At 38.6% G+C, this 116,835-nt stretch overlaps 1 protein-coding gene and 2 long non-coding RNA genes across 4 annotated transcripts; 1 reads left to right on the plus strand and 2 right to left on the minus strand.

The window, feature by feature from the left end:
* Positions 1-5,016: 5,016 nt before the first annotated feature.
* On the minus strand, positions 5,017-10,011 carry LOC120492161 (uncharacterized). Its single transcript, XR_005625405.2, has 4 exons — positions 9,925-10,011; positions 8,694-8,763; positions 8,492-8,556; positions 5,017-5,212 (listed from the first exon to the last, which is right to left on the minus strand). It is a non-coding gene; the product is annotated as an uncharacterized LOC120492161 (long non-coding RNA).
* Positions 10,012-16,753: 6,742 nt separating this feature from the next.
* il1rapl1a (interleukin 1 receptor accessory protein-like 1a) lies at positions 16,754-113,176 on the plus strand. 2 transcript variants are annotated; one of them, XM_039655854.2, is made up of 12 exons: positions 16,754-17,053; positions 30,813-30,910; positions 58,164-58,449; positions 66,605-66,791; positions 67,434-67,587; positions 78,763-78,837; positions 93,413-93,545; positions 109,143-109,288; positions 110,939-111,085; positions 111,256-111,426; positions 112,065-112,109; positions 112,284-113,176. In XM_039655854.2, exons 2-12 carry the CDS (start codon positions 30,826-30,828, stop codon positions 113,003-113,005), a joined length of 2,151 nt encoding a protein of 716 aa, XP_039511788.1. In that variant the 5' UTR covers positions 16,754-17,053; positions 30,813-30,825; the 3' UTR covers positions 113,006-113,176. The 2 variants fall into 2 exon arrangements, with proteins under 2 accessions (XP_039511788.1, XP_039511789.1); XM_039655855.2 differs by lacking the exon at positions 112,065-112,109.
* LOC120491802 (uncharacterized) lies at positions 95,350-99,349 on the minus strand. The gene is made up of 4 exons (XR_016169400.1): positions 99,262-99,349; positions 99,003-99,112; positions 98,627-98,730; positions 95,350-95,718 (listed from the first exon to the last, which is right to left on the minus strand). It is a non-coding gene; the product is annotated as an uncharacterized LOC120491802 (long non-coding RNA).
* Positions 113,177-116,835: the final 3,659 nt, after the last annotated feature.

Below are 116,835 nucleotides of genomic sequence, written 5' to 3' on the forward strand. Positions count from 1 at the left end.
TACTTGGATAAAAATTTCTATGAATGCTGCAATAACTCAAACCATCTACATAAAGTAAATGTATTTATTGAAATGTTTTGAGATATTGCAGCATTCATGGAAGGAGTTTTGCAATGTTTTTATCAGTTTGATCAAAGCATTTTTTCAGATTTTTAGCAAATCCATTATTTATTAATTTACGATGTTTTAAAAAAAAATGTTTGTATTTGCTTTTGATGGTTGACCAGCCTCACGGCGATAAGCGCCCCGTCTGTGGAACAAGGTTTTATGGTGCAGTGTGTGGACAGAGATTACTGTAGATGTACAGTTGAAAACCATGCAGCCTTACAAGAGATTGAGCTGTATGACATCAGCGGAGTGGGCAGCAGATACTGGAAGTTATAAAAACACGTGGACTTTATGCAGGAGAGAACTCTCTCCCTTGGGCAGGAGGAATATACAGAGAGGAATGTGTGTGGTTTTATGGATGAGAGAGGAGAGAGAGGTAAAGAAACAGGCAAAACCAGAGAAAGTGTGTGTGTTTGTGTGTGTTTGTGTTCTGAGTGGGCTTTTCTTCTGCTGTGAACCTCCTCATTGTTATGCAACTCACAGAGCAAGAGACTCACCCTGGACAGGACAGCAAAGTGTTTTGGAAAAGACTCTCTCTCTGTCTCTCTCTCTCCTCCCCCACCCCCCCCCCCTCTCTCTCTCACACACATACACACCAGTGCACACACACCTGGGTCTCAAGGCTGTCTGTTTTCAGAACACACGTATAAAATGCAAACACATACAGTACATACACTCATACATACGTTTAAAGTAATAGTTCACCTAAAAATAAAAAGATACCTTCATATTGTTCCAAACCTGACTTCCCCTTTAGTTGCATAATAGCCCGGCTACTCTATAACATTCAATTAATGCAAACTTTATGCTAAGATTTGGGCCAGTCATAAATAAATCATGATTTACTGGATGTAGATTTATTGTTATTGTGTAAATGTTATTTGCTGTTTTTCTTCTTCTTTTGACATTTGTGCCATATGGTGTGTGTAATTATATAAGTAATAAATTATTTTTCTGTTCCCTTCCAGAACAGACTTCTGAAATTCTCTCTAAAGGCACTAAAAAGTACTGTAAGTGTAGTAGACTTTTGGTTATATTAAAGGGTTAGTTCACCCAAAAATGAAAATTCTGTCAGTAATTACATTACCCTCATGTTTTCCAACCCTGTAAGACTTTTGTTCATCTTCGGGACACAAATTAAGATATTTTTTTTTTTTATTAAATCAGAGAGCTGGATCACTCCTCCATAGGCTTCTAAGGGGTTGAAATTTGCCGGCCCAGCAAACGTATAACACATTGTTAAAACAGTGACGACAGTGGCTCAACGCGAATACATTTTGTGTGCAAAAACACTGGAGTGATTCAGCTCTCAGATTTAATCAAAAATATCTTAAATTGTGTTCCGAAGATGAACGTAGCCTAAGTCTTACATGGTTGGAACAACATGAGGGTGAATAATTAGCCTACTGACATAATTTTCATTTTTGGTTGAACTATCCCTGTTTTCTGAAGTCATGTAACAACTTTGTGTGAGGAACTGACTGACATTGAATTTATTCTCTGGACAGATTTTCTTCTGCAGTAGCTGTCAAATCTCATGTGCTTTCAGTTATGACCAGTGGCTATATTTACAAGTACACCAATGGTCTGAATATTGCCAATAATCAGAGAAAAGAATAAGCAGAATAAGATTTTACATAACAACATCTTCAGTGCTGAATACTTAGGCCTACGTATTGCATCACTTTGATTATTTGCTATGAAATGTGGTGGTTAAACTGCTATGTTGTTCGCTATTCACCAAAACACAAAATGTTACATTCAAAAGGAGTAGGTCTGTTTGTTGATACTGTTTTTATTTGCTTGTTTTATGTTGTTTTTTTTCCAAACAAATTCACAATGAGTTTGAACCATCATCACCGTTGTTTCCAACCATCATTAAAACGTGTCACGTGAAGCTAAGAATAAATTATTTTTCTTCCTAAAAGAGCAGAATTTCAGTAGCCTGACTGTGTCAGACTTCGTACTTTTGCTCTATTTCAGTTCGCTTCTGCACTCAGTCTGAAAAAGAAAAAGTCTGAAAAATCTCTCAGTTTTCCTCCGGCCTGAAAACAGCCGTCCAATCAACGAACAGAGGGCGGGCTGAGAGCCATGACGTAGACGCTAAGCGCCGAGTTTAAGATTGTATTTTAGGTTAGGGAAATCAAAAATGGCCACGGATATGGAGACACGGGATGCAGTTCGCTCTGTTGTGGAGAATATTTCCGACATTTGCAAACTGATGCCCGAACAAGAAGAGTGTTTGTTAAACATTTTGAATGCCCTACTCCTGACAGGTTTTGGGAAAGGTTTAATTTATCTATTACTGATCGTCTGCGAAAAGTGGAGAGGCCAAAGGCCGGCAAGGCGATAGTTGTGATTGTGTCCCCCTTGGTTGCACTCATGGAGGATCAGGTTAAGGAGGCAGCAAAACTCGGTCAGCCATGTTCACTCCGGTATTTCGTTCAATGGTTTCGTTTTCGCATCATGTGTTCAGTGGAAGTTCGATGCGGCTGAGCTGGCGAATAACACATGTCATAACCAAACTTTATGTGATTGGCTTATGGTTTATGTGAACCAATATATATATAACCATATAATCACATAATTACAGTTTTCTCTTACATAAGCTCCAGCTTAAACACCATATTGCTTTAATGACAAGATAAGGTGAGAGTAATATTATAGTGATCATTACAGATATTATAGATCATTATAAGACGGTAATATTTTCAGTGAATAAAGGCTTAAGTATCCTTCGCACAAAATATGACTTCAGAAGACGTATAATGCACTAGACAAACTGGCTATTTTTACAGAACGTATGGTGCTTTTGGTCAGCTTTTTTCTCAGCTGGAAATTCACTAGTCGAATATAGCGACATGCTTTCATTGTGCCAGAAGAAAGCAGCAGAAATTCTGCCTTTTGTTTTCTGCAGTAGAAAGTAAGTCATGAAGTTTTGGAGCGAAACGAGGGTAAGTAAATCATGACAGAATGTTTATTTTTAGGGGTGAGCTATTCCTTTAACTAAAGATGTTCCTAAATACATGCAGCCCAACACAGTCCCTGCGCACGCATGCATTCTTGGTTTTGAGGTGGACTTTAGGACCATGGAGAGGTCTCCCACAGCATCGGGCGCACACAGCGCGTCTTGAAGAGGAAACCCCCACAGGAGCTCTCGCTGCCGGATACCTGAGACATCTCAAATCCCAGCAGGCACTGGACGTCAATATGACGTTATATTGACGTTGGACCCTAACGTTGGGTAGACGTTGCAATTTGATTGGATATGAAAATCGGGTTGACGTCAGAATCCAACGTTACTCTGACGTTGGGTTATGACGTCAACCCGATTTTGATATCCAATTAAAATGCAACGTCTGTCCAACGTTGGATATTGACGACAGACTGACGTTGGGTTATGACGTCAACCCGATTTTCATATCCAATCAAAATGCAACGTCTGTTCAACGTTGGATATTGACGACAGACTGACGTTGGGTTATGACGTTGGGTTATGACGTCAACCCGATTTTCATATCCAATCAAAATGCAACGTCTGTCCAACGTTGGATATTGACGACAGACTGACGTTGGGTTATGACGTCGGGTTATGACGTCAACCCGATTTTCATATCCAATCAAAATGCAACGTCTGTCCAACGTTGGATATTGACGACAGACTGACGTTGGGTTATGACGTTGGGTTATGACGTCAACCCGATTTTCATATCCAATCAAAATGCAACGTCTGTCCAACGTTGGATATTGACGACAGACTGACGTTGGGTTATGACGTTGGGTTATGACGTCAACCCGATTTTCATATCCAATTAAAATGCAACGTCTGTCCAACGTTGGATATTGACGACAGACTGACGTTGGGTTATGACGTCAACCTGATTTTCATTTCCAACCAAAATGCAACATCTGTCCAACGTTGGATGTTGACGACAGACTGACGTCGGGTTATGACGTTGGGTTATGACGTCAACCCGATTTTCATATCCAATCAAAATGCAACGTCTGTCCAACGTTGGATATTGACGACAGACTGACGTTGGGTTATGACGTCGGGTTATGACGTCAACCCGATTTTCATATCCAATTAAAATGCAACGTCTGTCCAACGTTGGATATTGACGACAGACTGACGTTGGGTTATGACGTCAACCTGATTTTCATTTCCAACCAAAATGCAACATCTGTCCAACTTTGGATGTTGACGACAGACTGACGTCGGGTTATGACGTCAACCCGATTTTCATATCCAATTAAAATGCAACGTCTGTCCAACTTTGGATATTGACGACAGACTGACGTTGGGTTATGAAGTCAACCCGATTTTCATTTTCAACCAAAATGCAACGTCTGTCCAACATTGGATGTTGACGTCAGTCTGACATTGGGTTTTTACATCAACCCGATTTCCATTTTCAACCAAATTGCAACGTCTGTCCAACATTGAAGATAAACGTCAGTCTGACGTTGAGTTACGTCAACCCGGTGTTGGGTAAACCTCCAACGTTGGACATTGCCTTTTGGTTTAAAATGAATCAGTTTTAAGTGTCAGACCCCAATGTTAAGCTAAACATCAAACTCACATGTTGGGCTGACGTCCAACCGTGGACAGACAATGAATTTTTGATGTCAGATATCTGTCAAAACACAACATTAAGCTGTCAAATTCCAACTTTAAAGAAATATATGGTAATTTTGTTGGCATGACATAAAACTACATGAAGTTTCATCAAAAGAAACTTCATGTAACAACAAGGTTCGAACAGAGGTCTAGATCCAATGCAAGACAACCCAAAAGTATTTAGCTTAAGACAAGAGCAAACAGAAAAGTAACTGTAATCCACAAATGATGTTTATTAGATAAATGACAAAGAAATTAAATGGATTATAAAATAACCTTTTATTTTATTCTTTTTTTTTTTTTTACATTATTTTAACAGAAGGTTTTCAACCATTTATACTTAACATTATTATCCTTATTCTAAAATCGTACAATTTTTTTTTCCTGCAACCTCCGCCCCTGCCTGTCTGGGGCATATTTTAAACATACGGCGACAGCCGCTCCAATGTTTGCCTCCGTCTCCTTTGAAGTCCTCTAGACACTCTGTAAGAAATATTTGAAAAATACAATTTATAGGGAATATAAGATATGATGCACTACATTAAGCATTAAAACATTGAATTCCAAACATTCTTAAAGCTAGGGTAGGACATTTCAGAGGGGCTAGCAATAGCAAGCTAGCTTGGAAAGCAATCGATATGATTCAGAGCATCTCAAAAGCCAAATAACCAAAGAGTTGGTGGAAGAGAGTGCAATGCTTTTAGATTAACTCGTGTCTCATTCACTGGTGAGACATTACAATAATAATGAATGTGAATAATGAAAAAAAAAGGTTAAAAAAAAAACATTTAGCAAAAATACAATTTCATAATTATTATTTTTTTTTTTTTAAATAAAACCCTTTTCAAATGTTGGTTCAAGAGAAATCGCTAATGTTTGGCTTCTATTCTCAATTTCTATGCATATATTGAACACGTTGATGACGTTTCACTTTGCAAACAAGTTGCGTAGAGGTATGCAAATATATATATTGACAAACAGGTAGGACATCCTATATATGTATATACAGTAGCTACCAGGATAGGAACACACTTTCAACAAGTTTTTGGAAAAAAAATTCTACCCTAGCTTTAAGGGCCATACACATGTAACATTCTTGCATGTACATGCTGTACTCATCAAAAGAGAGATATTTCTTTTGATGCTGTTCACAAATGGCGATCAGACATTCCAAGCAAAAATGTTAATCTTAAGCTAAATGAACATTTAAAAGACATCAGATTGAATGTAAAAACAACAGTTAGAGTAGGTGTGGGCATTCTTACCAAAATTTCATATCACAATCTTATAAGAAACAATCACGATACATGATCATAATCGTGATCTTACCAATTTTGAGATGCACTTGCACTATCAAGAAAATTAAGACTGGCAACGAACGATACATGTCTGATATGAATTGATATTTAAATAAATAATCTGCAAATGAATTAAAAACATCTATAAATTAAACATCCTTAACATCCTTATTTTAGATTGTAACTTCTTGATTCTGTAATTATATGCTATTACAGTATTTTTCACATATAAAGAAATTGTTTGAAAAAAATATGAATAAAAAGATAATGCAATCAACCTGGCACTCAGTAAGTTTGTGCGCACTAGGAACCACATTTTTTTTTTTTCAAATAAAGACAACGTGACACTCATTTTACATTTAGCACACAGTGTAAATGACATTAATATGGCAGAGGGCAACTGAATATAGCGCCAGCATAGTTTGAAATCAAAGGTTTAAAGTTTGTCGATCATGTGTCCCCAGTGAAGCTGAACTTATTCACACGGACTGACCGGGATTGAACGTCTATGTACACTTCAGAATATCTGACAGCTGGATTCGACAAAGTCTGCAAGGATTGTGAAATTAAATGTTTTTTTTTTAATATTCAAAGATTTGTTTAAATTATATAAATGCGTATATTTGCTGAATATGAGAAACTATTAATAGTGTTTGCCTGTTTGTTACTAATAATATAAAAGCAAAAACTATAATACTTTTTCTTATACAGTTTAATTTCTTTGTTCTATCCAACAACAGGTTATATCCAGTAACGTATTAGACAAAACTGTTAAACAGAGAGCATAAACTAATGAAGACGAAGAATAGGAGCGCTGTGTGCTCAGGGCCGCCCGTAAAATTAAAAGTCAGCTTCACTGGGGACACATGATCGTCAATATATATAGTTTGTCATATCTAGATGTCACACTGGTTCCACTGTCGGCCTGGTGTTGATTCCAAGGGTCAGGAAGGATTTAAACATATAGAAAAATCTAAATATTTAATATCACATTTGGATATTGCATATTGGAATGGTAAATTGAGTGTTTTAATTGAATCAGATGTACACAGTGTTCCTATTTTAACTGCAGGGGTTTGTTAATTTTAGACTAGTCAGTTATAGGTATGAGACGGCGAGGATATTTTCCCACCGGCTAATCAACGTGTGGACAACACCGGCAATACCGGTATCACTGGCGGGGCTTTTAAAAAGCTAATTTAAAGGCAAACGTAAACGTATTTGGATGCCTTGTTGTTTCTTGCGTTTCACCTGTATGTCTTGAATATAGCCTTCGAACGCATATTGCAGCCCCTTTTGCCTACTTTTATCGGACACTTTATTTGCTGCTTTATAAAAGTTTGATAACATTTCAGCAGGAAGAGCTGTTACAGCATAAGCCATGCAGAGTGCAGATGAAGTTTGACAGATGTAACAACAGTAACTTAGGGGGGCGGGGCTTAGCCAAAGGTGAATTGGTGCTAATTTGAAAACAAATGCACGGCCACACATGTCAAAGGGAGTTCTGTACATTTCTGTTCTGCTCAGTCCGTGCACGTTGACACGTGTGGCCGTGCACATGTTAGTTTCATTTTTAAATTACACAACAACAAAACAGTGCAATGATAAATTCACTTAAATAGGCGCTTTTACATTTCGCTGTGACACATTATTCCGCAGTCACCTTGTCAGTCAGCTCCTCACTCTTGTGATGAAAGAAACTGACTCATGTTGCTGATCTGTGTGTCGACTCTTGTTCGGCTCAAGATTTACGCGCTCGCCGATGATCGCATGGATATCGATGGTGCTCACATGTTCGCAACGTGTGAGAGGAATTACGAGCCAAGCCGAGCATTTCCCGATAATTTAAAAAAATGTTTAAAAAATTCGGGGAGTCTGCCTGTTTTTCACCAGTAGGGTTTATGCACACTTTTTTAAAAGGCAAATTTAAGGATTGTTAAGACCTGAAGAAATAAAAAAAATAAAAAATACCTTACATTAGGGGTGCGCAATATTGACAAAAATATGTCTCGATATTTTAATGATTGTGTTTTTGTGCTGGTACCATGGCTGGTTTAGGCCTGTTGTTGACAGCTGATTCACGAAGATATTCATATTTTTCATATTCTATGCAGTGGTCAGTTCACAGCAGTGACAGAAATTAATATTAAATAAGATTTGTGCAGGACAGTCGTGCCGTGTACCGGCTGTTTTGACGTGATTATCAAGATAACTGACTCCTGAAATGCAATATCTTACGACCTCCATTACGAGTGTCCGAACTATGCCTGCCTCAACACCGACTATCGTAGCAAGCCTAGTCGATTACTAAACCTCTGTTTAAATGACTTTAAAATTTGTCATCACACACATCTCTAATTAAACAGACAGACGGATGGATAGTCAACTTCATCAACTTGTCAGTGACAACATCCAGATAAAATAACACATGATTCTGCCAAGAACTGCTAATATAAAAACTTACTTCTCCATGATCCTTTTCCCATTGTCCTTTAAATGTATTTCTCCATCATTGGACAAGCTATTAATCTGAAATTAGAGGAACAGTATTTTAGTTTAAACACAAAAAAGGTTAACAGTGTATCCCCATGACGGTTGCAAGTCGCACGGGGATTGAAACACTGCACATTATAAAAATTGCATTATATATGACTGTATGTCCTTACCGGTATCTGCTTTTCCTCCAGGCAGTTGAGAGATTTATCAAGGACATTTCCTCAACTGTTGATGCCTGCCCTTATAAAACAAAAACATGAGATCATTATTTACAAAAACTTCTTTACAATCTTTAATTTCGGAGAACTGTGGTAACAATGCACATTGCACAGATAATCATGAGTTAATGTATGTCATATGTAATGTATTGACTATTAACTAATTGCAATAGGCTATGTCATTTTGGTTTTGACTTCCACATTATTGTACTATGACATATTACTTAACAATTAGTAATATTTAAATAATGATACCCTTGCAAATCATAAGCTAATGATTAATTAAAGCCAACAACTGAAGTACATAGCTTTGACACATTGTGGTAATTTACACATTTATTTACACTGTTAATAAAATATATTATTCATGAATTAATACATTATGGCACATTTAATCAATTAATTAATATATTACTTAAAATATTAATATAGACGTTATTAGTTGCAGATGCAGTATAATTGTGTCATACATTGACTCGTGATTATCTGTGCATTAGTTAAGTAGTATGAATTAATGCTTAAGTGCACCCGTATTGTAAAGTGTTACCAAAAATAAAATGGTTAAGCAGGAAATAAAATAAAATAAATCACATTCGGACCACATGACATTTTTTAAGGCTACTGCCAATTCATCTAGATAAATAAACATTTAATCATATCATTATTAAGCTTATTTCTTTGTATTTTAAAATTGGCTGTCGAAAATCCTTATAACTTACATTGACGTCCCACAAGCACATTTTACAATAGTGATCTAGAATCCACGACAAATAAGGACAAGTAACGTTATAGCCACTATGTAAAAAAATATATACTGTGTAAGTTATATATTTTGCGTGTCATGTGAAGGGCTCTGTAAAATTAATATAAATTAATGCATTCACATGCTAGTCGTTTCCCGACTCCTCCAACAACAGCGGCCATACCCCCAGCGAACCGGACAGCCGGCGCACGTGCATTTCAGTCTGACAAATGTGCGCTGAGGGATCATTCCTATATCACTACTTGTACTAGTAGTTATTATATAAAAGTCACTTTTAACTACATCAACTAGGTAACTGTTACTTTGGTAGTTAAATAGTAGGCCAGGTAGAAATTCTCGCGCAGCCCAGTCCACATATAATAAAATAAAACTAATAAACACCAATATTTATTTATATTTTCGTTACCTCTGTTCACTCACCTTCCACAGCAGGTATATCCAGATGTTGAAAGTTGTGCAGGCCAGTGCCCGCGCAGACAGTATAATGGCTGCTGGAGTGGAGTGGAACGGGTGAGAGGTCTTCGTCTTTCCCACAAGATCGGGTAGAGCGGAGGAAATTGATGCCTAACTGTGATTGGTTAGGAATTAATTTCAAATTGATGCCTAACTGTGATTGGTTAGGGATTCATTTAAAATTTCTTGGGTTACCTGCAACATTCTAAAAACTGTTGCACACTTCAATAGGCTAAATTGATTTTATTATTATTGTTATTCATATTATTATCATTATTAAAAATAACTACTGCGTTTGTCTGACAGCTGCACTGTTAAGCACAACTTGATAAAGAAATTGGGTGCAATGTCTGTTTCTCATGGAATCCAAATGAAGGCCATATTTGTTATATACGCTATAACTAAAATTTCAGGTCCATGAGGTCCAACTCACCTGATAAGTAGCCCTAATTAAAAAGATAAAACTGTCAGGTTGTTGGACATATGCTATACAGATGATTACTCATACTGTTACCCTGTCACTGCCTGAATTCTGAATTCATTAGTCTCCAATAAACTGCTGTATTGTGACTTTGGAGATTTTGGAAACACTTTACAATAAGGTTCATTTATTAGTTAATGTATTAACTAACATGAACTAACCATGAGCAATACATTTAAATCCAGTTGTTCATTGCTTGTTCATGTTAGTTCACAGTGCACTAACTAATGTTAACAAGATTTTAATAAAATATTAGTAAATGTTGAAATTAACATTAACAAAGATTAACAAATGCTGAAGAAGTATTTTTTATTCTTAGTTAATGTTAACTAATGTAGTTACTAATGAACCTTATTGTAAAGTGTTACCGAGATTTTGATTACCCAAATGCACAACTTATTTGCTGTTCCATAATGTAGATCATCCAATTTTGAACCATAAAGTCTTTCCCTCTTGTGAGAATGTAAATCTTGCCGGGAATGTGCTTCTCCAAATTGAATAAAGTGTACTGTATACACCTGCAAACAACATAATTTTGAGCATCAACCCAGCTGATTTTTTTTGTAAATATGCAAAATAACACAGGGTGGTTTATGATTCATTATTGTAGACATAAGAATAAACCATTAATAAATCCCAAACCAATGTGTGTTGGGCACACCTTCAGTCTTTCAGTTGCATGCTTCCAGGTAGTACTTCATTCATTTTTAGATCAGCACACTCCTGGTGAAGAGCTTGTTCTTCTGACAGGGAACACACTGGGTCAACTTGATCTATTACACTTGCATGAACAAGAAAATCTATGGATAATCCAAACTATCACCAATAAAGAGCAATGCTTACAGTAAGTTTGACGTTTAGGTCACAAAGACTTCAGTCTGAATTATTCATAAGTATGAAGTTAGTGTATTTTAGACATTGAATTTCTCTTACCCAAGAACACAACTGAAATCATACCAAATATGTGTAATGTTGATGTATCCTATTTAAGATGTATATGTACATTAGCATGCTGACATTTGTGTTTTGTTTAGTAGGCTAACCATGATGTGCAGTCAACAAAACAAAAACATCTAATAATGGAATGTTGTGTTGTCTAGATGTTAACATAGTGACATTGCTGGGTTTAGACCACCATACTGTACCTCATGACAATTTAGAAGTGAGATTGTGACCCAACAAAACATAGTATTTGACATCATTATGACGTTAGCTTGAAACGTTGGCTCAATGTTGGATTTTAGTTACTTTACAACTCAACCTAAAAATAACAAAAGAACAACGTCTAATGATGTTAGAATTTAACGTTATATGGACGTTACCATAATGACGTTGAAGAGACGTGGATTTTTGGTCACTATACCTCATGACTAAATGTCAGTATTTGACAACAATATGATGTTGGTTTGAGACGTTGGCTCAACATTGGATTTTAGTTACTTTACAACACAACCTTAAAATAATAAAAGATCAACGTCTAATGATGTTAGAATTTGACATTGTGTGGATGTTATGACGTTAAGGAGATGTTAGGTTGTGGTCACCATACATAACGACTAAATGTCAATGTTTGACTTAAATATGACATTGTCTGGAGATGTTGGTTTGATATTGTATTTTGGTTAGTTAAATCACAACCTAAAACCAACAAAATATTAACGTCTAATGATGTTAGAATTGACGTTATATGGACGTTACCATAATGACATCAAGATGGCGTTTGATTTTGGTCACCATACCTCACCACTAAATGTCAGTATTTGACGTCAATGTGATATTGGTTTGAAACATTGGCTCAACGTTGGATTTTAGTTACTTTACAACACAACCTAAAAATAACAAAAGTTCAACGTCTAATGATGTTAGAATTTGACATTGTGTTGAAGTTATCATTATGACGTTAAGGAGATTTTTAAGATTTTTAAGGTCACCATACCTAACGATTAAATGTCAATGTTTGACGTAAATATGACATTGTCTCAAGATGTTGGCTTGACGTTGTATTTTGGTTAGTTAATACCACAACCTAAAACCAATAAAATAACAACATCTAATGTTTTCAGAATTTGACATTGTGCGGACATCAACATTATGACGTCAACATGATGTTGGGGTTTGGTCACCACACATCACAAATAAATGTTTGTCATAGGACGTTGTGTTGAGACGTTGGCTTGATGTTGTATTTTGGTTAGTAAATACCACAACCTGAAACTAACAAAATATCAACGTCTAATGATGTTAGAATTTGACGTTGTGTGGACGATGCATTATCACGTTAAGAACATGTTGGGTTTTGGTCACCATACCTCACGACTAAATGTCAGTTTTTGACGTAAATATGACGTTCTCAGGAGACGTTGGCTTGACGTTGTAGTTTGGTTAGTTAATACCACAACCTGAAACCAACAAAATATCAACGTCTAATGATGTTAGAATTTGACGTTGTGTGGACGATGCATTATCACGTTAAGAACATGTTGGGTTTTGGTCACCATACCTCACGACTAAATGTCAGTTTTTGACGTAAATATGACGTTCTCAGGAGACGTTGGCTTAACGTTGTATTTTGGTTAGTTAATACCACAACCTGAAACCAATAAAATATCAACGTCTGTTAAAATTTGACGTTGTGTGGACGTTACTATTATGACGTTAAGAACATGTTGGGTTTTGGTCACCATACCTCACGACTAAATGTCAGTTTTTGACATAAATATGACTTTGTTAGGAGACGTTGGCATGACATTGTATTTTGGTTAGTTAATACCACAGCCTGAAACCAACAAAATATCAACGTCTAATGATGTTAAAATTTGACGTTGTGTGGACGTTACCATTATGACGTTAAGAACATGTTGGGTTTTGGTCACCATACCTCACGACTAAATGTCAGTTTTTGACATAAATATGACTTTGTTAGGAGACGTTGGCATGACATTGTATTTTGGTTAGTTAATACCACAACCTGAAACCAACAAAATATCAACGTCTAATGATGTTAAAATTTGACGTTGTGTGGACGTTACCATTATGACGTTAAGAACATGTTGGGTTTTGGTCACCATACCTCACGACTAAATGTCAGTTTTTGACATAAATATGACTTTGTTAGGAGACGTTGGCATGACATTGTATTTTGGTTAGTTAATACCACAACCTGAAACCAACAAAATATCAACGTCTAATGATGTTAAAATTTGACGTTGTGTGGACGTTACCATTATGACGTTAAGAACATGTTGGGTTTTGGTCACCATACCTCACGACTAAATGTCAGTTTTTGACATAAATATGACTTTGTTAGGAGACGTTGGCATGACATTGTATTTTGGTTAGTTAATACCACAGCCTGAAACCAACAAAATATCAACGTCTAATGATGTTAAAATTTGACGTTGTGTGGACGTTACCATTATGACGTTAAGAACATGTTGGGTTTTGGTCACCATACGTCACGACTAAATGTCAGTTTTTGACGTAAATATGACGTTCTCAGGAGACGTTGGCTTGACGTTGTAGTTTGGTTAGTTAATACCACAACCTGAAACCAATAAAATATCAACGTCTGTTAAAATTTGACGTTGTGTGGACGTTACTATTATGACGTTAAGAACATGTTGGGTTTTGGTCACCATACCTCACGACTAAATGTCAGTTTTTGACATAAATATGACTTTGTTAGGAGACGTTGGCATGACATTGTATTTTGGTTAGTTAATACCACAACCTGAAACCAACAAAATATCAACGTCTAATGATGTTAAAATTTGACGTTGTGTGGACGTTACCATTATGACGTTAAGAACATGTTGGGTTTTGGTCACCATACCTCACGACTAAATGTCAGTTTTTGACATAAATATGACTTTGTTAGGAGACGTTGGCATGACATTGTATTTTGGTTAGTTAATACCACAGCCTGAAACCAACAAAATATCAACGTCTAATGATGTTAAAATTTGACGTTGTGTGGACGTTACCATTATGACGTTAAGAACATGTTGGGTTTTGGTCACCATACGTCACGACTAAATGTCAGTTTTTGACGTAAATATGACGTTCTCAGGAGACGTTGGCTTGACGTTGTAGTTTGGTTAGTTAATACCACAACCTGAAACCAATAAAATATCAACGTCTGTTAAAATTTGACGTTGTGTGGACGTTACTATTATGACGTTAAGAACATGTTGGGTTTTGGTCACCATACCTCACGACTAAATGTCAGTTTTTGACATAAATATGACTTTGTTAGGAGACGTTGGCATGACATTGTATTTTGGTTAGTTAATACCACAACCTGAAACCAACAAAATATCAACGTCTAATGATGTTAAAATTTGACGTTGTGTGGACGTTACCATTATGACGTTAAGAACATGTTGGGTTTTGGTCACCATACCTCACGACTAAATGTCAGTTTTTGACATAAATATGACTTTGTTAGGAGACGTTGGCATGACATTGTATTTTGGTTAGTTAACACCACAGCCTGAAACCAACAAAATATCAACGTCTAATGATGTTAAAATTTGACGTTGTGTGGACGTTACCATTATGACGTTAAGAACATGTTGGGTTTTGGTCACCATACGTCACGACTAAATGTCAGTTTTTGACGTAAATATGACGTTCTCAGGAGACGTTGGCTTGACGTTGTAGTTTGGTTAGTTAATACCACAACCTGAAACCAACAAAATATCAACGTCTAATGATGTTAGAATTTGACGTTGTGTGGACGATGCATTATCACGTTAAGAACATGTTGGGTTTTGGTCACCATACCTCACGACTAAATGTCAGTTTTTGACATAAATATGACTTTGTTAGGAGACGTTGGCATGACATTGTATTTTGGTTAGTTAATACCACAACCTGAAACCAACAAAATATCAACGTCTAATGATGTTAAAATTTGACGTTGTGTGGACGTTACCATTATGACGTTAAGAACATGTTGGGTTTTGGTCACCATACGTCACGACTAAATGTCAGTTTTTGACGTAAATATGACGTTCTCAGGAGACGTTGGCTTGACGTTGTATTTTGGTAAGTTAATACCACAACCTGAAACCAACAAAATATCAACGTCTAATGATGTTAGAATTTGACGTTGTGTGGACGTTACCATTATGACGTTAAGAACATGTTGGGTTTTGGTCACCATACCTCACGACTAAATGTCAGTTTTTGACGTAAATATGACGTTCTCAGGAGACGTTGGCTTGACGTTGTATTTTGGTAAGTTAATACCACAACCTGAAACCAACAAAATATCAACGTCTAATGATGTTAAAATTTGACGTTGTGTGGACGATGCATTATCAAGTTAAGAACATGTTGGGTTTTGGTCACCATACCTCACGACTAAATGTCAGTTTTTGACGTAAATATGATGTTCTCAGGAGACGTTGGCTTGACGTTGTATTTTGGTTAGTTAATACCACAACCTAACACCAACAAAATATCAACGTCTAATGATGTTAAAATTTGACGTTGTGTGGACGATGCATTATCACGTTAAGAACATGTTGGGTTTTGGTCACCATACCTCACGACTAAATGTCAGTTTTTGACGTAAATATGACGTTGTCAGGAGACGTTGGCATGACGTTGTATTTTGGTAAGTTAATACCACAACCTGAAACCAACAAAATATCAACGTCTAATGATGTTAAAATTTGACGTTATGTGGACGTTACCATTATGACGTTAAGAACATGTTGGGTTTTGGTCACCATACCTCACGACTAAATGTCAGTTTTTGACGTAAATATGACGTTCTCAGGAGACGTTGGCTTGACGTTGTATTTTGGTAAATTAATACCACAACCTGAAACCAACAAAATATCAACGTCTAATGATGTTAGAATTTGACGTTGTGTGGACGATGCATTATCACGTTAAGAACATGTTGGGTTTTGGTCACCATACCTCACGACTAAATGTCAGTTTTTGACGTAAATATGACGTTGTCAGGAGACGTTGGCATGACGTTGTATTTTGGTTAGTTAATACCACAACCTAAAACAAACAAAATATCAACGTCTAATGATGTTGGAATTTGGACGTTGTGTGGACGTTACCATTATGACGTCAAAAAGACGTTGGATTTTGGTAACATAACAACACAACCTAAAAACAACAAAATAACAACGTCAGCTGACGTCATTATTTGACGTCAACTTAACATTGGCCATAGACGTTGAGTTGATGTTGGATTTTGGTCACCGACGTCGCAACCAAAATTAAACCAAATATCAACGTCATATGACGTTGTGTGCCTGCTGGGATCATCCCTCTGACCGACAAGCGCACGGCGCGCCACGGAATGCGCAGGAGTGACCGACTGTCCGCTGGTCGAGGGCGCGCGGTCATGGGTCCCTCTTCAGCACCTTTGAGTTCTTAATGCGTTATGAAGTCATAGAGACCTCTGGAAATCCTAAATATTCTCCTTAAGGCAGCGTCTATATTGGAATAAACTATCAGCTGGTGAATTTCTCTGTTCGGATGGATGATTTGGTCAGCTTCCTCATTCATCGTGATGCGCGTTCATTCCGTTTACAAGTGTTTTATTGACTGACCGCGGATCAATTTTTTGGACGTTGGCTGACGGTAAGCTCGCGCTCTGTTTTAGTTACCCATGCGAAGTTTGAAGTGGAGAGGTTTCATGGTGATGCGGGGGTGGCTAGTTGATTTGCTCGTGAAAATGCCTAATCTAACCTTTAGAACAAATCGAATCATGTGCATTTTGAGTTTTACGCTTAAATAATAGTTCAATTTCATTGAGCTTAAATTGTAGAATGAAACCTGTCAACTATACATCCGGATCATGTTTTGACTTAATTTAAAAGATAAATGGAAAATAATGTTTCGTGAAAGACAGCAAGCCGTGTTTTGCATCATTAGGATGTGATTGTGACGGTATTTCACGACTATTCAGCATTCAATCGACCCCCCTCCCTCCATTATTATAAGTATAACTGTGAAAACATGATTATGTGTATAGCTGTAATTATATAAAAGTAAAGTAGTTTTTGCTGCCCTGCTTTTAATTTACTTATTTTTCTAAATGGCTGGACAAGATGTATATCTTAGGCTACTGTATTACAGTAATGCGACTCTATTAAGAATCTTCATTTAGATGAATGATAATTAGCCTATAAACAAATTTAAGTAGAGCATTCGAATTGAGGGCAGAACTACCCTCAAATAATGGCAAACAACAAAACAAAAACATTTTAATTGTTCTACAAGTTCTAGCTACTTTTTGTGTGTGTGTAAAGTAGGCTATAACCTACACATTTGTTCTTTGCATTTTCCCATACCCAAAGCAGAATTTCAAATGTGAATCGGTTAAAATCTCAATGTGAGCCGCGGTCTTTTCACGCGCACATAAAATACTGATTTTTCGTTTTTTTCATAGCTACTGACTAAACTAAGGTTTAACATTTTATTCCAGTTGTGCGGTTAGTGGCAAACCATAAAGGCATATGCATGCATATAGATAAATAATCTCGTTTTAGTTTGGATTGCCTCGAAATAAATGTAGAAAACGCAACGTGATGTGGGGCAGCGTTTGAAATGGCTTGTTTAAAGGCGGTGTTTGCGAGAGTGTTTGCGGACAGAACAGACACACATAGGCCTACACAATCTCTCTCTCTCTCTCTCTCTCTCTCTCTCTCTCTCTCTCTCTCTCTCTCTCTCTCTCTCTCTCTCTCTCTCTCTCTCTCGCACAAACACACACTCACTCTCTCACACACACTGCAGTGGCGTCTGATCACAGTCTGCAAGAGAGTGAGCGAGAGAGCGTGCGCATGAGAATCTGTGCCGACATGGCTGATACACATTAGACCTCTCATGGGCTTTTCACACATGAAATTGTAAACCCAGGGTCATTTTTTTCCTGGGTTAACTTAAACCCTGCTGATGGGTTACCTTGTTTACGGTTTTCCATCGCTCAATCACTGCCGTGACCTCTGGGTAGGTTACTTGGTTTCACACTTTTATGAGATCAATCACATGCAATGGACAAATAGGCCTAGGCCTGTCTGCACACGACCTGTCGTGTATGAACTTTTCGCACCAATGAAATATTAGGCTCTACCTCATTCTGGTTATTTAATCTGGTTAGCAACCAGATTTATCTCTGGTTGTCTTAAGCCTTATAAAACAGCAAAAACGATACTTTAATATTCTTATCTCCTGTTAACGCGTTTTGTCACAGTTCTTCATTAGTCTCTCTGAGGGGGAAAAACAACGTGAAAGTTTGTGAGACACAAAGCTCATGCATACTTAATGAGATAAGCTCTGTTTGTTTATAATTTGTTATGTTGCTAAACAACTCACTGTATTATTTCTGCATCATTTCTTACTGTATACCAGTGCATTACGTGTTGGCACTGCAAAAGCCTAAGGCGGGGCTTCATAACCCAGGGTTAAAAGTCTTGCTAACCCTCTTTGGAAATAAGTGTGAAAGTTAAGACTTAATCCAGGGTTAAAAGTGTCCATAACCCAGTTAAGCATAGCGTGAAAACCCTTTTGGCTGGCCTAGTGTTGCTGTTACAACCCAAGAGTCATGTGAGAACACACCCAAGGCATGTGCATTATGCTCGTCATGGATGCATATTCATAAACTCATATTGACCTCTTTTAACTCGTGCAGCCGTTAAAATTCTCAATCGGACATGTGGACTAACTCCGTTTGATGCATTATCAGCATAAACAAGCCAATCTCCTAATGCTAATGATTACTTTAGGTTATTTTTTGAAAATGAGTAACTGGAATACACAGATGAAATGCTAGGGAAAATTGTCTTTGACAACACCATTGACTCCTCTTAAAGGAACTGTCACTCAGGTTTGAATGCGGCATGGGGCACAGACCGGGTTTATTGTGTCAGTATGTGTGGTTATAAAGAATGCATACAGTCCCATGGTGGAGCTCTTTTTGCCTAGGGTGCGTTTGAAGATGGACCCACACACACTTCCCTACTTTTAGTTTCCAAAGAGATCTGGCTATAGAGCATGCCATCACCAGCGGCGTTTGGATGGCCTATTAATAAACAAGGCATGTTCTGTCATGGGCTTATACTGAATGGCCAGGGGCATTAGTTAGCCACTTGTCGATAAAATCTGTGAAGAAGAATCTGCACAAGAACCAATATGTTAATATGTACAGTACTTTGATGTGATGTGGCCATTTGACTGTGAGTGGTGCTGAAAGAACAGCTCCCTCTTTCAATGAACTACAACACATCTGTCAGAACCTTCTCTGCCTTGAAACATCAGCAGGTCAACTCGCGTATCAGTAAAATGACAAAAACAATGACTGATGCCCCTGACCTGTGGGAAGCTAAAATTCACATCTGTGGCATTCTGATGAAGCAGGCATATGTAATTTAAACCATGCATCGCAGAACACACTCAAATTGAAATCTGTATTGCAGTTCTGATACTGTTTGCGCTTTTAAATGCTATTGGAGAATGTTTGCAGAGCCAATCGTTGCCATTAAATGGCCAAAAATCTTGGATGGGGTTAACTTTGGAAGTTCATAGGTTTCCTTTGTGCGCGTGAGTGTTTACATGTATGAAATATAGTTGTATTGTTTTCCCAGTGAATAAAACACACTCTTGAGACCCCCCTTCCAGTTTCTCAGGGACCACTTTACTGGGCACAATATCAATAAGAAGCCTCTCACTATCTCTCTGTGTGTGTATGTGTGCATAATGAGGAGAGTATGCTGTGGGAAAGCCCTCATTATAAAACAGTTTGAGCTCTCAGGCCATTAAAGTCAAGCACAGCGAATGAGGAAGCAAGTAAAGAATACTCGGGTGGATTGCAAGATGATTGAAACAATAAGCTCATTCTATATTGTCTTGTCGGTAATGGCTTCTATTGGAATCCTTTAGGTTGAGGGCTCTTGTCAGCACTTGATGTTTTTTGACCTGCTGTCCATGCTGATTCATCGGGTCTCAAAAGAATAGCAATCAATTAGTAATTCGATAAGAGAATGTATTGACATGGGTTGATGAGAAGTTGTTGGGTTTTTGGGATTTCCATTGTGGTTTCCTGACCTTGATGGTGTGCTTTCCATTTGGAGTGCATCTGTGGAGGTGATGCGTCACGCATCAGAGCTTTCGCATCCCATATTTGCATAACTCATGTAGGGAATTTCAATTTGAAGGACGTACAAATGACATGTGCACACAAATAAATAAGTACAATGAGTTAATTTATTTGTATATTTGTGTACGCAGAATATGCAAGTCAACTCACATTGATGCTTGCCCACAAGCTCATTTACTGCTAGTTTTCCTGTTGCTGATGAAGTCTGACATGTAATCTTTCCTTGTTTTGTTTTTTTTCTTCTAGCTCTCTCCCTCTCTATTACTGTCACTTTCTTTCTCCCTTAGGACTGTCAAACTGTCAGAATCCTCACTGATTCCCTCAGAATAGTACTGAAACCTGCAGTGTGTGAATCCCTATGAGTGTGTGTTTGTGTAGACTCAATTTAGTCTCATATTATATGATGGTAACAGGGCGTTTGCAGTACAACGAGAGTATTCGGCTTTTGCAGCACTTTCTACTCTGATTTTACTCATAAAATTGCTCTAGATGTTCATTTATTCATTATTGATTTGACAGACAGTAAAGTTCAACACCTGATGTTTATGGCTTCAAAGTTTCTCGATTTTATTCAAATGATTTACGGTGGCCTCAATTTTGCTTCTCTCTCGACATTTAACCTTGAAGTATAAGCTTATGACACATGCAATGGATTCTAGGGCTGACAACAGTTTTCAACAGTTTTCAGTTCTCTCCTTGTAAATGAGATGGTGCAGTCATTTACATTAGTGAAAGTTAGTCAGGAACCTAGTCATCAGTTAGAAAAGTAGTCCCGTAATGACAGTCACGGTAATTCTGAAAGCATTGGTCAGGACGAAGATTTGGAATGAGCTAGAATACTAATTTCCCAGAGGAAAACAGAGAAAAAGACACATTTAAACACTGTACGGTGGGGTTCTGAAGTCTTAGACCACTAGTGATAATTCAACGCAAAACTTTTCATTTCAAATTATATTAGAATAGCAATTTGACGGAAAATTATAATTGAAAAATTAATGACATGCAGAATGTCTTAGTGTTTGATTTGTCCTCCTTTTGCTTTAATGACAGCAGCACTTGAGCTGGCATGAACTCCAGAAGATTTTGTAAAACCTGATGATCATGTTCTCCAGCATGATTTGAGAATGATCCAAAGAACATCTTGTGCCTAAATGCAAGAACATTTTACCTTTTGTAGAAAATAATTCACATAGTCAGTTTGGCATATTTGCTCATTAGCGACCTATAAATAGTGCAGACTCTTACATTTATTATTCAATCTTTTACAAAATCCTATTTTTCCAATGCGGTCTCAGACCCCTCCGGGACAGATGTAGGCCTACTAACGCTTTTGCGCCCACTTCAGTTGTATTTGTTTCGCAAAATGCACTTAAAACCATGGCGAGGTAAGTACGAAAGGGACGTACCGAGATGAAAGCGCAGACTGCCTGTTTTTTAGGAACTATAAATGGCAAAATGCCCCTCTTCGTGTCATGCATATGCATTCATGGGATGGTCAAGGGGAAACTGGGAGTGTCACATAAGGATACGGTTGGGGAAGCGTAAACTGCGCTTAATTATAAATTCCGAGATTCCGAGTTATGTACAGAAAAAGCCGGTGAAAGCACGTTTCCTGGCATATGCCTTCTGGTGAAATGGCAGCAGTAATCCGAGCAAGACGAAGACATAGGCTAAGGAGACGGGCTGAAAATATTTTTGCCACACGAATCACACTTTTACAGTTGAGTGAAAACGAAATCATTAAAAGCACACCGTGTAAGTTTGGGCCAAAAGAGTTGACGCATATGAGTTATTTTAAATGATTCCTCAGGCCAACATAGAGCGCTTGACACTATCAATGCTCCGAGCGGGGTTGCCCTCTTGAAATACCGCCTATGTAAGTTTGGAGAAGATGGACCAGGTCTTTGGCCAGGTCATGTGACCTGGAGAATGCCTGGAGAACGTATCGTTTTACGTTTCACGTGACCGCAGCCTCGAAAGAGTCAAGGAAAAGAAAACAAGAAACTGACCGTGTGAGAAAACCGGACAAAAGTCTCACTCGGTCAGGCTTTCACTTAAAATAGGATAAGAATGGGCATTAAACAGAAATAACCCGGTGCACATAGATCTTAAAGGGGCTACACCTTATTTCCACTCATTATTTACGTCGGTACAAGTACTCCACATCGACTCTAGACGTCGCTGTTTGACAAAAACGGAATTCCTAAATAGTGTACTTTTAAGCGTATTAGGTGTTAGCAAAACTGACATCGAATCTCTGACTCAGCATTCACATTCCATTCCAACTGTTGTTAAACTTCTGGCTACATTACAATTATTGGCATCAGGATCATTTCAAACAGTCAAAGAATCAGCAGTGAGAGGAGGAGGCCCATTCAACTGCATGTTTAAATACGCACAATTTAAAGGGGTCATATAATGGTACATGCACTTTTTCAAGTTGTATATGTATATATATATATATAAACGATAGATGACATTATGTTAACCAACTATTCAGAAACCTTAATTGTCGAACTTCTTCGGGCCGTCATCTTGTTCTGGGTCCGACTCCAGTTCAAACTGATACGGTTGCACAGATGTGTCCTCAGAGAGTCCCGTTGCCATTCTTTGTCCAAAATATACCCTCAAATATTGTAAAGGCAACACTCCATGTGCATTGTGTCAAACGTCCGGCAGAACAGATGGGCGGGGTAAGCGAAGCTCATTATCATTTAAAGGCATACTCACTGAAAATGCATGCTGAAAACAGAGGTGTTTTTGACCAGGTAAAATTAGTGTTTTCTTGCAATACTAAAGACAATTTTTAATTAAAGTATGTTACAAAGTATATTACAAAGTATATCACAAAATTCATAATTTGTATGAAAATGGCACTACATGACCCATTTAAGGTTAAGTGGGTGGGGACAGGCACTGATTACCTGATGAACTGCAAGTTTGTAACACACACACTGTGGTTTCATCAAGCACAGTGTATATATATATATATATATATATATATATATATATATATATATATATATTAAATAAAGTAAATCAATGTACTTTAAAATTGATAGGCTGTAACTGTAGTAACTTTTGAGCGAGGCAATTTTAGGAAGCTGCATCCACATTAAACTCAACCACAGTCTATTATCAACATCTTTTAGCTATGAGATTCAAATATGTCCTCCTGTAACAGAAATCATTATGTATGTTGTATGTTCAGTATGTTGTTTGGAGTTGCGTTATTATGCTAAGATTTGATTGGGGATTGGGAATTGTGTTAAGAATGTAACATACTGTTATAGGCCTTTTGAAATTGAATTGGTTTGGGCACTGGAGTATCATTTGGTGAGTAATGCCTCTGACAATGATCTGTACATTCTAGTATGATTTTTAAAAGTGTACTGCTCAACATTATTGGATTTTCTGCCCTTGTGAGGCTTTCTTGTTGATAATTCCTGATACCTTAAATGATTTCAGAAGCAATTGTCTCCTTTTCTCTTTCAATTTCATTGTTTTCACATGAGGTTCATTCAAATAGGCTTTATGAGCATCACTATATTATAACATCTGCTCAGAAACTGCTTTTTTTTAACTCTGGAAACTTAATGAAAAATAACTGAAATCTTTCTGTTAATTTTCATTTAATCTAAAACTTCATCTCAGAGGAAGGAAAATAAAAAAAAACAGACAAGAGAGACAATTGTTAACATACTGTAATAGTAAAGAGATTTAGTATTAAAATGGATGACGTACCTTAGATAATTTGGCCAGCATTTGATGAGAAAATTTGAGTTTGTATTGAAATCTCTGATGTTTCATTCCAATAACTTAGCAGATTTTTGAGACGCTGAATGTCTCTTCTGAAACTCAAAAGGGAATACTTATGAGATAACTAGGGTCTGAAAAGCAGGAATCTGAAACAGTTCAGCCAATAGTATTCTCAATTGTATATTGTGTAAACCAGAATGTATTGATTGAAACTGATAATTAACATACAAATTGCAATGGCCCCATGGCTCACAGTGTTTTTGACACAACTTGTCTCAGTCTTTTTTTTGTTTATGTGCACAAGTGATAAGAAACAGTCCAGTGAATTTTAACAAAAACAATTGTGCTATATCCCCCCTACACACACACACACACACACACACACATTAGGCCTACATAATTAAATGCACAAATAACATGTTTAGGTCACTGCATTTGTTTTTAAATAATTTCAGTTCTTATTTATTTTGTATCATTGTTACAGTTGAAGCTTTTTTAGCACAGCCTATACTCTACTAGAATGTTAGCGTTCTTATATACCATTCCTTGATATTCTTTTACCCACTTAGCATTCAGAAATAAAGCAGTGGATCGCCTGAGCCAGAATATAAAAATACTGTTTCTGCCCTGAAATGAAAAACAGTGTTTCTAATGCCTGGCTTGTACACACTGTATATATTTTTTATTTATTTTTTTAGTATCATTCATGTTGTGAACTAATATTCATGCTCATGTGTATATAGTTGTTCATGCATTGGGAGATAGTTTGGCTCTTGCATAAATAGCTAATTTGACTAATTTATCCATTCATGATGTGCCAGTGGCTGGTTTCCCAGTCATGGAAACCCAGCGAATAGGAAATTGGTGATTTCCAGGCCTGGAAATCTCATGGAAGTCAATTAAATCTCAGTCGTAGAAAATTCTTTCGTGAGTATAAAAATCATCCTATAAATATCATTATATTCTTGTGTAGCCAACGTGAGAGTAACAGCCTTCAAATCTCACAATGCTTTTGCTCAAATAATTTGAATCGGCAATGTTTATTAAGCATCAAAAACAAGTGAAATAGTCTGTAGAAATGGGAGCCCTGCTGACATCTGAACCTTTCATCGTGTAAAGTCATGTCAGACTTAATTTTAAGTGAAAACCTCAAGTTTCCTGCACATAGCTCTTTTCTTCTCTCCCATTGCTATCCATTATCTTTCCTAGCCCTTTGACCACCTATTATCTTGTCTTCTTTTTTTTTTTTTTTGACTCCTGACTGAGTATGAGTGTGTCTGGTAAGGGGATTAGTGGTGCTGTGTCTGGAGGTGGTGTAGGAAAGCAGTAATACTTAATAATTAATCACCATCAGCAGCGCAGAGCATGGAAGAGTACTCAGGGGTCCCTTGTTAGCCGGGGCCGATCAGTGAAGTGTGAAGTGTATGCAAGCTCCTTTATCCACACACACAGACACACACACACACATGATCAATATTCTGAATTTCATTTCATGTTAAGGGCACAGAACGACTTTTTCATGACTGTGATGTATGGTCAGGATAGAGCACCTGTAGTCAAGGTTGCATGTGCACTAACAAGTTCATGTCATAGAAAAAAAATCTTTCAAGAGTCTATATTTATTGTTTCTCATTTCCTGCTTTTGCACTCACTCACACACACACACACACACTTGATGCCCCTGAGCTTGTTCGAATTCTACTCTGATATTTGCCTGGCACGAGAAAGCTGGAACTGCCACAATAAATAATGGAGTCCACAAAGACTGATGTGGTCTTTGTCCAACCCCACCACCCCCCACCCCCCAATCTGTTACAAACTCAAGCCCTCACCTACAGTAACGCAATTACACACATGCATGCATGTTTATTGGGCTCTCTTGTGAACTGTCATGTATGTAATGGCTGAATATAAATGTGGCTCAGGTTGTCCTTGAATCATTCGTTTTCTACTGTCTCGTAAGTGTGTGTGTGTGCGGATTTATAACGGTGTGTATCTGTTCATGCACTCTTCCTCCAGGGGCACTGTTATATTTACCGCATGGTAAATGTGTTGACTGTCAGGCCTGGAGATGTGGAGAGTTTAAATTGGATTAAATCATAAAATCACCACATCAATCATTCACAGCTGGGCCCGCCGCCACACGCCTGTCCTGTGAGCGACCGTACATGTGTATGTGGATATTAGGTCCAATGAGAAATGAGGAAGACCTTCTTTGTTGCCTCTAACTGGACGGTGATTGAATTGCCAATTGTGACTGGAAAAAAAAGCACTGCTCGTATGGACTGATTTGATCTTTAAAGTGTTCAATCTAGAAAATTATTATGTGGCTGTGATTAACAGGTGTATGAATGCAGGTGATTAGTGTTATTTTCTAAGTCAAGCATCTCAAGTACTTTTTTTTAAAAAGCCTTAACCCTAAGGCTTAAAATATGACACATACAGTAACTCATCCTACACTCTTTGTTTGTACCTCGAATCATGTGGCTTGTTGAGAAAAGGCATTCTATTACATTTCTGAGCAACTAAGCAACTATAGATTAACTTCACACATCCCAATATGTCTCATAGCAACGCCCTGGCAACCACCCACAACAAGAACCTGACCTCTTGTCCTTTTTTAAGATCTTAGACTTTCTGTTTAGGGGTTGGGTGATGGGTGGACTTTTATGCTTTATTTTTCTAAAAATCCAACATTTTCACATACAAAATCGACACCTTGTAAAATATTTACATTATCCCATGAGGTTGGGTTGGTCATATTTATATAATTTAAAGTAATAGTTAGTCATTTACAGTACATTCTGTATTTTATACGGGTTGCTCTTTTCTATGAAATAAATTTTTATTCAATTTTGCTGGAACTTTTAAGCTTTAAAATTGATATAGCATCACAAAAATATCAAAGAAATATCACATAAAGATTAACCCATATGTACTATATTTAAAATCATGCAATGACTTTAAGGAACACCCTGAAATTTAAACCATAGTTCACTGATTATTTTCAGTGAATTGAACTCAAAAACATATCCGTCAGATTTGTGAATTAATTATTCATATTGATTTTCTTGTTTTAACTGGATCAACCAATTCATTAAAAAGAACAATTTGTTCATAATTTAGGCATCGCTACATTTCTCATGAACACCCCAAGGGAGGATAAATGGGTCTGTTCCAAACTAGTCCTAAAAAATGTACCCTTTGCACAGAGGAAAGAAAATCATTTGGGTTTGGAACAGAATTAGGGTGAGTAAATGATGAAAGATTTTTTTTTTTTTTGGACGGGATGTGAACTACCCCTTTAATTAAAGCAGTAATAAGTGATCTTTACACATTAACTGGTGGCTGTGAAAATGTGAAATCTTTATATTCTACCTTCTCTCATTTTTTTTTCTTTCTCTCTCTCTCTCCTCTTTCAAAACACTGAGATTATGTGTGGGAGAGGGATGATAAGCCCTTTAAAGAGATCACAAGAGCACTCTCTCTCTGTCGCCCCTTTGCCTTTTTAACGCAGACACACACAGAAACACAAACACTCCCACACACACACAAAATAAAGTCTATTAACCTCTCAAATGCTACTGTTCCTGATGGGATTTAGGCCTTCCAGTGTCTGAATTTGGCATGCAATTCATCATCAGTAGAACGTTATTGTAAGATAATTACGGATGAAGAGGAAGGGTTTGCACACACTTATTAAGTTTACATTAATTATTTGTGGAAAAAGGGAATATATGTGTTATTTGATTTAATACAACAAGCCTTGGATAGAAATCCAAGAATACCATATAGCTGCAGGGAGTAATTTAGAGGTCTGCGTTAAAGTGACAGAAGCAGTGCATTATGGGGGAGTCATGTGACAGGGTTGTGAAATAAAATACGAACCTATGTTAAGGTGCTTTGTCAGCAGGAGACCTCAACTAAAACTAGAAACACAGGCGATTATGGGTGGTTGGTTGACACATACTTGTTGTACTTGTGAATTAGTATTTGTTGGGCAATTCATTTCAAAAACCTAAATGGTCATACACACACACACACACACACACACACACACACACACACATGTATATATATATATATATATATATATATACAGTATATACTGTATATAAACATTATAAATTATTGCTCACATCATTTGTTCTTGCACTTTAAAGAGAGATGGATACACTAAATCACTAAATTACTTTTTTGCTCTTTTTTATTTCTGGCCTCTTTGTTTAATTAACAAGTTGAATTAATTCTATTAAAAGTTTCCCACCCAGAGTCCTTTTTAATAATCTTGTATGTCCTACATTGCTCAAACATTTAAGATTTTGAAACTCATGCAGAAAGAAATGTGTTTATTCCATTCTGGAAATGGTTTGGGTTCCCCCTGTTTTCAGGCTTCTATAACCGCTCAGATGGGGGAATTGTGTGGACGTTGTGCACAGACAGCAAATGGAGATTAAAATAGATTTCAGATATGAACACAGAACTCAGGTGATTGAGTGGCTTCGTGGGAAGGCACAGAAATCAGATAAAATATGAAAAAGTCATACTTTAATATGATTTGACCATGAAAGAAATGCTTAAAGATTGCATCTCTCTTATAGCTTTGTCTCATGCATATACATATGCAGGAAATAAAAAGAAATGTCTGGGAAAATGTCTGGATTCCAGGGAAATTACATTTTCCAGATTTTTGCTGTAGAGTAGAAAGAGCGTAGAACGTAAAAGTGTACACGCATGGAAGCCATTTGCCATTTTCATTATGTTCAGAAATTCTGATATTTAATTTTTTATAAATTATTAATATATACATTCATGAAATATACATTTTTAAATGTAATTTTACAGTGCAGTTGTATTACATTAGTAATATATTTATGTCTTATAAATAATAATAAAGATATTATTATATTTTATAAAAAAAAAAATAAAATATAGTAAAATTCTCTCAGAGCTATCAGGAGGACTACGAAATAGTTTAATTAGATAAAAAATACTGTTCAAACTGAATGCCCTATATAAATGTGGCAATTTTTCCTCTGTGTGGTATAGAAAATTGTGACAACACTAGCAGTATGAACAACCAATTTTCACAAATCAAAAATAGTAAATAAGTAGTCATCAAAAAAAATGTTTACATTTACTGAATACAGTATGGCGAGTGGTCGACGGTTGTTAAGGTGTTCCGATTGTGTTAAAATCAATCATTTTATTAAAAGGTTCTTCTGTTACTGGGGTATTCTGAGTGATACGGTCAGTATGAACAACTAGATTTGTACATTTCTGAATAAAATGGGTAGTGGGTGGTTGCTATTCTGAGGGTTCTTTTGATATGTTGCTATGTGGTTGCCAAGGTATTCTGAGTGGTGTTTTAAAGCAATAAGCCCCAAGAATTTGGTTTGGTTTACAGTGCTTTTGAAATAAGAGACATTATTAGGCACGATGAAGACCGGAAACAGTTATACCTGGAGAGGTTTCATAAAATAAACAGAGCAATCGACAAAAATGTAAATATTTATTGATAAATAATAAAAATTCTTACGCCAAGCTATGTAGTTCTTTAGCAATGTTCAGCAGAAGGGCTGACAAGCAACACAAAGATGCAGTGGCACTGTAATACTTATGTAATGAGAGGTTTATAGAGTATTTTACAACGCTCGGTCAATCATAAACAAGGACCGAAACTATCCATTTTATATAGTTAAAGTTAAAAATCTTTAGCATAATAAATGTTGTTAATCACTTACTAGTTGTTTTGTTAATCACTTTTAGTTGTTTTTAGTGTGCTGTTGTGTGGTTGCTAGGTGGACTAGTCCAGAACAAAATAGAAAGTCTGTAGTACTTTCTACAGACTTTCAGACTGATAAAAAGTTTTTATCAAGCTTGTATATTTAAGTTCAGTAATTTCACTTAAATGACAATTAATAGGTAATCTTCATTGCCATTTAAGTGAAATTACTTAACTTAAATATACAAGCTTGATACAAATTTTCATTTTAGAAGAAAATTTCAAATGGCACTTAGAGGCTTTTGCATCTGAACTCTTCAATTCTGTTTTTTTTTTTTTTTGTCTACTGACATTTCTTGGAAAGCTATTTCTGCAGTTTCATCAGCAGAACAGTTCAAAAACACATTTATAAATAAGAGTACAAGCCACTGAAGAGGTGTACTATATATCTATCCCTCGTCTCGCTTTCATTCCCGTTAAAAATCGAAGATTGCACTGCTTTGAATAAGGTCTATATTTCGTAGCCTGCCCTAAATTCAGAAGTTAATGTCGTGCCACTCAAACTAACAGAGCAATATCTGACAGCATCACCGTGTTTACCCTCTTCAGGAAGTCAGCCTACAAGGTTTTTAACATTGACTAAATTACACACTTCACCTTTAAACCCTGTGTTTGGCAGAAAAGCAAATGCAGGTCTGTACATGGGTAGCTGATAGTATGTTGCCAGTATGACATGTCTGTTTTCGCTCTCTCTCCATCAGGCTGGAGAGGAAGATGACAGCCCTCAACCCAGTGCTGTTCCTTCTCTGCGGTGTCTCTGTGTCTCTGACTCTGAAGGTGGTGTCAAAGAGAGGCTCAGGTATGTCCAATTTCTGTCTCACTATCTTTCTCATTACTCACAGAGGGCTTGCTCTTCGCATTAAAGTGCAACATCAAATATTATTTCATGGCATAATGAAAGCTGCTATGCTTAACCACTCTCACGGGCCATGTGACTGTACATATTAAAGCATAATTTAATGCAGCATTAATGGTGAAGGTCATTTTTGTGTGCTGAGACAGTGTGTGTGTGTGTGTGTGTGTGCTTTCCTTTACGCGCAAGTAGGCATGTACATAATCACCACACTGCACACACACACACACACACACACACACACAAATGGGAACACGTGTAAACACACAATTTGCAACAGGGAACAGGTTGGGAAGAGCTCAGTGCCAGCCCATCTGTCAGAGGTGATACTCTAATGTGTGTGTGGGTGTGGGTGTGTGTGTGAGGGAGGGTGTGTGGGTGTGGGTGTTTAAGGGAGCGAGAAAGTGTGTGTGTGAGTGTGTGACTGACTGGAATAAAAAGCACAAAATGTGAGCCAAGACCACCACGTTCTCCAGATAATTAGGTGCAGGGAGGTGTTACGAGTTCAGCTGCAGTTTGATGTTCCCCGGGACCAAAAGTTTGTATTTCCAGATAGCTAATTTTTCTCCTGGAGCATAATGGCAACACAAAAAAAAAAAAAAAAAAGAGTTACTCAATTACTGAAACTCAATGCGTTCACTGAAAATAATCTAAAAATATGAACCCTATTTCAGCGTTGGCTAAAGGAACAGTTATTATATACAGTCTGATGGACACTGGCTGGAGTCTTTTGAGGACAACTTCAGTACCTTGGCGTAAAGTCAGCATAAAATGGCATTCGCAACCCATTATACTTCAGTAAGTATCCTTATTTCCGATTAAAACTGGATATTCAAGCGGAAAAAAAAAATATAGAATTGGAGTTGATTTTATTTGTAAGGACTTGATTGGATTGTGAAAAGTGGATTCAGATCTGAATGCTTGTATGCTAAAACCCTAAATTTGCTATTTGGTTATTGGTTGGGTTATCCAATTCAATCCAACATTACACAAAAGCCTGCACAGTCAGCATAAAATGGAAATCCCTAAATGCTTGTCAATGATATTATTAAGAACAATTTGTCCATGTATGTTTTTTTTTCTTTTTCTTTTTTTGACCTCATCATTTTTACTTAAAATATCATTGCTCAATCTTCTTTGGTGACGTATGCTGGGTAATAATCTAATTATTCAGTCTGCTTAAACGTCCCTGCGCTATATTTCTTTTCTTTTTTCTTTTTTTTTTCAGTGATCCATTTCACTCTGATATACAGTAAGTCACAATATAAAGTAAATTTATGTTACTTTGGTCAAGTTTTTATTTATGTTGGATGGTTGTCTTGCCCTTAAATTGGCATCTCACTGTACCCTAACAAGTGTTAGTTACCTATTGCATTTTTAAATGTGTTATTCACAGTCAGACATGGTTAATTTGTTCCATTAAGGTTATCTGATAATAAAAGGGTTACCGAGATAATGAGCAGTATTTGGTCACCATATGTAGAATAAAACCGTTTTGTTAGGCTAATGATATCTCATGTGAGTGTAAAGTACTATTCGCAAGTACTATTCATTTCTGCCGGTGTAAAACTTTTTTTTTTTTTTAATGAGCACCATATTACTGAATGCAACTTTAAGTAAGTAAATAGTCTATTTTGATTTCATGGTGAAGTTAAAATGCATGTTTCAGAGCACAGTCATCTTAAGAGAACACGCTTCAATGCAGCCTTGAAAAGACACTTGAAATGCACACATTTGAGATCACTTAAAGCATAGCCTCACAGAGACTTTTGACCAGGGGGTGTTGAAGGTACAGTACTTTAAAGATTTGTTTTTTTTTTTAAGGCAGTCTAGAATTACAGTGGTGCTGGACTGCCACCGACAGCTGCATGTGTGATGAAAGCATGCTGGATGTAATGTCTAGTACAAAGATGTACTCAAATGGGTACATGCTGGCTTTCCTCTTTTAGGAATGTCTGAGGACAACATCTGTGGCTTGCTGTTGATTACCACAAATAATTTTGCTGCGCTCCTCTGTGAAAAAAAAAAGGGGGAAAAAAGAATGTATAATAAATAGTACATTGACAGTAAAAACCAGGCAAAAAAAAAACAGCCCTGCAAACAAACATCGTAAATCACACTATATTTACATAATATAGTATGTAATACAAACTTTTGATTCTTAATTTAAATTACACATTACTTTCTCATGGTATCCCACAATGCAATGTGCTCAATTTTCATTAACCTTCCATTGTCCTTCCATTGTGAAAAATATTGGCTCATTATTTGATCGCAAAAGTGAATCCACTCCCTGAAGTGAGGTCATGTGACAGTTGCATACAGGATGCTGTTTCACAAACTTAAAAAGATTAGTATGCAGTATACAATACATAATACTCTATGCAGTATGCAGTAAATCCATTCTGAGCAACTGTTAGAAACTGCACTCACAGGAGTTTCATCACTTATGCATGACCACAAGTTCATCCACCCGGAAAAGTAGTCCCACCTCAACAGGATGATTCTGACAACTTTTCAACTTAGGTAACGCATAGAATTCAAATAACAGTTTTAATAAAAGCACAAGCTTTATATTTTTGTCCAAGGACCAAGACCGAAAGTAGCCTGGAATATTCCTTTAATGAAATCGGAAAATATGTTGAAACCAACAAGAGAGTTTTATTGGAATTGTTTTGTGCTCAGTGATGCTTCAAAATCAATGCTTCCAAGACACTATTAAATGTCAGACACATCAACATCACTCTCTCCATGCTGAAGATGAAATAACTCCTATTTTTCCATCTGATCATCTCAGCAGAGGCCCAAGGCATGGCCCAAACATCAGTGTGTGTGTGTGTGTGTGACTTTGAACGACACAAACACGTCTCATCAGCTCAGCGTGCGTTCCTCTTGATGTGTTTTAAAGGACTTCACAGCTGTAATTGAACAGGGCCGTGTTCTGATTGGTTATGAAACATCAAGCTCTAATTGTCTTGCATTGTGGATTATGAAGATTGGAGTGCAGATTTATGAAAAGAGATTTGAGAGATGAGGGGGGAAATGTCATTCTTATAAGAGGAGGGATGCTTCTTCTCGAAATAAATTATTTAAAGAGCCCCTATCATAGCATTTGAAATGTTCCTATTTTTGTTTTGGGAGTTCCCAAAAACAGTTTAACGTGCATGCAAGGATAAAAAACACTTTATTTGTCTTAGAATATGTATTTATTTTTACCCGATTTGCTCAAAGACTCCCAGTGCTCATTATATAGATCGAAGTCATATTTGACTAAGTCGTTTAGGAGGTAATTGCCATTTTTCAAAGAATGTCTGGTGAATATCAAAAACAAACTAACTTTACCCCGCTTAGAAGCTGCGCGGAGTGTACACAACACACACAACACAATATAACTATATTGAGCATGCTACAGAAAACATAACAGCAAACAATATTAATATTACTTACAGATTGTGATTCGTAGGAGGACGAACCTGATCCATATACACTGGATACTGAGCCCTCCTTCAGGAACAACCGGCTTGCGAATCCACATTTGAATTCTTTTATGTTTTTGAATGATTCGTCATTGAAATGATGAGAACACAACCGGGCTATACTGTTGTGGTATCGTTGCAAATATGAACTCTAACCAATGATTCTTCACATGCTCGTCCCTGGACAATGAACACAAGTGGCTGAACTGTCTTTGCAATGTAGAACACGGCGTCTTCTCGACATGATGCTATTCAGCTGAAGTTTTTGAATGTGTTCTAGACTAGACTTCAAGTTTACACTCCCATCTGCGCGTGCGGTTGTTGGGAGCGGCCAATGAGCTAATGTTTTGTATCTACGTCACGACGTAACAGCTAATGACTCGTTTCAAAAACAAATCATATCATAGACTCAGAGTCGACTCTCACTTTTGAAAGACAATAACTTTATATACGACGCACTTTCAGATATAAATCTTTGCAGGATGTTTTCATTCCCTTAGAGCTATATTCCACACTACATGAACAGTCATTTTCAAAAATCCATGATAGGTGCTCTTTAAGTTGATTTGAAGCTGTAAGGACGTCTAATTCGATCTAATTGCGGTATTCAATTAGAGGTGAAGGTCTCACGCATGTTCCATCCGACATTATGAAATACATGAATGCTGAGTTTTGGCGACTCAGCATTCTTGAGCTGATCTGAGGTACAGAAAAAGCCCTGAAAGTTGCATTTCATCAGACTTACTGGGGGTAGAAGTTGACCATTTGCTAATAGTGGTAATTTGCATTCATGAATTTATACTTTTTGGAAGTAGGACCAGAGACCACATTCTTTTGTGTGCCAGTTCTCCCTAAACTCTTAAAAACCTTATTACCTTTTGTTTTTCTAATTCGGAAATAGAACACTTGTACCAGTCGCACTTGTAGACATTTCAAATAATACTGAACGCATGTATAAAACTGTATGATAGTTGTTCAAATTAAAACCATATATATTCTTATGTGAGTGCATCTCTGCAAGAGTGGGGGATGTGGGGAAGAAGTGTGTGTGTGTGAGATGTTCAAAATGTTAATTTGCAGCAAGGTCCATCTCATAAACCAGTGGTGAGGTCTCTTCAACCAGTTTTTTCCAATCTTACAAAGCCAATTCAATAGTGCATTTTTAAAAGATTTTTGCATAATATTATTCATTGTGAAAAGAACATTTGGTAATTTCAAGGAAGGGCAAGACCTCATAAAACAAAAAAACATTGCAAATGGACATTAGTCAGGATAGACGTCATGGTAAATTTGACATAAACAAGGCTGTGAGGGCATAAAGTGCAGTCTGTTTAATAGGTTGTACTGTCAGTGGTATCAAATTTTGTCAAATTTTTCAAATTTTTTTTTCTCATAAATTCATCAGAAGTTGTCGATCTGCACCCTGTCATCACATATACCATTAGAAAGCTCTCTCCTGTACAATGCTGTCGGATCCAAATATCTTTTTATCAGCAACCAATCGTGAAAATAAAGGGGGGATTTAACTCTATGCGCAAACTCATTGGCTGATGCCAATTTCTGACAATGTGATTCTCAATATGACCTTTCTCTCATACTCCAAGTCCGAATTTTCTACGTCAATATCAATTATATATGCCAAACTTTCCAGTCTTTTATAATATATATATATATATATATATATATATTATGAAGACATTTACTGAGGGATTTGTAAATATATTATTCGTAGCCTGATTTATATAACATTTTATTCCAAAAAACATGGTGAAAATATTTTTAAAGTTATTGACAGTATTTTCTGATTTACAGGAGAACAAAAATTAGATAGCCATAAACCCGCTGTAATTTTAAGAAAGAGCAGTATATGACGGTGCATTATAAACCAAAATGTATTGTTTGTTCAGAAGTGGGTAAAGGAGTAAATTACCACAGTTTGATACCCATGCAGAAAAATGATAATGACCATGAAATTATAGAAGCTGAACTTCTCCGCTTAAGTGAATTATTATTTAACCTTTACATTATTGTTGAACCATGGAATTAATAAAAATCACACAATAGTTAGAGCTGAACAGTTGCTTCATATGTCCAATTTCCACCACCATGAGAAAAGTGGGCCGGTCTTGGGCCTGAAACTCCCGGGCTGAAAAGTGGCCCCACTCTGGCCCTGCATTTTGGTTTTCTTTAATTCGGCGTGATGCCTAGCGCCTCAGTTCAAGCGACAGAATGGTTTGCACATTAACTGATCATCTTTTTCTCATTACTAGTCATAGCAAGAATAAATAAACATGAATGAACGTCACAGGCATGTTGAAAGAAACAATACACTCTACCAAAATGTCTTTTGTAATCACTCAGTCAGTGTATCAACCAGGGAAAGACGTCAATAAAACAGCTTGTAAACAATATGTCACTTAAACCCTATTCGGACAGGATTAGTTTAACATGGAGAGGTTGGGTAAAGTAATTATTGCCAGAGCTTCTCAGTGATTTTAGTCCTCTCTGAATGTGCCAGTAATCATTACGGACAATGTCAGTAAAGATTACAGTGACTTTTTCCTTCTGTAAAAAGGTCAGGAAAAATTACCTCAGGGAATAGACTAATCTCGTGCAAATAGACCCACTGTAAATATATTTGTAAATATGTATGTATAAGAGTTGCTTGAAAAAACATTGAGTTGCATTCTAGGCAGTGGGACAAGTCTGTGGCAAACCAAGTTCCCTTTTAAGGTAACTTCGATCTGCGTTGTCAAACGTGATGGGAACGCTCTGCGTGATTGCGTCGTGAAGCGTCTGTACAATCAGTCCAATGAGAGAGGACGTCAAGTGACGTCATCGAGCAGGAAACTATAAAGCACCCTTGAGATCAGACCACGACAGCTTCTGTAGCCTTCAGCAAGCGATCTCTGTACTCTGTCCTTGTCTATTTATTGTTGTTTGTCAAAGCCAAGAAAATAAATATATATCACTGTCTATATTTATGGCAAGCAAGATTATAGACGCTGTGTGGTTCCCTGCCCTCGTTACATCACGGGTGGGGACACACATCAGCAGTGGTGTAGTGCAGGGTATACGCAGGTATACGGCGTATACCCACTTCCTTTTCAGTCGGCATTGCGTATACCCACTTCTAAATCCCCTCCGATGCGCATCATTTAGTTGCTAATCCAATTTCGTGACTAAAAAAAACACCCCGTTAGAGTTGTACCCGTAATATTAACTCTAATTTGTTGCTGCAATGATTCTCCCATCGCGATGATAACTGACCTTCTCATCTGATCGTCAATATCAAAATGTTCGTGAGACCAATCAAAGAATGCAGGATTTTTGTTCATAGAAGCGCGAGCTGAGCGCGAATCCCAACGCGACGCTTCACTTCAGTTAACGACAGTGCGAGATAAGATGCAAGTAGCTCAAATTTACGTCTGTTTTTCAATAGACGTTTTAAATGACCGACAGAAATGATCAGTTTGATTAAAGGCAGTGGAAATTTTGATTTGATTTATTCAACAATAATCATAAATATATACAATCATGCCAGAGGCAATTCATATACATTTGAATACAATTTGTTGAGGATAAAAAACACAAAGAAGCCACAGGCATATTTCCATTGTGGTCCTCTACATGCATAAAATGAACGAACAGTTCCAGTGGGAATAAAATTTTTAAAAAAGCAACTCACACCCTACAAATTCCTATGGGATCCTAATTGGAAAGCCATTTTTTTTTTACTTCTCTTCTAAAGGGCCATGCCTTGTGATTGTTTTAAATGTTCTGGCAGTCCATTCCAAGCAACTGCACTCGAGTAAAAAAACGAATTTTTCCAGACTACACTTTTAAACCAGTACATATATATTATTTATCCTTGCCCTTGTAGAAATACAGTGAACATTTCTCACAAAAAACATAGTAGTCATACAAGTATTTAGGAACATCAAGTTTGCTCAAATCTCTTTGGTCAGAGTAACCACTTATACAAAAAAAATAAATAAATAAAAATACAGCAAGGTTTTTAACTCTACTTCTACAAAATTAAAGTGTAAATTGCAGGTTAACTAACACAACCAATTAATGTGTCAATTAAAGTGCTCATAAAAAATCTTAAATCATCTTAAAATGCGTTAAAATCAAATTTATTGGGGTTTCTTCAAAGGTAGCATGTTTTTTACAGTAACTGGGTGATGGTGTCATACAAGGGAGCATGGGCGGTGACCATGTGTTCGTGTTGAGGGACTGGGAGAATAAAACAATTCGTGGGACTCCCGCAATCTAGAACTATCTATGAATAAAACATAAAAACGAAAACATTTTTATTCATATGTTGCAGAAAAGCATCAAGAACAACTAAAACAAAATAGAAACGATTTACAGGCGAGAGTTTCTATTTATAACATGTTTGCAGCAGTGAGTGATGTAGCCAATCACAGACATATGTGTGTTGATTTCTAGGAACGCAATAGCCAATCAGAAGCATTTACGATAGACTCCCCTCACCGCTCAAAACTGACTTTTTGTTCATTGATGAATTCTGTATACTGGCAAATCCTCGAATTATAACAGACAACGTGTAGATAAATTGAAATATTAATTGGTAATAACAGAGATTTGTGAGATCGCAATGTACTGATGTCAGCTTTTTAGGAATTATTATGGGAGCGCACTTTGCGTTCATGCCAGGCCAAACCATGCATAACTGTAGGTCAGCATGCTTGTTTTTATGGTATAACAGTGTGGTTTGTGGGTTAAATGCTTTAATAACAAATAATTTACCAGGAGCATTTATGCTGATGTGTATGGTGGCACGTAGGCTACTTTAAAGTATTTGGAGGTACAGAAAGTCTTTTTGCGGGTGGGAGCGGGACAAAACATAAATGTTGCGGGCGGGAGAAAGTAACATAGAAAGTAGCAGAGAACGTCAGTTATAATAATGACCGTGTTTAGTCAAACGTCTCTATAACCTGGTCTCTAGATATAGCTTAGTGTCTTCCATTGTAAATGGTCGTTAACACTCATTTTTCTTTTAAATACGTTTTCCAGAGACCTGCAGTTTAGTTCTGTTGACAACTATGAGTCGCTCAACATACTTACTGCGTTGCTCTGATTGGTTGGAGGTCTATCCAATTGAGTGCAGAGGTTTTTTCCTGGTTCGATTTAAGACACGCCTCATAATCAAAGCCCTATGGAGTGGTATCAGACTCATATTCTGAATAGAATATGAGCATGACGAAGTCAGGCTAGCATTTTGGTATAAAAAACAAACAAAAAAAATAATTGTGGGCGGTTCTTATCTTTATGTTTAGTAAGTACATTGCATTATCTTTGTGAAAAATTTAACCTGCAATTTACACTTTAAGGAGAAACAATGTGCATCAGGTGCGTTTTTGCTTTGTTTTTATTAAAATTTTTGTTTGCGCCAGTCGTTCTCTCCTTATACTGACATCTAGTGGTGTGGATGTACCATCACACAAAATGCAAATGTTGTCAGTTTATGCCAGTGTATAAATGCATTCAAAACCAGCCTTTTATGGAGACTACCGAGGCTTGTAGTATCTCAGCATGGCGTCCCCCATGAGGCGACCTGCGCCATGTAGAATAAAACAGCTTTTATATACCTACTGATAAGACGTGATTCCAGGGTTGCCAACTCTCACGCATTCGGTGTGACACACACTTTTCAGGATCTGTCTCACGCTCTCACGCTGCCCAAGTAAATCTCACAAGAAGCTAACATGCTGCGCCAATGTCTCTCCTTAGTCTTATGGCATCAATTCGAAAGCTGTGCTTTTGAGTCACTCTCAAGGTATTTTGATGTCATACGCCACTCGTTCTGCATAAAGCTGAACACAAATATTGACAAGGTATGGGTTTTAATTTAACCAATGAAGACCTGCAACCTCACCATCGGACCAGTCTGTACCAATCACATTTTCGTTGTATTTGTGTGCACAAATTCACATGAATTGTATTGCAAGCTTATCAATTGAAATCACAAAATTTGTGTAAAGCACTAACAAAAACAGTAGGCTACCAGTTAATATATGTGTAAACATATGTAAACATTGTAACATGTTGTCACTAAACTTAATGAAATTCTTTTTAGTTACCTAATGTTTTGTCAATCACAATACACTTCCAACAATACAACACAATACAACCCCCCCCTCCCACCTTCCGTAATTCTCATTCCTAGCTAAACTCAAAAGTTGGCAACCCTGCTTTTGATATACTGCAGATGTAAAACTACATTAGATTGATGTACTGCCGATGTAAAACTTTTTTAATGAAGGAAACTTTATGGGTAAAGTGTTGGTATAGCATAATGAGGGAAACTTTAAGGGTTAAGGGGTGATATAGTATGTGTGAGCGAGAGATGTTTGTATATCTAATGATGGAAATCTGTGTGTTTAAGCAGTGACAGTTAAAGTTTGACATTATAAATGACAGAAATTCCAAAAGAACAAACCAACGCAGCTCTGACATTCACAAACACATGCAAGCACACTCAAAGTGTCAGTTCGTCCTGTCTCATTAAGCACACTATAGTTCCATTCGCTCTCTCTCAATGTCTCTATGTCTGTTTTTTAAATCTCTCTATGTCTGTTTTTTAAATGCTAATGATGGATTAGCCCGTGCTCTGGCCTCAGGATTTTCTCTCTTTATTCCCATGTTTGTTTCACTTCTCTCTCTCAGGTCTCTCTCTTTTCTCCTGCTGTCTTGTTACTGTGACCCGTGAGCCCTCTCTCATAATGAGAGGCCCAAATGAAAGAGTTCTAACGACAGAAAAGACTTCAATCCCTCTTTTCTCCATCTTAGTCGACTGAATTTTTCCATTATTCCCCTGCGAGCTGTGAGAAAATCGCTCTCTCCCATTGGTTAAAAGGCCACCTGCTCGCCCAGCAAACCGGCTCGACCTCCGTCACCATGGCAAGCCAGAGGCAGAGGTGAGATGGGAGGTATGGGAAAAAAAACAGGGACGAACAGTCGTGCTATTGTCCAACAGAGACCTGCTCGAGGTTAGCGGAAACTCGGAAACGTCAGTGTGAGGTCGAGGAAAGGTCAAAACAAGGGGCGGGGAAGAGGACGCCCGGTTCGGCACGGTGCGTCGTCATGGAAATATCCTCAATTTGCCTGTTGCATTCTGACTAAGACAAATTAGAGGCGGACAAAGCGTTTTGTTGCGATCGTTGATCCGAGAGAGTGGTTAAGACTCCATGGGAACAGTAAATAAGAGCTGCAGTGCATTATGGGAGATTAAAATCACTTGTTTGGCCCAAAACACATCAGCTTAGAAATATGGGGTACATAATGATTTTATATGAATATACCTACTCAAAACAGCTATAACCATAAAGCACTGCGAAGCAAAGGAGCCCCGTTCCACCTCTTCCTCTCGCTCTCTCTCTTTCTGTCTCTACAGAGAGCAGTAGGAAATGGAAATGCACACTTTATGGGTCTGGGTGATTGGATTTGCATGGCGTCAAGCCAGCACAAACACACACACACACAAATACACACACACACACAAAGACACAAAGTGTCTGAGAGAGCAGTGGTAACTCAAAGTCAACATGACAGTTTTACTGGGGTGCAGTTGCTCTCAGTGTCTAAAGCAAACAGCCATTTACTGTTGCACTAAATACCGACTTGCATTTGCCCTCAATATCAGAGAGAGAAATTACCGGCTCAAATTCAAGCAGGGAATGGGAAATTAGAAACCAACATTTCGAGTTTCCTCTTAAAAGAATGGCTGTTAATGGGCCTTTGTGTGGAAAGAACCAATCAAGATTGTCAAAATGAATTTTAGATCCCTCCAAGCATACCCTATCTCTCAATTACAAATAACTGTTTCATCTTTGATATTCTCATTCTCTCGTTTAATGGAAAACAGGACTTTTGTTCAGACCTCTTGGTTTTTCCAACCAAACTCTTGTATTTATTTCCGAATGCGGTGAATTGATCGTAATTAAGGCTGAAAAGCCATTTTTATAGAAGTCTGTCATGTTCAGAAGCTCTTTTTGTTTTACGACGGTACTCCAAATTGGCTTTTTAGACTCATTTCAAGGTTTCTTTTGATTGTGCATGAGAGCCTTTGGAATCCTGCACGAGTCTATCGAATTCAGCGCTAGCCCACCTGTGGCAGGATGACAGCATGTAGCGTGCTTCTGCTTTATTGCGTTTGATCAGAGGCCTTTGCCAAGTCTTATTAAGATGTTCCAGTTTAAGTAAGCGCAAGATATACTCCGTATACTTAAATGGCTCTTTGTTAAAGCAGAACATTTGAATTAAATGAGATACAATGGTTAATTTAATATTACTGTAATTGACTCCAGTGGTCGGGCATTCCATGCTAATATCACAGAGGAGGACTGCCTTCTGGTTGAAAGAGTGTGAGAGAGACAGGAGGAGAGAGTAAGAGTGACAAAGACTGTGAGTGAACGTTAGGAGACCTCCAGGGATGAGGTGACCTACAATTAGTGACAGTAACATGATAACTTAAGGCCAACAGCAGTCGATTAGCATATTTCATAATTGATTACAGAATATCTTCGGAGGACGAATATTTATTCAGACCTAGTTAGGGCCAATTTGGGGGCGAATTAACGAGGAAACGAGGCTTAAGACTAGACCTGTGCTGTCTTTTTCTTTTCTGTTAGATGTTGAATTATGCAATTATGTAAATTCAAGGATTATGGCTGCAGAGGAAAACAAATTCCATAACAAATATCAATTCCAAGTCACCATGATGGAGGAGATTTGTTCAGTCCAGTTAGATGATTGTTCTTATTCTTAACTCTTATGATAATAGAAAAAATAACTTTGGTCATACATGTATGTCTTATTTGTATTAAATACATCTCTCTACATTTTTTTTTCTTTCCATGATTCTAAAATTTCAAATTGATGGAGCTCAAAGGCAATATCAATATTTTGAATATAATTATAGCAGCACGAATATTATCCTAAACCACTTTTTTGTGTCATATATGTAATAATCATATAGGTTTGGAATGACATGATGGTGAGTAAATGCAGCCAATTCTCACCCCCAAGGCGTCACCTAACTGACGCCTTGATAAGCATTTGGACCATGCTTCAATATCTGACGCTTTAGGCACCCTTTAGCGTCAGTTAGATGATGCCCTAGGATCGCGTGTAACCCTACCCCCACCCCAGACCTAAACCTAACCGCGTCCTCTAACTGACGCTTTCCTTTAGCGTCAGTTAGATGACGCCATAGGATCGCGTCATGTAACTGACACTAAAGGGTGCCTAAAACGTCAAATATTGAAGCATGGTCAAAGGTGACGCCTTGGGGTGAGAATGCGTTGGTAAATGATGACAGAATTATTCTTTTTACGTGAAGTATTCCTTTAAGAATACATTTTGTTGCATTCGATTTTCTTACATGTAGCCATTTTATTCTAGTGCGAAACACCAATCTGATGTGCTAATCATGACCTCTCTCTGCTTGAAAATGTGTCTGTAGTTATGGAAACTCTGTTTGTGAAGCATTTTAACAAGGTTCTTATCTAAGCAACAGAAACCCACTTAAACTAATTCTCCACCTCCATCCACCCAACCACACACACACATGCAGCTTCCTTGAAGATGAGTGATTCCCTCAAATTTAAGAAGCAAGTGCACCAAGAGAAAATTGCAAGTATGATTATCAAGTAAGATTATCTCTCTTTATCTACTCCTATATTTTATTCTCGATGCATTTCATTTGCTCTCATGCATCATTTCAACAACAGATGTAATAAGAATAAGAATAAGAACTAGATTTTCCCTCCGTGCTGGAAACATACATGCCAGAGCCAGAATATCACTATTCAGTTTGCTAGGTGTTAAATCAAAAGTCTCTATAACATTCTGGTCTCTAGATATAGCTTAGTGTCTTCCTTTATTGTAGCTAAATCTGTTTTTTTTTTTTTTATTATATATATATATATATATATATATATATATATATATATATATATGAATACATTTATTCATATTCATAAAGTCTAGTTGCTTAGAAGAAACAATTTTAGGTAGTAGCACACCTCAATAATCTGCACAATTCATGCAGCAAAGATGGTGCAGGATGATTTGTGTGCCAAAGTTGAATGGTTATAAAGTTGCTAATGCTATGTTTGAGCATTATTAATAGTGATTCAAGCTAAAACCATTAAATCCATAGCATTATCAGTAACAGCAACATCAACATTGTCATCTTCTTCACATTTGTTGTCATCTTCCCCCTTTAATCTTTCCTCACAGGTAAATGCAGTCATGCATTGTTGTGACCAGGGAATACCACTGTCATTGGGTTCTATGTGCGCTTTCATTTGTGTGTGTGTGTGTGTGTGTGTGTGTGTGTGCGTGTGTGCGTGTGCATTATATTTCCCATAGGGACTGTAGAGGGGAGAGAAGGAGAGGGAGTTGTTTGATCTTTAACAGGATTATTCATCCTCTTTCCCTTTTATTTATTTAATATCCCTCCTTTATGCGCAAAGCATCTGGGCAGCATTTTAAACATTAAGCCACACACATCTCACTAGAGGCCCATGTGCTTTGTTTGTGTCTTGTGCATTTGTGGTGTGTGTGGAGGCGGAATTCCTTGACCTGACAGTCCTGTAGCATGATCAATACTGCGTTAAATTACACACATGTCTACGAGCCACAGATTTTCAAATCCTCCTCTTTCTTTAAAATCTCTCACTCTCCCTCGGATATACACATGCTCACACACATGAACGTACATGCACAGGTCTGCCCTAGAACTGCAATTTGAACTAGATGTTTGCACAGCACATGCTGTACATCATCATGATTTAGTTTGTAGAAATGTCAGCAGTTCCTTTTTTTATTTTAAAGGAAAGGGGAATCTTACGGATTCAATAGAAGTTAAAGGGATACTCCACTTTTTTTGTAAATAGGCTCATTTTACCACTTCCCCAGAGTTAAACAGTTAAACTGTAAGCACCAGCACCAGTGATCTATATAATGACTCATTCTATCCTTATGTAGCCCCACCCCTTTTCAGCGTTGCGCTGGTTGTCTTTTGACTTCCGGTCTGTATTTTCACAGGTATGAATGATTGGTATGAATGAACTGCTCGTAAAAAAAAAAATCCCGGTCGACATTTGTTAAGACATCTGCTTTACAATGCTTATAAACATTACAATGCTCATGATAACTTTTGTTAACTCTACAATAAGTAAATCCACTTCACCAGCTAATTACTCCTCGACAGTGATGCCATAGAAATATACAGAGCGACCGCAAAAACTGAAGTTCAAAGACAATATTCTAAAGATTAAGGCGCCCACGTGTCTCTAGTGCATAAGGTCTATATAGATCAGTGATCATGTTCCCCTGGAAACATTTCTCATTGTGGTCTGTGTTATTTGCAGCGCGTTTCTGTATTTGTGTTTTGAGTTTTTGCATCGCTTTTCTGTATTTGGGTGGTGTTGTAAGTATTTGGAGATCACGTGTGTTGTGAAACTGATGAAACGTTCTTCAGTTGCAGCGTGTTGAGCTTTCTCGGCCACCTTAGCCAAAATATAAAATATCAGCTGCTGAAAAACATTATGTAGGCTATTAACAATCTGACAGTCGTCAATGAGGGGCTGCTGGCTTATACTTTTGTTTTGTATTTGTTCATTTTACTATTAAAATGTTTAAATGTTCGCCAGTTCCCACCTCCTTCTTCCCACAACAACAAACCCTGTTACATGGCAAACTCATTAGTGAATTACTCCTCGTTTGTATTTCTTTCTATATGGTGAATTACTGCATGATACCTGGACGTTCAGTCAGGCGAAACTAGGATGGTTCACAACACAAATGGCCGTGTGCTCGTCTGACTCAGAGATTTCGTTCAGGAGAAATTGCCATCTTTGGAATTCTCTGCAGATGGACTCTATCTGTGTCCGTAGCACGCAGCGAGTGCACATGCACAGCAGTCCGCCTCATCTAGAGCCAGTCCGGGCTCCTCGACCGCGGCAGGCAGCCGCCCCCTGTTCCTCCATCAGCCTCAGCTGCTCTTCACTATATTGAGGCTCGTAAAGATAGCCACAAACATCGGATTCGAGCAGCAGAATTTCAAAATCCTCTTCTTCCATATCATCTTTAGTTTCTTCCGTCATTGTGATAACTTCCTATCTCCACAGCTCTTGTTAGCTTAGCTTCCAAACAAGATGGCTGATATTGATTCAGTATCTGCAAGTGAAGTTCCACCCACTGATCTGTAATAGGCCTGTAGGGTGAGTGTGTCCCACATCCTGGAATAATGAGGAGCTAATGTTTGTAGTCTCTACACTTTTCAATGAAATGTGACTTCCTACTTATTATGATGCAAAATGACGATATTTTTACTTCATAATAAACAGGAAGTAAAACACTTAAATCCTTATTTCTCCCATCTCAGGGGAATATAAGGGAATACATTTTTCTAAAGATACAAAGCTTCATGCAAAAGGGTGAAGTGTCCCTTTAAAAACACAAGACACAAAGATAGTATCTAACTGCAGAGCCACAGCGCAGTGGTCAAATATGTCTATCTAGTGCATATTTACAAAAATATATATATTTTATATTAAGAAAAAATATTAAAAACCAGCGTTGCTTAAAACAGCTCTTATTAAAACCGTCATCTCCATAATTACTTTATGATTGGCCCACAACAGACTTCTTACGTATGTACGTATAATGGTACAATCTCTCATACTGGTAAATTGCCAAAACCGATTTTTTAAAAAGTCCTGTTCACACATGATATTTTAATGGTTCTTTACCAGTAAAGACTACATGTGTAAAAGGGGCTAATGTGTAAGTGTTCAAGGGTCTTCTGCAGAGCGAGGTGATTGTTGTTGGTGTGTATGCATAGAGACGTTATTGTTGGTGTGTGTGTCGAGGCATTGGATCATGGTGGATTAGCTGTAATCTTGGCCTGTGACAGTCCCCGGTGGTCGGATCACTAAGCACACAGCCTCCCAGTCTTTCTGCTGAACACATCTCACACAGAAAGAAGCCAAACAACCTTTTTGCAGCAGCTACAAGCTTTAAACTCATTGAGATTTGGGTGATTGACTCACATTTGTATGCAGACAGTCATGGGATTGTTCAAGACAGTTGAAGACTTAAACTGTCAAATGATCATTAGTACCTTACTTGGGGGATACACACAAACAAATAAAAAAACCTCTTAGAGTAAGCACATAGTGAGGGAACACTAATCTCTTTGTATTTTAATATATAAAGCATTTTAATGTTTGAATTCCTTATCTCAAATGGCTCATTTTTTTCTAATGACCAAAACCATGATTTACTACTCACTGTAGCTAGATGATGACAGGCGGTATTAGAGAAAGGAGACATCAATCTAGAGAACGTTTTATTGTACAAACAATTTTAAACACCGGCAAACAATAGAATTTGGACATTAATATTATTATGATTAAATTATATTAAAGTGAACCATGACTCTTGAACCTTTGCCTTCTCATCCTCTTCTCTCGCCAAAAGTAAAATCAGCCTAAAAAAAGCCAACTTACCGTTGTCACGGTGTGGAGCAGGCAGAAGATCAGGCAGAGTCCAGATTAACACGAAGATAATTTTAATTCCAATAACAGGCAAGAAGATGGTAAACAGGTGCAACACAGGGTAACATTCAACATCGACCGACAAGGACTGAATAAAACAGAGGGAACTAAATACATGGAAGAATCAAACATAATGAGGTGAAGACAGGTGAAACAGATGAACAGGACGCTGAACGGGAGGCTGATGAGGGAGTGAGTTCAGGTGTGCAGACGAGAGGATCATGGGAAGTGTAGTGCTGGAGACGCAGACAGGATGGTGCAGACGAAGGACTGTGACAACCGTGTCTTCTTCTAGTCATGCATAAGTTACCTTACAAGAAATGCAATAAGCAGTCAGCACAGTGAATTTGAGAGTTGTCACCAAAATAATACAAAATGTAATTAATCCTCATTATCATTTTTAAAATAATATCATCATCACACAATCGATGTCACACAATTACCGAAATATGTTGATAACTAGCCGGGTTGCAAAATGCACGACACACAAAACCTTTACAGATTGAACAGTAATTCAGCTTAATAACTGTTTTCTTAAATAAAGATCATAAAGGGGTGGACATGGTCAGCAACGATACTCAGGTACTGTAGGCTGTGGTCTTTAATGTTAAAGCTCAGTTGGTACTAAGGGGCCCAATGTGTGCCAAGAAAATACCCCACACACCATTACACCACCACAACCAGCCTGAACCATTAATACAAGGCAGGATGGATTCATGCTTTTATGTTGTTTACTCCAAAATGCTGACCCAACCACCAGAATGTTGCAGCAGAAATCAAGACTCATCTGACCAGGCAACATTTTTCCAATCATCTATTGTCCAATTTTGGTGAGCCTGTGTGAATTGTAGCCTCTGTCCTGTTCTTAGCTGACAGAAGTGGCACTCATTGTGGTCTTGTGCTGCAGCTTCTGCTTCAAGGTTCGACGTGTTGTGAATTAAGAAGTAAAGATTGCTTATTTGAGTTACTGTTGCCTTTCTATCAGCTCGATACAGTCTGGCCATTCTCCTTTGACCTCTGGTCTCAACAAGGCATTTTTGCCCACAGAACTGCCGCTCACTGGATATTTTCTCATTTTCAGATCGTTCTCTGTAATCCCTAGAGATGGTAGATCAGCAGTTTCTGAAATACTCAGAGTGGCCTGTCTAGCACAACATCCATTCTGATGCATGGAACCTAATTGTCTCTATGTATACAAGCCTAAATGCATTGAGTTGCTTACATGTGATTGGCTGATTAGATATTTGTGTTAATGTGCAGTTGAACAAACAGCTGTTCCTAATAAAGTGGCCAGTGAGTCTATGTACACTATATTGCCAAAAAAATGGGACACCCCTCTAAATCATTGAATTCAGGTGTTCCAATCACTTTCGTGGCGAGTTGTATACAAATCAAGCACCTAGGCATGCAGACTTGGTCGCTTATTGGGAGCTCAGTGAATTCAAGTGTGGTATTGCGATACGTTAATTGTCACCTGTGCAATAAGTCCATTTGTGAAATTTCTTCACTACTAAATATTTCACGGTCAACTGTGTAAAGCTTGCTGGAACAGTGGAGACGTGTTCTCTGGAGCAAGTTGCAACGAATCATGCTTCTCTGTCTGGCAATCTGATAGACGAGTCTGGGTTTGGTGGTTGCCAGGAGAACGGTATGTGCCTGACTGCATTGTGCCATGTGCAAAGTTTGGTGGAGGGGGGATTATGGTGTGGGGTTGTTTTTCAGGGGTTGCGCTTGGCCCCTTAGTTCTAGTCAAACTCTTAATGCTTCAGCTTACCAAGACTTTTTGGATAATTACATGCTACCAACTTTGTGGAAACAGTTTGGGGATGGCTCCTTCCTCTTCCAACATGACTGTGCACCAGTGCACAAAGCAAGGACCATAAAGACATGGATGAGCAAATTTGGTGTGGAGGAACTTGACTGGCCTGACCTCAACCCGATAGAGCACCTTTGGGATTAATAAGTGGAGTGGAGACCACAACCCAGGCCTTCTTATCCAACATGAGTGCCTCACTGTGCTTCTAGAAAAAGGGTCAAAAATGTCCATAAATATTTTTGGACATAAACAAAAGAAGAGTTGATGCTGTTATAGCAGGAAAGGGTAGGTCAACTCCACATTAAACCCTACTGATTAAGAATGGGATGTCATTAAAGTCCATGTGCGTGTTAAGGCAGATGTCTATATAGCTGTATACTAGCTGTAGATACTAAAGTCACATTTCAAAAGATCAGGGGTCTCATTTATAAAACTGTGCGTAGGATCCTTACTAAAAGTGTACGTGCGCCGGAAAGCCAAAAATGGCGTACGCCAAAAAATATTCAGATTTATAAAACCGTCCGTACGCCAGAACCTGCGCAGAATTCCCTTTATAAATCCCAGTCAGCGGAAGAATGCGCACACATGCGTCTCCTCCCCGAAATAACCATATATGGAGCTTACAACGCCTAGTTTAAATATGCATATCCTCATCTGCATATCATTTGCATGTGATTATTCATCCACGTGAGACCATGTTAACGTACAAGACGTTAGGAAAATATGAAATACAGATGTGCCGTGTCACAATAAATTATTATTATTTTTTTTTAGTAGCCTATATCTTTGCCTTGTTTTTGAATGAATAAGTCAAATAGTGTCAAATACATTTCAGAGAAAGATTTTCTCAGTCTTTTCAACTGGCCAAATAGTATTTTTAATGAATTTATATTTTTAATGCAAACAGATAGACATGGTTGTGGATTATGGAACTATTTTCTCAGACAATCTGCTATTATCATAAAACACTGCATGCCAGAGGGAAAATGTTCAAAAGCATTGCATCCACAACAAATATAGCCTATATTTCTATTTATTGAGTATATATTTTTTGTAACTTCTCAGTAATGATTTCATGTAGTTTAAGTGTTTAACTCCATTAACGAGAATGGCATATTTAATCTAAATGTTTATCAGAAGTAAAACAGTTTAAATCATTATTTCATTTATTTAGACTGTTATTGAGAACGTGCACTTTATTTATTAGCCTACTCATGAAGATTTAAGGTTCATCTGCCGTTAGATTGTGTGCGTCAGTTTCACTAAACGGCCCAACGCGCTTGCTAGCGCGGACACGAAGGGATGGATATTGGCTTCAAGTGATTGGCTTGATGAGTGAAATTTTATTCGTAGGCTATTATCTTTCTGTATCCTATAGACTATAATTTTCTTTAGATTTTCGTTCTAAAAGTGACCCATAAAGACATTTAACTACAGCTCACCATCAGTGTCTCCAATTCCCTTTGTCTCCAGAATGTGTGTACGCACGGCTCAAAGTTTGCTTAATGGTGCGCACATTCTTCCGTCAAGTTAGTTTTTTATAGATCACAAACTTTGCGTGGAAACTGGCGTACGTACGTTTCCAGCCCCGTTTTGTGCGTACGCACGCTTTATAAATGAGATCCCAGATGTCTATTACAGATCAAAATTATACATTGTTTTTTTTTTTACACTGGCATTCCAAAAAAAAAAAAAAACACATCTGTGTCACATGTGAGAAGAAAAATCATATTTGGGCCACATTCAGCTGCAATGTGAACGCAGCCCTGTCACACGGAGCTTGAGAGAGATGAAAGTGCATTGCTACAGAGACCTGAGATAGGATTGTGTGAGTGTGCATGGAGGGATTCAGATGTAATTTGCATGAAATGCATCCAAAATCTTAATGATTTGCAAGCTGGTTGTTTTATCTTACACAATGGGAAGGAAGGGGAGGGAGTGTAGAGAGAAAGAGAGGGAGAGTTCAATCAACTTCTCATTCGTTTTCTCAACCTCCTGTTTTTCTCTGACTATTTTAGTGCAGTAGGTTGCGCAGGATTGAGAACATGTGAATGTTTTATAGGCTTACATAAGGGACCTCACCCCAGAGACAACCGACCTCATTATCGTTCATTTAGCAGTGAAAAACAAGATAGATAGATGGGATGGGGGTAGATGAGAGGATGAAACGAAAACGGGAAATGCAGAGGGAGATGGGAGAGAAAAGCATGTACATGCAGAGGAACCGAGAATGATGGGATACATTTGTGATACAAGTGAATGTTGGAGAAAGAAGCATGGGGGAAAGAACCAGGTTTCAGGTGTGCGAGTGATATGAGCTTTCAGAGAGAGTGAGAGAAAAGGGTGGAAAGGAGAAAATAATGCAGTTGATTCCAGTTTGATTCCAGTTCGTTTCTTTTATCTCTTACCCAGAGTGCCTCAGGGAAGCTTGGCTTGTTAGCATCACTTGGGCAAAGAAATATAGGAATCTTTGCTGGATGAAACATCTCTCTTTCTCATTGCTTCTCTTGCTTTCCCTTTTTGCTTGCATAAAAAGGTCAGAGTTTCTTATAGCGATGGGGAGCCGCTTAAAGCACACCTGATATTAGAGTGGAAGCTTGTCTCTACATATCTCAGCCTTTATCTGGAAATCGTTGCGTAATGTGCAGCCGACCAAAGCTAACTGTGTGTTTGCATGTGTGCATTTTAGAGCCACAGGCCTGTGGTGTATGGGTACATACCCCGTAGTGTATTGGGTCAGTGCTTTCAGGTTTAATATGACTATGTAATTGCCTCATCTCTCTTTGAGTGTGTTATTAACGTGATGTTTCACAGCACCTTATACTTAACCCTTATGTTCTGCTTGGGGTCTCAGAGACCTCAAGGCCATACAAAAATATACTATAATATTTTAATTACAGAGTTTCACACTGTAAAAAAATTTAAAAGGACCATGGTAGGGCTAGGAAGCCAAAAGTGACCCCTGCGCTGGCAAGACTGGTAGTGCGGAGGCTAAGGAGAATCCAATGAGTAATGTAGAGTAATGCTGGTGCCAACATTTCTAGGCAGACAGTGTATAGGGCTGGCCTCCATGGACAACGACCAAAGAGGACACTTCTTCAAGGCAAGCACAGAAAAGCTCGCCTAACCTTTGCAAAAGCTGACCTGGACAAAGAAGCAGCCTTTTGACCTTTTGATAATTTAATATGTGGCCTGACGAGACAAAAATGTAGTTGTTTGAATAGGGATATGGCTTTTATTTGGAGAATAAAGAAGCATTCAACCCCAAGAACACCATCCCCATGGTTAAGCATGGTGGTGGGACATAATGCTTTGGGAGTGTTTTTCAGCCAGTGGGCGAGGCAATCTTGTTAATGTAAATGGCATCATAAAAAAGAAGGCTACATTAAAGGTGCAATGTGTAAATATTTTGAGTATCTATTTACAGAAATGCAATATGACATCCATAACTATGTTTTAAGTGGTGTGTTAAGAACTTACTTAATAAACCGTAATGTTTTTATCATCTTAGAATGAGGTATTTATATCTACATAACTGCTGGCACCCCCTTCAATGAAGGTCGACATATTGTGACGTCATGTTTCTACCGTAGCCGACGGCAAACAAACAGCGCTACAGAGCACGTTTTGTCACTACACTTTCTGTTGTCACCATTTGTGTAATATCCAGCCAGAATATGCATCCCGCTCTCATCCCAAGGTGCAACGCATTCTCATCCTTTAGCGTCATATAGAACGCTAAATGACAAAACGGCGCTATACTACGCACATGGCAACCGTTATCGTTAATATAACACGCGCTGTGATGGTTAGGTTTAGGTGTGGGGTAGGGTAGTCTCATATTACGCTAAAGGATTTATGACGCCTTGGGTTCGCGTGAATATTAACGATAAAGGGTGCCATGTGCGTAGTATAGCGCCGTTTTGTCATATAGCGTTCTATGTGACGCTAAAGGATGAGAACGGGCTGCAAGGTGTCATCTAACTGACGCTTTTGGCCATGCATCATCTAAGATAAAGCTTCAGTGATATCTTTCTGTTGAGATTTTATTAAAAGGATAGTTATAAAAATATAAAAAATGTCATCATTTTCTCACCCTCATGTTGTTCCAAACCTGTATGAATTAATTTCTTCTCCTGAACACAAAATGAAATATTTTGAATAATGTCAGTAACCAAACAGGCCAATGTTCTTGAAAATATATCCCTTTGTATTGAGCAGAAGAAAGAAATGAGTTCAGATTTAGAACAACATAAGGGTGTGTAAGTAATGACAGAATTTTCATTTTTGGGAGAACTTTGCCTATCAAAATTGCTATTATTGTTGTTTTACACAAACATAATTCAAGTCTCTGTGACTCCAGACATAAAAAAATGAAAGTTGATATCAGTAGAACATGAAAAAAAAAATGAAACAGCTGGACTTCAGCACCATAGAGAGTGGCTGAACTAGAGAAAAGGGATTAATGGAGAGCAGGCTATGATGACACTTGAAGAGGTTAACCGTGTTTAGTAGAGTCATATCAGACAGTACAGTTACAGCATACTGATGCAAGCTAGATGTAAGACAAAACAGTAAGAAGATGGAGGAAGAAGAAGAGTGTTGTGGGAGAGAAGGGTGATGTAATTTTCATAATAAATGTAATTGATTTAGCAGAATGCGCATGTCATCAAATAGTTTTTATTCGCTATCTTATTCATTTAAAAGATTCAGCAAACTGCCATCTATTGCCTCAGCATTTTCATAAGTGACGAGCACCTAAGTTTGGCATGAAGGAAAACGTCTTGAGGGGTGCATTTTGTACATGAGCAGTGTGTCACTAAGCATTTCCGCACAGTCTATGCCGTTCATTTTCATACCTTTCAGGATCGACGGAAAGCGGAATAATGAGTGGAAGTTCTGTTCTCCGCATCGGGAGGAAATGTTCTGTAATGGGTTTCACTTAATTTGAACACAATTGGGAAGTTATTACAGAGACGGATTTAGCCATTTGTGAATTTGGTCAAGGGCAATGCAGTCAAGCAGGAACACAGAAGACTTTGCTCAATGACAAGTGCTTTTCTTTTCTTGAAAAATATAATAATTTTGGGGATGTAAGGCTCTATAATATGCCTTTGTGTTTTTAATGCTCTCACAACATCTAAAATAACATTTGTGTGTGTGTTTCGAAGAGCCTGTGATGTTTGCCTTTTGTTTGATGATTCTCATGAACACTCAAAAATGTCCTGGACAAATTTCACCCCATAATCAAAAGGAAAAAAAAAAAAAGATGTATTATGCATAAAGAAAATATAGCCCATTTTAAGAGAATTAAGATTTTTTTGCATTGTGAGACTATTTTCAAGACTCTTTTATCCTCTCCTAATGCTAAAACCTTTGAATATGTTATATATTAGTATATTTGCACAATTGTATGTATAAATCACACTAGTGTTCACTTGGCTAGCTTTTAGTGAAAAAAAAAACAAAAAAAAAATGAAGATATAGGTTCTGGTCAAATAGAAATGGAAATAGGAAACCTTTTACGGTTTATTGATTTTCCTCCGTATTTTTACTGTTCAATTATTAATTAATCTCAACATCAATATAGAGCTTGAAAGATTTGATACTCATATACCCAATATATAAAGTGTATTGCTTTTGAATTGCTATAGCAGTAGTATTTGTCACATTGGCATTTTTTTTACTTGGAAAACCAGACAGAAAATCAGACAGAGACAGATCAATCATCACTGTTCAAGGCCACGAGTGCCATCTCAAATGATGTAATGCACATAAATAAAAATGTTGGTCTTGTTAGTGGCACTTTGCAAAATCACATTATTTAAAATGGGAGGCCGTTTAGATCTTGAATATTAACGCTACAGTAGATTGTTTGACTGTCTTATCAGATTTTAATAGCTCTATTTTCTTCATCTCCAGAGTTTAAAAAAGCAATTAACTGCTTTTATTACAAGCTCATGCCATCTCCTGTGTGTACACACACACACACACACACACACACACATGCGCACAGCGATCCTCCAACACACACACACTTGCATATGCAAACATTATAAAACACAGCATTTAATTACAACAATGAAACATAATTAAAGTATAATTAGTTGCACAAGTTAACTTCTCTATAGCATCCAAGCTTTAAAATGAACTCCGACTCATATTGACTTAACATCTCGATAATTATATGATTTTCTGATTTTCTGGCCTATACTGTATGTGTTTGTTTGTAACTCTGCAAAATTGAATATTTTTTTTCCAACCTACAGGATTCTTTGTCTGTTTATGGATGAAATAATTTAGCTCAATGAAATATAATGCAACTTAAAGAGATATTGCATCTGATAAAGACTGAAAATTCTGTCATGTTTTACGTACATTGCAGGTCTTATGTTTTGCTGGATGGCCAGTGACATCAAATGGTGTTTAAAGTGCCCCTATTATGCTATTTTAAAGGTTCCTAATTTTGTTTTGGAAGTCTTCTACAACAGGTTTACATGCATCAAAAGTAAAAAAAAAGGAAGACAGATGTTGCCTAGCAACACGCACCAACGCGCCCCCCTTTCCTCGGATTACTCAGATCGGAAATTAGACGACCGCTAAGACACCGAGCAAGAATTCCGATACGGAATCCAAGATGGCTGTGCCCTGTGTTACTTTAAGAATTGTTTTCATTGTTTTTGGACCACTTTGGTTGTTTAAATGACTATTTTAATCACTCGTATTACTGCAATACCTTACTGCGTCCATGTCACTGCATGTGGCTATAGGAATAGGTCTTGTTGTGAGTGCAATATTGAATGAAGTCTTGTTTCAAATGGGTGTTAACAGAAGATAAACTAAAACATGAAATAAAGTGAACAATTTAGAAGTTCAAATAGCTGCATTATGATAAGCACCTGGTATTCAGCCAGTGCTACCATTGCAACAGCTTTCCGTGTGGCCTCCATGTTTTTTCTCTGCCTCAGATGCACAAAACATATCAGAACACTTGAAGCATGGAAGTGATGTCATATCCGGTGGCCGAGTCGGTTCGTTGAAAATAACGAGTCCCAGTCTGTTATTAGTCTCCTGCGTACAGAACCTGTCAGAAACCACACATTCATTACCATAACTGAACGTCAGCTCTGTCCAGAGGCTTCCTACAGCTCAGCGATTAAACTGTAAAGAAACATTAGAAGAACTAGTTATTCAACCCAAACCTCGCAAAGACAACTCGAGCAAGACATTTCTCAGTGTAATACGCTACTCAGTTTGAGGTACATTATGAGATGTTTCAACTGTAATTCCTCACAATCAGTATTACAGAGTATGTCCATCAACAAACCAATGTGTATATTTCTAATTCATTGCGGTGCACATGCGAGAACTGTATTTACTGTCTCAATAAAAGTGCATATGATCATTTAAGAACAAGTGTAAGAACAACTTCTTAGTACGCTAAGAGTGAGCGTTATCGGGGAACCGGGCCCAGACCAACCTTACAAAATTGTGACTTAAAGAAGATCTATACTTAGCGTATGAACGTGTCAGGAATCGTGCCATAAAGTTAAGAGAGAGGTTAAGGAATAGGTTAAGAACTACTTAGCGATAAGAACGTTTTGAGGAACCTGGCCCATATGGATTCCATTTAAGTGTAAAGTGTAACTTATGCGAGTAATGCAACGTAGCTAAAATTTACGCTACGCCGTGACGCACTACACTACTTCTGACGTCATAAATTTCTTAAGTTGCTCTTTAGGGGTGCTACAAATAGACTGTGTTTGGCCGGAAGCTAGAATTTTACTTTTCTTACACAAACTCATTGTTTTGCTTCAAAAGGTCTTTATTAACCCGCAGGAGCCATTTGGAGATTGTTTACGATGGATGGATGCACGTTTTTGAGTTTCAATTTGTTGCAATCCACTGCCATTATAAAACTTGGAAGAGCCATGATGTTTTATAATATAACTCCGATTTTATTCGTCTGAAAGGTGAAAGTCATATACACCTAGATGACTTGAGGGTGAGTAAATCATGGGCTAATTTTCATTTGAAGGTTAACTAATCCTTTAAATTGTTCTCAGGCGAACAACGTACAACATAGACAGGCTTTATGCAAATATATCTTCTAGTGACATAGAACCATAAAGCAAGGCTGCACTTTTAACTTTACAACTTTGCAAAACATTTGCATTCACAAACAGCTATATTACACACTGCATGAAAGGGAATTTTCGAAAAACCATAATAGGGGCACTTTAATAAAGAAACTTTGCAAAATTTTAAAGGGGAGGAGACTTATATTTTGTCCTCCTGTCTTTCTGCAGTGGACGGCTGCACTGATTGGTCCGTGGACTATCTGAAGTACCGGGTGTTACACGGAGAGCCGGTGCGGATAAAGTGTGCTCTGTTTTATGGTTATATCAGAGCCAACTACACCCAGGCACAGAGCATTGGACTTAGTCTGATGTGGTACCGAAGTTCTGGGTTGGGACATGGCGATTTTGAGGAGCCCATCTCCTTTGATGGGGTACGCATGAGCAAAGAGGAAGACGCCATCTGGTTTCGACCTGCTGAGCTGCAGGACGCCGGTCTCTACTCCTGCGTTCTGAGGTGAGAGAATGAAACGTGCGCACATGTGTATGCATGAACACTCATACGCTTAAATATGCAAATCCACAGGGAGACACACGCACACACTCTGCCTTTCGGACATTAGCTGGTTCTGCGAACATGCTTAACTTCCTCCTTTGATGTTTTTTGATTGTCTCTCAAAGCCTTCAAGAAAAGCGTCATGCTGAGAAAATTAGCTTGTGTATTGCTGTCTGTGTGTATTATGTGTGTGTGTGTTAGGGTTGTGTGTCTGTATTTGAATCTTCTCAGGGACAGTAAAACTGGAAGTGAAATAAGTAAGCAACAGCAGAGGACAGTGAGACGTTCTGTCATCCATCAATCAAACACTGACACTCCGGCACTCTCCTATAATGCCGCAGGCCACTGTCACACATATTAAACAGTCAGGCAACTCTCCAGGGTCCTCATTTGCTCAGGTTCCAACTGACTTGAGGTCAAAGCAAATACTATACTCATCATATTCACTTTTGCATCACAAAATGTCTCTCTCATTGTACATGTGTGAGTGTACAGAAAAAAAAAAACAAAGAGAGAAAGAGACAAAACAAATGTCATACAGATTAAGGCGCCATTTACACAATATTATTTTACTAAATACGGAAAACTTTTATTTCACTGGCATATTGTCGACCTGAAAAAACAAACTTTGAATTTCGTGTTAGGTGTTCAGTCTACAGGTGAGTGTGTTTCCTTACAAAGTGACATCGCCAACTACTGACCATGATGTGATGACTCCGATTTTCAGCTAGATGGAACTGAATAAATATTCTGAATGTTCCGATCCATTCTGACTTCTGACCCGTAATGCTACCTGAATCAGAATCATACACTCTTCGTTCGTTGACCAGAAGAGAACTGGCCCCCCATTATTTAATGGTGCGAAGCCTGAGAAAGCGGTCCGCCCCGCCGACGGGACCTACGTCTCCGTTCCCTCCCTCAGGGAACGAGGGACACCATATGTAACCGAGACGTTCCCTATCGGTCAGTCACTACAACGTAGGTCATGACTGACCTATAGGAATCCCTAGCAAAGCGCCACAGCCGCTGCACCCCATCCAGCGCCCCATGCAAGCATCTTCACCTTCTTGCCTGGGAGGACAAAAGGAGGGTTTACATGGGGAGTGTCTGACACTGTTTCCATGTTAACCCACACAGTGAGACTTTGGATAACACTGGGAAAGCATGCCCCTTTCTGAAGGAGGGGAACACTGCGGAAGCCACTTTCTTCAAAGAGTTATGTGGGAATAGATATGGACTAACCTGAAGGCTGTACTGCATATGAATAATGGGTGACTCAGCCAAAGGGAAAGGCACAGGCTTCCATCTTAGGAGCCACCATGGAACATATAGACATATGGGATCCCCGAAGGGTATGTGGAACCCAGCCCGGGTCTGGCTCTCAAGGATTCAGCAGACAAGGGCCTGGATCTGGACACTCCGCCATGTCCGGGCCAAGGGGTATTGGAGGACTCGACAGGTTTTTCACTCTGGAACAATACGGTTGCAAAGTAGGGTGCAGCAAGCCGACAGAGCCGGGCCTCTCAGTGCTTCTACCCGTTTAGACCGGCTCTACACGTAGGCTGTAGTATCTAGCGAACGTGTTAGGTGTTGCCCGCCCGCAGCTCTACAGATATCTGTTAGCTAGGCGCCACGAGCCTGCGCCAAGAAGGACGCGACACCTCTCGTGGAGTGTGCATGCAACCTGAGCGGGCAGGGCACGCCTTGAGCTTGGTAAGCCAAGGCGATGACATCCACTATCCAGTAGGCCATCCTCTGCTTGGAGACAGCCTTTCCTGTCTTTCCTGCTTCTGCTGGCCTCCGTAACAGACAAAGGGCTGGTCTGAGGTCCAGATGCTTTGAGTTCTGTCCACTTACATACACAGAGCGCGAACGGGACAGAGCAAAGCCAGGGCTGGGTCTGCCTCCTCCAAGGGCAGCACTTGCAGATTCACTACCTGGTCTTTGAAGGGAGTGGTAGGAACCTTGGGCACATAGCCAGGCCGAGGTCTTAACCCTCTGAGGTCGAGTAACACGGCACCGCGTTTTGGTTTTTTTTTTCACATTGCTGCAGTATGGACTTAAAGGGTTAGTTCACCCAAAAATGAAAATTCTGTCAGTATTTACTCACCCTCATGTTGTTCCTGAAATATGATATTCTTTCAATGTTAAAACAAGCAGAGTAGATTTTAAAGTGTTTTGGCTTACCTTAAAAGTTGTTTAATGCTTGATACCACCTCGTTTGATAGGGTAGCCATCTGGGACATATTTTTCAGGTAACGTCAGTTAGGACGATACGTCATGACATCATATCATGTGATCGACAGTAAACTTAAAAATATTGAGTGAACCAGCGGTGTTCATTCAGAAATGCTGAGGCACACAAATATAAAAATACAAATTTGTTCATAGACATTAATAGATTAAAGGTGGATAAACTTAGCAGGAGATTTTAACTGTAGTGAGCTCACTCTTTATAAGCTAGTAGTACTGTTCGGGCTTACAGTGTAATCCTCAGGTCACCCGTGTCAGCGGCCGAAGCAACCCTCGCTGGAGGATTGGAACGGGGCGCCGGCACGGGGACTCCGCCCCCTTGCAGGAACGAGAGTCTCGACCGCAGCTCAGAGATGGTCATCTTCCCGCAATGGGTGCATGACTCATCCATGAACGCTGATTGTGCGTGTTCAAAGTCCACACACAACACAGCATTTGTGACCATCATGTGATCCCAGGTAACGACCACATCCAGAAACACACAGATAGAACGTCATCTTTAAAAAGACGCAAACTATCTATGTAAGCTCTTTTTTGGGGACTACTTTCGTTGTTCCTGAAAAATGCAGGGGGAACAGTTGCAGCGGTCACAGACGGGAATGTGCACCCGCGCGTGCGCTGAATCTCTCTCGCTGGAACTTACCAGCTGTTAAAACAGCTTTTTGTTTTTGCTCAGAAAGAGAGAAAGAGAAACTGCTCGTGCTGCCATGCCGTACACGCCCGCACCGAAAAGGAGAGGTCCGGAAGGTCTTGTTGAGAGTATTCACTCTCAGCAGAGGCCTCAAAGTGTCTTGGCTCCGAAGCAAAAACCTGAAGTGCAATTGCAGCAGCTGCTTGTTATATACCCGCGCTAACGAGGCTGCGCAGCTGATGCAAATGATTGCACGCCAATGTGCATTGGCTAGTTTTAGATTCACTCAAAGTAAATTGGCTCTATAGCGAGATTCCTATTGGTCAGTCATGACCTACGTTGTCGTGACTGACCGATAGGGAACTATATTAGTGTCCACAGCAACAGACAATAATCCTGTGTTTATCAAGTGCTTGCTGTAAATATGTCGTTAAAAATTCGGAAGAATCCTATTTGGCTGTTTTAATCATTCATCGGCTAGAAAAATATTTCTGAAAGTGATTCCGACAATATTTTTCTTCGTTGGGGTGTGGACTTCACTATTTTCACAGTATTACAACAAGTATTCAAACGTTATAGTTATAGTCATTGATATAGTTATCTGTGACGATCAGCAGCCGTGGTGCCCTCGAGAGCCACTAGAGGGCACCCTCTCCCCATGTTTGTTTCCCCATGGACTCTTTGTGTTTCATTATGTTCAGCTGTGTTTCATTATTGGTTATTGAGTTCCTTATTTAAGCCTGAGTTTTCCCTGTGTCCCTTGCGAAGTCTTGTTACACTGTAAGCGTACAATTCCGAGCGTTATTCCCTGTTCTGTGTCTCCGTGTTTCCCTGGACTCTTGACCCTTGCCTGTTTCCTGGACTGCTCTCGAACCTGTGCTGCCTGCCTCGACCATTGCCTGTTTAGACCACGAGTTTCCGGATTGCCCCTTTATTTAAGTGTTTGCCTGTGTTCATGTCTGCTTGCTTCAATAAAGTGCTGCACATGGATCCGACCGTCTCTGTCCGTACGTTACAGAAGACTTCGCCAAACGAGGATCCAGCAGACTTTCTGCATCTATCCGCCGTGGTCAAGACCCGCTCTTCAATGCTAGCCTCTCATAGTTCTCAGCTGGCGAGACTAACTTCTCTCCTCGAGGAACTAGCTAGCTCCGTGCAATCATGGTCTCCGCAGAGCTCAAGCACAGCGGCTAATCAAGCCCAAACCCCCGCTGCACCTGTTCCACCGCAACCCAGTGTGAGTACCGCATGCAGTAATTCCAGTACGCCGTTTCCCGAGAAGTTTAATGGCTCACCTGAAGCGTGTGAAGGATTTCTGCAGCAGTGCAGCTGGTACATGAGTCATCGGCCCCAGTTATACGCCTCGGATACCGACCGCGTTTCTTTCATCTGCTCTCTGTTGACTGGAAAGGCTCTGGAGTGGGCAGGCACGTTTTGGGAACCAGGTCGGATGTCGTTTCCTCCTTTCGACGTGTTTACCGCCCTGTTCAGAAAGGCTTTTGAACTCCCCGCAGAAAAGGAGGGTCTCGAGGAACTGCTCTTTTCCCTGCGCCGGGGAGTTTCGTATGCGGCGGATTTCTCTCACTCACTCCGCACGCCGCATAAGCCTCAGCTCGCTAAACTGTTTGATCCTCCCTTAAGGACCGTCAGAGGAGCTTCTAAGCATATCGTTCCTGCCAAAACCACTCATCATGTCGGACCCCTCGAGCCCGTATCCCGCACTGGCCCTGTTAAAAGTGCTGTTCCTAAAACAGCGGAGGTGTCGCGGGTCGAACCGGAGTTTGAGCGCGTGTCAGCCGACTCGAGTGAGTCAAGTGCCGAGCTGAGTGAATCAAGTGAGTCAAATAGCGAGCTGAGTGAATCGAGTGCCGAGTCAAGTGAGTCAAGTGCTGAGCCGAGTGAATCAAGTGTGTCCAGTGTTGAATTTAGTCTGTCCAGTGAGTCTTCAGTTCAAGTAATTGAATCTCCTCTTCAAGTGAGCGCTGCATCTCCTCTTCAAGTGAGCGCTGCATCTCCTCTTCAAGTGAGCGCTGCATCTCCTCTTCAGGTGAGCGCTGCATCTCCTCTTCAGGTGAGCGCTGCATCTCCTCTTCAGGTGAGCGCTGCATCTCCAGTTCAAGTGAGTGAGTTGTCCAGCCCAGCGAGTGTGTCTAGCCCTGTGACGCGCCGCCGCAGGAGGAGAAGGAGGACTCGTTTGGTTCGCCAGGCCCCGGTGAGCGTGCCCAGACTCCTCGCCCTGCCGGCCCCGCCTCTGCGCCTCGCTCTGCCGGCCCCGCCTCTGCGCCTCGCCCTGCCGGCCCCGCCTCTGCGCCTCGCCCTGCCGGCCCCGCCTCTGCGCCTCGCCCTGCCGGCCCCGCCTCTGCGCCTCGCCCTGCCGGCCCCGCCTCTGCGCCTCGCCCTGCCGGCCCCGCCTCTGCGCCTCGCTCTGCCTGCACCCTTCAAGCTCCGGGAGGCCTTTCCTGTACCAGTTCACCACCCAGAGGCTCCTCCCGTGAATTTCCCCAAGTATTTTTTGGGGGGGGGGCAGTAGGTACTCTGTGGGGGCCATGGAGGTGATCCTGACATGGACCTCTGAGTCCGTGAGGGCCATGGAGGCGAGGCTGTCATGGACCTCGCCTGTGTCTGCTCTGCCCTGGCCGCCATCACGTCCTGCTCCTTCCTGGTCACCCACGCTCCACGGCCCCAGGCCTCTCCATGTGCCTGGCCTCCTGCCTCTCCATGGGCCTGGCCCTCCATCCCAGCCCCCGTTGACCTCCCCCCGGAGCTCTTAGGAGCGTCTGGAAGCCGCTCCTTAGAGGGGGGGTTATGTGACGATCAGCAGCCGTGGTGCCCTCGAGAGCCACTAGAGGGCACCCTCTCCCCATGTTTGTTTCCCCATGGACTCTTTGTGTTTCATTATGTTCAGCTGTGTTTCATTATTGGTTATTGAGTTCCTTATTTAAGCCTGAGTTTTCCCTGTGTCCCTTGCGAAGTCTTGTTACACTGTAAGCGTACAATTCCGAGCGTTATTCCCTGTTCTGTGTCTCCGTGTTTCCCTGGACTCTTGACCCTTGCCTGTTTCCTGGACTGCTCTCGAACCTGTGCTGCCTGCCTCGACCATTGCCTGTTTAGACCACGAGTTTCCGGATTGCCCCTTTATTTAAGTGTTTGCCTGTGTTCATGTCTGCTTGCTTCAATAAAGTGCTGCACATGGATCCGACCGTCTCTGTCCGTACGTTACAGTTATCGCCCCCTCAGTGTAACCAGCACTTGTATGCTAGTTTGAATCTTAAAATTTCTTCTTACTGCCTTTTCACATCGGTAATGAAATTTTGATGATTTATATGTTAGTCAGTATGAATTTGTCAGTATGCACAGCTACTTCATAATGAGTGACAATGGAGAAAAAAACAGGTTTTGTCTGCATATTGTTGAGATTACAGCATTTACCAGCAATGTATAAACTAGCCAAACATTGATCCCCTAGAAATCAATTAATTGCCACTAGTTGCCACCTATGAGATTCCAGTCCAGTTAGGATGCTGCCTAAGAAGGAGGCTGCCTGTGTAGTTTTTTTATTAAGAACCCAGTTAACAACAGGAAATAGAGTTGTTGTCGTTGTGTTTCTTTCCTTTGAGACTGTCTTTGAGCTGATTAAGCCATAAACAATAGTTTTCAGCAACACACCGACAGGAGAGAGCAGATATTTTTGTATTCTTTTTAGGTTTATAGGGTGATAAAACAAGACTCTGCTGACATATGTCTGAAAATATGGTGTCGGAAAATATTGAGTGTGTAAAAATAGTCTTTGCTATACAGTTAATAGGGCAGAAAGAGAGCTTATAGATATTTTAGTGGGTTAAATTGTTTATGCATTTTACGGAAGACAAGTGCATTGCAGGTTGCCGCCCCAAGCACACTGTAACCATGGTAACCCGGTAGGAGGTGTGAGGTCATTACACTGAAAAGGTCAAATTTCAACAAATCTGATCAGCAGCTATTAAACTCAAAGCCCTTGGACAAAACAAACACTAATGCAGTTTTAATGGAGACACACATCAATGTAGAGAAGTGTATGTTGACATGCAATGCTTCTGAGTTACAGAGTGTGTGTATAGGCGTGTGTGTGTGTCCGAATGTGCGTTTGTAGCTGTGTAATTTAGTTTGACTTTGAATTGAATGCAAATAAAATGCAAGGTCATATAATGAGAAATTATTTTTTAATCAAATAAATAAATGCTCATGGTACTATGAAAATATGCTGTCATTTATTTTAACTCAATGGGCCCTATCTTGCACCCGGCGCAAATGACTTTGTACACTAACGCATGGATAATTCCTATTTTGCACCCGCGCAAAGCGGGCTTTTCCCTCCACAGACGCACATCGGTAAACTAGGAAATGAACTTGCGCTCCCTGAGTGGGTCGGCACAAAAAGGAGGCGTGTTTTGGTGCAAACATTCTCTAGTGCTATTTTGCAGTTCCAGAAAACAATTCCGCCACTGACCAGAAAAAAAAAAAAAAACTAGTCTAAAGTCAGTGGCGCGCTGCGCGTTGTTCATTGTTCATAATGCTATTTTAAGCGTGCATGCTTGGACATAATGTAGCGGGTGCACAACATGCATCCACTTTGATTCTCTCATCGACACAGATGCAGCATTTTTTATTTTTGCTAATCATACATTATAACAAAGAAAAATATTATCACAAATCAGTGTGGTATCCACGAAGATGTAATAAATGTAGGCCTAAATCTAGCTTACACATTTACCCAAATTTTTCAGTCTAATTGTAGTAATGATGGATCAGTAGTTTAATTCTAAGCCCATGTAGTTTAATTTTAAGGGTCAAAGAGAGGGTGGAATATTAATTTTGACATGTTTTTCTGGTGAAAAACATTAACGAACATTATAAGCGGACCTCAGGGAAAATGTAAAGTGATAAAAAAAAATGTATAAAATGACACTTTAAAGCCTTTGAGAAAACATTTTCTATTCATTTGCTTCTCATATTCTGTAAGTAAAGCGCTAATTATTTGTAGCACCAAATGAAAATTGCAGAGAAATTGTGTTCCATCGTGGTCAAATTACATCTATCATGGTTGAATAAATTAATTATACAAGAATAAAACCTGATTTAATTTATTAGTGTATGGGATCTGTGAGATAGCACATTTAATGTCTTTGAGTGAGTATGTGTTAATCTGATTGTAGAAAGCACAGTTTTTATACTCTGTGTGTGTGTGTGTTACAGGAATTCCACGTTTTGTATGAAGGTGTCGATGACTCTATTGGTTGCCGATAATGACACAGCAGGATGTTATAACTCAAAACTGCGCTACACTGAGAAAGGAGAATTGGGAAAGAGTAAAGACATCTCCTGCCCTGATATCCAGGATTATGTTCAGCCTGGGGAAAAACCACAGATAACGTGGTACAAGGTACGGTGTGAGATACTGTGAGGTAACAGTTGTGCCATTCAGTGCACAAACAGCATCTTTATTACAAACCACCTGCGATCCAGCGTCATGGCACCTGTCCTGAGAATTTAAATGAAGCCTTGTCATTCTTTTCAGTGCAAACACACCTCCTTTTTATGTAAATTACGGTTATTATATTTTGTCTTATTCACAAAAGTTAGTGCTATTTGCCTAGGGCAATTAACAATGTGCTTTTACCACACATTCAAAGCCATAAACAGAAAATTATTTAAAAGAGTGTTTGCGTAATTTGTCTATCATGGTAAGCAGTAATTCATCAAATGATGATCAAATTAGCATAAGAGCATTATAAAATACAGTCGAGTGCACTTTCTGCATTTCAAAGAGCCAATTCGGTCACAGCATTGCGACCTGCAAGATCAAGAAATTGTGTTTAGCACTGATTTTTGTGGGGCGTGTTTGTGCCATTACTTGATTTGCTTGCTGTCGGCAAGCACAGTTATGTTTATTGAATTCCTCTCCGCCAGTCATAAAGTTTTTTTCATTATGCCAATATACAAATGTGTAGGGTATACACATGTAATATGGTGTAGTCTCTTTGTTTCAATAGTTTTTCTCTTTCTCTTTGCCTGGGGTGTGCAGGAGTGTAATGTGCAGCAGTGGAGGAGCAGCGTGCTACAGACCGCAGACTTGCTCTCCATACAGGAAGTGAGGGAGGATGACATCGGCAACTACACCTGTGAGCTGCTTTTCGGAGGCTTCCTGGTGCGAAGGACAACCTATTTGAGCGTGACAGGTAGTACCATGTGGCGTCTCTTCAGTGTGTGAGAGCACTTGCTGTGATAGTCTTGCTGAGAGGGGTCGGCTGGAGTGTGTGGTATTATTCTTTTTTATTTACTTCTTTTTTTGGTTTCAGGCACACTCACTGTCATGCTTTTGTTAACAGTGACTTTGGTGTATGTATCATCAATGCACAAGTTTTCAGTCAATACAACTTTTCAGTCTATTCTTCATGTAAAGCTATCACATGATTTCAGAAGACTCAAAATATAGTATGTGAGTCATATGGACTGCTTTTTTGAGCTTGATAGTCAGTCATCATCCCTCATTTATATCCTTTCTGTTTCATGGATTAAAAAATCATACTGTGCATAGAATGAAAATGCTTGAACCATTTCTTTCTTTCATTTTTTTATAGACATTTTCTGTAATTGAATGTATTGTAGATGTATTGAACAGGTCGAATACAGAAAATAACAGGACAGTGTAAGTATAGTAACAAAAATGTTTTTTCTTTCATTAGTGTAGTTATTCACTATTCAACAAAAAAGTCAATAAAAACACAAACACTAATTATTAAACCTCAGTATGTACCTCTTCCCGCATTTTATGATCTACACTTTAAAACATATTCTATTAAATTTACGGCAATTGTGATTGCAAGACATTCACTTTATAATACATTGAACATGTTTTAGGTATTACAGGCTTATAGGTGCCTGTATATTTTATTTAAAAATTATAATTGTATTTCATTAAGTTCTATAATGTTAATACATTAAAATCGGCTTTGTACTGCAATATTTACTGATAACCACCATAATAATAGAAGTTGTCCATAAAACATGTCAGGGTTGTCCATAAAACATGAACAACCATAAAAAAACATTATATGACACACATTACACATGACACTAAAATAATTCAATAATTAACTAAATAACAAAGTGTTACACAAAACAACCTAATGGACATTACTGGCATAAACTGTACTATTGAACATCTGAAACTGTCCTTTTACTGTTTTACTGTTCACTGTAAATTATATGGCAATTCAGTTTTTATTTGGAAAACCATGCATTTGACTATATTTTACTGAAGATATCTTTACAGTGTTTTTCTGTAAAAATGACCGACATTTACTACAATGTATAGATAAAATAGGCAAAAAGTGTATAGTCTTATAAAATAGACAAATAGGCAAGTCTTTTTACAGACTTGCACCAGGAATGTGAAATAGCATTTAGTGCCAATGAAATTATTCACTGCAGCTTTAAATAATCTGTACATAGTAACCAGGGTCTTTAAATATAAAATGCAGTGATGAAGTGGTTAATGAAAAAACAGGCATTTTTTAAATTATTTTTCATTGGCTTTTGGCCTTTAGGATAGTCAAGACAATGAGGAAGTATGATATTGAGTTTTGACACAAGGCCAGACCTGCTTTCCCGTGAGCACAACTGCTTATATGTGTCATGAGCATGTGCTCTTCCCACTACACACATTTGACCTCTATTACCGCTTTACACTCACAATAACAGAGACTGAGAGAGATATAGAATGACATTTATACAGACACAACACTAAGCCGGCAATGGAAAGGTCATTTTCATCTATATTTTACGTTTAAACATCTCTGTCTACGATTAAACATATTTTTTTATTGGCACCTTGTGGATTCTGTCCTTTCTGCCACTATAGCAGGTCAATAAAACGGCACATACAGGTGAAAAGAGGTCAGATGTTATTCTCTCTTCCTTCCTAAACCCTCATTCAGTTGAAACCTATTAAAACACTTTGCGCTGCTTTTCCCGTGCTCATTTAAAGCCTATTTTAGGATGGCATTAGCCTCTCAGGGACAATTTCCTGGATGGAACTTATAGTCCAGGACAGCAAATGATTCTCAATGGAAAAACCACCATTAACAGTAAAATTTAGTCCATAGCTCAATTTAACCCTCGTCACGGACACGGAGTTTTGATGTTCGGCGTCGTCTAGCAGTTACAGCAGAATCAAAACACTATAGCTCAATTTGTTTTGAGCTGGTTACAGCAGTACGTCTCTATAATTGCTACAGAAACTTGCCTCGATGGTACATCTCTGCAGCGGGTTATCTGGTGGAGCTGCCTGTGTGCCCGAGGGAGGAAGTTAGCGGAAGAACACAGAATCATTTTCTTGTTTTTGAGTACTTACAGACAGTCTATTACTGCGGACATGGTTTTCGACAACAACGATTGGAGCGGTGGGCTTTTTGTGCCTTTCTGTGCACGTGCATCTCTGAAAATTTGAAGCGTGAAACTGACCTACAAAAATACGTGCCCAATGATGTGAATCAGTGCTATTGTACATCATCTCTCGAGGCAAGGGGGCCAAAAATGCGTTTAAACAGTTAATCATGCACGTTCCACACACAAAAAGAGAAAAACTTACTTCCTGTGTGAGCTGTATGTGTGTATTTGGGTGTGAACTCCCTATCAGTCATTGAAACGGATTTTTATAGTAATAATTCAGGCTGGTTTTTAACAGTGAATAAGTTTCCTTTCAGTGCACTACGGTTGTCCTATGATATATCAGTGCAGGACACGGGAGCGTCATGCTCTTGTAGAGTCTGATGTCCTGCACGTTGACCTGGTTGGTCTGCTGTCCTCTTTCTCACCCAGTGATTCATCATGCTTTGCCTATAGTTGGAGAAAACAAGATAATGTTACAAAGACAGACAGAAAAATAAAAAAAGGCTGAATGTGTTTTTATATTAGATAAATGGCAACAGACAATATACAATCATTAGAAATGGTTGAGGTGCTCAGTAATGAATACAAGCATCAGATTTTTTTTTTTTTTTTTTACTTAATGGGACAAATCATATTTTTTTATATCACTTCATTATATAAGGATATCAGACCATGTGTGGTAAAATCTCTCTGAAACCAGCAGTTTGTGAGGGAACTTATTTATATGTATATACAGTGTATATATTATTTTGTATTTTATTTTATTTTTTTTAGTATCAGACATTAACTTTCCATCCCATTTCATTTTCTCCAGCCCATTTTATTTTCTAGCACCTTATAGTTTATCATAACCACCCTGAAAATGAATGATTCATAATTCTGGTTATTCATTATTATTTTATTTTACTTTGGGCTTTTGTTTTGAGCATACCTTAGTAACCACAGGTCATATAAAATGCTGTTTTTACATATTAAAGTTAGAATCATGTCTCAATAAATGACTAAGTTTAAAAGAACAGGAATCTTCTTCAAACTATCAGTCATTTATTCTAGGAAATAAATCACAAATCTTTCATATTTTGATTATTTGCCCAAGACAATGTGATTACAATGGAGATCAAATTGACAGTTTTACACAATTTACCTGCTTCTCAGATTTTTTTTTCTCCAAAAACAAAACCCCTAGTTATATCTCATTTGTCACATTTTTTATTTTTATTCTGCCAAGGAATTTTAGAATAATTTTAGAAGAGGCGTCCAGCTTCCGGATGCAGAGCTGTGTGTTGGAAAACAGTTTCCAAAAGTAGCTTGCATTTCCTATTGCTATTTTAGTTCAGACAATGTGGTTTCCATGGACACTTCTGTGGTGTCCATGCCAACGGCAGGTTTGGAGCAGTGTAAGCGTGTGTACCCAGGAGGGACTTGCGACAGTGTGTTCCAGGGACAATGCCAACCTTACTTTACCTCTCCCACCTGTACCACCTTGTGCTCTTCCCACTTCTCTATGGAAACGGTCAGACAAGGACAGTTGCTCAGATCCAGTCCAGTAGCCCATAGATGACAGAAGGGTTTGTGGGTACTGTAGTCTGCAGGGGAAGCTGAGTGGCAGGGTAGGTATTAAATGGTTACAAAATGATACACGGGTGAGAGAGTGTTTTGTTTGTTTATTCATTGATCTCCATGTTGATTGGAGCCCCGTTGTCTTGAAATCCCCAATAGTGTAGTGCGGGGCTGCAACAGCACGTTCTTTACACATGCTCCCAACACCTTGCATCTGTCAAGTCTAATCAGGACAAGATAAGTGTGTGTGTGTGTGTGTGTGTGTGTGTGTGTGTGTGTGTGTGTGTGTATTTTGTGTGTGCACATGTGCCCGTAATCAGTAGAGAGTTATGTAATCATATTAAATTAAGGAATAATTACAGATGACGCTAAGTGAGAGTGTGACAACCTATCTCTTTTCTTAGTCACCCAATAATGCACACACAAACTCTAATTTTTTTGCATGTTGGGGAATTTCTGAGACTGCTATTGTTTTTATTCTACACACAGGGCCATAGCTAGTATTTCTAAGTATGAATACAGTTTATTTTATCCTAATAGGAACATATTTTATTTGTTTTTCATTTAGGTTGCAGGACCACAGTGTCATGTGTTGTTGTTCATCCAAGGTTGTATTTACCTAATTTTAAGACCTGCTAACCACCAGATGTTTTTTATTATTATTATTATTATTATTATGTCCTAATACGTAAAACTGTACAATTCTTTTACCCAATTACCTTACGGCCCTGCACACACACACACACACACGCACACACACACACACACACACACAGCAGTAACACACACTCCACCTTTTTTACATTCCACTCCAGTAGTTCTTCCCCTCAGAGCTTCCTTTTATCTCACAGTTTATTTCTCAAGGACATCTGAACAGGAATAATACATAGCATGAAAATCTCTGTCATCACTGAAAATAGAGTCAGATATTTTGAATGCGCTACAAAAGTGAATCGTATCCAGCGCAGTTTGCTGCAGTGATCGCAATGAATACATTCTCGTGTTCTCCCAAGCATCAAATCTGCCCTAGTTTCACCAGCGAACCGTGCTCTCTGGCTAATGCTAGGACACTTTTGCAGGCTAAAGTTCACACAAGGTTTATGTTGTAGTTTAAGCCGCAGCTAAGTAAGGCTGTTAGGTGTGGGTTACATCTGTGTTCTAAGTTCTCAGACCTGTGTTTTTGATTAGATGTTCCCTTGTTTTGGGTTTATATGTAATGGGAAAATTGTGTTTTAGCAGTCAGAGGGGCATGTGAATTATTTACCCTGCACTGCACAAAGAGTTATGCAATATGAACTATGACAGAAAGAGATTAAAAATAACTGTCTGGGTCCTACATCAGAATCGGAGACTTTTTTTTTTTTTTTTCTGAGGAGGCAAAATTAAAAAAAAAAAAAAGTCCTGCAAAACAATTATTTAATATTAACTTAATATTAACTGAAAAAGAATTTATTGTATAGCGGTGCTCCACAAATTTGCATGAAATTTGCATCTGAGTGGTCCATGTGACACCAGTGGGTTAGTTAGAATGTTTTGAAGCATCGAAAATACATTTTGGTCCAAAAATAACAAAAAAATATGACTTTATACAGCACTGTATGTCTTCTGTTGTCAATCCGCGTTCAGTGACGCTGGTGACATAAGACGCTGTTGACGTATATCTGGTGTATCTGTGTATTCGGGTTCAAATAAATATGGCTGGGCAAAAAATTGCAAATCGTCCTCTGTGTCGAAATCCTTAGTCAGGTTTGCAAAGATTGTTTTATTTACAGCGTGTGTCTCCCTCAGACTGTAAACGAAGCTCGGGCGCATTGATAACACGTCAGCAGCGTCTTACGTCATCAGCGTCACTAAACGCGGATCTGGAACAGAACTGGAAGAAAATACAATGCTGAATAAAGTTGTTTTGTTATTTTTCGACCAAAATGTATTTTCGAACTAACCCGTGGGACTCGTGTGTGGCGCTGATATCAGTCTCTCATTAGCAATCGCGCCCTGCTTCACAACAGTCATGTTAAAAACATCAATGTATTCACTCACCCATAAGCATTATTAGATCCATAAGCTTGACGACAAGTTCCATAATTCAACTGTAATTTTGCGTCATCAACCTACGCATCAACCTTTGTTATTGTAAGAGGTTAGCGACCCCTAGCGGCGAAAAAAATACATATTGCATCTTTAAATTAAAGCTGCACCCCGTGTGCGATCATTATGAAACCTTCTGTGTTTACAGAGAATTTGTTGACTGATGATCCAAAAAGAAGGTGACCATTAATAATAATAGCCAAACAACATTTAGTAGTTACAAAATAGAAAGTTCAGCATTTTTATGAAATAGAATAGAATATTTTATATAAGTATAGTATTTGGTTTTAATTTTGAACCGTTGTGTATATTATAATAATATTTTATTATCATATTTGTATTTAATAATTAATTAATTTAATTATAAAGATAATAATTCATATTAATATTGCCTCATTCCCATCTTAAAAAGTATACAATTTAAGTGTGCATGTGGAAGTGGACAATGGCCCTTAAAACTATTTCAACATTTAAAGCCATACTATGAAACAATGATTTATGAATGTTATTGCATCTTATTTTTGCTATTACTTTCAATCAGCTGATTGCAAGATAATTTTAATGCTGTTGAGTCAGTTCCCATCAATTTCATCGGGTGCTTCTAGTGATGTTGTGTCTCGTTCAATTCGTAAAATCAGAATATCCAGAATGTGCCTGGAAAAGTGCAATTGAGAGACACTCGAATTCAGACTTCCAACTTTGAAATGTGCATCTAATACATAGATGTTTATGTCCAGTTACCTTTTGGGGCTAAATACTTGTATGCGAACGTTTTACGAGAGTTTGAGTGTGTGTGTGTGTGTGTGTGTCTGTGTTGGTGAAAAAGAGTTGTGAACCTCAGAGGGATCCTGCGCCATCACACCTCTCCTACTCGCAGTCTGTCAATATATCAGTTTCAAACTCCGTGAACACATCTCACACACAGAAACTACTCTACGGATGAGTGTGTGTGTGTGTGTGTGTGAAAGAGGAGGATAACTCACAAACAGAGCATGGAGGAATTTAAAAACGGACTGATTCTTGTTGTTTTTTTCTGGGTTGTAGCTTCCTCCCTGCTGAGTATAACCAGTCTCCCCACTGTGCTGGCTTGAGTGTTTTTATTTCTCTCCTCTTTTGCATCACGCTATCCTTCCGTCACACTCATCCCTTGCTTCTAAGCCAACCCACATTTCCACTCTATCTCTCTCTTTTCATCTCTCTCTCTGTGTTCTCTCTCAGGGACAGATTCACTAAACAGTTGCTCCTTTTTGCATCAAGTATTTTAATGCAAAAAAATAGCTGCTTATTCACTATCACAATCAGGTTTAACTATTTTGATGCTTTTTAGTGCAGAGACCTCCTTTATATCTAAATTCAGCACCGATTTTGTGGACGTTAGTGAACTGGGCTCTCAAACAATGCAGACAGTGTTAGAAAATAAATGGTGCTGTCAGTGGCCGCAATTCAATCTTAGTGAATTCTCTTCTCTGTCTTTTTACTTTTAGACATGGAGACGATAGCATCTTCATATTGAGGGTGTTTGTCATGGTTGTGGGTTCGAGTCGTGGTGACACTACATTGCTCATGCTCAGATTAGCTGTGTAATTGTTCTACCAGACAGCAAGCAATTTGTATGGTGACTCATCCTCTCTCTCTCTTTCTCGCCTTCTCTCTTTTCTCTCGTCCTCTCAATCTCTGCATGTCCTCAAGCTGCGTTTAAAGCATGTTATGATAGTTACAGTCTTGACAGGCTCATTTAAGACTCTCATATTCTCAAAAACAAATTATTTTAAAGGAATAGTTCACCCTAAAATTAAAAATTGGCTAACATCCGATTGGCTAACCATCTCTCTCTATTATCACAAAACTACCCCAAACTGATAGGACTAATCTAAACATGCTATGAAAATGTGAACTTGGAATATAAATGTGATGGCATACACTTATCCCACTGTTTAATACTTACATAATTCACATCTGTTGGGTTTGTTTCAGTTTGGGGTAGTTTTGTGATGTGACTTATGGGTGTGCCATATATATACTGTATATATATATATATATATATATATATATATATGTGGTTTTTGTAATATAATGTTATTGTAATTGTTGATTTAACATTATCGTTAATGTACCTCTCATTACAAACAACAAATAAAAACACACCTATGGAGTGCACTCAATTCACACAACTTAGCCTGGTAGATTAGACTATAGAGTGTGCATAGAGTGTATGCTTTTACACCGTGATTTAGTTAATTAAAATGCATTTAGAATGCCGCCAGATTTAAGATAAGGGGGAGGGAATGTCCCTGTACATCTTATATTTTTATATCATTTAAAATAGTTAACCAATATTACACGAAGATTAAATATCAGAATGATTACAAATGTGACATTGATTTTATACAACGTACAATTTAAAGCTACAGTCCGTAGCTTTTTTGGGTTAAAAATGATCCAAAAAACATATTTGAGAAAAAAACATAACCAGCCAGTGTTCAAAACTGCTTGCCTTGGCTCGATTTAACGCGGTGAGCTTGTAATAATGTTTTAAATTCCAGTGGGACTGGTGGATTTCTGGAGGAGATTCGAGCATGTCTTTGCGTCATTACATCACATCTATACACATAAAGGAGGAGTCTCGGCTAGTATGTTATATTGCGTGTGAGGATGTTGGAGGTGGAGATTTATAGCCTTTTCTCACAGCACTTGATATAATTAAACATATCAATTTGATGGCAGATCCAAAAAGGTTCAAATCACTAGTGACAACAGATTCACCCGCAGTAAAATGCAAAAGGCTTTGTTCGTACTTCGGCTACAGAAATAAGGGACTGCAACCGCCCTATGCGAAAACAAGGATGCATATCAGAAGGACATTACATGTAGTCACGCAATGCTTGCTGACATTAACATTGTCATTTTTAGAACAAGGTATAATTTGCACGGTTTTGCGTGATATGATAACTTATATATATTTTTTATTTAATCAGCGCGATTTACTGCAATGTCAGAACCAGAACAAAAGTGGATGGTTCGTACTGGTTTAGATGACATTTTCTGATGAAAATTATTATGTTGGTCATACTTCCAAAAAGAATAATCTATGATTCTGAATACTTTAAGTATTTTGTATATTTATTATTAAACTTGTTGAACATTCGCCGGTTCCCGTCTTCCTTTTTCCCAAAACAACTAAACCCCATTACAAATGTACTAGCAAACCTTATCTAGCATCAGGCCTACATATCGCTAGAATAATTATTGAATTATATTACATAAGTTACATTATCATTATATTGTCTTATCGTTATATAATATATATCGTTATATTACTACCTACAGTATATATAATTTATAGGAACGGTGCATTATAAATTTGCAAAATACGTAATGATTTGAGGACCAAGTTTGTTATTGTTGATGTTTCGTCCCTACTAGTGAATGTGCCATGTCTTTGGTCTTTGGTGTCCCTGCATGCTTACTAGCCTGTGTGTTCACGGCAGGCACCGCAAAAAAAAGTTGTTCAAATTTTCAGGCTTAGTCAACGTTTTCTCAAAAGTTGCCTACTGCAGCTTTAAGTGACTTACATTTTAGACATCAAATCGCGTGTTTTTGCTCTATTCGGCCAATAAAAATAGTTCCAAACAAAGTCCACAGCACTGTTTTGCATCTCTAAGCGGTGACGGTGTATATTTGTGTATATAAACGGTGTATATTTACTGAATGAATCAGATTTTCGAACAAATCAGCTGAATCGAGAATTGGAGAATGGAGGATTTCGGCCTTGTTCACCAGGTGAACTAGGCTGAAATCCACCATTCTCCAGTTCCCGATACAAAATTTCTCGCTTCAAAAATGCGTGCTAGTGCTACACACACACAGTTTATGGTGGCCAACCAACCGCCCGCAGCCAGAGTCTAGCCCTGGCAGCATTGCGGGAAAAGATATGCAACACACTGGAACTTTTGCTCATCTACTACGTGATATCACAGTTTGACATGTCTGTCATTGGTAAGATCCACGTATACTCTCATGAATAATTATGAGACACCGATGATTCATCAAAGCACTTACAGTGGACTGTCATATCACAGCCTGTGACGTGGACACAATGAAGATTTTAAAACCCCGGAAGACAAAAATAGCGGGAAAAACAAAACAAAAATCGAACAATTTTCCCCCTACTATTAAATTAAATTTAAAACAGATGCTAACATTGTCTTCAATGGTGTTCAATACACATACCTCTGTTAAAATCGGGTTTAGGGTTTCATGACCCTTTACGACACTGAAAAGCTTCCTTAACGAATGGATCAGCGTTCAGCCGGGCCAGTAGAAAAAATCATTAGCGTTGAGACCTAAAGTAATGACAAAATGTTCATGTTTTGGGTGAACTATCCCTTTAATATATTATTTTACCTAAAATTAAGCATTACCAGATGACATTTATTTGATTTATTTATTTGATGTTTTCTTTTTAGCATAAAACTAAATTGTGATTTAGGCTAGACCGTTTGATACAGGCTTTCTCATAATGTGATTTAAATCACACCATCTTACTGTTCCAATGTGTCGATTTCCCTTATAACTTTAACAGGGAAAATGCTGCATGGGTCAACAGTGAGATGTGTATATTCTGGAAGCATAATTCATTAATTTGCTGTTTGCTATCCGTCAGTCACCCGGAATAATCCGTCGGGAGGGGCCAGTGCGCTTTCCTCCGCCGAGTGAAAATTGGATTTTGGATGAGCGATCGCGCGGCTTAAACTTCCACCAGCTCGCTGTCTATTAAGTGCACCCCCCACGTCATGCACACACACACACACACACACACACTCAGCCCGGAACCAATCTGGAGCTGCGGCAAACACAAATATACATCCTCGATTTTTAAGAGTTACATAATGCTGAATGCAAACACGCACGTATGTGGCATGGTGCGTGCAGTATTACATACAGCAATCCTGTGCTTGGGAAAAGCCAACTGAACAAACACATTCAGCATAATCACCAGAGAGAAAGACACGTAGCCTACACACCTCTGACTCGAAGGAAATGAGCTGGAATTTGGAGCATCATGCCCACATGGGAAGAGGAAAATTTGGAGAGAGAGAAGGATGGGATTTATGGGGGGTGGAGGGTTCTTCAAAAAGAAAAGAAACAAGAGAACTGGGGAGACCAAGACAATTCTCGCTGAGATGTTGATGGCGAGATGCTGGAGTTTACTCATCCAATCACGAACGTGTGGGCAGAGAGCGAGAGAGTGTGTGCTTCATCAGAGGTGCTTGATGTCACTTAGTAAAAATAACGCTCTGTGTCTGTTTCAGCTCCTCTGACTGAAGAGCCCCCCAGGATTCTGTTTCCCTCTGAAAACAAGCTTCTCGCCATGGATGTGCAGCTCGGTAAGAACAGCTTCCGTTTGAGTGTGAGTGTGTGTGTGTGTGTGTGTGTGTGTGTGTGTGTGTGTGTGTGTGTGTGTGGGTGGGTGGGCATGTGCTATTTTTGAAAGAACTTAGTATGTAATACAGGTATGTATACTGTGCACAGTATGCAAATTTTCTGAATGGATGGTTACCCGAATTACCTATTACATTTGTAAAAAGATGTAGTATAGAACCAGTGCACAATGCCAGCAATATTGTATCCCATGATGCATTGCACTTGACTTGACCTTTTATTTCCAGAGTGACAAAAGAACTGGAGGTGATATCAATCATGGTTTTTCATGATTTGTCTTGTTGAAGAATTTTTTTGATGGGTCTGCCAAAAAATATGCACAAACCTGGATTAAAAATAAACAAAAAAATAACTCTTTGTTTCCGAGATGCTTGCTGAATTAAACATTCAATCAAATTTCAACGGTTGCGCCATTTTAGCCAAAGCAGACGCTGCCTTTTATTCAGAAACACTGCGTCTGCTTGTCACATCACTCATTTCTCAAAATAACCAGGGCATCTTGAGGGGGCACCAGTGACGCATGGTGCTTCTGTCAAGTGCTATACACTTTATCAGTGTACTCTACCATTCAAAAGTTTGGGGTCTGTAATATTGTTTTAATGTTTTGGAAAGAAGCTCACCATGGCTGCATTAATTTGATCAAATATACAGTAAAAAAGTGGTAATATGGCAATGAAATTGTTTTCTGTTTTAATATATTTTAAAATGTAATTTATTCCTGTGATGGAAAAGCTGAATTTTCAGCATCATTACACTAGTCTTCAGTGTCACATGATCCTTCAGAAATCATTCTGATATGCTGATTTGGTGCTCAAGAAACATTTCTTATTTCTTATTACATGTTAAAAACATTTGTGCTGCTTAAAGTTTTTGAGGAAACAGTGTTACAATTTTTTAAGGAATTTTTAATAAATGTAAAGATTAAAAAAACTGCAATAGAAATCTTTTGTGACATAATAAATTTATTTTCTGTCACTTTTAAGCATCCTTGCTAAATTAAAGTAATAATTTCTTTCACACAAAACAAACTTAGTGACCGCAAACATTTAAATGGTAGTGTATATAATGCATATATACTATTTTTACAAAATCATCAAAATTTGAAGCAATACTTGAATAATTGAATGAATGAATACTTGAATACTGAATAAAAAATGCAATGAATACTTCTTTAAAAATGTTTGTAAACACTTTCTACTGATCATGGCAGCAGTTAATTAAATAATTATGAAATTATCTAGAAGAATGTTATAATCAGTCATATATCCAGGTGTTTGGTGCAGTTGACTGCACTTTTATAATTTTTTTTTTTTTTTTTTTTTTGTAAATAGCGAGTTGCTCGTACAGTCCCAGCAAAATAACCCTTAATTGCAGTTCACTGCTGCACCCTTTACAACTTAAACTCAATTTTTGCTGATGGAAGTGTGCACAGGACAATTGAAGTGCTGTTACTGAATCAGGTGCTAAAACAATAGCAAAAGTTTATGCAAATAGTGGGCACAATTCATTCTGAATCCATGAATTTCCCTCTTAAAGTGGTGTACTGTTTCCACATACTATAATTTTTAAATAGGCTAGGCAGTATGCATATACTGCGGAGTAAGCCGTACAGTAGAATTCCATTCCCAACATAGCGGTGTGGTTTTTGTATTTGCATTGTGTTTGTGCTAACAATTGTGCAAGTAAAACGAGAGAGATTATTATGGATTTACTCAAAAAAGCACAAGCAAAACAATTTCAACAAATGTGTGATCTGTTTCTGTTATTGAAAAGACGTCAAACTGTTCCTAAAGGAGACTCATCGAAAATGTTTAAACTCATGCCATGCACAGTTATGCACCAACTCAGCAGTAGCTGTGTGTGTCTGTGTGTGTGTGTGTTGACGTTTGAGAAAGGAGTTCCCCTGCTAGACAGATAGCTGCTATAGTCAGCATTATGATGCTATGTTGTTTACGCTCTGAATGGAAGTCGTTCTCATAAATGCAAATCCTCTATGCTAATTATCTGCTGTTGTCTCCCAACAATAGCCGCTCCATATGGTGCTGAAACATTCACTGGGCCTTCTTTTGGATTTCACTGTATGTGTGTGTGTGTGTGTGTGTGTGTGTGTGTGTTGATCTGAGCTCCTTGTGCATGTTAACACACGCGTACCATCCGTTTTAATATGGACAGAGATGTGCTTGTACGCGCATGTGCGCTAGTCTGTTAGCATGTGCAATGAACTGAACCGTGTGTGTGAGTGTGTATATGTGGTGGATGGAGCTGCGTCTGTTTGTTTGGCGTTGGCTCTGAATCCAGGCATGTTGGAAACAGGAGCAGATTGGAACATATTGTGGCAGCGCTGACCATGTTCTGCCTTCAGAATGACCAGAGAGAGAGCAGGACACCACTCATCAACTGGAGACACTGACCACATGATGAGTAATTTTGAGGCTTAGACGTGTGTGCATTGTGGGCAGCTTAGCAGTATAATAGAAAGAAACCATTTGAGTCAAGCTTTGTTGTGTTGTGATTGTGAATGTTGTAAAGTGTTCAGTTTCATCTCTCCCTTTTCTCAGTTCAATTTCAATTCAAATGAAATCTCTACATTTTCTATATCATTTGCTGCATCATGGGAACTTTTGGAATTTTAATTTAAATAGGATATAGGATCCTCTGGAAGGTGATGTTATTTTTAATCCTGTGATCCAGCATCTTATCGACATTAACGTGCCAGTGAACGTCGCCAAAGACGTGATGATGTAGAAGTAGGCATTCGTTTTCTTCTGCAGAGGCGGTCTTTCGCCGCACTATTACATCATAATGTGATAAAATCCGAAACAAGTTGTTTTTAGAGTTTTTTTTTTTTAATAAAAGCTGCTTTTGTGAGAAAAAAAGTAAGTTTTGATTCTGAAACTTACAGTGTGTTTTTACAGTAAAATGACCTCTTTCATGTCCAAATTTCTCAATTCATGACCCCTTTAAAATGAACCAGTAAATACATACTCATAATCTCAAATATGTGGCGTGCAGATGTAAGTTGCAGGTAAAATCTAATGAAAGAAATTTAGCGACAGATGGAAATGAGAGAGAGCGATTTTCAAGGAAAGAAGTGTATTAAAGAGCGAGATGGAGACAGAATTCTGAGCTGGTGGAAGAATATTTAATGCTTTTAGGACGTTTCATGAGGGAATCACTCCTTGCTGAGCACTTCCTGCAGAAATCTTATTGGACACGCACAGATACAGACATACACACACACACACACATGCAAACTCACACACACAGTTTTATAAGTATTTTGCAGGTAAGAGGATATTCCTGGTCTAATACTAGTTATTTCCAGCATTTGTTGATGCCACTGTGTAATACTATGTGATATGTATGATGTATATGGCCATTACTTTGCTATAAACATGCTTATTATGAGATATGAGCTATCGAAATCATTTTTCATGCTCCCTGCCATAGATGCGGAACAGATGATGATGTGAGATGATGGGATGATGAGTGAAGGATAGAGAGAGACTGATAGTGTGAGGTGTGTAAAACCATCACATCCAAACATTATTAATGACAACAGGGGTACTCACACACACCTGTGTGTGCGCACACACACAAAAGCACAACTTAAAAATCGCAAACAAAGAAAGGGGGAAAAATGAGACTGGGCTGATTCACATTTAACATGGAAATAGGGGAAAAAAAGGTGACCTTTCTTCCTTTGTCCCTTTGCAGTCAATAGCCAAGCTGAAGAGATATAAATGAACAGGAGAGACTTGACTATCTATCTGTATTTTATACATTGCATTTAGACTGATGAGAGTTTATCTTAACCCTCATGTTCTGTTTGGGGTCTTAGAGCTCCTGAGGGCTCGAAAAATGTACCAATAAACATTGAAGTATCAGGGTGGAACACCATTTGCTTGTTCTAATCTTATAAGATCTGATTATAAACAAAATTTCAGCTTGATAACATGCATCAACCGTCCGTTATGAAAAATTGCTTCATTACTTTTGTTTGGAGTCTCAGAGAACCCAGATACAAACCATTAATAAATGCAATGAATTTTCACATGCTAACATTTTTTTTGACTGGTGTACACTCCTGTCAGTCTAGTTTTTCACAAATGTTTTTAAACAGGTCAAATTGACATTGAACTGCTGTGAAGTTACTGTAATGGATGCTAAGTAGATCTCTGGAAAAGCTTTTTATACATGTGTGTGCTGGGTTGAGATTAAGGTAGATTAAAGGCACACTATGCAAGAATTGTACCTTAATATAACAGCTTCAAAGTCATTTCGGTGGTAAACAAACTCATAGTAGGGCGAATCATCCTGGTAGTAAAGCTTGGGGAGACGCTGCTGATAAAAACAGCAATGCAAGTTTGAGAGGAGCACCCCCGACAAATCTCGCGAGAATCACGGCATGCTTTACGGCAACGACATCACACACATCAACAACAACATATGAGGGACGAAGACACTTGCGCGCATTTCAGATGTGATACTCGAAAATGGAAAAATAACTAAGAAAATGCTGTCCCAAGAGACAAGGAAAAGGACAAGCTAATCTGACCGCATGAGGAACCAGACAAGAGTCCCACTCGGTCAGGCTTTTCCATAGATGGGGCTTTTCACTTATTGGTGCGAGCTAAAAAGCAGCACTGGATGCAACAGAGATGCTGACCTGGCGATCTTGTTGATCGACTAAGTAAATATTTCTCAGTTTATGTGCTTTGTATTTTGTGATTTAACCGGAATGAATAAAAAGAGTCCACAAAGGCGATAGATTGAAGAGCGCGTCCGAGTGGAGACTGCGCGTGTGCCTCCACATAGGGTGACCAGACGTCCCGAAAAAATCGGTACACTTTTATTATTTTTATATGTAATTGAAATGAAGAAGAAAAAAAACGTCAGTGTTCAGCATATTCCCTGTCAACAATGTAAATTCTTGATTGAAACAAATAATAGGTAAAAGTGAACAAATAGCTGAAAAATATTATGAATATTTATTGCATTGCATTATCTTTTATAACAGTATGATTATTTTTTTCTGTATTTAAAAGTAAAATCAGATGCTAAAGATAATAAATCCTTAGCCACTGGAATACAATAATTATGAATAAAATAAAATGTGTTAGGCACTGTAGACACTGTGAGTCATTGTTGAACATTGTTCCTGACTCAAAAATATGCATTACAAGGATTTTTAAAATCTACCCTTTTTAAGATTTATTTGTCATTGACCCTTATATATGAGAGTCATTGGGGGTTTTGTGTTAAAAAAAAAAGTAAATCTCAATTGACCATGGGGGTTAACTAAACATTATTTAACTTGATTTAAATGTATTCGCTGTGTGCCTTTGCTTTGCTTCATCACAGATGGCACAAAACACACACACAGAGAAACACAGACATACGTTAACTCAGAAGTGGGGAGGATTTGTGCTGAGGTATTCAGAGAACTCTTCTTAATATTAATCACCCTAGCCCAAAATAATACAGTTGTTGCTAAGCAACCATCGGGAGATGAGGGCATTTCTCTAAATAAACATCTAAATGTATTATTGGGTAAGATTGGCCACTGATATCCTTAAAGGAACAGTGCAAAAGCTGTGTTTCTGCTGTTAGGATGTTGGGCTAAATAGTCTGGAACCAGATATCTGTGGTTTACAAGCCCATTTTCAGCTATCTGGCCACAGCTGTGGATTAAATGATGAATTAAATGATTATTTTTGTGCTATTTCTTGTTAATTTAAATCTAATCTTTGTTTAATAAACATTTGTATGTAATGCGCAAATAGGCAAATGAGGGATCGTAATAGCCAATGAGCAGCAGCTTAGTTATCTGCTTCACATTTTTGAGCATGTACATTTTCAGCTTAATTTGAGAAAGAGAGGGAGAGCACAAAAGAGGAATGACTTGACAGAGAAGTCGTGTTATCTCTATTCTGAAGTGTTCAGTCCAATCCAGAGTCCTTTGTCACACAATTTTGGCCCACAAGGTCATGATTTCTAATCATGCGTATGACCCTGATAGAGCCGCCACGACCTTTCATGCACTAGCAATTTTTTGGTATCCTCTTTAAATGGAAAGTTCACCCAAAATTCTGTGATCATTAACTGGCCCTCCATATCATTCCAATCCCATATGACTTTCATTCTGAGAGATTTAGCTTAATATCTGAGGGGAAAAAAATGTTTCAAAAAATTTTTTTCAAAGAATGTTCCTAGGAAGAAAGCTGTTGGACATGAAGGATGTAGTACAAGTCTATTTGCAAGGAATCTTGCAAAGTTGGCCCCATTGTGATCCATGTCAGTTGGCTAATAAGCAGGGCTTTTACTAACTGAAATTGCGTTATTATAGGAATCTAATGAATAATTTTGTTTTATTTAAGTGTAATGTATAATGTGGAATTTTATATTATAACTGCAAGGTGTTATGTTAGGATTTCAGTGTATGAATTTGTTTAAAGTGCCCCTATTATGCTATTTCAAAGCTTTCCTACAATAGGTTTGCAAGATCAGAAAACAGTTTGATATTCTCATAATATACATTGCAGTTTCCCCCTTTTTGTCAGTGTCTGAAATGGCTAAACCCCTCCTTTCCGAGAGCTTCCTCTGCTTTGAGTGGTCAGACGGCTCAGTCTGTTTTAATTGGTCTACTGCTTACAGGGCGTGTCGGAAACAAAACGGCCATTACCAAACTGAATTTCAGCTCCAGAGGCTTCTTCATAGCGTGTATAAACAGTGATATAAACAGTAACAATGGCGTCAGTTTTACCATATCTATTCCAGCATGACTCCTTCATCCTTTGGAAGTGCATGCAACTTTGCAGACCTTTTACATTCACAAACAGCTATATTACAATATTCGAAAAAAAGTATAATTGGGGCAATTTAATGGTTTGTTTATTATATATATATATATATATATATATATATATATATATATATATAAAATTGTGAGCATAGATACTGATAAGCAAGATAAAATTAAGACTTAGTCTGACAAATTATAGTCTTGTGTTGGTTTTAATTGGTTATTTTGTTTTATTTATTTGTTTGTAGCAACTAATAATAAATTTGCTAACGGTTGTGTATATTTCGTTTCGTGTTTGGGTAATTTCCGGTTTCAGAATCATTCTGATCAGACGGACAAAAATAAATGCTGGTTCGTCATATATGTCATCCAGACAATATCTTCCGCCCTGTTTACACGAGAACGCTCGTGACGAAAACGTAAAAATATGTTCCTATTTCTTATTATATATTATATTATAAGCTTTTCATTTACACGGCGACGGCGTTTTGAGGGCTAAAAGGCAAAAAAGTGAAACCACCCTCCAAAGTGGAAATCTTAAAAACACTCCACCGTCGTGTTCCCGTCTAAAGAGTATAAAACCATAGAGAGTAAAAGAAATGAACACAGCGACCCCATTGATTTCAAAGGAGAAGACTGAAGCCCGATTATTGCACTTTCTGTCTGATGTCTGAGCGACTGCGCAGGATCAAACTGAGCATGACGACAGTCTGACAGTTGAAAATCTTTTAGTAGCTGTGCCAAGACAAATCTGAATCAACTAATCCCTCAAAAACATTGTTGAAATATTTTGTCCCGTTGCCTTTATGGACTCTCTATCTATGGGCTACCTTGACTTTGTGCCTCCATGTCCCCCCGATTGCATCATAGACAGTACAAGACTGCCTGCGAGCTTCTCCTCCTGTCTATACGTTAATGTCTCTATTGTGCGACAGAAAGTCCCGTGGTTAATCGTTAGCCTATTTTTACAAAAACGGCTTCTACGGGGCCGCAACGTGAGATACAAAGTAATGGAGCATTTTATACCTTGCCATGTTTCTTCAGTCAATGGGATGCTAACATTAGATGATAGTCTGGCGACTCCCGTGAGGCTTCAACTTCCGGCTGATGGATTACCCCCTTGGTAAAAACGTAAAAGTCTGCTAGACAGTGAAGGTTGTACGCAGGGGCACGGACTTGGTGTTGTGTGTGGCAGTGCTTCACATTGCCACCTAGCCGCCTGGAGTGCATACTACATAGAATTTCACACGCTTTTGCGTCTCCTTATGCGGATTTCCCACCCATAACGCTCGTCTAAACGCAGAATAAAAAGTGATAACGCAACACCACTTTTGCGTTTTCCCTTCAGATTGTTTTCTTGTAAACATAAGTGGGCTGGTCCCAGCCAGAATAACTGCAAAATGGTTTGATGTACTGATAGTCAAAAGTCTCTCATGTGGCCGAGGAGAAAATGGTATGGGTGTTTGAGGCATTTATAACCAATCATCTGTTCTTGCATAGAGACACAACAAATACAGTGTCATTTCACTTTCTACTTGAATGTCTCTGTAGCTCTCTTTGATTCTTAACCCTTGACACTATATCCTCTGCGTCTCTCTATATTGTTTGATCTCTGTCCTTCACTTAATAATAAGAAGAAATCCTTTCATCTGACATTCCACAACACCCGGCCTTCTTCTGCTAAAGTTTAGTTTCAGGTGTAGCTTAAACCATACATAAACCTCCTGTCAGTCTGTTAACAGACTCATACTCACCTGCATTCAGAAAGGAGGAGTATTAAACTCAAACACATTCACACACACTTACACGTGTCAAACACACAGCATTTCACAGTCAGTCATCTACAAACTGTTAGGAGTTACACATACTTGAACAAACTGACATTTTTATTTATTTTCCCAGCCTGAGCTCGAAGAATAATCAGATCAAATCATATTTGCAGCCCAAAAAACACCTCATTTGTGTCCATCCTGGCAGTTTGTCAGATATCCAGATTTGATTATCTTTCCTTTGGGGATTTGAGTGCACAATCCTCATTGCTGGCTCTTAGACGCTGAAAGTAACTGAAGAGAATGTGAGTCCTATTAAATACAAATATAAAAAGATACCTTTAAAAGAATAGTTGACCCAAAAATCACTTACTCACCCTCATTCCAAACCCCTCTATATATATTTCTGAAAGATTACATTTTAAAATAGAAAACAGTTATTTAGATATTGTTTTTAAATGCAACCCCAGTGAGCATATAGACTTAATTCCAAAACATTAAAAAATATTACCCACTTGTGAATGGTATATATGCGTATGATATAAAAATATTAAAAAAAAAAAAAAATGTCAGAATATATGGCTACTTTTGCTAACCAGCCAAACCTTGAACCTTGTTTAAAAGCAAACTGAATTGGTTCTCACATTTGAATGTATTGAATTGACTATCCATTGACTAACCTATTGACTCCTCAGTCCATCCTAACGTGATTTAATCTCCAAAACTGCCTACCACAGTTAATCAGCCTTGTGCTATAGTCACATACCAACAGGAAGTCATGTGACGCATGCGATTTCCACTCATGATCTCCCAGGGGTCTGACGGAGTTTGATCCCGCTGTCAACGAAAGAAAGCTGTACGGAGAGAGAGAGAGAGAGAGAGAGAGAGAGAGAGAGAGAGAGAGAGAGAGAGAGAGAGAGAGAGAGAATGCTGAGAGAGAAGAATAGAAGCAGTGGGCTGAATACGTAAGGGCCTGCTGACGTGTTGATATATCTGGATTTAGATTTATTTTGGAGATTGAAACAGATCCTCTGGAGAAATGCCGCCTGTGTGAGGGGGAGGGGACACATATGTGTCAGTGTGTGTGCTTTTGGGCCATTTTAAAACCTTTAGAATAGTCAGTGCTTAAATCGAATGTGTGTTAGAGTCTGTGATTATAGTAGAAAACTTTCTCTTTGTTCACGAATCTCCCTTTACAATTCAAATGTGCTCAGCTCTAAAAAATGGATTAAACTGCACTAATTGTCTTTTCTCTCTCATTTGCACACTCTTTCAGTGTCAGACACACACGCTGTAACATCGGTGAGAGAGGTGCTGAGGCAGGGTCTCTATTATGACATCAGAAAGAAAGGATGAGGGGAGGACAGGGAGTATGAAAGGATCTGCGGAGGAGTACCTGTTCACAAAGCCCTATTCTATACAGATAATTAAAGTCTTACATGTCCCCGTTGGGTTGCACTGCTGAGGAACAAATCAGCTGAAGAATTGGTGGAGGGGAGAAAAAAGATGGATACAAAGAAATCTGTGCATTCAGTCTGCTAAAGCAGCAGTGCTGTGAGATTTATTCTCTAAGTGAAGTGAATTCTCAGTGAAGGTCATAATGTTGACGTAGGTCTCTATTCGTTCATTCATGGCTCTCTCTCTCTGTGTGTGTGTTTGTGTGTGTGTGTTTGCAAAGGAATGCTTGGTCAGTATTTCGGCTGTGTTGTTAAATGGAGCGAAACACCGCAAGCTAACAGCTCAGTACACTTGCCTTTCATTCAAGCACACTCAAAACAGCACAATGGCCCTGGATAGAGCTTAGAGCTCTCTCTGGTGGCAGACCTTATTAAACATCAGCTTTTTCTAGCTGCTTCCTAAATGATTTATTGAAATTGCTCAATTATTCGATATCTGTTTTGCGTTACCCCCTGATTAGGAGGCAGACGAGATTGTGGTGATAACAGAGGAGACAACAATTTGTAAAGGAAATATTTTAAGGAAATAAAGGAAATGAGCTTGCAAATGAATATTGTCATATAATGGGGTCATATAATGGTACATACACTTTTACAAGTTGATTGGACAAAAATGTTTGTTGGCAGTGCCTGTACACAACCATCATTTAATGCTAAAAAATCCATCCAGTGTTTTTGTTTTAATCTCCTTATATGTTTTCCCCTGAATTAAATTGAGCCGTACGTTTTTGTGAAGTCAATAAAACAGACACCCCTTCAACGGTTGTAGCGTTTCAACACAGACCCGCCCTGAGTGAGCTGTCATTATAGTCCGTCATTGTTAATACGCTGGAGCAAAATGGCGTCTAAGCCACTGTGGTGTTCTGTTCTTGGGTGTAATAACCATAGACAGTAAAAGAAATGGACACAGCGACCCCATTGATTTCAACAGAGAAAATTGAAGCCCATTAAAAGCTGATCGCCAGACGTACTGTGCAGGCTCAAACTGCGCCTGTCACGTGAGCAACATGCTTATCTTCTAGTAGCTGTGCTGAGTGAAATCTGAATAATTCCTTTCCGAATCTCACAGAGATGGCAGCCCGATCTCATGAAAGTTCGTGTCTATGGCACGAATGTCATTTCTCGTGGCATTTATACGCCAAAAACAGTTTTTGCGTGTATTTGGCACGCGATTTTCGCGTACATATGATACGCACTTTTTTGCGTATTATACGCACGAACTCCCCACCCCCCTCCCCCCTAAACCTAACCCAGGGTTTTTTAGTGCGTACCATATACACGAAAAAAACACTTTTGGCGTATAAATGCCACGAGAAATGACACTCGTGGTATAGATACGCATCTTCATGAGACTGTGTTGGAGATGGAGAGAGTGAGTATTAGCTGTCCATTAGCTGGCAGCAGGATCAACTTTATGACTCTCTATGGGCTTCTCCCTCGACTTTATCGGACTTTATGCCTCCACGTCCCCCCGATTGCCAGCGAGCTTCTCCTCCTGTCTACACGGTAATTTCTCTACTGTGCGACGGAGAGTCGATTCGTTATGACGCAATCGTTATCCTATTTTTACAATCGTTATCCTATTTTTAAATCAGCATATTACAGGGATTTCATTTTACTGAGCTTTGGGATCACAGGAATACATTACATTTTTAGAATATATTTAAATAGAAGACTGTTTTAAGTTGTAATCATATTTAACAATATCACTGTTTTTACTGTATTTTTGATAAATAGGCCTAAGGTGAGCCATGAGGAAGAGTTATGGCAAAAAAATATAGAAAGAAGAAAACCAACAAAACATGGTATTTGAGGAATTTCAAAGGAATATATGCCTTACAAGCATTGTGGCCTAATACCTAGAAAAGTTGTTTCCTGAGAGTAAAACTAATGCTTTAAAATCCTTGATTTTTTTTAAGGTTATAGAGCATTAAGCATTTATGGAGCATTAAGGGTTTGAGAGAAAGATACAAACCAGAAAACTTGAGAGACCAAAAAGACCAATGATTCAGAAAGTTTCAATGGACGTCTGTCAGATTTTTCAGCATCCACTGTGAAAGAAAAAAAAAATAGTGTTAACAAAAAAAAGTCAGGTTGATCAGTTCGACTAAAGAGTCAGAGACAGACAGACAGACTTACAGGACTGGTTTAACTGATTAAAAAAAAACTAAGTCAGGTTTATGCAATAACAGCATTTCAAATTTATGCAGTTACTTGCTGGTGTTCTGAGTGGTTGTTAGTTTGTTTCTTTTTGGTTGCTGGTGGTTGCTTGGGAGTTTTAGCGTGTATACAGTCCCATACAGGGGCTGCTTATTCTTATCCAGGATCTTGTTATTTTGAGACTGGAGTACTGCAGTGCTGTTTTGGTCAACCTTCAATCTAGCACAATTAAGCCTGCACAATTTAAGAACACACCAATGTATTTGGTCATTAACAGACCAGAGAGGGCCGACGTCTCACCCCTCTCAGTCTTGCTCCACTGACATCCTAATCAAATTCAGATCTCTCTTCTCTACTCTTTTGCAGTTATACTTCTGCTCTAGCTTTTGTTTACTCTTGAAATTCAACATTGTGGCACAGTGTTGCTGTATGCTCCTGAATGATAAATAGCTTGTGTTTTCCCTTATTTAAAAGTCACTTTGGATAAAAGTATCTGCTAAATGATTAAATGAAATTCATTCGAAAGGTCTGAAACTGTTAATATCTAAACATTAGCATTCCAGAAATGTAATTTGTGTTTATTATTATATGTCAACAACACATCAAACCCAGTATCAGATAATTTTCTGTGACGTGATGTCATTCACAGTGTGCGTGTATGGTGCTGTTTTACACACTCATGGTCTCAGTATCTCTTTGATCAGATGCTCTGCATGTTCTTCACATCCTGGTGAGAGACAGATACTATTTCTGGGTTGTTTTGGGGGCCTGGAGCAAGATTTTCCCTAGTGCTGGGCCTTATTCGTTGATAGTCTAAGACATGCCTAATTACCGTCATACAACTGACAAACATCACAACCTTAAGCCGGAAATACCACCTCAACCGCAACTAAAGAAAGATAGAAATAGCACTTCAAACCACTGAGGATAAACATGTTCATAAACTGATAAATAAACTCACTGATTTAGAGGATTGTAGTTCTTCATTTGTTTTTTAAAGGGGCTACGTGTAGGTTTTTATTTTAAAATATCTTTTAGATAAAGTCTTCATTTGTACATTTATGAGCCAACCATAATGTAATAGAAAGAATGACACCTTGACTGTCCATGGTTGTCTCTATCAGTCTGTATGAGGAGTCGGGTCTGAATTGGCGTGAAAATTAACAAAATGTGATGTCATGCGTGTTCTCGTTTACTTGCTTACATCCATACGGCAGCCATTAGTAAGCAGCGGCAGTCGCTAGCAGTAGTGTTTCAAATGGACTCTGCGGACATAAAGAAGCGACCAGCCTCCAGTCAATCCAGACACTCATGGAAACTCCTCGCAAGTTTTAAAAAAAAAAAACCTTATCTAGTGTGGCCTGAGAGCATGAGACTGGCTGCAATTTCTCTAACAGCCACTGGTGTCAGTACCGGTAAGAAACTGCAGAACTTCCGCAATGCTCTTTTAATTTTCGTTGGTAAAATATAAACCACAAACCCCTCTCTCTTGCTTTACAAATATAGATCTCAGCGATACTGAAACTTTCAAAGTTTTTGAAAGTAAACTTAAAGAATTTCAACTAAAAGTTAGAGGCAATAAGTACATTGTATTTGCTATCTAGAGGAAATACTGTACATCAATCATTACACCTTGTAAATACTTTAAAAAAAAGCTCTTGGATTAGAGCTAGCACATAAACTTAGTGTCACACATTGTAGTGTAAAATTTTCATCATCATGTCGTTCCAAACCTGTATGACTTACTTTCTACTATGGAAAATAAAAATTCTGAGAAACCAAACAGTTTGGTTCTCACGTGTATGGACAAAAAATACAATGGAAGTTCTTTGGAACTGATTGCCAACATTCTTCATAGCATGCTTTATTTCTTTTCTTCAAAAGAAAGAAATGTATGCAGGTTTGGAACAACATCATAATTGTGAGTAAATGATGACTGAAGTTTCATTTTTGGGTAAACTATCCCTTTCAGGGTGTTTAAAAGAAATCTTATAGAAATGTAATTAGCATAAACTGCATTTTATATGCTCTCAGTAGGAAATAGTATACTACTATAACGCAATATCAAGAAAAATGAGAAAGAAAGATCTTGCTTTTTTAAGCACACTGAAGAGTCTCATTTACAATATGCCATTGTAAGCTTGTCAGCTGCCATTGACTACACGGAGACCCCCTAGTGGCCGGTGCAGGGAAATTGTCTCTGTCTTCACAAACACAGCATGGGTCCTACATTTTCTTACATAAGACAGCAATCTCTGGGCAGAGAAATGATTGAATACAGAAAACAAAAGTTCGGTATCAGTGTGTAATCTCAAATCTCCCCCTGCAGGAAGCATGCTGAACCTGACGTGCCGAGCCTTCTTCGGGTACAGTGGGGACATCAGTCCACTTGTTTACTGGATGAAAGGAGAGAAGTTCATTGAGGACATGGACCAGAGTCGCATTCGAGAGAGTGAAATCAAGTAAGAAGGAACACAATGGAAGCGAGTGTAAAGCACACAAAAAAATCATTACAAAAACAACCTAATAAATGTGCTAATTTAAGGATGTCTTACTGAAAAGCATATACAAACAGGAGAATTGCAAGAATATTGCGCATTAGGTGTATAGAAGCAGCGCCTTAGACTGATTTTTTTTTTATATTTACAGTTTGTTATTGCTTACCCAGCCAACATTTGTATGTGGGGCCCATATGGGTATGAAATGGGCTGAAAAATGGGCCCCATGTAGGATTGTCCGCGGGTTACATAATGGCCCCATGTTAATTGCCCAGATAAATTTCATGTCGGATTGCACTTGGTACTACGCCGGACCCAAGTGGGCAACATGCACAAGACCCATCTCGGTCCCAGCTTTAACCCAGCCGACATTTATATGTGGGGCCCATGTGGGTTTGAAATGGGCTGAAAAATGGGCTTTGATTGGGATTGTCCGCGGGTTATATAATGGCCCCATGTCAATTGCCCAGATGAATTTCATGTAGGATTGCACTTGGTACTAGGCCGGACCCAAGTGGGCAACATGCACAAGACCCATCTCGGTCCCAGCTTTAACCCAGCCGATATTTATATGTGGGGCCCATGTGGGTTTGAAATGGGCTGAAAAATGGGCTTTGATTGGGATTGTCCGCGGGTTACATAATGGCCCCATGTCAATTGCCCAGATGAATTTCATGTAGGATTGCACTTGGTACTAGGCCGGACCCAAGTGGGCAACATGCACAAGACCCATCTCGGTCCCAGCTTTAACCCAGCCGATATTTATATGTGGGGCCCATGTGGGTTTGAAATGGGCTGAAAAATGGGCTTTGATTGGGATTGTCCGCGGGTTATATAATGGCCCCATGTTAATTGCCCAGATGAATTTCATGTAGGATTGCACTTGGTACTAGGCCGGACCCAAGTGGGCAACATGCACAAGACCCATCTCGGGCCCAGCTTTAACCCAGCCGATATTTATATGTGGGGCCCATGTGGGTTTGAAATGGGCTGAAAAATGGGCTTTGATTGGGATTGTCCGCGGGTTATATAATGGCCCCATGTTAATTGCCCAGATGAATTTCATGTAGGATTGCACTTGGTACTAGGCCGGACCCAAGTGGGCAACATGCACAAGACCCATCTCGGTCCCAGCTTTAACCCAGCCGACATTTGTATGTGGGGCCCATGTGGGTTTGAAATGGGCTAAAAACTGGGCTTTGATTGGGATTGTCCACGGGTTACATAATGGCCCTATGTAAATTGCCCAGATGAATTTTATGTAGGATTGCACTTGGTACTAGGCCGGACCCAAGTGGGCAACATGCACATGACCCATCTCGGGCCCAGCTTTAACCCAGCCGACATTTGTATGTGGGTCCCATGTGGCTTTGAAATGAAAAGTGGGCTCTGTATGGGATTGTCCGTGGGTTCCATAATGGTGCCATATAAATCGCCCAGGTGGGTTTCATGTAGGATCGCACTTATAAACAGGTGGGCCCCAACTGGGCCACATGCACAAGACCTATCTTGGTCCCAGCTTTAGTTTTTTGTGGGTACTACAAGGTTACTATATGGGCTGAAATATGGGCTTTAAGTGGGTTTGTCCATAGGTTCCATGCTGGCCCCAGCAACTTGCTGGATTTCAGGATACAGGATTTCACAGGGCTTTAGGTGGGGCCCAACTAGGAATCATATGCATGTGGCCCAATTAGGGATCATCTGGGCTCCATCTAAATGAGTAGCAACACCACACAAACAAGTTTTAAAGCATTAGAGCACACAGTGATATTGAAATATTTTCAATTTTATTAAAATTACTCATCATCATATTATGCTATATTCTGAAATTCCAGGGACAATATTTAAAGAAGCAGATTTATGTCTGATTAAAGAGTATCTATTTAATACCTATTTGTTAAAATACATATTTTGAACCTGTATTTGACCCAGTCTTTACTGAACATTTGAACAGGATATAAATTGGTGACAGTTAGAAGAAGCAGCAACTATACAGTACATTTATCAGTACAGCTTACACTGCAGACAGTCATTTGCGCATCTAGACACTCTCCTCCTCCATCTCTTGTCCTGGACTATTTTGAGAGTTCCCTCTCAGTTCCTTGCCAGTTGATCTGTGTTGTCTTCTTAAGAGCCTCTGCAAAACATTTTTTTTTTTTTTAGGGATTTTGATTTTAGAAAAATCATGTTACTTACACGTCACAATACCTTATGACAGAATAACAATTTCTACTCAGGATAAAAAAAAACAGCAAAAAAATTATATAGGAATGTCACTGGAAGGGCATTTTGGAATGTCACTGGAAGGGCATTTAGGAAATCAATAAAAAACAGTTTATAAAGTATGCATAATAAGTATAATGATTTATGATTACTTTTAAAGTAAAATTAGGAATGCTCCGATCAATCGGCCAGATATTAGGGTTAGGTTAACTAAGTGAGTAAGTAAAAGTTTATTTATATAGCACCTTTCACAGGTACAAGGCAACAAAGTGCCTTACAACAAAAACATTAATATCATAAAATACACACAATAAAAGCATAGACAGTACATGACCATATCATGTAACACAGGTACCTAATTAAAAGCCTGAACAAATAAATAAGACTTTAGTCTGCATTTGAAGGCATCAACAGAGTCAAAAGAGCGCATATACAGTGGGAGGGGGTTATTAAACGCCTTCTGAAGCAAAGCCATGAGTTTGTGTAAGAAAAATATTCGGTAACGCTTTAGATTACAGCCCGGAATGTACTATGTAATTAAGAGGAATTTACAGTGTAACTTTCTGCAATTATAGTGTACCTATAAAGGACTTGCATGTAAGTATATGGGTAAAGTTTTGGGAATAATGGGGTAACAACCAGGAGAATTAAAAATATATATTAATACTGTAAGTATTATAGAAATAAGGGTTACTTATTCTACTATTATGATACAACAGTCTTACATTTGGGAGCAATTTAGCGAGTACATACACTGCAAACCTTTTTGTAAAAATTGTGTATCAATACTGTATAGGCTTTTTTTAAAGGACAGGGTACATATATAGGCATTTATACAATTCTTTAATATTTTTAAAAAAAATTATAGCAAAAGTGCAGATGTTTGAGTTTTGGCTAACATGTTTCAAGGCAAGAAAAGCTAAGACTATTGCAATTTTTTTTAAATACTGGGACATATATTTTGTTTGATGTGGTTACAGGGTAAGTGGTGCTTGTATAATAAATAAAGGTTTCCAAGTCAGTGATATAAAACTGTGTATGTATTTTTATTGTACTTACCCTGTAACTACATGGAACAAGGGGGTAACAAGCACCACCACATGAAACAAGTGTATCTTTCCCCAATATTTAAGCAAAAGTTGCAATAGTTTTTGTTTCAGTGCACTTATGTAAAAAAGATGACTTTATAAATGCATATGTACCCTGTAATTTTTTTAAAAGCCTGTAATTTTAGAGTAGGTATTGGTTCACCTTTATTTCAAAAAGGTACGCAGTGTACAATTTTCTGGTGAAATTGCTCCCAAATGTAAGATTGTTATCACAATAGTAGGATAAACACCCTTTAGTCCTTTAATACTTACAGTATAAATAATTGTTTAATTCTCCTGGTTGTTACCTCCTTATTTCCCAAACTTAATATATTGTTCCTTTATACTTATATTGTAAGTATGTTATAGGTACACTATAATTACCAAAGGTTACGCTGTTAAATCGCTTTAATTACGCAGTACTTATCAAATATTCATATTTAAAACTTTATTAAATAAAATAACCAGCTTCCGGCCAAGCGAACATACAGATTGCACTTAAGTGTAAAGTGCAACTTATGTGGTTTTAAGTTGATATTTACTCTACACCATTATGCACTACGCTACTTCTGACGTCACAAATTGACCTATGGCTAAGCCATTCAGTCAAACACGATGACCAGTGCGCACCTAACCTAATACACTCGGACATTCTCTGCTTCCACGTCCATTGAAATGCATTGCAGTTAGTCAGTTTTCATTAGGTTTTTTTGTCATTTTAAGTTTAAAATGGTCAAACGGTGTGCATGGGGTACATACAACTCCGACACTAGGTTCCCGAGAGACTGGGCGACGGTGTGTATTTCTTTACCCTTTCCCAAGCCACTTCTCAACAGAGATAAGTGTCTGCTCTGGATTAAGTTATGCAATTAAGTCAAGCGCCGCGGTAGACCACAACAACAACTAAAGTTAGCCTTCTAGTTGCTTTGTACATCATGTCACTTAGCTTAATTAGCGTATCTGTAAATAACCGAGATAACAAATGTTAACAATGTTGTGCTGAATGATTCATGTAAATACTGTAGCACCAAACGGTGATGGCAACGATATGCGGTATATCACGTTTACATTGTGACCTGTAAATTACATTTTTGCCTGGAGCTGAAGCTTTTCATCGACCTTCTCAACAATAAAATTATTAATATAACCCTCCAATGCATAGTTAAGGCCCTTAAGGTGACTTTGAGATGATATATAAATTTTTGTCTCCAAAAATCACCAATTGCCTCCTGTAAAATGTCTGCCATAGCGCCTGTCCCCGAATGTTGACTGTTTGTCCAAGTGAGTGGAGGGGGCGTGGCTTAGCCACAGGTCAATTGCATAAGTTTGCAAGTAGGCTGCTTATGGCCATTTAGTTGGAAGCTAGTTGTTTTACTTTAAAAAGTTTAAATATGGATATTTTTCAAACAAAATTTTTGCTTCAGAAGGCCTTTATTAACCCCCCTGGAGCCGTGTGGAGTTTATGATGGATGGATGCACTTTTTTGAACTTTTTTAAACTAATAGCTGCAATCCACTGCCATTACGAAACTTGGAAGCGTCAGGGTGTTTATTAATAAAATTCTGATTGTATTTGTCTGAAAGAAGAACGTGGGCTAATATACACCAAAGGATGGCTTGAGGGTGAATAAATCATGGGCTAAATACTCTAATTAAATTATGTAAAATCTAATTTTGAAAAATTTATTAAATTAAGTACAATCAAAACACCTCAACAAGGTTAATAAATCCATACCGGAAGTGACAGTACAATGTAGTGGATAAAGAGCAATCCTCCACCAAATTGCCAGTACTCATCTGGATCCTTGGTCAATCTGGGATGGGGTGGGGTGATGCGTCCTTAACAATATTAAAACAAAACGTATCAATATCGTACCAACATTTGCCATTATAAAACATTCAGAGAACATGAAAAATAGCCCAATAGCTCCCCGGTCTCCACTGTGTGTGTTTAATACTCACTGCTGTGTGTGTGTGTGTGTGTGCACTTGAATGGATGAAATGAAGAGCACAAATTCCGAGTTTGGGGACACATGTCACATCACATCAATTAAAGCTTTAAAAAAAGAAATTGCTACTCCAAAATCAAACAAACCATCAAACAATTTTACCTGTAGCCACATTTATCCTGTTATGACACGTCTGAGGGTCTTTCCCTTGATGTTCTTCCGTGAACTAAATAAAGGGCTCATGATGGTGACATGTTCTCCTTTCTTTGTCACTTTAGAGGAAGAAAGACATAAAGATAATTAGTTACTCAGATTTGTCACTGGTAGAGGATATGACTTTGATGATGAGTATAATACTTTTGACAACATAATATATTAATCCCAATGTAAGGTTTAGAAGCAATGGTTAAAACTGACTTACATCTTAATGAAGTTGATAATCATGCCGTGGTGGATTTGTCTCTCTGTTGGGTGCCTGCTCTCCCCCCAAAAATCTTCTTCCATGCTTGATATATAAAAATAATAAAAAAATAAACAAATCTCTTATCATTAGCAGTTATCAGTTTTTTAAGAGGTGATGTCAAAATATTTAGAAACGGGCATCTACTAAAATATAAGAGATTTAACGTTAGACCAATAACATTTCTCAACTCTTCTGTAGATTCCAGTGTTTCAGAGAGTAAATGACCGTTTTATCAGTCAAATCATATTTATATAGCGCTTTTCACAATATATCAGTCACTTTACTCATTTGGATTCTACTTCCCTAGTAAATAAATAAATAACTTCTACCAGAATATATTAGAACACATTTCATACTAATTATACTTCAATTTCATTAACATAATGACACATCACAGAAGACTTTATTACACAATGAACATTATATATATATATATATATATATATATATATATATTACGACAAAAAAATAAAGTAATAACGTTACCACTATTAAGTGTACCAAAAGTATATTTGCAATAGTTCCACTTTAGCACAATCAAATACACTTACTCAGAAGCACTAACGTTGCTTTCAGATAAATATGGTTAGCTACCCGTTATGTTAACGTTACAAACACAACTGCAGGTAACTTAGTAGCCTACGTCCGTAATCCGTTTATAAAACTCTCGTATGTAACGTTAACGTTAAGTTACACAGAACATTTCTGGGTAGTTAATGAACTCCATTCACATACGTTTTGTTTATCTGCATATTCAACCATGAACTATATTAACACTCTCATCCACTTATTTGAATGTAATACCTAAACGTTTATATTAGTGGATCTCAGTTTTTCTAAAATGATAGTGGAGACAGAAAAATGTTCTCTTACCTGATCGCCAATATTGCAGGATCTCACGCATCCAGTCTGAGCGTCTTCTGTGTGTTCACATCTTCTGTTCTCCTTCGTTTACATGTCACATCGCAAATTAGTTCAAAATAATAATTGAAAGACCGAGTAATCTTGCTGAGCAGCCGTCGTCATCAACTCAAGTGTATTTGATTTTTCAAACTTGACCAGTAAAAAGGCGCGCACAGTTGTCATTGGCCAGTTACATAGATGACAGTCAGATTAACCAATCATGATCAAACAAGGTGAAACAACCGAAGATACGACGTCACTCTGTAGGCCAAAACGCAGAAGTGAATTTGCATTTTAGCATTACAGTTCCCTCGCTCTAAAGCCTATGGGTTTTTTGAATGGGTTTTTGCTAAATCTCCTGAAATAAGGTCTCTGGTGAACAGAGCATCTAAATATTTTCACGTTTTGATCTATGACATAGAACACACAATTATAACCTGCGTGTGTTTTTTTTTTTAAACTTTATTGTGTCTAATTGTGTTTTTTAAAATCTTTATATATGCTTCAAAATGTATATAAATTTTGGATTAACTTGTAAAGATTATCTTGCTAGACAAAACGTGTAAGGGTCACAACCCTCTGTTAAACACAGATCTTATTTTTTGCGATTTTCCAAAAGTCTATGGGGAAAATGCATTGCTTTTTTACCGAGGGAACCCATGCGCCGCTAGCTTCCGGGTTGTCCTACAAAGTGACGTCATCACTTCGGCACTCTATTGTTTCAGTGGTAATGATTAAAAAAAAAAAAAAGTGGTAATGATTTTTTTTTTTTAAGAAATCCGTGTTTAATTTAATTTGTAGGCTATATTATTTGATTACTGTTTTTATGAAAGTGTGTGAATAAAAATGTAATCCTGCAAGCTAAACTTTAGGCACACACACAAAATTGTAAACCCCAAACAAAATCGCACAAAGCAAAAAAAGTTTATTCTGCACTTGTTGAGATTGAAATTATATCCATTATTTTTATTATTGTTAATAATATACTGATTCTATTTCAACACAAATTTATATTTTTGAAGTGGTGTTTTGATCAAAATATCATAAAATGCTACAATAATAATTAGAAATTAATAATTAGAAATAATAATAATTTAAATGTTATGGATTTCTTGAAGACATGACATTGATTCAACAAACAGATAAAAAAATTCAACTGTTTAGCATTAAAATGTTACATTGTGTACATTGTGTGCATTCTGTACTTGCTGCAAATGTGATTTTTGAATTTAGTTTTGATTTTCCCTTCAAACACTGCATGTTGCATTCTAACTTTTTTTACTTGGGCTATTTCATCATCTGGACTGAGTCTCTTTCAATAATCAAAACCCTAACCCTAACCCCAATATTTAAAATCTCTAGAATTACATTGTCACTAACTGACTGACCAGAAAACTCTTGAGTATTTCCATTGAATAAGGGCATTTGGCTGATGCTAGGGGTTTGATTTATTCTAGCCATCTCAAGTCATTAGAATATTTTGATAGATAAGTAGCTTCTGTAACCCGTTCTTCATATTGTACAGTGACCATTTTCGGGATATTTTGAACCATTTGTATAACTATATTGAGATAAGCATATTGCAGTAACTCAGAAGTTTGCAGTAACAAAATTAAACCACTAAAAGTTGACACTTTGAGTTTGAATATTTAGTGTCAATGATTAGGGTTGGAACTAATATCTGCTGAACGCCAACACTCCAGGACTGGATTTGAAGAGCCGTGGCCTATACTGTATCCACATACCAATACTATTGCCAACAGTATTGGGACACCCATCCAAGTTATTGAATGGGGGTGTTTCAATCACTTCCATGGCCACAGTTGTATAAAATCAAGCACCTAGGTATGCAGGTGCTTCTACAAACATGTGTAAAAACATAGGTTGCTTTCAGGAGCTCAGTGAATTCAAGCGTGGTACCATGATAGGTTTCCACCTGTGGAATAAGTCCATTTGTGAAATTTCCTCACTACTAAATATGGTCAACTGTTAGTGGTATTTTAACAAGGATTATACTGTAAATCATAAATATACTGTATATAAATGTTTTAATGATTGCACAGATATGTTTTTTTTACAAGTGTATAGTTTATGAAGTCATTTACAGATGCACAATTTATATTTATTCCATAGTTCATTATATTCACAATTATACTTGTATATATTTCCGCATTAAGGATCCATATAGAGATTACTTATGTGGAAACTACTTTGGGCCCATGTAGGCAGCCTTTATGGGAATGTTTGTGTTTGCCCATGTCTGACCCATGCGGTTTATCAAAATGGGCCCCATATATTTTTCACATTCAGAACCCATATAGAGATTACCTATGAGGGAACTACTTTGGGCCCATGTAGGCAGCCTAAATGGGACTGTTTGTGTTTGCCCATATCTGACCCATGCGGTTTTTCAAAGTGGGCCCCATATGTTTTTCCCATTCAGAACCCAAATAGAGATTACCTATGAGGGAAATACCTTGGGCCCATGTAGGCAGCCTGGGACTGTTTGTGTTTGCCCATATCTGACCCATGCGGTTTATCAAAATGGGCCCCATATATTTTTCACATTCAGAACCCATATAGAGATTACTTATGAGGGAACTACCTTGTGGGCCCATGTAGGCAGCCTATATGGGACTGCTTGTGTTTGCCCATATCTGACCCATGCGGTTTATCAAAATGGGCCCCATATATTTTTCACATTCAGAACCCATATAGAGATTACCTATGAGGGAACTACCTTGGGCCCATGTAGGCAGCCTATATGGGACTGCTTGTGTTTGCCCATATCTGACCCATGCGGTTTATCAAAATGGGCCCCATATATTTTTCACATTCAGAACCCATATAGAGATTACCTATGAGGGAACTACCTTGGGCCCATGTAGGCAGCCTATATGGGACTGCTTGTGTTTGCCCATATCTGACCCATGCGGTTTATCAAAATGGGCCCCATATATTTTTCACATTCAGAACCCATATAGAGATTACCTATGAGGGAACTACATTGGGCCCATGTAGGCAGCCTATATGGGACTGTTTGTGTTTGCCCATATCTGACCCATGCGGTTTATCAAAATGGGCCCCATATATTTTTCACATTCAGAACCCATATAGAGATTACCTATGAGGGAACTACCTTGGGCCCATGTAGGCAGCCTATATGGGACTGTTTGTGTTTGCCCATATCTGACCCATGCGGTTTATCAAAATGGGCCCCATATATTTTTCACATTCAGAACCCATATAGAGATTACCTATGAGGGAACTACCTTGAGCCCATGTAGGCAGCCTATATGGGACTGCTTGTGTTTGCCCATATCTGACCCATGCGGTTTATCAAAATGGGCCCCATATATTTTTCACATTCAGAACCCATATAGAGATTACTTATGAGGGATCTACCTTGGGCCCATGTAGGCAGCCTATATGGGACTGCTTGTGTTTGCCCATATCTGACCCATGCGGTTTATCAAAATGGGCCCCATATATTTTTCACATTCAGAACCCATATAGAGATTACTTATGAGGGAACTACCTTGGGCCCATGTAGGCAGCCTATATGGGACTGTTTGTGTTTGCCCATGTCTGACCCATGCAGTGGCGCCTCCAGAAATTTTTTGTAGGGGTGGCCAGATGGGGCCAGTTAAAATCTTGGGGTGGCACACCAAAACTACAGTATAAACCATAATTTCAGAATTGTTTTCTACTGTTGTAATAAACCAGCCTGTAGAAAACTATCAGAAAGACTTAAGGAAACTCTTACTGATATACTTTGGTTTATTGTGTAATATTTAATGTTACTAATGATATAGGGCCCAACTAATATATATTACCTTGTATATAATGATCTATATTATATGATATATAAGGGTCCTTGCCCCACAGCAAATTTCCAGATACTTACATAATTGTGATGAATTTAATCATGTTTAAGTTATTAGTTTGCAGTGTAAGATTACAGTTAACACCTTTAAATATTACATAAATGTATTATGAATTTTTAATACACTTAATGAGTGTATACATCAGCAGCAAAAAGTAATTCTTGAAAAAATCTGCACAGTAATTTTATAAAATCTAAATATGTTAATAAAAACAAATTACTATTAGTTCTCTTTTAAAATTCAATCAGGCAATCATGTCACAATTTTATATTTATATATTAATGTCAAGAATTCAGAAGTGCATAGCCTAAACTACAAATAAATTATATACAATTAAATTATGCTTATTTAAAATGTATTGAGCAGGCTAGGTATAACAAAATATATTGGCTTTTAATAATATTTTAGTGCGCAAACCCATGATTGAGCCCGTTCTTGCATGATTACATGAAAAACATCGCGGGTGCAGAATGATGTGCTCAAAGCAACATGGAGTCACAGTGTGCAGCAGCACTTTGCTTCATAAGTGCGCATTTAAAAGCTCATGTCACAAATCGAAAAAATGTTGAGCGCACAAATCCAAGTGCGATTTGTTCCTTTGTTTCACAGTTATTGTGCGTTTGATGCCGATTCATAATCCTTGTGATATGTATGTGTGATCTAACAGAACACGGTAGTGAGTAACTTAAAAACAGCAACAACTCCAAGAAAATAAAGTAATTTTATGCGAATATACAGACTTTTATCTACAGATCATGCATTTATAATGTCAATATATCATATTGGAGAGAGTTTTACCGTGCATCCAAGAGGCGCGCGTGCTGTTTGAATATGAATGGAGAATGATGACAGTCGCAGAGGAGGGAAAACGCGTTTATACTTTAATGATGTAAATATACTTCTGTCCCTCACATTAAGCTATGGAATGACTTCAGATGACTTTGTCACCCAAACTGACGTGAAAAAAGCGGGAGGCGCCGAAAAGCGCACTGTTTGCATCCCTGCCTGTCCAACCGTGGCAAAAACACACCTAAAAGCTGCTGTAACAGTATACCATTTGGCACTTAAAAAGCACGTCACGACACATAATTCCCCGTCTTCTTTTACTTAAGAATATTTTTGACTTATTTATAAAATGCATAACTGATGCTACAAAAATTAATACTGGCCATTGGGGTGGCCAATGGGGTGGCCAGGAGTCGGCCAGGGGTGGCCATGGCCACCCCTGGCCACCCCCTGGTGGCGCCATTGGACCCATGCGGTTTATCAAAATGGGCCCCATATGTTTTTCCCATTCAGAACCCATATAGAGATTACCTATGAGGGAACTACCTTGGGCCCATGTAGGCAGCCTATATGGGACTGTTTGTGTTTGCCCATGTCTGACCCATGCGGTTTATCAAAGTGGGCCCCATATGTTTTTCCCATTCAGAACCCATATAGAGATTACCTATGAGGGAACTACCTTGGCCCATGTAGGCAGCCTAAATGGGACTGTTTGTGTTTGCCCATGTCTGACCCATGCAGTTTATCAAAGTGGGCCCCATATGTTTTTCCCATTCAGAACCCATATAGAGATTACCTATGAGGGAACTACCTTGGGCCCATGTAGGCAGCCTAAATGGGACTGTTTGTGTTTGCCCATGTCTGACCCATGCAGTTTATTAAAGTGGGCCCCATATGTTTTTCCCATTCAGAACCCATATAGAGATTACCTATGAGGGAACTACCTTGGGCCCATGTAGGCAGCCTAAATGGGACTGTTTGTGTTTGCCCATGTCTGACCCATGCGGTTTATCAAAGTGGGCCCCATATGTTTTTCCCATTCAGAACCCATATAGAGATTGCCTATGAGGGAACTACCTTGGGCCCATGTAGGCAGCCTAAATGGGACTGTTTGTGTTTGCCCATGTCTGACCCATGCGGTTTATCAAAGTGGGCCCCATATGTTTTTCCCATTCAGAACCCATATAGAGATTACCTATGAGGGAACTACCTTGGGCCTATATAGGTTGCTTATATGGGATTGATTGTGTTTGCACATGTCTGTCCGATATAGTTTGGCCATGTGGGCCCCATATGTATTGCCCCATTCAAAACCCAAATAGAGATTACCAACGTGGGTGCCACATTGGGCTCATGTAGGCAGCCTATATAGGACTGATTGTGTTTGCCCATGTCTGACCCATATGGGTTATGAAAGTGGACCCCATATATTTTTCCCATTCATAACCCATATAGAGATTATCTATGTGGGTACTACCTTGGGCCCACGCAGGCAGCCTATATGGGACTGCTTGTGTTTGCCCATATCTGACCCATGCGGTTTATCAAAATGGGCCCCATATATTTTTCACATTCAGAACCCATATAGAGATTACCTATGAGGGAACTACCTTGGGCCCATGTAGGCAGCCTATATGGGACTGCTTGTGTTTGCCCATATCTGACCCATGCGGTTTATCAAAATGGGCCCCATATGTTTTTCCCATTCAGAACCCATATAGAGATTACCTATGAGGGAACTACCTTGGGCCCATGTAGGCAGCCTATATGGGACTGTTTGTGTTTGCCCATGTCTGACCCATGCGGTTTATCAAAATGGGCCCCATATGTTTTTCCCATTCAGAACCCATATAGAGATTACCTATGAGGGAACTACCTTGGGCCCATGTAGGCAGCCTATATGGGACTGCTTGTGTTTGCCCATGTCTGACCCATGCGGTTTATCAAAGTGGGCCCCATATGTTTTTCCCATTCAGAACCCATATAGAGATTGCCTATGAGGGAACTACCTTGGGCCCATGTAGGCAGCCTAAATGGGACTGTTTGTGTTTGCCCATGTCTGACCCATGCGGTTTATCAAAGTGGGCCCCATATGTTTTTCCCATTCAGAACCCATATAGAGATTACCTATGAGGGAACTACCTTGGACCTATATAGGTTGCTTATATGGGATTGATTTTGTTTGCACATGTCTGTCCGATATAGTTTGGCCATGTGGGCCCCATATGTATTGCCCCATTCAAAACCCAAATAGAGATTACCAACGTGGGTGCCACATTGGGCTCATGTAGGCAGCCTATACAGGACTGATTGTGTTTGCCCATGTCTGACCCATATGGGTTATGAAAGTGGACCCCATATATTTTTCCCATTCATAACCCATATAGAGATTATCTATGTGGGTACTACCTTGGGCCCACGCAGGCAGCCTATATGGGACTGCTTGTGTTTGCCCATATCTGACCCATGCGGTTTATCAAAATGGGCCCCATATATTTTTCACATTCAGAACCCATATAGAGATTACCTATGAGGGACCTACCTTGGGCCCATGTAGGCAGCCTATATGGGACTGCTTGTGTTTGCCCATATCTGACCCATGCGGTTTATCAAAATGGGCCCCATATATTTTTCACATTCAGAACCCATATAGAGATTACTTATGAGGGAACTACCTTGTGCCCATGTAGGCAGCCTATATGGGACTGTTTGTGTTTGCCCATGTCTGACCCATGCAGTTTATCAAAGTGGGCCCCATATGTTTTTCCCATTCAGAACCCATATAGAGATTGCCTATGAGGGAACTACCTTGGGCCCATGTAGGCAGCCTAAATGGGACTGTTTGTGTTTGCCCATGTCTGACCCATGCGGTTTATCAAAGTGGGCCCCATATGTTTTTCCCATTCAGAACCCATATAGAGATTACCTATGAGGGAACTACCTTGGGCCTATATAGGTTGCTTATATGGGATTGATTGTGTTTGCACATGTCTGTCCGATATAGTTTGGCCATGTGGGTCCCATATGTATTGCCCCATTCAAAACCCATATAGAGATTACCAACGTGGGTGCCACATTGGGCTCATGTAGGCAGCCTATATAGGACTGATTGTGTTTGCCCATGTCTGACCCATATGGGTTATGAAAGTGGACCCCATATATTTTTCCCATTCATAACCCATATAGAGATTATCTATGTGGGTACTACCTTGGGCCCACGCAGGCAGCCTATATGGGACTGGTTGTATTTGCCAATGTCTCACCCATTTGATAAACCCAAATGGGCCCCATTTGTGTTCCCCATTTTGAGCCCATGCCCTCATTTCCCATTAGTGACCCCACTAGGACCCACATAGGGAGCCCACTTATTTTTGCCCATGTGGGACCGACGTAGCTGACCCAAGTGGGCCCCAGAAAAGATGCCCATTTTGGGACCATACCCACTTGGTACCCACGTAGCCCAAGCATAAACCATGTGGGGCCCACATATACATGTTGGCTGGGTAGCTGGTAGATATTTTTTTTCTTGGTATTTATTAACAAATATACAATTGTGACCATACTTTTGAGCTCAGTGTAAAATACCATGGTGAAAGAATAAGGTTAAAATTCAATAACATGGTATACTGTATAAGTTCAAATGTATTACTGTTACTGTTCCAGCTCACTGATTTTTAATGGAATTCAAGAAACAGTTGGTTTTAAAACTAGCTTCCACTGTGGAATCGCTTATTCAATACGATAGATGGTGCACCGTAAAGCACACTTTAAATGTTCACTGAGATGTCGACAGTACATTTTCAATTACTGATATCACAAGCTTGTATATGAGCCTATTTATATCTAGCAGGGGTGGTCGCTGTGATGACACACTATTATTAATTCCTGTCTGAAAGAGAGCTGTATCAGAGCGGCTCTGAATACATCCTAATAACACAGCGAAATGTATCGCGCACCATGCACCGAATGCATTTGCATTTACATGCAGTTAAGGCGCAGCGATGTCAGCATCTTTTAAATGAAATTTCAGTTTCAAATGATTCAGCCAAACAAGAGACTGAATGTTTTGTTATAATTAAATGAGAGCCCCATGTGCTGAGTGCCGACCAAACCCAAAGCCCTTCCTCCCAAAATGTCTAATCTCTAGAAGCTGCTCAGTCCAAAATGTATCCCCAAAATCCTCTGTTAAAAGGGGCTAATTAAAAAACTTTGATTCCACAGCCCATGGTGAACAATGGCTCATTGTTTCGTTCTCTCCACCAGGACCATCAGAGAACACCTGGGTGAACAGGAAGTGTCCATTACTCTGACTATAGACTTGCTGGAGGAGGTAGATCTGGGTAATTATTCCTGTTATGCGGAAAACGGCAACGGGAGACGGCAAGCCAACGTACAGATTGGGAAACGAGGTAACACATTCAACTGTAACACACATGAACTCAATGGTTCTTCAAAGCCACACCTTTTTTGTCCCATAGAAGCAAAGTCATACAGAAAATGAAAATGATGATTTTGGGGTAAACCACCCCTTTAATGTGCTATGGGATTTCTTTACATAAACAGCACAGCATGTTCCTGTGTCTCCCTCCTCTTCTCTGTTTGTCTCTTTCATTCTCTCCTTTGGGGAAATGCATCAGCATCTAAAATTCACTCTCTTTTAAAGAGAGCTGCTTTGAAGGCATCCTATCTTCTCTTTAAATGGCAGTTCAGAGGAGACGGCTTCAGCAGTTCACACATATTCTCCCCCTCTCAGCCCAACTCAAAACTCATTCAACTGTTCTCACACACACACAAATGGAAAAACACACACTCTCTCTCTTTCATATCGTCTTAGCTGTACACACACATTTCTGCAGATAATCTCAAAGCCACACACACACACACACACACACACAAACCAAATCTTCCATATGCACCCCCTCTCTCGAGCTCCTTCAGCTCATTGCTGAGCACACAAACAAACATGCTTTCACAACCTTTCAGCTTTTCTGAAGCATCTGAGTGTATCTTGCGTATTTTCCTCCATTAGCTGTAGCGCAGAGGAGCTTTGAACAATATGAACATCATTAGCACTTAATCATTCTGAAGTCATTTTGCATTTCTCACTCCTTGTGTATGTCCTTAGCGCAGCGTGAATTTGCGTGCTGGTCCAGGCTGGTTTGGTGCTGATCTCACTGGTAGATTTGCTTGAGAAGCTAATTGACAAAGGAAGCCTTGTCGGTTTAGCTCGCCAAGAAGCCTGATGCCGCCAGCAAACCTAGAATCCTATGCTAGGGATCAGGGACCATATTGCTCAAAATGACTTAAGTCTTAAATTAGATTTGAATCTTCCAACTGATATTGCCATGGTTACAAAACAGATGAAATAGTAGACTTCTAGACTTGGAATGTTTCTGTAATAGAATGCAACAGTTTGGTTCTGTAAGTAAAACTCACTGGGGAATTGATTTTAGTATCTCTTAAAACTTTAAGTAAGCTGTGAGGTTGTTAATTGATGATGGTATGTGTTTTATTTGAGCCACTAGCCAGCTTTCAGCTAACTGTGGAATTCCTAGAGGAAAAAGTCATAGTGAACTTACTCCTGATTCTGCAGAGAATCTCCACCAATCTAATTTTTAATTCGATTTTCATTCACAATGCTTCATGGAATTGTAGCTCTACCAGAAAGACTCAGGAGGCAAGAGAACATATGAATACGATTTATTTCACGGTTGTATGCAAATTAGTATCAAATAGATAATAGAAATGATCAAGTTCTTTGGCGTAGACCCCGTCCGTAGTCCAAATCTGGAGGGTAACGGAAACTGTTTAAAAAAAAAACAAAAAAAAAAAACAGAGTGGCCATTATATGATATGACTATGTAACAATACCATGTTTATTGGACACAAATATGATGGCAATACCATGGTATTCTTTAATTAGTTTGTGAAATGGCTGCTTATCCCAGCACTCATGCTACCGACACAGTAGAGTTTATTGATGCTAATGTTAATGTGTCCTATGAATTGTCAGCTTATATAACTTCATTTTTTCTCTCTTTTCATTTTATTTCTCTCAGTGGAGCTGATGTACACTGTTGAGTTGGCCGGCGGTCTGGGTGCGATTCTTCTGCTGCTGGCGTTGTTATTGTCTGTGTATAAATGCTACAGGATTGAGCTGCTGCTCTGCTACAGGCATCACTTTGGTGGGGAGGATACAGACGGAGGTAAAGCCACACTCCCCCTACAGGAGTTACTGAGCACAACACTGCAGCAATTACATATTTGTTGATCCTGATTGTTACTGTATGTAATTAGAGCTCTTTTTTCATCAGAATAATTTCCTAAATGTTTTGTTAAACCCTCTGATTTCTTTCTTTCTTTCTTTACTCCTCAGAAAATAAAGAGTATGACGCGTACCTGTCCTATAGTAAGGTGGAGCTGGATCAGTGGGGTCAGGAATTACAGGAGGAGGAACGCTTTGCTCTGGAGATTCTCCCTGATGTCCTGGAGAAACATTATGGATACAAACTTTTCATCCCTGACCGAGATCTCATTCCTACCAGCAGTATGTGCAGAATGTGTGTTTTGTGTGAATGCGTGTATGTCTTTGTTAGTGTGTTTGTAAATGTTGTCGTAAATGTGTAAAACATTTCCATTAGCACAAGCCAGATGTTCACAGAAATTTCAGAAATAATAAGAGAAATTAATTTCTTGTGAAGTTTTAGGAGTGTATTCAGAAACCCACAACAATCATAAAAAAAGTTGTATGGACAGATTTGACAAACAGTACTAATTGTACAGAGCTTATGAAAACTCCTTTATAATGAAGTGTGACATTTTCATCTCATAAACATGATGGCAGCACTGGATTTACCTTGCTTCCTAATACTGCAGAGTAATCTAATCATTTGTTATTAAAACTAATTTAACTCCCTCATCAGCATTAATATGACCAGAAAATCTTATGTTGACTAGAAAAAAAAAGCTCAGTTAAAAAAACAAAATAACTTTTAGTCTTAAAACATTCTGTGAAAACTTTCTATAGAACCCAATGATAATTAAACTATTATTGATTTTCCAAATGTGGGCAAGTACCACATTTGATATTTAGCCATCAGAGACACTGTGTTTGTTTTGGTCATATGTCAGGGTGTTTTTGCCCTGTATGTGTGCTTTGTCTGAAAGCTGAATGTTTATGTCCAGGTATGAGCAGTCAACATTACCAGGATGACACACATCTTCTTAGAGGTACACCTTTGTTTGAATGCAAAAACACGCGCGCACACAGTTTGTTGTTCATGAATGACTGTGGTTGTTGTGTCTTAAATGTGTGTTTGTCTTCAAATGTGCATTCTTTTCAGCCCTCATATAATCTGTGGTTTTGGTATTACAGGTTTTTTTTTTTCTTTGTCTGTCATGTAGCTTACATAGAGGACGTGTCCCGCTGCGTAGACATGAGCAAACGTCTGATCATCGTGCTGACCCCGAGCTACGTGCTGCGCCGCGGGTGGAGTATATTTGAGCTGGAGTCCCGTCTGCGCAACTCTCTGGTTTCAGGGGACATTAAAGTGATCCTAATTGAGTGTGCCGACCTGCGAGCAGTCATTAACTACCAGGAGGTGGAGGAGTTAAAACAGTCCATTAAATGCCTGAGCGTGGTGCACTGGAACGGCCCGCAGAGCAACAAGCCCGGCTCGCGCTTCTGGAAGCAGCTCCGCTACACCATGCCGTACCGCCGCCCCCAGCAAACCCTCACCAATCACGCGCTTGACGCCAGCGAACCCGGCCCCTTCGCCGACCTGCAGACCGTCTCGGCCATCTCCATGGCAACGGCCACGTCCGCCGCCTTGGCTCCGGCTCACCCCGAGCTGCGCCCGTCCCTGCGGAGCTCGTACCGCTCGCACTCGTTGGCACGGCAGAAACACTCGCACTACCGCAGCTACGACTACGAGCTGCCCTTCACGGCCGGAGGCACTCTGCCACCCCAGCACACCTACTGCAACCTGCCCCTCACCCTCCTGAACGGCCAGCGGCCCGTCAACAACAAGACCCTGCGCCAACACAGCCTGGACGAGCACCACGCCAACAACGCCATGCTCCCACTGCTGCCCAGAGAGACGAGCATCTCCAGCGTCATCTGGTAAAGACAGAGGAAGTGAAACGCACTCAGAATGAGCCACCTGGCACACGGGGGACTAAGTAAGCTGGCATACAGCACAGGACACAGTGAGGTTAGTGAGTTCCTGTGAGCGAAATGATCGTTCTGTCCACGCTAAGTGGGTCTGAGGATGTGAGTCTTCTTTTGGGCATTGCTCCAGCTGCGAGGGACGACGTAGTGCCATATCTGTAGGCGTGAACTGCTGAGCATATAAAGTCACACCACACGGAGGTATACAGGGTCTCGTGTAGATGTTAGCGTTATATTTGTAGCAACGCTGTCTTCCTGTCTCCATGTTTGGTTTGATCACGCCATCTATTTTTACTCGTTAATGCTCGATGCTTTTGTTTTGTCCCTTTGTCTTCTTTTTTAGGTTGGACACGGACATTTGATTGAGATTTTGTTTTTGTTTTTTTCGAACTTCTTTTGAAATGGACTGAAATATTCCTCACTTGATTTTAGCTACTGTTGTTCTGCTCGGAAGCTACTGCGTTTTGTTCCGTCCCTCTTTCTGTTGTCCAATGTAAGGTATGTATTTATGGTTTTAATTGCAAAATTTTCAAGAAGGAAATATATTACAAATTATGCAAAATATACGAAAGCCTAAAGGGGTCGACGGAGGTGATCAGAGAGCGGTGCTGTCTTCTCTTACAAGAGGAACAGCATTATTTCTCAAATATTAAGGGGATTTTAAAAGATGAGAAATCTATTTTTATATCTGAAGAGTGCTGTTTCTCTCTAATACCACAGGGTCATAGGGACAATGGGACTGACAAACTCTCTTATTTGTGAATTTGGGTATTTTATACAGTTTGCTACATTGTTCTCATCTGTGGAGAAAAGTAAATGTTTTATGTTCACTTCTGAAACAATAATCAGCTGCATTTTTGTTTGTATTTTTTATTTATCTTCATAGTCAAGGACTTTTGATCCACATACAGACCTTTTCACCTGTCTTTCACATTTCTAATCCGTTTAACTCTCAGTCTGACGTCTAACTCACTGGTTACATGCTTGTCTTTTTCTCCTCTAGCCGCTGTGTAACTCAGATACATGCTGGCATGTTTCACAGAGGGACACGGGCCTGTATACTCGCATTCTAGTTTAGGGTATCAAATAATCTCCGCTTGAACACATACCATATATGATTTAATAAATGCCCAAAGTCAATATGTTTGTTGTATCTCGTCAAGAGGTTTTACTGATCTAGGGGTTTTCACTTGTGGCAGCATGTACTGATGACTCTAAGGGGGAAAAACACAAAGCTAGAATCAGAATCAACTGGTTTGCAAGTAAACAGAGGTCTAACTGTAAAAACAAAACAAAAAAACAAAAAAAATGAAACTATTCCTATAATTTCTTTTCTCCTATTTTTTCTTTGATTTTTTTTTCAAAATTCAGTTGAAAAAAAGTTGTTTATAAAAATAATTAGAATTATGTATGAATGTTCACCTCTTGAGTATGCATAGAGACTAGTTGTGTATCCTGATTTGAATATTTACTGTATTATGAACAAAAGCTATCACAGAGAGATGTGTGATCTCTCTAGAGGCACAATCATTTTTCTTTTTATATTGTTTCTCACTGTGTACAGTAAAGTCACAAACCACTATAAGCTGGTCAGTGAAATTATGTGTGTGTGTGTGTGTGTGTGTGTGTGCGTGTGTGTGTGTGTGTGTGTGTGTGTGTGTGTGTGTGGTTGGAGAGGAGTGTCAGGCCTCAGTGTATTGTCTGAATAAGACAATTTGAGAGCCAAACTCAAGGCTGTAGGTGAGTTGCTAAAACGGAATATCACAATTATGAGCAAAATGCTAAATAATGAATACTACAGTTGAACAGGCAAAAAATAATTTTGAAACATATGCATATGAATGCACCTCTTTAAATAAAAGAGAAATGAGACCGAAAATATATGCACTTATTTATGTATTACTACAAACAGACTGACATATCTGAAAACATGTTAAATTTTATTGTCATAGAATGGTCTTTGAAACTGGCTGAAAGCATGCAGACAGAGACCATTTATAAATATTTAGTATTAGACTTTAATTAATCATTGACCATAAGCAGACATACAATATGGGCCGAAGTAAAAACTATCCTTACATCACAGTAAAATTAAACCGAACATACAGTGACATTCACTTTAACTAACTGAACAAAACATTTATAGCATTTGTTAACTAGGTTAATGTTCATTTATAAACATACTGTTGTTCACTGTTAATACATATTAGTTCATAATATGTTAAATAATGTTAATTTATATATTAGAAATGTATTAGTATATCTAAAGTTTCTGATATTTAATGAGTTAACGAATTGAACCAGGATTTCTATACATTTTTCACCATGAAATGGTGTTTGTTGCTTTGGCCTCTTGTGGATGCAGTCAGTGTTGCTCTGAAAGTCAAGTTTCCTGTCTATTATAGTACACGGTGACCTGCTTCACATCCTGTGCTGCCAGCTTGAGCGCAACTTTCTAATCATGGCTCCTTCATCTAGGTGATATTAATGTGTAGAGAGCTGTTATCAAACCAGAAGGCACAGCTGTCAACATACTGGAAATAGACTATTTACATCCTTCTGGCAAGAGACCAAAGCTGTATCATCAGCTTACTTGAAAGGAGCGGGTCACTGTTGTTACATTGGACTTCACTGCTATTAACATGATATAACAGGGGGGATACAGTTGCATACATCCCTGAGGAACGCCAGTCGGATGAAGTGCTGTTCACACGGATTTGCTGAAGCAGCAATTTGATGCAAGGACCAGCCTGCAGTTGACATTTACATCACGCTGAAGGTACATTGGGGTATGCTTGTATTAAAGGCAGAAGAGTTTTAATTTTGTTCAAATGCTGCTGGACTTTATCCAGCACGTTAGCTCGATAAGCAAATTGCGTGGTGTCCATTAGTGTCACCTTTTTTAGATGAAAATTCTTTACATGTAGATGCTCTATTTGAGGAGTACTGATGTACCATATCAATGGGCCAAACTGCATTAAAGAATTTTTGCACATGGGGTTTTTGGTACAGCGATATGAGTGATGTCCTTCCAGGTCAGTGTTATTACTTATTTTGAAAACATTTGAGTAAACATAGATCCCAGTTGTGCAGTACACCTTTAAAACCTTCCCTTTCAGCCCATCCTGATCCTAAAACTTCCAAACCTAAGCGTTTAAAACTACTTCAAACTTTCAGGCAAGGTCTGTCAACCCAATATTAAAAGCCTGTCTTGGTGTAGTTATTCTAAGTAGTTATTCTAGTTTAATAATGTATAAACACATTATAAATGTCATTAAAGAAAAAAAATAAATTTGGCTATTTTGGGTTTTAGGTTTTTTTTGTTTGTTTTTTTCTTCAAAGCCACAAGAACAAATAGGTATTACATAGTCACTCACTATTATCAAGTAAGTTACCAGACAATAAAGTTATAATATATATTTGCTTTTTTGTTTATAGTTTGTTCCAAAAGGTTTTTAATGATTAGATGTCAATTTAAGACATTTGTTTTGCAAAGAGCCCACTTGTTCTTATGATAGGCTATTGCATTGTGTTGTTCTTATTCCAAAATGTCATTCTTAAAATAAAAAGTCCACAATTTTCTATACACCCCATTTTTCTTTCACTATAGATCACCAAATTCATTTAAACTAACGTAGTACAATTCAATTTACACTAATTTGTATAGTGATTTTCAGAAAACATATAGTTTCAAATCAAATTTGCAGAAAACACACAACTAACCAAATTAATAACGTGGATAAGCTCTTCAAAAAAAATGAAACCTCTCTGAATAATGTGGGAAAA

This window comes from Pimephales promelas, chromosome 7, assembly GCF_988280905.1.
Source record: "Pimephales promelas chromosome 7, fPimPro1.hap1.1, whole genome shotgun sequence".
Lineage (NCBI taxonomy): Eukaryota > Metazoa > Chordata > Actinopteri > Cypriniformes > Leuciscidae > Pimephales > Pimephales promelas.

What these genes read in the sequence shown, in the direction of transcription:
- il1rapl1a (XM_039655854.2), top strand. Translation starts at nt 30,826, where the DNA reads ATGACAGCCCTCAACCCAGTGCTGTTCCTTCTCTGCGGTGTCTCTGTG. An exon ending in CTCTACTCCTGCGTTCTGAG is followed by an intron (nt 58,450 to 66,604) that starts GTGAGAGAATGA and finishes TGTGTGTTACAG; the next exon opens with GAATTCCACGTTTTGTATGA. An exon ending in CACAGATAACGTGGTACAAG is followed by an intron (nt 66,792 to 67,433) that starts GTACGGTGTGAG and finishes TGGGGTGTGCAG; the next exon opens with GAGTGTAATGTGCAGCAGTG.